Source organism: Pyrus communis, chromosome 3 (assembly GCF_963583255.1).
Source record: "Pyrus communis chromosome 3, drPyrComm1.1, whole genome shotgun sequence".
In the NCBI taxonomy this organism is placed as follows: Eukaryota; Viridiplantae; Streptophyta; class Magnoliopsida; order Rosales; family Rosaceae; genus Pyrus; species Pyrus communis.
In genome coordinates, this window is record NC_084805.1 from 12,590,201 (window position 1) to 12,734,379 (window position 144,179).

Genomic DNA, 144,179 nt, shown 5'->3' on the forward strand with positions numbered 1-144,179 from the left:
TGATTGCTTTCTTTAAAATTTGGCCAAAACTTTTTTCAATGAGCGCAGATGGTATTGTTATGTTCTCAATGTATTTGGCAGTGGAACCATCCTCTTCAGGTGAGTCCATGGTTATTAATGCCTCCTCAATATCATCAGCAACAAGAACTGCAGAAGCCCCAGCTTTCTGGGCATTCCAAACCTTCAAGGCAAAGAAACAATCTGGAAAGCACGAGCAACAGTTTTAACACAAGAAATGCTGACTTAAAAAGGGGGGCTATGTATATGTACATTAAAGAATCACTAACGTAGGATTATAATTTAATATAGGTAACTTTTACAGATACAAACAATAACATAAAGAATTTCTGCTAACAAAAACCAAATTAATCATACTTATGAAATGACTGTCTGCAAGATTAACCAAAAGAAGAGCTAATTGATTCAGCCTTGCCAAAAATGGCATCTCCAAATCCAACAAAAACTTGAAGCTTATATTTTTCAATAGCACACAAACTACTCAAAGTTACCCCAAAACGAACCAAAACGCACCATTCAAACCGGAAGCACTCACAATTAACATTCAAATTACCAAAACTACAACAAGGGTAACTCCTAAATTTAACAAAAACAAGCAAATTGAACCCCAAAACTCATAATACTCATCAAATTGCTCAAAAATACAAAAAGGGCACCTCCTAAATTAACCAAGGCAATCAAATTGAACCTCAAAACTCACAAAAGAAATCAAACTATCGAAAATTACGAAATGGGTACCTCCACGATCGACCAAAACGAAAGTTGGGAGAGCTCCGGGTCTCGATTCAAACTTAATCCCAAATTGAGAGAACTCCTTGCATCCCTTCTGATTCTGCTTCGGGTAGAGTACGGCGCCGGCCATGCTGCCTCCGTACTGAGGAATCCCGAAGTTGCCAATGGCACTGTCGTACGTGCCTTTGATTTTATCCGGGGATGTGACCCTCAAGCTGTTCTTCTCCACCACGAATCTCCCATTCGCCATAGACAGCAGCAGAAACCCTAGAAAGAATCTCAGCGCTGCTGATCTCTGAAGCTCCATCATTCCAGAGAATAGCAGGAAAAAAAATGGGGTTTTGGGAATCGAATTTACTGAAAACAAACAGATATAAAGCTCGTTTCTTTTTCCTTTTTTTTTTTTGTTCAATTTATCATAATTTGTTGGGTTTTAGAAAAAATTAGAAACCGGGTTTTGGTGAATTTGTGGATTTCTGAAATATGTATGAGAAGTTGGAAAATGGAAACGCTAATAAGATCTCCACTGTCTTTTATTGCTCTGCATCAATGTCTTTTACTCAAACTAATATACTTTTTCTTAATTTAATAGTTAATGGAAATTAATCCAAATCTGATTAGTTACAGGTGGAGCTTATGACGTTGTTTGAGATTCCTAAATTGCCCCTGAAACGTATTAATCACGCCAAAGGATTGAATGGTAGTTTGGTCAGTTCAAGTGAAATCCACAGGGTCTGGAGTCTGTCACCTAACATTAATGAAAGCCTCTTCTAGATGCTTAATTCTCTCTTTGTCAGGATTTTCATCGGCATGCACCTCTAGGAGTAGGTTGTCATCTACTTGGAAGCAGTGGTAAGGTCAATTATGCACGTTGAAATACGAAGATTTGAAGCTACTTATTATTACGATCTAATAGTATATTTCTTCACTTGTAAGTGAAAGATCTTCGGTTCAATTTTCGGTAAAAACAAGTGAATCATATTATTACTAACATATTGTGAGACTAAGCTCTCATATCCCCTTATCGTAGATAATATCATCTTTGTTCTAAAAAAAAAAAAAAAAAAAGATTTGAAGGATAATCTATTGTATGTCTTACATGTATGAACAATCACAATCAATAGATTTCAAAGATAATTTTATATTTTCATTTTCATATTGCTGTCAATTTAGCTTGTTATATTCACAATGCATGGACAACATGACTATTGTTACAATCAGTTTATACGTGCGTCAAAATTAATATTGTCACTATGCATTATAAAATTTGATTCCATATCCATTAACAATTTTATAATTTCCAATTTCATGATCACGTGTTATTCCAAACACAATATTATATATTCTTACTACAATCACTTAATAGTTAATTTGGTTGTCCCTCTCCACATAAAATATGTTAACCCACAAGTGGATATTAATATTAAGAGTATAATTGAAGGCATTAATATTCAACTGAGACTTGTTAATTGCACTACCGACTTCCATGTTGATATGCAAGTGTTTCAACATTATCGAAAAAGATAACATACTTTTTTTTTTTTTTTTTAATCAAAAAAATAAAAAAAACATACAGATAATGAATTTGCTGGTTTGGGAATCTGCTATTCAAAGTCCATTATTTCAATTCATGATAAATACAATACGGACCCTCAATTCTACCAAAAAGTATTGTGGTATAATCATTTCATTCGTCTTGTGATAATATGAATTGGTTACTGAAATTGTACCTTCAAGCATAATCCCGATAGTTACCTATATTATAACTCGTGAATTAGTTATATAATGTGATATTATTTCAACATTAATTTAATTTTTCTCATTCTGCGCAATGAACCATAATATTGACACACAAAAGAACATTATGGTCACACGGTATTTCAAGGAAACTAATTCTATTTTTCGTGCGCTAATTCTAAAATTTAAACTAAAAGAAAAGGAATTCTAACTTAAATGTATAAGAGAAACGCTAATACTAGTCAACTCACCTACGTCCACATCTCTACTAATTTTAAGTCAACAGTTTTGTATAGCTCATAGTTGCCGATCTCCAATTATGTAGCTCATAGTTGCCGATCTCCAATCACTGCATTCATGTGATCCAAAACCATGCAAGTCCTCTCCACATGCTTCAAAAGCACCCCCATAAATCTTTTTTTGACCCTCCCATAAACTTGCAACCAGTCACCAACTTTCTTAATCTGGCACATCATCTCGGCCACACATGGCTGTCTGATTCCATGGAACTGCTTTTGCTCATAAGCACTTCATCCAAGTAGCTCTCAGAGCTAGTCAAAAACCATTTTCTGCATTCATTATGCAATGACTTTTCCAGGTCTGCAGTTGCACATAAAGCACTTCCCTTCGCCCAATCTTGTGAGGAAGTTTCCTTCTCTACCGCCAATCCGAAACGAGAATCATTTTTACGCTTGATTTTAACATTACATGTGCCCTTACATTTTTCCACCACGAGTTTTACTTGATTATGAGTAGGGTTTGTAGCCTCCTCTGAACTTTTCGCTTGAATGCATGTACTAGTGCTTCCCTGATGGAGCTGGGGCTGCTTGGATTTGTGTTAGTAGCTTGTAGAATGCGTTTGTTGCATCAGATTATCTCGAATTGGACTAACTTCAGAGGCTAAGTTAGATTGATTTAGTTAAGCGTTTAGTATAGTATCGGACTAAGAAACATGATTTAAATATTATATTATTTAATTTGTACCTATTAATATTTTATTATTAATTTAATTTATATTTATTAATATTATATTATTACTTCGACTTTTTCTTTTGTTCTTTTCTAGAATCATGTTTTCCTATTGTTTTCTCCGCCACTGTCTTCCTCCCCTCTCCCCTTTTTCTCCCTTATTTCGCCCTCTTATTCTCTGTACCAAGTTGCTCCTTGCTTTGGGTTGAATTTTGAGTTGGGGGCGGGATGCATGTGTTATTGGCTCGAAGGTGGGAGATAGGGGTTGAATTTGGTTTGGGTTTCTGGGTTTTTTGGTTTTCTGGGTTTTTTTATTTTATGGGTTCAAATTTTGGGAGTTGGATTTGGTTTTGAAAAGGGAAAAATTGAAAAAGTTTTGCTTTTTTTTTTTCGAGTTTTGCGGGGTCTGGGTTTGAAAAGGGTTGTAGGAGGCAAGGAAAGAGCAGATTGGAGGGGTGAAGTTGGGAGGGTGAAGCGTTGCAGAGTTGGGCTTAGCAGTCCGCCTGATTTTTGGGGTGTCTCACTAAGACCCTCTAGCAAAGCTCGTAGTCCGGTTTAGTCGTTAGTCTCGTGTGTAACAAACACAGGATTACACTACCATTTAGTCTAGTGTAGTCCAGTGAAAGCTAAGGGCAAACAAACGTGCCCTTAATGGATAGATGTTGGTGAAGGACTGAACAATTAATTGCGTTTGAGCCAAGTCATCCTGCAGGTCAAAAAACTTGTTTACTGATGATGCCTGTTGCTCCTCCCCCTTCGATGATTGGAGTTATGAGTATGTGCTAAAAAAAGTAACAACGAAAAGAAATGTCAGGTGAAACATGCACAATAGATACCAAATCAGGTGAAACATGCAAAACAGACACCTTTACTTGATCTGGATGCTAAATTTCGATGTGAGCTTTGTATTTTATGTTCCATATTTCCTCATAAAGTCTTATTCCACATTAGAAGTATAAGATCAGTGTCTGGCAGAAATCTGCATGAGTGTACGTTAGCGCACCACCCGAGGCATTTGAGCATTCTTTCAGCAACAAAAGCCTCTTGCAAAGCCTCAACTGTAGCAAGCACAGCAACATCTCTATGTCTTAATACTTCTTGCATATCATATATGACAGTTCTAAGCTTCTTGCTCGACAGCAGGCTATCAATCAACCGTCAGAACAGTCCTCGTAAAATTAAATTAATCAAACAATACCTTGCCAAGTTTCTCTAATGTTGGGGACCTGGACTTCCACAGTATGTTTCTATCTGAATCTTAACCAGTTGTTATCATCAGCCAAATTAAACATCACTAGTGAATCTAAGGATTGCTCACAGTTCTTCGTTGACATGGAGATCCTACTGGAAGTTTTAATCAGTTTCTTAGCTAGATTATCATCACTAGCTCTTTTTTGGCTACTTAATTTGTCAACTGAAATGTAACACTTAACAGAACGAACTGAAGAAGCATGCCAAAGAGGAAAGTGTTTGAAGGGTTTTATAAGGATAATTGATGATCAATTTCATCATAATTTTGAAGGGCAAACTAGAAAACCAATTAGTCCCTGGAGCCATACGATGACGAAACAAGCAAGCAATGAGCTCAAGCAGTTGGCAGTTGTACAATGATCATACAAAGAGGTATTCTGTGGTGCACGACAAATATAATTACATATGCTTCTGATGTTATACGAAATTTATTCGGTTACCAGAATTTTACTAAATTTTGAGTTAAAAACAGCATTCCTCAATATTACAACAAGTACATTTTTTGGTTTCCTGCCTCAGAAAAAGGTTACATTTGATGGTTTAATAGGGTTTAGCAGTTCATACCAGTGAAATGCATTCGTAGTGAAATAGTATCCCAAATGACAGCGCTCTGGCTCGAAAATGGTTTAGTCAAATTCTCAATTATACTTCAGTCATCTACTTTTAAATTTACTGATTAACAAAAAACAAAATGGCTTGTAGTAAATCTACACAAAATTTCACTAATTGATCATCAGTGAAGAAGAAACAGTGAGACACTCACACAAGCACTATGAAGACAGCAAGCAGTTGGCTTCATCTCATCCTTGACAACTGGGGCGTCTGCAACTTCTACCCCATTCCATTTCCTTCGATTCACTGTCAGTGCAAACGACAAAGAAGACAATGTTCTTGTACAATCAGAATCACTGTCTTTCTCAATAAAACTAGAGCTTAATTCTCTAAACCCCTTTGTCACAACACACATTTCCCTCTCGACAACATCACAACTTTCAGACCTACAGGAGGCCCTTTTCATCTCATTCGGGCAGGAATTGGATGCAATTAAAGATCGATATCTACCCTGAGGCGTATTCTCCACATCCCTTATCTTCTTCATTACTAAATCAGATGCCCCTTTAGAATCCGCCAACTTATCTACAGCAAAAAGATCTTCAGGGTTTCCAACACAGGGAAATAGACCCTGGAAAGGCCAAATTCCTTTAAGCATTGGCACCGGATGCGCTGCCTCCAACTTTTTGACAAATAACAACTGCCCGAGTTGCAACTGGCTGTAGAGAACCATGTCATCTTATTCTTGAGGCAAAGAAGCAAACATGGCATGCATAGAATCTGAAATCTTCAAGTAAAAACCTTGATTAGGCCAAAGATCACCTTTTGCTAACACAAGGATTATGCTTCGGATTTGCAGTAACACCGGTTTTTGATCACTCAAGAACTTTTCGCGACTTCCCATTTCTTCAACCAGCTTTAAAAGAACACATGAACCCAGAGTTGCCATTTTCTTGGGCAGAAAGTAAATAAAAAAAGTTTCAATCTTTTCTCTGTAAAAAGAATATTATTTTCACAAATCAATTTCTTTAAATTTGTTTTTATGAAACCCAAGATTGACTGCGTCGATAGCATTAAAATACATAATAGTTTTTTTTTTTGTCGGATTTTAATATCTTACTGAGGTGCTAAAATTCGGAAACAGAAAGAAATTTCAAATGATGAAATTGTTACAAAAAGTTAAACGAGGAGGACACAAGAAAGAGGTTGGGACTAATTTGGGACTGGGATTAGAGAATGCCGCATTGTTGTGTGTGATGGAAGTGTTTGTGCCATGGGAAAATCTATAAAGTTACCATAGAAGTTGGGAGAGGGAGAGAGGTAGTTAAAACCGTTATGCTTTGCAGAGCTGGAAACAGACTGGATAAAGTGCGGGGTTGGGTTGGACTGCAGCAACAAAAACAATAAAAAATATTGGGCTGGAGAACTTGTCCATTTCATCTTATCCCATGTTTGAAAGATCAAACTCATTTTTCATTTTTCTTTTTCAAATCTTGTTATGTATCTTCTATATATATAATGAGTGAACAACAAAATGGTTAAGTATTTAAAATATCAGAAAATATCCTTTAATATTTTTTTTTCATCGGATACCCTTCAATTTTAGGAATTCATAACATTTTGAATAATTTTTTAGAGTAGTGCTACACTTATCATCTATATGTACTATATGTCTAATAGAGGTTACGCTCACTAACACATGTGAGTCTCATCTCTGTTAGAAAAATGATACAAATAAATGATAAGAATAATATTTTTTTTATTTTTTTTTATTAAACTTAAAAATTTTAAAAACATAATTTAACATAAAAAGTCCAATTGTCACAGACCTACGTGTATGGCAAGAGGCTACTTGAATATAAAGGGAGAGACAGGATTTGGTGAATCATTCAAAATACCAAAAAATGCCCAGGGTTTTCAAAAATAAAATAATTTATTTATAATGATAAAATAGTAAAATGACATCATTTTGATTTTAAAAAAAATTCAAAACTAACAAACCAAGTATATATTTTTTAGATTATTCAATAGTACATAGTATCAAATGATACGAAAAGTAAATAGGTAAGTTGAAAATAGAAAATTTAATAGTTGTGAAAATTGTCACTTAGTACTACAGTTTGGTGGTATTCCTCTTTACTTGTAAGTGGGAGGTTTTAGATTCGATTCTCACCAAAGACAAATTCAATGTCAAATTAGGTTGCCCATTGTGTGACTCAGCCGAACTCCTTCTTCCCCTCCTTAGTGTAAAATATTTCATTGTACTACAAAAATAGTTGTGAAAATCGAATCTAGCGGCTAAAACACTTGTAGCATTAAATGTTATTTTTGTTTATTTCTTTAATTTTTTAAATTAAAAAATGAAAACATGTTTTGAAAAATGGTCCCTATGTCTTACTCTATTGGCCATTGTAGTCTCTGTGATTTCAATTTGACCAAATTGGTCTCCGTGTTACATTCATTAGCTAATTAAGCAATCCATTAAAAGACGTTAAAATTGACACATGTGCTTGGCACATGAGAAGACAAAAACGTAATTTTATTGTACACCCACTAAACTTAGTCACAATCATACAAACAGAGAAATGATTCATTCAAATATGAGATTATTGACTTCTTGTTCCCTTTCAGTAATAAATAAGACTACAGTTGTTCCAATTACATCTGCACATAAACTTGATCACAAGTACATTCCTATCCACACAAACGAAAACAAAAAGCAACTTGAAATTGAACTCCAGCAAGATCACAAAGAAAACAAATTCCATGCTTTTGTAAACGAAGAAAACAAAACCCATGCTTTAATTCCAAACAGTACATAATGAAGTTGAACTCTCCCAAAAAAAAGTACTACATGGTCTTTCTCATCCCATAAATAAAAATTAACAGAATCCCTACTGCCAAACAAAATACTAAAAACAACTCAAATATTCTTTTTCATTGAACTTGTAGTTGTTTTCGTTGTATAAGCAGTTTTGCCAGGTGGTTTCCATGGATGTGAAGTTCCAGATGTACTTGAAGTTAAGGGTGTGGTTTGTATGCTAGGCCTGGATATGCTAGGGTTGTACATACGAGAGTCTAGGACAGCTTGTGGCAATGGAAACCTAGCTGACAAGGAAGTTGGAGTTGCACTTGCCTCTATCACATTTGGTCTAATGAAAGTGTCTCCTCTAGGCATGCACATATTACAGCATATGACTATTAATGGCATTGGAGGCCAGTTTTCTTGCGAAGAAGGTTTGGTTGCAATTGGCCTTGCTTTTATTTGACACGTAATTGGTGGCCTTGACTCAGGTGTAATGAAAGTGCCCTCTCTAGAGCCTCTGGTGATGGTTGAACAAAATCTTGAGGTGGATGGAACTGCAAATGTAAGTATTAAACAACTATATCTGATAATCTATGTGTACGTTGCTAATTGTTACGGAAATGAAGCAAGGAATGTAATAAGAGAACTTACATCAGCAGGATTGAAGTATTTAGGTTGGGAAGTCTTTAGTGTTGTGCCATTTTTTTCTGTAACTTTCTTCACCTATCACAAGTAAAAATTAACAACAAAGAAAATATTAAATATTGCCTCTAAATTTGAAGAATAACAAGTCAGTATGTTATTCCTTTCTTGCAAATCAGATGGTCTTGCATTCTTCTTATTAAGAGCATGTCTTGATGACTTTCCAGTTACATTCCTCTAGGGCATAATGACTTCCCCACTTTGTTGTACATTGGAGCACTGATATGGAGGAGTATGACGAGTTTTTTCATTACCTTCATGGTTGTTCACACACCTACCACGACTGTCATTTTTATGAAATTGATAAGCTGATCGTTTGTCTATATAAACCCCAGTTGAAGCTTCTCGAGGTTGAATTTTGCATCCAACTCTATTATGTCCCTTCTCCCAACATTTTTTTGTACATGTTTTACTACTCCCATTCTTACCCAATTTGGTGGGATCTTTGTTCTTTTCCATTTCAGGATCCCTTATTATTCTCCTTTTTTTGGGTTTCCCTGGCTGCTTTTTTAACTATTGGAGGTAGGACATGTGTTTGGTTAACTTTTGGCCCATACTTCATACTCTTGACATGATATATAACTAGGGAATAATCCCTTAAATAAGCATATGGAGTGTAACATTGATCCACAAACTCATCAGCTTGTTGCTTATTATGGAGGATGGAAGAAATTGCATGCATACATGCTATTCCATTGAGCTCCCTTTTTTCAACCAATTATTGACTTCTTCGTCTAACTGTTTCAAATTTTCCATCTCACAATTAAGATCTACTTCGTTTGATGACATGGCTGCACTCCACAGTTTACCCTTCAGTACTAGACCCTTAAAAAGTTGCTTGAAATTTCTATGGAGATGCCTCACACACTACCTATGAGATTCTTCAAAGACCACTGATGGAAAAGCCTTATCTAACCCCTATATGCATAAGAAGGTATAAAGCTTTTTTTGGATGAATAAATAAATAAATATATATATATGCATGTATGTATGTATGTATGTATGTATGAATATTTATATATTTGTTTCCATGGGTCATGGAATGGGTGGACTTTCAGAAAAAAAACGAAAAATTAAAACATTTCAATTTATTATATAAAGATTAAGGCAAATAATTACCTTTTGTTGTTCTTAAATAAAAGTCCAACCATGTTACTAACTGGATCAATGTCCTCAATTAAAAATTGGAGAAACCAACATCATGACTTTTTAGTCTTCAATTCAGCAACCGCATAAGCAATGGGATACATATTATCATTTGCATCAATCCCCACTTCCACAAGTAATTGCCATGCCAATGTATTGAATTAATATGCACGTATTGTTCTGAAATTGAGGATATGTGTGCAGTGGAATATAAAGTAAATAGACACAGTATTTACAAGATTCAGCAAGTGCACGTCCATGGTGTGGCTGTAATTGTTTCTCTCATTATCATAAATAATAGGAGTACAAAGGTAACTCTCAATATTTCTCTATCTTCACTCTAGCCTTTCTTTTCTCTTCTTTCTTTCTTTTCTCACCTCTTTTTCTTTTCTTCCTTTCGCGTTTGTTTCTAGATGTCAGGGTGACGTCGTTCTAGAGGCATGGTGCAGGCCAAAGCTGATAGGTCGGCGTGGTCGGCATGGCACGACTTGGCTTCAGGCCAACTAGGCATCGATTCATCGTCGACTCGACACGGTGGAACGACTTAGTCGCGAATTCCCAAATTTTCTTTTTGATCTCTAGGGTTTTCAAAAACCCAAAATTGCTTCTATTTTCTTTCCATTCTTTGACTCTCAAATTCCACATAGCAAATTTATATTTGTGTTATGTATGAACATATATATATTGACAAATATATAAAATATACAATATATATAAGAAGGTAAATATAAATATAGAGGGTTCATGCATCATGTTGAATGTTTTCCTGCTTCATGGTCGCTAAAAATATCTAACTGGATTTTAGGGGAACCTGATTGGTAGAAAACAATTGAACCTTTGAATTTGTAGACGATCATTCTCGGAAAGTTAGAATTTCATCTCCAATGCGTTGTATCACATTCAATACAAAAAAATAAATTGAATCAATAGCATATAGATCATTAAAATAATAAGTTAATCATAAACAGAATGATCAAAACATAATATTCCCTGATTTAAGATGAACAAACTCTCTTCCGCTCAGTGTCAAGAGTGTGCTAATAATGTGTAGTAAGCTTATTTGACTACAAAATTATAGAGAAATTGAAAGAGAGGGTGCGGCAACCATAGAGAGAAATGAGTGAATTCTGATTTTTGATTTCTCACCCCATTGTGCCTTTATTTATAGTAGTATGGAAGGTTAATCCCTTACCCTAATAGAATTACAACTTTAATAAGATAATATCTAAAGTATAAGATAAGGTAGTATCCCATAAAGGTTTCCTAGGATTTACACAATCACATTCCTAAACTATTAGGACTACAACAATATGCTTAATATTAAAGTAGTCCATAAAATTAAGGCTTCTATAGTTGATGTTCTTAAGTAACAACATGTGGTTTTCAAAGGGCATCAAGAAGAGATCAATAAGGTCAGCTCAAAACTTGGCTTCATCTCAGCTAAACCATTATCAGAGGTTGCCATCGCTGAGAGGACTCATTTGATGGTACATTTAGATGTCTTACCCAGTCAGGAAAAGACCTATTAGCGCCAAAGGTCTCGTGCCTTATGGCTGTGGTAGGGGGATATGAATACCAAATTTTTTTCACCAGAGAGCTAGAAACAAAAAGTCCAAAAATCATATCAAGGCATTGTCCAATGAGGCTGGATCTTGGCTTACTAATGATAGGGGCATTGAGATAACGGTTTTGAATTATTTTGAGGATATTTTTCAAGTTGGTCCCTTGGGTGGTGGTGATGTTCTCTAGTTAATGAGACTCGAGTCACTCCCGAGATGAATTTACATTTGGAAATGTTGATGTCTATGGAAGTAGTTAGGGTGGCCTTGTTCCAAATGTATCATTCCAAGGCACCGAGGCTAGACGACATGTCCCTAATGTTCTTTCAAAGATTCTGGTCCATCGTTAGTATAGATGTGATTATCGCCATCCAAAGTCTCTTCCATTATGGCAAGGTGTTGAAGCGAATTAACTACACCCATGTTTTTCTCATTCCCAAGGTGAAAGCACCCAAGGATGTTACACAGTTCAGGCCCACAAGTCTCTGCAATGTCATATTCAAGATTGCATCGAAAGTTATGGCAAATTTCTTAAGTTCATCCTTACTCGTATCATCTCATCTGCCCAATGTGTGTTTGTTCTTGGAAGACTTATCTTGGCCAATTCGCTGCTTGTTTATCAGATTTCTAACTTTCTCTCTGAGCAACAACGTGGAAAGAAGAGCTTCTTGTCCTAAAAGTTGGACATTAGCAAGGCTTACGACATAATTAAATGGTGCTCAGAAGCATCCTAACTAGAATGGGTTTCTCATTAAAATGGATTGATCAGGTGATGGAGTTCGTTTCCTACGTTTTATATTCCTTTATTATCAACGGGCACCCAAGAGGATATGTGCTTCCCTCTTGAGGTCTCCGGCAAGGGGACCCCATATCGCCCTACTTATTTATTTTATGTGCAGATGGCATGTCTGCTCTTATTGCTAAATGGGAGAAGGAAGGTAAAATTTAGGGTGTCTCCATCTGCTTTGATGCCTTAAGAGTGAACCATTTCCTATTTGCAGATGACAGTCTTTTTTTCTGTCGGGCTAGCGAGGTTGAATGCTTTCAAATTTCTGAGATCCTTGCTTCTTATAATGTGCTTTGAGCCAGAAAGTTAATCTCCTTAAAAGTGAGGTATGTTTTAGTCGCAACATCAAGCATCCTGTGCAATCTAAGTTCGCTGATCTGCTTAGTGTTCAAAGGGTTGACTGACTCGCCATGTACCTGGGTATGCTAATTATAGTGAACAGAAATAAAAGTCAATGTTTTGTGTACATCAAGGAACATTTTTGGAAGAGGCTTCAAAGTTGGAAGGGGAAAATTCTTAGTGTTGCTGGGAAAGAGCTTCTCATTAAATCCGTTGCACTTGCCATCCCTATATATATGATGAATTGTTTTCTGTTACCCAAATACTGTTGTGACGACTTAAATCACTTAATTGCATCCTTTTGGTGGAATGATTATGATGGAGGAAACAGGATTCATTGGCTTTCTTGGAACAAGCTATGTATACCGAAAGCCAAAGGTGTTTTATCTTTATGCTTTCAATCTCAGTTTATTGGCGAAACAAGGATGGCGAATCCTAATGAAACCTAACTCTTTTGTTGCGATGGTGCTTAAAGCCAAATACTTTTCCAACACTAATTTCCTCTCTGTCTCTGTGGATATGAATGCCTCATATTCTCGGAAAAGTATATGTGCTGCTCGTAATAGTATCTCTCTAAGCTCTAGGTGGCAAGTGGGTGGGGGTGTCTTGATGAGAATTTGGGATGACCATTGGATTACATCATCGGCCCTATTTCAGTTTTTCTTACCCCAAACATGTGGGTTGTTCTCTCCAGACGTTTAATGAGTTAATTGACTATATTTCTTGAAAGTGGAATGCTAAGTTGTTGACTTTTTTTTTTTTTTTTTTTTTGAGAAGGAAGTGAACTCTATTTAGTGTATCTTAGTGAGCATACGACAATCTGATGATTATCTAAATTGGCACTATGAAACAAACGACTGATTTACGGTGGAGAGTGTCTACCATATTGTGGGAGTGGTTCAACCTTGTTGCATTGGTTATCCTTTTTCCTCTGAATCCTAATTGACTTTCTATTTTCTAGACCAAGATTTGACTGGCCACTGTTCCTTCTAAGGTTAGAGTTTGTGTGTGGAGGCTCTATAACAACATTATCCCTACTAAATTAGATCTCACTAAGTGCCACATCATGATTGATATGTCGTGCGTGGTGTGTAACCACCATGAGGAATCAATCCTCCATTTATTAAAGGAATGTCCCTTTGCTAAATGTGTTTGATTGTCTTCCCACTTTGGTGGTTTGTTACGGGGTTCTTCCTCTTCATCATTCCTTTTCTGGGCTATGGTCATTGTGGAGCTAATCAAATCGGTGCTCTTTGAGTTTTTATGGTAATCTGATGGGCTCTTTAGGGAGCTAGAAATGAGATGTTGTGGAATAACAATTGTGATCCTCCTGATGTCATTGTGGCTCGAGCAATCTAGTGGTGGTAATGCTTTGTGTCTATTAATAAAGGGAAAATTTCCTCTCTTCCCTCTTGCCAATCTCCTGCAAAATGATGCATCCCTCATTCTGGACACCTCAAACTTAATATCGACTGCTTTTGGAATCGTGAGAAAATCTTAGAGGGATTTGGTTTAATTGTATGTAATGATACTGAGGGTTTTTTGGCTGCAAAATGTGGGAATTTCTTTGATGTTTCCTCCAATTAAAAGCTATGGCTATTAGAATTGGCTTGACTTGGGCACATGAAAGGGCCTCTACTAATATTTTATGCGAGTCTGATTTACTTCAGATTGTCAATGCACTGCGGGATTCTTTAGTTAATTTATCCTTGGTCGGGCAAATAATTGAAGACATCAAAATGCTCTCTCCAGCAGTTACTGAATCTTCTATTACCCACATTTTTCGTCAAGCCAACATGGAGGCTCATAGATTAGCTCGTCTCAGCCTATTATATGGCTTAATTTAGAGGGTAAACTGTCATTTAACCCCCTAAACTATTACATGAGTGTCAATTTCCCCTTGAACTTTTTTTTTTCAGCCAATTGATCCCCTGGACTATGTTTAAGTGGCCAATTTTCCCCCTACCGTCAAGTTTTTTTAAGTGACCAATTTGCCCCCTATCGGCTTCACCACATCTTTTGGCAATAGGTGTCGAATTCCTACTGGGAGAAGGCATTAAAGAATCACATGACAATCTTAACTCTTGAAGCATACCCATCCGAAAATTGTACAAAAGATAAAAACTGCAAAAACTCTTTCCTCTTAACCGGTTTCCCCGAAAACAATGCAAACTTCTTTCTGGCTATGTCTCTGTCCCTCGTCATCCATAAACTTGGCCTAATGCCCATTTTTTCCACATCGATCCGAGCTTTTATTGTGTCCTTTGTTTTTTCCTCGATGTCTAGTATAGTTCTGACCAGTGTATCAAACACATTTTTCTCAACATGCATTACAACGATGTTGTGTCTCATCTTATGTGTCCAGTTTAGATGTGTTCGGTATTCTCCTATTTATGGATTTGCCCAATGGAGCAAAATCCAAACGATTCACCTGAGCCAAAATTTCATCTCCAGACCATTCTCTAGGTCATGGCCAAAGCTCTGTGCCATTGAAAAAGGTTGTCTCATTTTGACTCCACTCGTGGTCCCATGACAACCATCTACGATGCCTTAGGTAACAAATTTTTCCCGCGTGCTAACCAGACGTAGTGTTCTCTTTACAAACTGGGCATGCGTAATAACCCTTAGTGCTCCACCCAAACATCATAGCGTACGCAGGAAAATCGTTTATAGTTAGCATCACTCCTGCTCTCAAAGTGAACATCTTCCCAATAGGTTTATCGTACGTGGGAACACTGTTTTTCCATAAATCTTTTAGTTTATTGATCAACAGTTGTAAATAAACATCAATAGACTTGCCTGAATCTTCCTTATCAACAATGTCATCATCATATATTCTTTTTTCATGCACTTCCATGGCGGCAAATTATACGAAATTGTGAAGATTGGCCAATTGTTGTGGTTTTGGTTTAGAAGCGAGGTAGTAGGTTGAAAGGCAAAGATTTCTGGCCAAAATGTGGCAAAATAAACTTGTAGCCAGAGTTGGAAGACCTAGAGGGGACCGTTCTGGTTTGGGTCAATTTTCCAATAGTCGCCTTGGCCAGACAACGGAGAAGATTGGCGAGAACGGCTGAGCTAAGCACCAGAGTATGACCACTGGCCAGGGCTTCGACCACTGGCATATTCTCAACAAAACACTTGTTTGACCAGGTGCAACAAATAAATTTGTTGTACCAGTAGAATAGGAAGGCTTCGTGTTCTCCCTTCCGAAGACTTGCCTCTCCTCGGCCAGCGAAGTGGAGGATGAGGGTGCTATAGTTGAAGAAGTTCTTGTGTAGCTTCTAAACCTCTTCTTTCGAAGGCTCTTGACCATCTCGACTTAGTGTTTCGACAGCTCGATCGTCGAAGAACGCCTTAAGGTCGGGATTCGACGAGCATCCAAAGAGAGCGACATCTATCGGGATGCCAGAGGGAGGAGTCCTGAGAATAGTCGAGACATCAAGGATGGTAGGGCTGATAGGGCCAAAGGGAAGAACCATGGTGTTCGTGGCCAAGCACCAGAAACTCAGCGCTGCCATAAGGAGTTCTTTATCCATGGTTATCGAGATGGTTAAGTCTAATGGCAAATGACGTTTTCGCTTCTTCAAGGTCGAGACTCGATCGAGGATTAGCGGTCAATGACCTCAGAAACGAGGGGTGATGTTTGGACCTAAGATTATTAGGTTGGGCTGAGTATGGAATTGTTCTCGACCCAGAAACTTTGCTCAAGGATTTCTACAAACCAGCCGGTTTATAGGCCGCCTAACTAAAGTCGGCCAAGCCCTGTTTGGGAAAAAATATTCCATATGAATAGGAAGTAGGTGGGCCCTAGTGTGAAATGGATGAATGAAGTGGTTAAGTCCTGATGCAGTAAGAATTCTCGGCCAGATAAGTATATCGGAAAGTGGAAGTGAGTGTGGCCTAATAAGAGGGTGAATTCAAAATCCTAACAGAAGTAGGATTGGCCGAGATAGGATGGATTGGGGTAAGGAGTCCTAGTTCGAGTATGGTTAGGATTTGTTCTTGCTGTTATAAATAAAAAACATAGTGTGCAATTCAGGGCCTCCCTGCGCAAACCTCTCAAACAACTTGAGATTTTTTATTTTCTTTTTCTGCCAATACATCTTCAGTTTGGATAAACAGCATTGTGGAGGCAACCGGTGAACATCTTCAGTTTGGATAAACAACACTGTTGCCGTAGAATCAATCGACCAAGGAGCATCTTCAGTTTGGATAAACAGCACTGCATCGAGGCTGACTGGTTATCTATCCAAGTGTCGGTTGAGAAGGGTTTCCAGATTCTTGTTGGCGGAGGTCATCTTATTAGCCTTCTTGGCGAAGTAAGGTGTTACAAGTTACGACATTTGGCACATTAAACGCCGAGTGATTTTATAATTGGATACTCACAAGTGAGTTTCATTGTTTGGCATTTTGGCTGCCGAACTACATTTACCATCAAGACATACATTACCTTTGAGTACTTATGTCCATATAGTCTGGTGTCGATTCAACGTGCTTATACTCTTACGAATATAATCACTGTGACCGAATCCAGCGTCGACGATTCGTGAACTTCGCAGAATTAGTAGCCTTGTCTTCAGGCTCGAGAATCCAAAGGTCGAGACTTGTTCATTCCTCGGCCGCAATCGCAAGATCAAGAAGTCAGCAACGCGCTCAACGCAACATCAACAAATTTTACTCCTCAGTCGAGCTCGGCCGACGAGTTGGCACGCCCCGCATTCAACCAAAAGACGTAGTGAGCTTATTAGTTACTCGGCATGCGCGCCACGTAGGTTTTGTAATTTTTAGAGTCAACAAGGAGATATTATCTTGTAATTATTCTTACTTGTTTACAGTAGGATTGTATATGATTATATATACCGTTGAATGAGAAGAATAAAATACATTATTACCGGTAGCACAGCCAAGACAGCGATGGGTTTTCTGCCCCACGTATTTATATAATTTAACACATATTCTATTTATAGATAATGTGGTACATGGACAACTATATGGACTGACGGTCATTCCGGATAACGCTTGCATCCTCTGTATTACCGCGGCTAATCTTAATCACATAAAAAAAAAGAGGGGATATGGCGAAATTGGTAGACGCTACGGACTTAATTGGATTGAGCCTTCAAAGCAATCTGTTCTGAAGTAAGCATTGTGATAGAGACTTATTATTTAAAAGGTGTAAAGCAAATATGTTGTTTAACGTTCTATAATTTATAGAAAAATAAATAAAATAAACGAAACTTTAATGAAAAGCTTCTGGTATTGTTCATTTTAACGAAAAATCATATTTTTACACTAAAAAGTCAATCTTGGTACTATTCACTTTATCCTTTATTTTGTCATTTTCGTTAAAACTTCAAATTTTCAAATATTTTTTATTAGTTTTTCTTAAAATAAAAAGGTTTGTATTGGTATTTAGGAAGTCCTAAATTGGTAGCCGTTACTGAATGTAGATTCCACGGTTATCCAGGCTTCCGTAATTAATTCAAAAAACAGTGTGTACGTATGAGCGTATACGGTGATTGATGCTAGCTTTAGCTAGCACCTTTTAATAGACATGTTAGGTTCGGTGTGTTGTAATAAATCCATATGGCGATTTGTCAAAGTGGGCACACTTCACTGAAAAGCCGCTTTGACTACTTCTAAATCTCAATCTTCTTGTTGAGACCAATTCAACATATAAAATTCAACTTGTGCTTGACAGCTATCTTATGTGGAATCATACAAATTAAACTAACTTTAGCATTAAGGTCTTGGGTCCATATTTGGGAATTTATCTGCATACTAAAAATAATAATTTAAATGTAAGGATTTCATTACATCCTCTAAAATGAGAAAAACATTATTACGTATGAGCATTCGGATCACATGTTTTGTTTGGTTATACACAAAAAACAATCTTTTTTATTTCAATCATTCCCTCTTAATTGATTGTGACCTAGGCCTAATAAAAATTGAATATGCAAGTTTTTCTAGTGTATACTTCATAACACATTCCTTAAAACAAATGATTAGCAAAAGGGACCCATATGCTCTACAAAACCCAGAAAATAGGTGTGAAAGCTAAGATGCTTCTCTCCATGAAAGTCAAGAACTTTTATATAATAAAGTGTGAGAAAAAGGGTCAGGATCCTCACCTAAACAAATGATGAGGATTCTTTTGACCAGGCTCATCGGACCGTTCAAATTTTATCCAACGGCTACAAATTGGGGACTCCTCTAAACGTTATAATAATTGTAGCTGTTGGATAAAATCTGAACGGGCCGATGGGCCTGATCAGGAGGATCCTTACCATTTGCTTAAGAGAGGATCCTGATCTTGAGAAAAATACAATGTATATCTAACATCACCACATATGCTTACTGCTATTGGTGCAATAAACTGTGGCAAAATCCAACGTGATTAATATTCAAAAGAGAAAACCAACTTCCATTTTACAGTTGATTACATGCATATAGTGTCAATTGTTCCACTTGTTTGACTAAATTTTAGGTGTAACTCTGAACATCATTATATGATATTATTGTTGTTTCATTTAAATTATGTAACATATGATTTTTTAAATATATTGTGTAAATAAGACATATTAGTTCTCTTGTTCATTCATCTTATAACTCAAAATGCTAACATCATCCGACAATGTTCTCTTGTGTTATCTGTAATATTGTTTGGGCCCAAAATAATATTGTTGGGCCGAGCAGCAGGTTATGCTCGGCCCAAGGCTGTCAAATGCTATGGGCCGAGTGATAAATCCCTGGCCAGTTGGCAGGGTCAGTCGATCCTATCCTAAGAAGTAGCCCAGATAAACAGAAAGGGTCGAGGAAGTCCTGGTGCGACCAGGATTCCCGGCCGGCAGAGAATAAAGCCTCGAAAAAGGGGAAAATTTAAAGTCCTAGTGGGAGTAGGTTTGTTCGAGGTAGAGTTGAAATGGGACAAGGACTCCCAATCCAGATAAGGATGCAATTCGGTTTCAAGGAATGAGGTGCTATAAATACAAGAAATCATGCAACAAAAAAAGGGACCTTCGATTCAGCATACAATTGCCCTGCGCAAAATCTCTCAAATACCTTGAGATTTTTTTCCTTTTCTTTTTCTGCCAACACACCTTCAGTTTGGATAAACAGCACTGTGGAGGCACCCGGCGAGCACCTTCAGTTTGGATAAACAGCACTGCTGCCGCAGAATCAGCCGACCGAGAAGCACCTTCAGTTTGGATAAACAGCACTGCGTCGAGGCCGACTGGTTACCTATCTAAGTCTCGGCCGAGAAGGGTTTTCGAACCCTTGTTGGTAGAGGTCACCTTGCTAGCCTTCTCGGCGTAGTCAGGTGTTACGAATTGCGTTACTCGGCGTACTGGACGCCGAGTGATTTTATGATTGGATACTCGCAAGTAAGTTTCAGAGTTCGGCATTTCGACGGCCGAACCACATTTACCATCAAGACATACATCACATTTAAGTACCTGTGTCCACATAGTTTGGTCTCGATTCGACGTGCTTATACTCTTACGAATATAATCACAATGATCGAATCGGGCTCCGACGATTTGTAAACTTCGCAAAATTAGTAGCCTTGTCTTCAGGCTATAGAACCCAGAGACCGAGAGTGTTCCTTCCTCGGTCGCAATCGCAAGATAAAGAAGTCAACAACGCGCTCAAAGCGACATCAACGAATTTTACTTCTCAGCCGAGCTTGGCCGACGAGTTGGGACGCCCCGCATTCAACCGAAGGACGTAGTTAGCTTATTAGTTACTCGGCCTGCGCGCCACGTAGGTTTTGTAATTTTTAGAGTCAACAAATATATATATATATATATATATATATATTAACAAACGATATTATCTAGAGCTTAGACTCATAATAAGTTAGCAGTAATGTGGTTCAAATTCGCTTTTAGCAAGAATCAAATCTAAGATCTCTATCTTACAAGTGAAGAGGAATAAGTAGCCAACGTATTTTGTTTAGCCAAATGCAATTTCAAACCAATCCATTGTGATCCTACGCGTATAGCCGCCTAACCTTACTGATATAATTTAGATTTGTTTTGAGGGGGGGAAGAAAAAGAAAAAAAAAACTCAAAGCCATCGCAATCCCACCAGATCTCCCACGACACGCCATTAGATCATATTGCGAAGTCAAATATGAAAACCCTCCAATTCAAGGGACCGTGCACGGAAACTACCCTCAAGCCCCCACGAAACCCTAATATCTTCCCACAAAGAAATGGCATAAGCGTCATTCCGCATATATTACCTGCCTCGTATGCCCTACCCAGTTGTCTGTGTATATAAAGTCTTTGCTTCCTAACTACTTTGTATACCACACATAAAGCGCAATACATATCTAAGGAACAAAGTGCTTTTTCAATAATCTGCAACAAGACAATAAGCAAAAGCAAGAGATCGTCTAGCAAGTTACGGCAAAAAAATGGAAGGTTTGATTCCATTTCTTCTTCATGCAATCAAGAAGCAAAGGCCTCAGCACAAGTTCAGATCGTTTTCTGTTTCTGAGAGCAACTCCAACCGTAGCTACCATCTTCTGATGAGCGGCCAGGATTCATTGGAGGGCTCGTCTCACCGCCGGACACGGTCGGAATTCCAGCCTCCCACCTTCAATAAGCAAGAAGGCGGTGTTTCCGCTGTTGCTCCTTCGGTGCTCGTTGGATCGAAGATGGGGTCGTATCCTTACCAAGGCTCTAATGTGGGCATGGCTAGAAGGAAGTGATTGATATGTTCATCCCAAATATTTCATTGATTTTTTTCTTGCTTTGGTTTGGGGTTTCTTTTGTGTTTTAAAGTAGGAACAAAGTGTTCAATGGTGCAGCTTCAATCATAGTGTTTTAAAGCAGTTCAGTTCCATTTAAAAGTTCAATGTGTTAATAAAATTAGCATATGATGTTATTTTGATAATGTTGGTGAAACTGAAATTTAGTGTTTATTGTGATTAACTTGTACAGTTTGGAAGAGTCAGGATTTGAAATTTTATCTCGCATAAGATTTAAAACCATGTTCATCAGAATGATTATGTTCCCTTCACTGGGACGTTCGGGTTTTAACTATGATCGTTTTGATTCGGGTTGTACTCGGAGCTACGTCTTGCGATTTTCATCTCTTACCAAAAAGAAAAAGAAAACCCTGCCCGGAAAAAAGCACTGGATAAGAACCATGCCCAAGAAAGAGCACTAGATAGTAACCATGCCCAAGCAAGCAAAGTGGTTTGTCCTTTTAGTATATAAAATTATTGAATTGTGATTTGGGCTATCATCTATGATAGCTTTGTGTCGTAATTAGATTACCTTTGATTTAGGCTAAGGGTTCGTTTGTTGGTCGGACCTGGATTGTCTTCCCTCCATTTTTCATCTTCTTCCATCCCCTCCTACTTTCTCAGCCGTTCATTCCAACTCACTTAGGTTCTTTAATGCCCAATTTTCTGTCTTTACCACAACCACCAAGGCTCAGCCTGAGACAGAGCTCGAGCCCAGACCCGTCAGGGTTGGAAGAGTCCTCAGAAGACATGGCAAAATTCTCCTCCTTGGACAGCGGTAACTTGGTTAACGACGCACTTGCAGAACCTCCACTATCTACTGAAAAATACAAAAGAAAAGCTTCCTCCTTTCCACCTCAAATCCAACCAAAAAGCTCACAGGATCACAACTCAAATGGTGACTTTTATAAAATGTGTAGCTGGAGTGATTGCGTAAAAGGGAAGATGATATGATTTTTACCACTACAAAAGTAGGGATAAAAATAGTTAAAATACTTGCAAGAGAACAAAGTAATTGTAATAAGAATGCTCATGTAATGTCGTTCCCACAAGGATTGAATAATAATTTCTATGTAAACTAATTCTTAGGTAACTATTTAAAACAAGGTTTGGAAAAAATTGATTTTGTGACCTAAAATATTAAAAAGATTAAAGAAACTGGCAAAGTAAGAAAAACTCAAGAAAATAGTTTTGAATATAAATTTAAACACTAGGATGGTCTGCCGTCACCTTAACAATCTTATGTAATTTTACCAATTATTCATGAATTACACATGCAACTTTGAAGGTTAGGTTTTCCTAACGCATAGTAATTCTCCTCGTGATATTCAAGTAAGAACGTATATCTAACATGCAATTCGTCTGTGATATTCAAATCAAATATGAACATGCAAGGCTCATTAAGTTTTGTGAAAACCTTTTGAAAAACCATGCAACCCTTAAGAGCGTGATATTTGCCTTAAGTGAAATTACAATTATTAACCACAAGAAGCAATACTCAATCCTCTGGTGATATTCCGACCGATTCGCATTCGACTACTTATCTAAACATCCTAATGGTAGCTAAACATTAAGACATAGAGATAGCTTAAACATAGTGATTAATAATTCAAAGTATGCACACATAATATTATAAGCAATTGAATAAAGACTACATGACACATCCCGACCAAAATCTTGACGTGATGGCCGTCACGTGAAGGTGACATAGCCATGTGCACGGTGCGAAAGCAATATTAATATAAGAAATGCAAATAAACAAAAACCCAACTAACTAGAGTACTAGATAAGATAAGGTGCAAGACGAAATAAATGTGAATTCACAACCAGAGCATAAGTAGCCTAAGTGCAGTCCAGCAAGACGATTACTAATTATACAATAGTAAAAGTAAACCTACAATGGTGATAATCTGTCAAAGCTGTCATGGATTCCTCGCAAGCCACCAAAAAGCACTCCTAACTAGAACCTGGAGGGCCGCAAAACAGAAAATGTGAGTGGGCAAAAATAAAGTTTTTCAAAACCATTTCATTTATCAAATATTGTAACCTTTCACCGTAAAACCTGTATAATTTCCCAGAAAATAGAATACATATCTATACCACAACCATGCTCAAAATATCAAAATTCACAAATATGCCATGTCAAATATATCAGCAATAAAATATGTAAGCCAAGTGATATAAATCAATGTAAATGATATGTCAGCCGGAGTCACCTAACGTGACCTGTACGGTCGAATCTAAAGCTTATCCATTTAGCTGGAGTCACCGAACGTGACATGTACGGCTCAAATCCACATCTTAACAAATATACATGCACACGAGTCGGAACCACCTAAAGTGGTCTGTACGATAAGACTGGGTGTAAATAAATACACACAAGTGCTACGATCATGTGAAGATTGTGCGGATAATCGCGAGTCACCTACGAGTCGGAACCACCTTTAGTGGTCTGTACGACAAGACTGTGCACCTAACTTGGATCCAAGATGAGCGTATGGTGCGAGAAGTGAACATCACGTGAAGGACTGTGCCCTAACTCTGGGCGGGAGCGCTAACACCAGGGTGCAGGTTTATGAGCTCTTAACACATCTCACATAATCATCAAGTAACATAAACAATCTACAACTCACCTGGTACTTACCTGAGCGTCCACCGCGTCAAATCACAACATGCACACTATATTAATTCAATGATCTACATATAAATCAATATGCATGGCATTTCTAAACATAATTTCATTTAAATCGATTTTCTAGGAAAAATCTCAAGTATATAGGTATATACGGAAAACCAAAAGCCCACTCACTGATATGTGGAAGGGTCGTAGCCCCAAGCCTCGATTGACTGTGCTTGTCCTCAGGATATGTCTCACTTATATGCGAAACAACTATATAAACGTTAATTTAAAGCACATAAGCGAAACTAGCTAATAACTTCTCATACAATGCTCAAAATGGGGTGTTTGAATATACCAACGTGATCTACTCAACACCACAAACATCCCCATTGGACCACCCACGCGCCGCCACGCTCCGGCAAGGGCACGGCCAAACGCACCCCCACGCGCGGCCAACCTAACAGAAACTTAACTGCCGTTAAGAATATTCCTAACGCCGCTAATCGCCGTTAGGAATATTTCGTTAAAGTTGACGGAATATTCTCCTTTCTTCTCCGGTGGATCGCTGGACTCCGCCACCGGCTGCCGTCTGTGTCACTGGAAACTAGAAATTTTTCAAAGCTTGATATCTCCGCCATTTCTCAACCAAATTTCATAAAATTTGTCTCAAATTGAAGCTCTAAACAAGTAGAACACGTTCTTACCTTTCAAAGTCCTAAAACCAATGGAAAAATGATCGAAGAAATCCTTGAAAACTGGCTAATCCTGCAAACCCATAACCAAGCTCATTTCGACGTCCAAACTTAACCAAAACTAACCTAACATGCTAGAGAAGACTAATGATTACCTTTGTAAGTCTTAAAATCTAGTATAACCTCGACAATCACATTGGAATGAAATCGACTCCTCGCCGAAGTTCAAAGTTTTGGGGTTCTCGAGGTTCCTACTTCGAGCAACTGGTATGTACAAGTTCGTGAGACCACGAGGGAAGTGATGGTACCTTCCAAACACTCGATCTGTGAGAGTAACGTAGGTTTGGAGGTTGGTCAATCAATGTATGGACGAAGAGAGTTCAAGAGAAAAAGAGAGAAAGATGCAGGTTGCACGTGTGTGCGAGTGCGTGCATGTGTGTCCGAATTGGGCACCTAAAAACCACCCTAAGCTCTAATTAGGCTGCATGCCAAATCCATACAAAACAATACCAATTTCCAATTGGGTCCAACAAGGTAGGATATGAAATAATTGGTCCCATTCCTTAGCCCAATAACACACACCACACAATGTTCAAGGGCAAAATAGATATTTCACACTATCAATAAAAATAATTCGGGACGGGTTGTCACACTACATATTCATACTAAGGCTCATGGCCTGGCCCTAGCAAAAGAAAGTTAGTTATGAATAATCATAAAACAAAATGAATTTTATTGAAATAGAAAAATGATAGAAAACACCTTGAAATAAACTTGAATCATCAAAAGCTCTCTACGTCAAGTTATCCAAAATAGTGCATTGTGAACCCTAATGGCTAAATAGCATAATTTATCATACTAGAGAATAAAATCCTTCCTAGAAAAGGTCTTCTAAAAACTAGGAAATATAATAGAATAAGATATCTAGGAAATATATTTCTAATCAATGATGAGAAATTTGCCCAGCCACAAAACAGCCACGTTTATGGACCTTTAGGACACCAAAACAAGCCCAAAACGACTTGACTTAAAGCTTGAGATGTCCTCAACATTATCTCCAAAAGACCTCGAACCCCAAAGACACCATCTTCGACACCAAAAAACCCCAATAAGCCCAAAACATCACTTTGATAGCACTGCGCACCGGTCTTTTATTTCATCGCCATAAATTATCCGCCTGGTAGAAAAATCTGAAACTTTGGCATGATCAAGTTGAGAGAATCAGAACACCCTCCACTTAGAATAACTCCAAAATTCATCCATTTGATCATTTTTTTGCTCAAGGGGAAGTCCAATGTCCTAGATTGAGAATAATATAACAAAGTAACAAAATTCTCACAAAATAATCAATAAATTAATACTAAGATTAGAGTAAAATGTATTGTATAATATCGACTCATCAGGAGACAAGGCATCAATAGGAGGGTGGGAAAGGCACCGAAAGAGGCAGGAAAATGGAGCTTAATGAAATGTGAATATTGTTGGTGATGTGACAGAAATTGAAGCTTTAAATTAACTTGGCATAGAATGAACAATTAAGAAAGTAAGAGGGGATGAAAGCAGATTATAAAATGAGGGCTTTTCCTCAAAGTTTTGGGCCCCGTAACCTATTTGATTGAGCTTTTAAAATATATTTTTTACAAAATCCGTTGCCCAAAATTTTGAGTTTGAGCACTAGTTAATACCTTACAATATGGTATTAACGATGTACTAACATGATATTAACAAAGAGAAACTAATAAAAAAATGTTTAAAAAAAAAAGTAATGTTAGAGAGACTATATGTATAGAAAAAAATTACAAACTAAATAATGTCTCACCAGTAGAAATGAACACGTTTATCAACGCTTAAGTAATAATTCAAACATCAACTTTTCATGTCATTTAGTTTACAAAATTTAGCCTCCCTAGCATTACTCAATTTTAAATCTTTATCAAAAGTTTGCAGATGTTTTTATTTGAAGGTTATGACAAAATTAACTCGATATCACACCAACCCAAGCAAAGTAACTTATCGAGTTTCTAATTTTGCACATGACGGCAAGTCTTTGCCCGTTTAATCTCACTCTCTCTCTTTCTCGATTGATATTTTTATAAATAGCCACTATTTCTAAATTGATATATAAAGAAAGTCATTGTTTTTACATAAGCTCAAAGGAGTTTTTAAGTTTTAGTGATTTTTACATTTTCCTTTTGAGTTGTAAATCATTGTTAATATATATTAATTTTGAGTTGTCTGTTACTTTCTTTATTATAGTTGTAAAGGATTTCATGCTCGTCAATTCTTTGTAAGAAGCTTTAATAAAAATGACTTACGCTAAGTTGAAATTTAATTAAAAAAAAACAAAATACAATATAATAAAGACAAAAACCAAAGCTTTATGAGTAGAAAATAAGCCCACATGCAAAGATTTTTTTTTTTTTTTTTTTTTTGCCAATACCCCTGATGGAAGCCTAACAATAAGGTCCTACAAAGTCACTTAGGACTTTATATGCAGCCTCAACTGCGATAGACTTGTTGCAGTAAGAAAGTTGAATTTTCCCAATACGCTCTAACCTAAGTGAAAAGTTTTGTCGGGGCCACACTCCCAAGATACTGTTGTGATGGTTTCAGAGAGCCAAACTATCTGTTGAGCAAAAACTGTACAAGAACTGTAAACAAATAATTCACTTTACATAATTTTATTTTCGTTCATTTTTTTTTAGAGGATTTTATTAATTTGAGTTGGACTCATTTTAGATTATGTGCCTATTAATTATAACTCTTCATTTTAAGAACAAAATACCCTTTGGTTCTAACATGAAATATATGAATTTTGAGGGTTGGTGTTTTTGTTTGACTTTGACTTTGTGGCTGCATTTAAGTAAAAGGCCTAAATTGCCCATGTACCTCTGTTGAGAGATCACGCTGGTCGTAGTTCTTTGGAATGGATTTAGAATTTTTGGTGAATGAACAACCCACTAAAATATGGAAAAGAATTTGGTATTTAGATTTTGCGGTTGCATCCAAAATGTGAAATTAGATTGCCTACGTATTTGTCTCCTGGTTCATGAGAACCTCAATACAAGCTTTGGACCTTTGGTGAAGAATTTTCACAGTAACAGAAAAGGAAACATTATTCCAAATCTAGCTCAAAAGCAGGCACAGTGCACAATTCAATTACTTTCTAACACGGAAAATGTTACAAGAATATTAAACGAGTTCTAACACTAATGACTTAGATAATGGAAACCAATACATATTTAAAACCCTTAGATCTGCTGGGGATATTTTGAATAAACTAGAACCATTTTCATACCAGATAGCCACATCAGTTTACTCCCAGAGACAGAATCTCGCATTGAAATATCTAAGCCTAGCATCTTAAGGTATAAGATCATGGGTCTCTCTGCGAATTGCAGATTAGTTTCGGGCTTGGATGCAAAAGAAGTATCCATAAAGTCGTATGCAATGCTTCTTAATTTAACAGGAGCTCAAAAAAGCTCTAGGCAAACTTGGCATTTAATCCTGAGTTACGAATCCACCACCAAATTGGGAAAAATATGATTTCAGATTTTGTTCTGTTCTTGTTTTTGGGTTAGGAACAAAAACTTGGAAACAAGACACAACACATCGGGGAATCCGTAGTTGATCAACTGTAAAAATAAAAAATAAAAACCAAATAGCTAAAATATTTTCACGAGTAAACAAAATTATCAATTATACACATGAAAAGTCTCCAAAATCTAAAGTCTTCGAACTCAATACTATTATTATTTTTAGAACTGAACACGGACTATTTCTAGTATTGAGCAATAACACTACCATTATTTCCAAAACTTAACACTGGCTATTTTTAAAACTCAAAATTAATTATTTCTAGAATTGAACACTAATTAGTTTTAGAACTAAAGACTGATTATTTCTATAAGTGAATATTGGCTATTTCTTGAACTGAACACTGGTACTATATTATTTCGTAAACTGAACATTGATTTCTAGAACTGAACACGAGTACTATCACTATTTTTGAAACTGAACAATAATACTATCATTATTTCTTAAATTGAACACTGACTATTTTTTAATCTGAACATAGTATTATCACTATTTCTTAAATTGAACACTAGTACTATCACTATTTTTGAATTGATTACGGATTATTTCTTAAACTGAACACGGCACTATCACTATTTCTTAAACTAAACACTAGTACTATTACTATTTTTAAACTGAACATAGATACTATCTCTGTGCCTTGAACTTGTTTATCTCAGAGCTTGTAACATGAAAACCGACCAACGCATCCACGCCACTTTCACCCTGGTAAGATGAAAACACGAGGAATATTAGCCTTATGCAACAACATTCCAATGAGTAAAGTGGATTGTCAGCATAACAGGCACAAAGTTGTCCACAGTAACGGAACAAGCTTAAGTTCCTAAGGGGACTGAAAGCATCCAAGAACTTGAATAAAGCACCTAGCCTCGCTGGAATGGCAAACTGGCAAAGGATCTCATTTTCGAAAGAGGATGATCGACCTCCCACCTGAAGCATATAACCGGAAACTTATAGGATCAAAATCTTGACTGTGAACCATTTTGGGGAAGCAAATAAAGGAAACAAAATATGGACTTGTCATTTCCTAAATCTCATGTTACATGTATGTTTAGAAACATATATCACACCATTTCATGGCACCCAAGTCGATAGATAGAAGAAAGAAAAAACAACGCTTTGTTGGGGTATTAATTAGGTTAAAACAGAAGTTCGAACATGACTGAGTGAACCAACAAGCCTCAACATGTCATTACACATCAAATTTTGTTACTGTTTCTGCATCGATTTGATGCTTTTAAAAACGGAGATATGTAATTGGTGTCTATTCAGAATGAAAAAAATAAAAATAAAAAGGGAAAAGGTAAGGAGATTGATTACCAAAAATTTGCATTTGCTGCATCACTTCAATGCCTGATTAGCTATCCCCGTACTCAGCCAAATACGCATTTTTTGTTCTACTACTGAATAGCTCTAATTAACACCCAGAGCCCCCAAATCTCAATAAAAAAGATCACTAACTTCAAATGAGTAATTGATTAACAACAAAGCAAAACAAGAATGATTGATTTGAAATTAGAGAAGAAAAAGGGAACCGGAAAATTGAATAGGAATATCGAATTGGGAGATTTAACTGCAATCAGTAGATGATCGAGGGAGCTCTTGATCGACTGGAACTGAGCAAGATAGTTCGCCATGTTCGACCTCGATCTTCGCCAGACCTATGCAATTGTTCATGATCCATACAAAGAGAGAGAAAGAGACATATACATACATGTATTGAGAGAAAGCTGAGCGAGATGGTGGTTGTAATTATGTGGGTTTGCTCTCTCACTGTGTAATGGAAGAACTGGAAACTCATTAATTCGGCCTATTTATTTTGGACTAGTTTGATGTTGGATTTCTTTTAATTATTAAATAAAGTTATTAAAATGCTTTTGATTAAGGTTTAAAGTTTGAAACTCTTTTATTTGGTTTTTCTTTCTTTATATGGTGTTGATGCATTTTTGGTTCATCATGCATGGCATAACAAAGTGACTTGTAAAAATGCAATTCAAAATTCGTTGGTGGTATATAGACAATAATTGTACGAGATGGTGCTTCTATATAATTTGAGTGATTTTATTTTAGTTTTAATAAATGAGAATGGTTTGTTTTGTTATAGAATGCTGATTTTTTTTTTTTAAAAAAAAAAAATTGGATTTTATTAATGTACTTGGATTATTGAGCCAGATTATATTTCATAAATGAATAATTGTGATCTTTAGTTATTAAACATGTATGTGTTTGGGCTCAAAATAACAGTTTGGACCGAAAATGGGCTAACCTAAACTCAAAAGCTAGATTTCTCAGCCCAGTAAAAATCCCTCATGCCACAAAGCTTTTAGCCCAAGAAAGGGTTGATTGGATCGAGTCTTTATGAAAATAGGACTGTGTGGCGATTAAGATCAGATATGACTCGGTTAAGTTCTAGGCAAGTTGAAATTGCTAAAGATCAGGATAAAATCCTGATTAAATGCAAATCCTAATTCAGAACCCAGTTAAACCAAAGAAGCTGAGACTAGATGAAGATGAACTTCGGCTAAGGAAGGGAAAAAGAAAGAATATTTAGGACTCTATTCAGCAGACTTGTTTATCCTTAAGGGGCCTCTTCAACTCAACAAACAAACTCTACACGAAAACTTCGCTCTACACGAAACCTTCTCACAACCTAAAGGAAAATACTAATTATCCTAACTCCTCTGTGAACACATATTCATTTAGTTGGAATATCACTAGGATGACAACCAACAACATGTTTAGTTCGTTGGAGCATCACCTGGAACATAGAACTAATTGCTTTGGAAAAGGATGACCAGTCTCGGAAGTTCCCTAATAAGAAACAAAAGTATTCCAGTACTTTTATGAGTAGTTTCATTAATCCTTTTTTCATGATAGGTAAGGCAAAGCGCTTTCTTTTAAGAATGTATCTGGTTCCATCTTTCTTTCGTTAGTTAACCCACCTTTTTCTAAAAGGGATTGTAGTAATTCAGGTTGTACACTTTTTGGAATGGCTCTCTCATATTGAGAGATTCTGTCCAGTGGCACTCGATCACAGAATCCATTGATAGCTGCATAAATGACTAGAATTTGTTTTTCAATTGGAAGTGGTGCATATTGTGGTTGTTTACCTTCACCTTGGTGGAACAACACTACTTCTAGTTTAGTTGGTTATCTATCCAAGTCTCAGCCAGCGAATAATCTTTGATTTCCTCTCGAAAGAGGTCACTTTATTAGCTTCCCAGCAACATGAAGTATTTTATGATTTGTTACTCTCAAGTGCATTTTGCAGTTCGACATTCAGACGGCCAAACCATGTTCACCATTAAACACTTATGTCCCTTGAGTATCTTTGCCCCTAAAACCTGATATCGATTCGACACACTTATATTCTTACTAATATAAATAAGGCAGCCGAACCTGGTGCGGAGATTCTGTACTAAGTGGTGAACTAGGCAACCTTATCTTCAAGTTCTAAAACCCTAGGTTGAGAGGTGTTCCCCTCAGCCGTAATTGCTCAAGTGCAAAAGTCAGCAGTGCATTCGACACACCACCAAATCTATTATACTCGCCCGACCCAACTCTGTTGCGAGTTGGCACGCCCGCATTCACAAAGATGACGTAGTTAACTCATAATTACTCAATCTGTGCAATATCAATGTATAAGTATATTTTTATAAAGTTTGAATCAAACTAGGTTTTTAACTATAATAGTGTTGTGCCACTTAGTACTACCATGTAGGTGGTATTCCTCTTCACTTGTAACTGAAAAAGCCTTAGATTCGATTATTATCAAAGACAAATTTGAACCATATCATTGTTAACTCATTGTAAGGTTAAAACCACCTCCTTCTCTTCCCTTAGTACAAATAATATAGTAGTTGTTCAAAAAAAAAAAAAAAAAAAAAAGACTATATAATATTGTTGTGAAGGGCTTTTTGTGAATGTACCGTCTCTAAATTCGTATTTGAATACAAGCAGGTGCTGCTTTTCAAACGCTCTTCCACGTTGTCCTTCCCCGACGCATGATTTCACAGCAGAGCCATAAGCCACACTCCGACTCCATTGCTGCAACACCCAAACCAACATTCAAAACTATGCAAAGCGCGCAAAATACGACGGCGTTTCGATCAATCTTCGACGCCGGAGAGCTGAATTCGGAATTGGAAAAGTCCGGGGTCAAGCCCAGCTTCATCCCCAACTTATGGAAGCAGGTGATCCAAAACCCTGATGCCCAATTCGACCAAATTCCATCTCTGCCCTCGGCAGCGTATCCTCTCCTGACCTCCAAATTCAAAACCCTAACCTCCTCTGTCCACAAGGTCATGGACTCCTCAGACCAACTCACCACCAAGCTCCTCATAAAACTGCAGGTTTGCCCCATTTCTTATGTTGCACACAAACTGTTCGATAAAATGCCTCTGTGAAAAAACTCTCGCGTTGTTTTATGTTTTTGTTAGAATGGGGCTCTTGTGGAAGCTGTGATTATGCGATACGACAGCCGCTTGGGGAGGTATGATGGGAAGCCCCGCCCTGGTGGTCCTAGGTCCACCTTGTGTGTATCATCTCAGGTATCAAGTTATGAAATTTTTCGTTTTCGTGTTGAAATTGCGGGAATTGAATGTTTATGTTGATGTTTGTAGGTTGGTTGCAAAATGGGTTGTACTTTCTGTGCTACTGGGAGTATGGGGTTTAAGAGCAATCTGACCTCGGGGGAGATTGTGGAGCAGTTGGTTCATGCTTCTCGCATTGCGCCCATACGCAATGTTGTGTTCATGGTAATTGCTTTTCCTTACTGGCTTAGGGGTTGTATTAAGTGACATGGATATGGAGGAATGGAGGAACCATTGAACTTTTGACATTTGATTTTGTGTATTCTTGTCAGGGAATGGGGGAACCTTTGAATAATTATGGTTCCTTGGTGGAAGCGGTTCATGTCATGACTGGATCACCATTTCACTTGTCGCCTAAGAAAATTACTGTATCGACGGTAGGCATTGGAAACTACCATTATGTCTAAGATCTTTTTCTCTGCCAAAATACTATTGCTTTCGGCATTAAGATATGGTGGATCTTAATAACTTTCTCCTACTGTTCTATATGATTCCATAATCAAATTTTTGTAGTCTTATTTTTTAGATTTGGTGGATCTTAGTAAATTGGGTAGCACGTAGTACCCTTTTACTTCTTTTGTTGAATGGGGGTGAATCATAGTTGCATTAGTAATGATGTAGTTTGCAAGTGCTAGAAACATTTGGCTTACTCATGCATTAGTTGTGCATCAAATCTTCTGTAGGTTGGTATTATTCATGCTATCAAAAAGCTTCATAGTGATCTTCCAGGTCTGAATTTAGCAGTTTCACTGCATGCACCAGTCCAAGAAATCCGTTGTCAGATAATGCCTGCAGCTCGGGCTTTTCCTTTAGTAAAGCTTATGGATGCACTGCAAGAATATCAAAAGAACACGTAAAGTTTCATTACATCTCTTGCGTTTGAGTAAATTCTATTAGCTTTCATTTCTGTGCGAATGAAACTTTTACTGTCGTTTTACACTCCCCAAAAATCTCACTATTGTCTTTTAAACTGATTCTTCAGTCAGCAGAAAATCTTCATTGAGTACATAATGCTTGATGGAGTGAATGATGAAGAGCACCATGCACACCTACTCGGAAAATTGCTAGAGACATTTCAAGTGGTGAGTTCTTATCTATGAACTTGCAGCATATTAGGAACTTCAGTCCCTTTTGTGTGTGTATATATACATATATCCAAAGTAACCTTTGCATTTGTTGTTTCCTGTCGTATAGGTAATAAATTTGATACCTTTTAATCCAATCGGTATTCTGAGTAAATTCACAACCAGTAACGAAAACAAAGTAACAAGATTCCAGAAAATTCTACGAGGCACTTATGGCATCCGAACGACAGTACGTAAGGAAATGGGTCAGGATATAAGTGGAGCATGTGGTCAGTTGGTAGTGAACTTACCCAACAAGAGGTCAACTGAGAGCACTCTAACTGATATAGAAGATCTTCAGGTCAGATAGATCGCTTATTGCTTCCGGTGGTGTTAATGCCCGAAAGTCCGTTAATGCCGGTCAAAGTAGCCAACGGTCTCCAGACCATAATTAGTGTTTCTGTAATCTTGATAATTTTGTAACTCATTCAGTTCTTTCTGGGGTTGCAGTAGCAAAATTTCTGTTGTCATTTTTATCGTATCAGCTTGAGATCTTCACTTGATACACCTAAAACTGTTTTTTCTCCCTTTTCTTTTTTGTTTAATTTTTATGTCATAAAATATAAACCCTCTCATTTATCCAAGTGTTTATTGAGAAATTCCCAGCTGGTGCATTTTTTCGTTTTTTATCATCCCGAACTTTTGCCACTTAGTACTACAATCTAGTAATATTTATTTTCACTTGTAAGTGAGAGGTTTTAGATTCAATTCTCGTCAAAAGCGAATTTAAACTACACTATTACTAGCCTATTGTGAGGCTAATTCATTTCCTCTCCTTCAGTATAAATAAATTGTTTGTTCAAAAAAAAAGAAAAACAAAACAGAACCAGAGGGATGCTGAACTTAGAGCAAGCCATAAATAAAGTACAATTAATATTGCTGTCGTGGGATTACATTATAAAAGATTGTAACCCATTCTACTGGTGTATGTTTCTCCATTATTATTTTGACTTATTTGTTTTTATGCTAACAACTCTATGACGATAATCTCACTTTACCCTATGCGCTTTCTTTTCATGTTTCATGTTACTTCATTCCGTCATATGGTTAGAAAAATCATTAACTTAGTTGATGTAGAAAATGAGATTTTCATCAACGCACAAGGGTATATAAACGAAAGTGAAATGATTTCACACCGCATTTCTCTTCTCAAGCACAGCTATGTTTATTTTAACCTTTCCATTAAGTAAAGCAAAAGAGAATCAATATATTAAAAAAATACAAAGGTGTGTAACAGAAAGAAACAACGTGCATAAATCATTTTCCCAACAAAAAAACCTTTATTTTTTATAACATCTGGATGGTTTCATATACACGTGACCACCCTTGCAACTCACAACTGAACCCAAAAGGATCAGCTGGAAGCTGATCATTCTCCCTTAACTAACACGTGAGGAGCATCTTGACTACTTCAGAATCTTACACTATTTTTCAACCTCTGCAGCCTCACATACTCTCACCTGCATCTTCATTTGCCAGACCAGTTCAAAATTTTCAATTTAATTGAAAATCGAAAAAAAAAACCCAGCTTTTATAAAAAACCAAATAGGGCACTGCTCAATTTGCTACGTTGTTTCGGAGTCTCAAAACTTTCAAACAGAACGAAAAATGCAAGCAGCAGCAAATCCTAGAAACCTTCTGTTTGCCCTCTTGCTCGCCATGCTCATTTCTTCTCACTTGGTTCACTCTGGGCACTTCGCCAGCTCTCCACCACTGTCTCCATCACCTTCGCCAGTGAGTACTTCATCCGACACTCTTCTCTAATCAAATGATTCACTCTTACTTTTCTGTTTATCGTTTTAGTTTTCTGAATTTTGCGTTAGGCTGTAGGAAATCCAACGGCGAATGATCATGAACCATCTAAAGGGAAAGGGACTGTTAAAAGGTTAAGGAGAGGGTCATTTCCGGCTACTTGTCGTTCAAAATGTAACGAGTGCGAGCCTTGCATGCCAGTTCTAGTATCTGTCCGAGCAATGGCATTGGAAGAGAATGAGTACTATCCACAGGTTTGGAAATGTGCCTGCGGTGATAGCATATTTTCCCCTTAAGGCTGGCTAGATTAATTTAACACTACTGCTGTACGTAATTAGGCCTAGTTACTAGAAGTTTTCTCTAGATTAATACAAGTTAAGATTCATGCAGTGCACCTTATGTGCAGAAGAATTCTTGCACACAACAGAGGTAATGAAACATTTCTCTCACAGCGGAGAAATGTGTTGTAAGAAATTTTCACTGTATATGCATGCTATCTACCATTGTTCTCCAGTTGTTTTGTGTAATGGTATTGAGACAGATGAAATATCCAAATGGTTATTGACTATATTCGAAGGCTCAAAGTGAGGGAATATGAGCATAAAGTGAAGGTTACAAATCAGGAAATCTTGATTTGGAGGCTAAACGTCGATGGCTGTCCACATCTTTTCTTGTCTTAAACTTACAATCGAGAGTAGTTTCGGCTGTAGGTGTTGATTGAACACATTGTTCGGTGCTCGACACATGAACTTTCTACCACTACACAAATAACTTGACCAAATTTTGAAGGGCATTTTGGTTAAAGAAGTAAACACCTTAAGGTCATTTCTTCATTTTTCCAACAGTACGTTTTCAGAGCTACTCAAAATCACCTCCAATCGGGAACTAAATCATCGCAAACCAAGGGGAAAAGATAGGAAGTTGTGGAAGACAATGAAAGACGGATGGTAGAGAACCAAATCGATGCGAAGAAGAAGATCAAACAGCTTAACTAAGTAGATAATGAAATCTACTGCTACTCTCGGAATCTTAGTAACACGAAGATTTCTTGGACAAATATATTCAATAATCTAAAAATTGCTCAATCTGTAATACAAATAGCTCACTTGATTCTATAGTATTCTGTTTTAACATGTATCACAAACAAGAAATTCACATATAACTTATTCGACGTAATTGATACAGAATCAACATCTAATGTAGGCTCCTCATGTTACATGCAACAACAATAACAATTTAAGGATGATAAGATTATAAGAGTTAATATCATATGATCAAGGAAAAAAAAAATTTGAAATCCAATGCAATGCAATCACCTGCATTATTCCTTGACATTCTCTAAGTGCCAGCTATAAGTATCAACAAGCCCGTCTTTCAGCGAGATCTTCGGTGTCCACCCCAACCCTGCAAGCTTTGAGCTATCCATGAGCTTCCTCGGAGTTCCATCGGGCTTGGTAGAGTCCCAAACAAGCCGGCCCTCGAACCCAACAACCTCCTTGACAAGCTCAGCCAACTCCTTAATTGTCACTTCCTTGCCACTCCCCACATTGACATGCTCCAACCCACTATAACTGTCCATCATGAACACCACTCCATCTGCCAAATCGTCGACGTGCAAAAACTCCCTCAGGGGGCTTCCAGTCCCCCACACCACCACCTCCTCCGCCCCTTTCACCTTTGCCTCGTGAAACCGCCTCATCAATGCCGGCAACACATGCGAATTTTCAGGGTGAAAGTTGTCATGCGGCCCATACAAATTGGTGGGCATCCCAGAAATTGCATCCCAACTGTACTGAATCCGATACGCCTGGCACATCTTGATCCCGGCGATCTTGGCAATGGCGTACCACTCGTTGGTAGGCTCCAGTGGTCCCGTCAGCAATGCGTTCTCCGGGATGGGCTGAGGAGCGAATTTGGGGTAAATGCAGGAGGAGCCAAGGAACAAGAGCTTCTTGACTCCAAATCGGTAGGCGGCGTCTATGACATTGGTCTGGATCTGGAGATTGACGGCGATGAAATCCGCCGGGTACGTGTTGTTGGCGTGAATGCCGCCGACTTTAGCGGCGGCAAGGATCACGAATTGGGGTCTCTCGGCGGCGAAAAAGGACTCGACGTCGGCCTGGCGAGTGAGGTCGAGCTCGGCGTGGGTGCGGAGGACGAGGTTGGTGAAGCCTAGGGCTTGGAGCTTGCGGACGATGGCGGAGCCGACGAGGCCGCGGTGGCCGGCTACGAAAACCTTCGCCGATTTGTCGGAGAGGAAGGAAGGCGAAGCGGCATCTGGAAAGAGAGAGAGAGTACAATTAGTGTGAGGATCTGAGAAATTAACTGTGTCATGTTTGTTTGGTTGCCGAGAAAGTGTAGGTTAGATTAGTTTTTTTTCTCAGAAACCAAACAGATTGCAGTGAGAGAGAGAGAGAGAGAGAGTACTCTTATTGGCGCCACTCATGTTGTACTTGCTTGAGTAGTGCAGGAATATCTGGGAAGAGACTAGCAAGCGCTGGGATTGATTCTATACTAATAGTTTCAGTTAATTTTCCAATCGTACCCCTCCTGCTCAAATAATAATTATAAAATACTAATACTGTGCCCGCACGTTTTACGTCTAATTAAATTTGTCTATTATTTGTTATAAAAATGAAATTGGCTGTGGAACTTGGAAGATGGGGGGAGACGTGGGGTTATTAAAACTCTTCTCGAATTTTTATTTAATTTGTAATTTTTAAACAGGGCGTGTTATGTTTAATTGGCTGTGAGATTTGTGTAAAAGACAACAAAATTTATGTTGCATGTAATTACTAAATTGTTCATATATTTTTATTTTTGTTTAGTTTTGATAAGAGGGTTAGAATAATAATTTTATAGGTAGTTTAGATATTATTTTTCCTCACAAATGATTCTTAAAATTGACCCACGTTATTAAGATGTTACATGAAATTGAATATTGATCAATATTGTTCCTGAAAATTGATGTCACAAATCAATATAGTCTTTTTGTCACAATTTTATCAAAAAATCTGTTAGGTGCTGATTTGGCACATTACTAAGTCCCACAAATCTAATTAAATATTGTCATGTAGATTACAAACATTTAAATAATAAAAATTCAATTTATATTTTTGGGTATGGGATTTTGATTTTGTTTGTTCCGTGTGGATTTTTCCTATGGTTTTGTTCTTGGTTTCATTGGAAACTGACCTTCAGTTGTGTGGTGCTTTTGTGTGCAGGTTTGGAAGCTGCGTGTGTTAAAGGTGAGTGTTTCTGCGTTCTCCCTTTGGGGGTTTTCCAGAGGTAGATTTTTTTATTTTTGTGTGTTGTAAGTCTTCATTCAGCACTGTAAGATATGATCGATAATAATTTTTTTATGAAATCCCAATTGAATCTAAAGTGAGCAGCTTTACACACACGCCCTAAATTTATATATGGAGAATTAAGTTTTATATTGGGAATCCATGATTTTTTTTTCCTCAGTCTGTTGTTTTTCTTGATAGGAAGAGCTTGGTGAAAAATGGTTTCCTGTTTGTTTTTAGAATTGAGACGTGTGTATTCGTGTTTTTGTTTACGTTTTCTGCATTTTAATTTTTTTTGGTACAAAAATGATTTCTCCTAAGGATTTTAAGCCATAGTAAGACTTTAGTTGCTTTATAAGATGAAAAATACTGATTGAGAGATGGTTTTACAGTTTTATGGTCAAATTTTTGTTGGGAATTGCTGTTTGAGAATAATGTCGTCTCAACAATTGTTTTTTTTATGATTTCTAGGCTTTTAGATTAAAAATGTTAGTTTTGATACTTCGAGTTTTCAGGTGTTTTCCGTGTAGATGAGACATCTAGCATAATGAAGATACAAGTAAATTGAACATAAGGGTATTTAATGTTTTATATTTTTTTATCTTAGCATATACTATTCAAATAAAAAAGCGACACGAAAAAGGTATAGCAATATTACATCAGCTGTCATTGTTAATCAATATTACATTGTGCTATTATTTTCTTCGTATAAAAAAACGGATTTACCTCTTTGTTATCTATTGTGTTTAGCATTTTTTAAAATAGGCAAATTTAAATATTCATCTTAGATAAAATTTTGTGAGAAAGTACTAATTTTTGACAAAATTTTTCTGCTGTTTGGTGATGAATGCATTTTGAACTAGCTCAAACATATCTTCTTTCTTGCTCTGACTTTTATAGGGATTTCATGTATTTTCTTATGGGATCCAAGTTTTTATGATGCACTTTGTAAAAAACTGATTTTGAACGAGGTGCTTAGATGTTTTTAAAGGTCGTGCAGGTTTTATATGTGTCAAATGTTTCAGATGCAGTGTTGTTTCTTTGAATTCTTAGAAGTGTTCTTTATTTAAGTATCTTTTTTGTTGAGCACGATGGTCATTTTAGGTGATAGGTTTGATACAGTGAGGTTTAATTCATATTTGTTTGTGTAATTTGATCTTAAAAATTTATACAACTCAGCTGGGTGGTTATTTTAAGAATAAACTTACAGGTTTTCTTTTGTTTTAAGTTCTGTCAAAGTCTGAACTTTATTTTTTGGCTGCTTTTATGTGCAGGCTTGGAATGCATGTGTGCTGAAGGTAAGTCCTTTTGTCTTTTCTGTTTACGCCTTTTACAGAGGGAAATTTTTTGCTTTTCTGTGTTCTGAAAGTCATGTGTAGTGTTGTGTTTAGTTTTTATTCGGTTTTTAACATAGCTAGAAACATAATTGTGTCAAAAGAAAAGAAAAGTATATATGCGCCTATTTACAAGTAACATGGGTCAACCGTTTTGATTGTGTAATTATGTCATTCTATCAGTTTTTCTCTCCATTTAATGATGGTCAAATTTTTGTTTCGTTTTTCAAGTGCTTTCCACTTTAAACATCAACTGAGGATTTGGCTTTACTAATGTTTGCAAAATGTAGGTTTCAAACTAAATTAGTTCCGAAGGTTGGTCTTATCATTGTCTGAGTTATTTACTTTTCAATTTATGCTAATTTTTATTTTATGTAACTCCGAATTGTACCTACAATTGTTTCTTTGAATTTGTTCATGTCCCTATTGTAACAAAATGCGTTTAAGTGGTAAATCATGTGGTTGATAAGGCAAGTTCATTTTTTTATTTTTTATTTGATAGTATAGTTATTGATTAAGTATTACAAGTTTTTCAGTTTTTTCACAGCATATATTGTTCGTTTGTTCGAAATTTGTAACTTTATTATGGTGCATGGTGTAAACAAATAAATGGCAACTCTTCAATTTATAAAGTCACATTGCTGGATGAAAACCAAAAAACACTTTATGTTTATATCGCTTACAAAAACATGGTAACCTTTTCTTTCTTTGTCAACTTATTAAAATTGACTTACTAAGTTTTTTTCTTTTTGGTTTATGCATTTGCAGTGTGGGAAAGTAGTTTGTTATCTACTTCACCCTGCTTTTTTCTTCTTGGATAAGTGCTTGACATTTTTCTCGTAGTTTTTGTAAGTAATGTTTTAGTATTTGTAATATTTGGTTTCTTTTTTAGTTTGCCTTTTCCAGCCGTTGTGTTACTGCTTTCATAAACTGTTGACTGTTTGATAATACTTATTGTATGTTATCTGTTAATATGTGTCTGTTTGTGTTAATTTCTTAATCTCAAGTGTATTTCTTTCTCAAATTTGGTTCTCTAATTGCTTTTGGTTGACTTATTTCTTTTTGGACTTCTTTGTATTTTTGAAGTTATGAGTTTATACAGTTGTTATTGATTTTGTAACAAATGTGTTGGAAATTATTTTGATGGGTTGCTAAATTAGGAATGAAAAATGAAACAAATTAGTCATTTCTTTTATATTTGTTTTCAAACTTGTCTTATGCTAATTTTTAAGTTTAAAAAATTTATATTCTTTTTGAGTAGGTAAAATGGAAATCGTGAAGGTCACTCCTATTGCTGAATTGCGTGCCTACACTAAAGCAGACGAAATAAAGATTCATGTGTGTAGGGTATAGAAATCAAGCATTGCTGGAGAAATATGTGACACTACACTGTATCTTAGTTGATGAAACAATGAGTGATCATTATCTTATAATTTTAATTAGGAATTCAAACAATAATAGTTATATCATTGGTTTTCTTTTCATTTATTAGTTTGTTGATTTGTATTTATTTTTTTATATTTTTTTTCCTGTTTCATTTTTATGCATTTACAAAGTGTTTTATAAATCTTCCTTCTGATAGTTTACAGATTTTCAATGAATCTATTTACCTGTTGTGCCAATTTAATCTCTCTGTATCAAAATATAATGTTTGTTCTTTTCTTCTTTTTTTTTTTTTTTTTTTTTTTTTTTGTTTTTTGTTTTTTTTCGGATGTGATCAATTGCGAAGAACAATGCGGTTGAACCTCTTCTGCATCAAACATTGATTTTGATGTCGTTGCCTTAAAGATTTAGGCTGGTGATTGTTACGAAGTCATGAATTTTCGTATAATCAAGATCAGATGACAGTATAAAATCGTGTCACATGATACCCAACTTATATTCACTGCTAAAACAGTGTTTAAAAAACTATCAGCCAGATTTCCGCCCATTCCTCGCCATGGAGTTTTCCTGCTATATTTTAACATGCTTTATCCCCATTTGAATGGAGATGCTATTCTTACAGGTAATATTAAGACATATATATTTGTCTTTGTGTGCGTGTGTGTGTCTAGGTGTGCATCAATTGAAAACATTTATGTTCTATTTTTTTTTTTTTTTTAATGAAATGTGTTTTGACATAGTTTTTGGGGTAAATTACACTTTACCACCTTAGGTTTGAGGTCTAGTGCAACCTCATACAACATCTTCAAAACATTTCACTTTCATACCTCAAGTACTATTTTATTTCAATATAATACATTCGTTACATTTTCCATCCATTAATCCGTTAAGAGCTGACGTGGCTGCCACATTTGTGCCACGTGGCAAAAAAAATAATTTTTTATGCATTAAAATATTATAATATTGATCCTATTAAAAAAAACGAAAAAAAACCAACCTAGAAACCTCTCCCTATCCACCCTCTCTGCTCCCATCGTAATCAAGCCAAACAACAATACAAAACCTAATTTTGTTGACAGACCAATAAGCTTATAGCATGTGCGCCTGCTTTGTGGCTAAAATTCACTCTGCTTTTTACTAAAGGATCCTTCATGCTTTGTGAAATTTCCAATCAAATTCCATATGCTCTCTGAAAAAACCACAAACCCCAACACAATCTTTCTCAAAACCTGTTAACCACAACACAATCCGCTCCTGACTCCACCCCTCCCCCGCCGCTCCCACCGCCATCTCCTCCACTAGACTTGGACCTCCCAACTTCCCTACGCAAGCCTAGATAACTGGGTTAATTGGTATGAACCGTGAGCGAGCGGTGGGCGCGATTCGTTGGGCAAGGTGGGGGATCGAATGAATCTCGAGGCAGAGGTTTGAATATTGGGTCCGAACCAACTTGAATAGATTGGCTACACGCGTAGCACCAGGAAGACGATGCGGCCATGGAAGCCATATGAAGGTATCAGAAACCCTAGAAATTGTAGAGAACGTGGAAGATTGACTAGGAAGATGGGTGGGGATATCAGATGTGAAAGATGGTTTGGACGAAGAAGGGAGAAAAGGTGATAGGTGTGTAGGAGGGGGAAGGGGAGGAGTGCCATAGGAGGGAGGTGGAGATTGGGGAAGAGAGGGCGAGAGTTGCAGAAAGGTGAGGCACAAGGAATGGGATTTGGGTGTGGGTTCGGTTTTTTTATTTTTTTATTTTTTCAAATAGGATAAATTATTATAATATTTTAAATGCATAAAAAATTATTTTTTTGCCACGTGTCACAAATTTGGCAGTCGCGTCAGCTCTTAACCAACCAATGGATGGAAAATGTAACAGATGTATTATATTGAAATAAAATAGTACTTGAGGTATTAAAGTGAAATGTTTTGAAGATATTCTATGAGGTTGCAATAAACCTCAAACCTGAGGTGATAAAGTTTAATTTACTCTAATTTTTGTATTAACTTTTTAAATTGTAAGATGAGATTGGCCATGTAACTGCGGTCCAGCGCCTGAAACCAAAACAAATAAATCAAAGAATAACGCATAAGTGTGATATACACAATGAGAATATCAGGTTATTCGTTTGTCTCAGCACTGCGGTTCTAAATTATTAACAACATTTCATTTGTTAGGGTGGGAAAAAAAATTTAATTTTTGTTTCTCATTTGTTTTTTGTTCATAAAAGAAGAGTTGTGTGTTACGTTGTGGGGAGATGTTGCAGAAGCATTTTCTTCTTTATCAGTCCACACATTGTCTTTGCCCATTATCGTTGTGTTTACAAGTTTAAAAGTCATGCTTTACCAAGGTAACTCATTTAACTGAAACTCTTTTTTTCTACTTTTATTTTATTATGTTCTTACATTACTTACTATATGCTATTCCACTATTTTATCATTATGTGATTTTAGTGTATTAGATTTATGTCCCTTATGACAAAGCATTTGTTTTGTTTCTCATATGTTAATTAGCAACTATTTAAATGTGTTCATTGCGATTTGTGTTTCATTTTTAGCCATGCATGTTCAAATTATTTTGCCACGCTTTTAAACTTATGCATTATAATTTCTGTCTCACTTTTAAACATGTATCATCAAATTGAAAATATCTACTCATCTCTCTTATTTACTAATGTTTGATTTATAATTTATTATTTTTTGGAATCTAAAGACAAGGTCGCCTTGAATAGTATTGGTTCCTCACTTTTTTTTCATTGACTCGGACATCCCAGAGGATAACTCATAAAAATCAATATGAGTGGATATCTAAAATTGTGCTTCCTGTTTATACCTACAAACAAACTCATTTTTCAAAATTGCTTACTTTGTTTTTAAACTTACAGGTTCTCAGCCTGTAAAGGTCCAGTACAAGTACTGTCTCATTCTTCAAGACAAGTGAATGAGGCTAAAGTTCTGCGCACTACAAGGAGAGTAACAATAGATGAGCTGGTCTTTTTAGATCCTGATCTATATAAGGTACAAAAACGATTTATGTGCTGATATATATATATATATATTTTTTTTAAGAGCAAGCATTTACATTGTTACATATTTAACAAAAACTAAGTTTGTTCTTACTTTTTTTTGCTGGACATGTGTGACAAACCATTTTACAGAACGATACATTCTTGTGTTAGGCATTAGTAAAATGTTTTGACACACATTATAATTGGTGGTATAATGCTTACCCCAATTGTTTCAAGCAAATGCATAAAGATCTAGCAACCGGACAACTTATTTGTCAAAAACATCCCAACTAGATACCAACACCTTGGTAATATTTAATATGCAAGTTTATTGTTTTCTCTCCTTTTTTTAATTTATTTTTTATTTTTTTATTTTTGGATTTTCGATACTGTGTTGTTTCTTTACAAGTCAAAAATCACTTCAAATATTTAACCTCTATTGTTTCAAGTTCTTTATTCTATTTATGACCAATGAGTTATAAAGTATGAAAAATTGATGCAATTCAATTTTTAAATGAAGGTATAAAGTTAATTTAATTCTTGAAGACATCACTAATGAAATTAGTGCTTTGATAATGGGCAAGTCTGGAGAAAAACTGTTTGGTATGCCTTGCAAAGATTTAGTCTTGAACCAGAGATTGGTTGACCAACAGTAGTTGCCAAATGAGTTTTTGAGACTGATTGGCCAAAAGAAGATATTTCTCTTGCGGTTTAGAAATAGAAGAAATACTTTCAACTTAAGTGATGTGCTAATTTACTATGTCTCTGACGATGTAGCTATGGAACCAATAACCCCATAGATGTTACCAAGAGAAACGACAATATCTTCCACTACTATATCATCTTCGACCTTTCCACTTGAAACAAGCGGTCAATCACATAAACTAAAGAGGGAATTTGTGACGATAGCCCTTTTTATTGGCAATGAACAGAGGTTTAGATTTGACTTCCATGCTATCATCAAATCTGATGCTTTCGTTTTACTTTTGTGTGTTAAAAAAATGACATCTTTTATCGATCTTGCTTTGTTTGAAATATAACAGTGAAACACCTTCTTTTTTTCAAGAAAATTTTTCTAAGTAAATAATACAATGAATTACACTTAGGCAACATTTTCTGTCTTCCGTGCAATCAAATGTGCTCATTTGGTATACACATTTAAAATAGTGAGGCGGAAGAAATTTCAGAAGTTGACCTAAAAGAATTTGATGAAATCCCTATCAAATCACTGGAAAAAAAAAAATCGCCTCCGGCTGTTACAAAAACAGTTACCGTCGTTTCAAAAAAGGACTAAGTAAGTATGCTTTTATTTTGCTTCATATCTGCTTCAATGTGACTCCAATCACTGTCTAAACGATTACCATTCTTTTTCTGTATGTACAGCTTGGTTTGGTAATGTTAACACTCATGAAATTGCTGCAACAACACTTCTCCTGCTATGTTCAACGATATTTTCCATCTTTTGTTATTATATGTTGAACAACATCTAATATGTTTAGCAGGTTGTAAATATCTCTCTCTGCTAAGAACTAGACAATATTTTCTGCACCTCAATATGCCAGCATTTGTTAATTTTTTTATGTACAAAAGATAGTTTAGTTTTTAGGACACATGGAACTGTTAAAGCAGCATATATAGCTGTAATATTTTTTGTATCTCCATATGAAAGTATATGCTTATTTTTTGTGTGTAAATATGATGATGCTGGTTCAAACACAGTTCTAACCACTGTAATCCCATTGAAAACTTTCATGTTTTCCTAATTTGACAAAATTGAATCTTTTCTCTACAAAGCTTTTGCAATTTATCTGTTATGAGTATTGTTGCTGTTTTGCAAAACCATTTTTCAAGTTTTTGATACACGATTTCATCGTATTTTAAAACCCTCAGTAATGTGCGGGTACTTATAGCTAGTTTATAACTAGGCATCATCCGAATTGGATTGCTTTTACCGTCAAATTAACACAACGTGACAGTTTGATTCAGTTTGTTAAAACTATTGAGGAACTTGAACCAAACCAATTCAATAAGGAATGGTTTGATTCGAGCCTAAACTCAAACCTTATTTTCTTTTGCACATTATTCAACTTTGTTACCTTAATTACAATGAAAATAACATGCAAGAACTAGACAATAAAAGCCCTCCCCTTCCAAACAAAAGAAAAAAAAAATCCCATTTCTTACACATCACTCCTTTCTTTGGTTGGGGTTGGCAGGCAACCCCCTTACTTTTCCTCATTTTTTTCTTCTCCTCTCTAGTCAATATGCATGCGTCTTGCCCTTCCGTTGCTTATGGTTGTCGGATTGTGAGGTCACGACTTCAATCCTCGGCGTCCTTCGTCGTTTCTCTGCATTTTTCACCGGTTTTGGCCTTGGCTTTCCTGTTTTGCTACCCCACTTTTTCTCCTCCTACTTTTTGCCCTTTTTCACAATCTAATTCCAATTTTACAGCCCTTTTCCCTCACATCCATCCCCTATTTTTTCCTTTCATCTCCTTACACCTTCATCTTCAACCTCTCCATCTCCTCCTTTTTATCCCTACCAAAAATCAAATCTTCGAGTTTTGGACTCGATTGGGATGTATATCTACCTTACTACTCCTTATTTACCAACATGTTAGAAAATTTGGACAAAGTTTTCTGCAGCCTCCTTCTTGGAAAGCCGGAATTTCATCTTCAATGTGTTATATCACGTTCAACTCAAAAAAATTAAATTGAATCAGTAACATATAGATCTATTTAATAAAATAATAAGTTAATCATAAAAAAATGATTAAAATGTAATACTCCCGTGGAAGATGAACAACCACCTCTTTAACACAGCGTTAACATCGTGCAGATAACGTTTTGTGTTCTTGCCTTCTCTAATTCTTTGAATGAAATAATATATAAATATCATTAAAAGTTTTTGCCCGTCTTTAAAAAATATGACTTCAAGGCTACATAACACTCAATGCTATGAGTGCTTTAGCCGTATATTGAAAATAGAAGATCTATCAATACTCTAGCCTTGAATTCAATGTTTTGTTGTCACGTTTTCATAAATTTGATTTTCACAATTGATAGATTTTCTATTTCAATTTCTCCATTCATTTTCCGTATCACCCAATGCAACATACCATTGAAGAAAAATTGCAAAAATCATCCAAAGATATATCAAAAAACATTTAAAAGATAACTCATCTATTCAACATTGCAATTTCATACATCAACTTAAGAATTTGTTGCAATGTTATACCTCCGTCAACATTTTCGTCAATTTTTTTTTGTTAAATGCTGACGTGGCAAGCGCATAACCCACAAACACCGAACTGTAACTCCATGTTGGCTTTATTAAACCCACGGATCCTCCCATTAATTGATACGTGGAATGAAGAACAAATTTTAAAAAATAAAAATAAAAAAAAATTGAAAAACTGCTCGACGGAGATTGGGCTTGGGCTTGGTCGTGGTCATGGCTGCTGCCATGGTTTCTGTTCACAGTCGCAAAAACCACCCACCAATCATAAACTATCAGCTCAAACATGCATAATGAAGCAACAAAACCAAAAATCCTTACTTTCCTTGTCTTAATCCATCAAACAAAGCAAAAGGAACCCAAATTTCACAGCTTTACCAAAAAAATTAGAAACCCCAACAAACTAAAATCCCTAATTTTTAAAAATTCTACATTATTTGTCGTGAACCCAACCACAACATCCACATGTGGATTTGCTCCGACTACGACGCTGAGGGTGACGATGAGTGTGTGTAGTCGTCATGGTCATCATGGTCCATGGACGATTTCTTGTATCATATGACGACTGCAGGTTATTGATCTTGCCAAAAAACATTGAGACAACGTTTCAGGCGCGACTGAGGGTGGTAGATAATCAAAGAAGACAACGCTTCAAAATGGCATTGTTGTCGATGCTAGCGGTGAAGACTCTGCATACAGTGAGAACAGCGCTGTCAAAACACGAGTGGGCCTCCGAGCCCCAGTCGACTCAGGGTAGTGGGAGTGGTCACGAGATGTGTCCTTGGATTCGCCAGTTTGGAGTTTTCAAATGGTGGCAACAATGGCAGCCATTGATGAGATCAAGTGGTGGTTTTTTTTTTTTTTTTTGTTAATTTTTTGAAAAAAAAAATAATAATTTATTAATAATAATTAATTTTCAATCAACCTAGGCGAGACAATGGGTCTCACGCCTGCCACATCAACATTTAACAGAAAATTTGACGAAGATTTGACATTAAAATGAATTCGTAAGTTGATACATGAAATTGCAATGTTTAAAAGATGAAGTATGAGATTTTATTGTGACCTAAAGTTGAAGTTGTAAAATGTAATTTAATGGCACAAGAGGTGAGTTTTTTTCTCCCTATTCGGTCCCGACAGAAAATAATCAATTTTGCTAGATCATTTTCTCCGATTACAAAGAGATATTATTAGATATAATTAACTGTTTCGTCCAGTATTTAAGGAGACAAATGAAAATATGTTTTTTCTCCCCCACCAAGATTCAGAAACCCGTTTCCCATCTCCTCTAGCTTTGAATTCAATGTTCTGTTTTGATGGTTTGATCTCCCTCTGCTTTTTCCAGCTTAATAATCTCGGTTTTTTTTAATTTTTTATTATTATATATATTTTGATATTCCAAACAAAAACAAGAAATTAAGAAAAATAAAATAAATAAAGTTAAGTATTACCTGTAAGACGTAAGAGGGATTTAAAATAATTGATGCTAGTACCTCCTCTATCTTGAGTCCACTACATCCATAAACCAAATACAAATCTATGAAGACTTTTCGACATGAAAAATCCACAATACAAAATTTGAGAATTAAAGGAGGAAACAAAAATGATGCAATTAACAAGTTATCCAAAAACCTTTTTCTCAAACAGCTCTTCAAAGTAGGGAAAATTGACACATTATCTCAGGACTTATACTAATAATTTGACATTTATTTTCTAGTGAATTTGCTGGGTTTGAATACTTCGGTCGATAACTTATAAATTGGGTTGGTTCATGCTTTTTGCCTTTCACTTATCTGCAACATTGTTTTCATGGTTTATGCAAAAACAAGAATAATGTTTTCATGCTAATTGCTTTTCCTTAAAAAATTTACTTTCAAAAGTAAACTGTTATTAATACAAGCGATATTTTTACTTTAAACTACACTTTTCAATAGTAAACTTTTTTTTATATTATAGGCGATATTTTTACTTTGAATCCAGGACGTAGGGGGGTTGAAGATGAGGTACCGAGCAGAGAAGCACAAAAATGCAGAAAGAGAATAAGAGAGAGAGAGAGAGAGAGAGAGAGAGAAAGAGAGAGAGAGAGAGAGTGAGGGAAAGTAATTGATTACATTGAGATTGAATTAATCTTTACAACTAAGAGAATACAATTTATATAGCCATCATGACTAACTTGCAGGCTAAGCTATTTAACTAACTAATTTTGGTAACAACTCTAACAACCTTTTGGATATTGTCAACACAATCCACCACTAGAAAAATAAAATATTAGGGCCCGTCCCTGATTTTACAATATTTTGTTTCTAAAAGAGTGAATTGACCAAAATACCCCTAGAAATGAGTTTGTTGACTTTCGTTGACCGTCATTTCATGACATGTATGAACTACTATTTTACTGTATTCGTATAGTACTCGTTACTACGAACGCATGGGCGTAAGCGGAATCAAAAACGGAGTTACGATTAAAATTTTACGGAACTATAAACGTGAGGGTACTTTAGTAATTTTGCATTTTAGAGTTTGGTGATTCATTATTTTAATAATTTATGGTTGGATATTTTATTATTTTAATTATTTTACAGGCCCGTGGGGCCCACACCTCAACCAAGCTCTCATCTCCTCTCTGGCCACGTGTCATTTTTCCCCAACACTCTTGGATTCTTTGGAGCTCTCTTCCCCTCAACTCCCTCTCATCTCTTGGCTCTCTCTCACCTGTAGGGGTGCAACTTAGGTTGGGGCAATCCGAACCCACCCATGTCCAACCCGACTTTAAACCCAACCCAATTTCAATCCATTCATTGATTGGGTGAGTTGGGTTGATCATATGCCTGTTCATCCCCAACTCAACCTAACTTGATTAACCAAACCCAATCTAACTAGATTGTAACCCATATCAATTAATGCTCATACTACACCCAAGTGTGCCAAGTCCAAAAACCAACGCCATTTCTAATAATTATTTAATAAATTACCCTTTATAATTACTTAAGCTTTTAGGGGGCGTTTGTTACGCCGGACTATCTCGGACTGGATTAGCTTCAAGGACTAAGCTGGACTGGCTTAGACTAGATTAAACTGGACTAACTTAGTGAAGCGTTTGGTGCAGTATTGGACTAAGAAGCTGGATAATAACAAATTCTAATATTATATTATTTAATATATAAATTATTAATATTTTATTATGATCTTATCTTTTTCTCCATCTTTTCCTACCATTTCCGTCCCACTCTCTTCCTCTTCTCTCAGTTCTTCGTCCCACCCTCTCCCTCTTTTTTTCCTCTTAGACCTCTCAATTCATGTCTCTTTCTCATTTCTGGTCAAACTCCTTATCGATTATAGTCTCTATTTCTCTGTCCTCCCTCCTTCTTTAGCTATGCGTTGTTCGAACGGAACCTCACGGCTCCAATTTTCCCGACGAGTTGCAAGTTTCCCGATGTGTTTTCCAGCCAACCCTTGTTAAATTGGATGAAGTTAACACCGCCAAAAAATTCATCACCATCCCTAGACCGAGATCTTAGCTATGCATGCTCGAATCTGTCATGGATTTGAAGAAGCCCAAACAGGCCGAGACTTCTAGGCCATTTTCCGGCCACATTCGACCACATTTTGGCCTCGATTCAGGTAGAATCGTAATCTTGTCACTCCCAGCTTCAATTTTGTATATTTTATATGAAACTTGGTTGTGAAGTGGATCTGAAAGAGAGTCGGAAAGTTAATGATTGATCTACATGACCGGAGATGACGAGGAGTCTGTCGGGAGTGGTCGTTGAGCATGACGAGGACGAGAAAGAAAGGATAGTCTTAGATGACGAGAAAGAAAGGATAGTCTTAGCTAGTCCCATAGTTATTGGGGGGTCTCGCTAAGACCTCTTAGTGAAGGGTTTTGTCCATGCTAGTCCCCTTTAGTCTCATTAATGTTAGTCCCAGCATGGAACAAACACGGTATTGGACTAATAACTAGTCCAGTCCAGTCCAGTCCGACTTAGTGAGGGCAAACAAACGCCCCCTTAAGGAATAAGAGGCTTTGATTAGTCAACCCATATTCATAGTCTCTAAATCCTAAAGCTTTATAGTAGATTGATTATGACACTAGAGTTAGCTAGCTTTGATGCTACTTGGCTTAATTTTTTTTAGAAATTCTTGGAAACTAAGTTGTTACAAGATTAAACTTGAAAAAGCTAGGCAACCCAAACCTAATTAAACCTGAGCCCAAATGAACCCGAATGAAACCCAACCCGAACCCAAGCCTGAATTGTAAAAGTTGGGTTAGGATTGGGTTGACCATCCAACCCGCCCGAGTTGCACCCCTACTCACCTCTAACTCTCTCCCTCTCTGCTTCACCACATCATGAGCACCACTATCCCTTTCTGCCATTTTTCACGGCGAACAACCCACCACGAGTTATGAAAACCCAGATAAAGCCCAAGCTCGAACCCAGTCCAAGGTTTCTTTCCCTTTCTTTGCCACTGTTCACGATTTTTCCCCAATTGTTTTTCGACGATTTCTCGTCATTTCCGACGAAGGTGATTTCGAAAACCACCCAAATCTCCATGGATGGTATTTTATTATACGTTTCTAGCATCTTTTAAGAACTTTGGTGACGTTTGACATAGAGAATCAACTCGGGAAGTTATTTCCCAGTTTCTAGCTAGGGACTTGAGATTTTGCAGGATTTCTCCAGCCAATTTTGGCCATGACGGGTGACCACAATGGTATATTCTTGTTCCTTATGTTCTTAGCTTCATTTTGATTTTTGAATCATTGAAAATGGTTGAGTTTTGAACCTAAATCGAAGCTTAGGAAGTTTTCAGGCCAAATCCCTAGATTCGGCGATTGCAGCGGAAATCGGCCTCAAACCAATCGACCCAACCCATGAACCAAAACCTGAATCCGATCCAAATCCGAACCCAAACCCTAACCCGGATTCGACCCGTTGACTTGGACTAAACTCGGATCCAACCCGATTCAATTTCAAAATATGGAGGGATAACTTCCAATTAACTTTAACAAAATCTTCCATCTGAGGATAGAATATTCCGTTAAAATTAACTGTTGACCGTTAGTTGACTTGTTGACTTTTTCGAAAAAAAATTTGGAAACTCTCCTAAGCTAATTTTGATGTCCCATGTCCCTTTTTGGCATCCATTTAGTAAAATTTATAAGTTTTAACTTAGTTGACCGTCTCGACGGCTAGGTTGACCTTTGACTTTTTGATGACTTTTTACAGAATTTGCCCGGGACCCTCCATAGGGTATTTTGATGCTCTGATTCCAAATCCATCATTTCTTTTCCCAAATTTAATTATTTTTGTTGAGTTTTACTAATGGATCCCAATATTATGCTTAGGTGCAATTATTATCGGAAACTTCGGCTTTCCTAGTTCGAACGGCTGCGACCTCGCAAGTAACTATGAGTGAGTCTTTTCTTTTATATATATATATATATATATATATATATATATATATATATATATAGTGTGTGTGTGTGTGTGTGTGTGTGTGTGTGTGTGTGTGTGTGTATTTTAATTTAGTTTCCATATATACTTAACAATGAAATTTCTACGTGATGCCATAATTAAGTTAACATTATAAGAAATGTCATATTGATGAGAATTGTGAAATAATCCTACGGGATGCACAGGTATGCATACTATGATGGGATTTCCTTAATTATATTTACGGCCAAGAATAGTATTATGTTGACTAGAAGTATCAATTTACCGTTGCACGATCATATTTACGTTATCTGCTCATCGTATGCTACACTGGTGTTAGTACCCACCCAATCTTCACGTGTATGTTCACATAACACCGTATGCTTACTTTGGATCCACTGTAAGTGCTAGTCCTGTCCTTAATTGCTATAGGCAATTAGGACTCATATGTGATGCACATAGCGCCAATCTTCACATAATTGTAGTAGTAGAGCGTAAATCATTATTACACCAAATCATGTTCATGTCAAAATATCTCTGCATGAACTCGTGTGTCAGCATATGTCGATGAGCACTCGATGTGATATGTTTGTTTATACGAGATATTGTGATTACCGGATGTTATGTGTTTATTTGCGAGATATTGTGAAGTATTGTATTCTTGAGACATTACTGTTTACAATAAGTATTTTCATACCATTATGTTAGGGGTTATGATGTTTTTGAAAAAGGTTTTTACAACACTTTATTTTTAGGCCCATTCACCCTTGTTTTTCGCCCTTCCAAGTTTTAATGGCATAGCTTTTGTATCGACAAGGATTCTTGGCAAATGTTGATATAGGAGATTACCTTCGATGGTATAATTCTTATTCAACTTTTACTATACTTTACTCATGCTCTGACATCACGTGTGAAATAGGTTCAATCCCGCTCATGCGCAATCTTGCATTTAGTCACTTTCAGGTTTAAATTTATTTATATTTTCCACATCACTACACTATATGGCTTTGTCACCTTCCTGGTATTGGCCAACACAGCTCGATTCGAAATCCAAGTGGACATACCGAGTCGGGGTGTGTCATAAATAATATAATTAAAAAAATTGAAATGGTAAAATCAGATTTCCTATTGAGATTATGAATCCCACATCAGGGAAAGAAGGGACGTTGCATGTGCTTATAAGTTTGCTAATCCCCATAATTTGAATTGATTTTATAGTAGAACCTTAACTTCTTCATTTCGTTAGTCACACTTCTTTCGTACCAAGTTGGATTGAAAGTTGTTCAACCAGAACTGGTGACCCATGTTATAAAAGTAGACACAAGGGGTTTATGTGCTAGGTGAGAGCGTAATCTCATTAAAGAAAAAGAATATTGTTTGGCTTTTCACATGACGATGTGATATTATTTTACCGTATAAATGTCATAATTCAAATCAAACACGAAATTTTCTGCAACGAATGAAACAAGAACACTTGTACAAAATAAAATATTTATATTAATGAGAAAATTAGGCTACAATCTCTGAGTACAAGGCTTGATGTTCTAAGTCAATCTCCAAAGTAGAATTTGATTCAAAATGAGTAGTGTCACATGATACGACCCTTAATCTTGAACAAAAGACAATGAGTAGTGTCACATGATAGGTGATTTTAGACTTTGATGGTGGATGAATTGGCATGTGTTTGTTGCGCCTGTTGATTCTCCATGAGCTTGATGAAGAATACAAAGTATACATTTGTGCTTTTGGTGATTGCTTTGGCCAGAGAGATTCTGGTCTTTTAAAAAACTTGGCTTGCTTTGTTTCCCTCGACTGTCTCTTTCATGAAAATGAGCCTAGTGTTTCCCTCGACTGTCTCTTTCATGTAATTTGTGGGATTGATTTTTTTATTTGATTTCATTTGAGCTAATTATTTAATTTAGCTCTTTATTAAATTAGAATCTTTAATTTAGGAAATTAAACCCTAATTGATATAATTTGATCAAGTTAGAGTTAATTTGTCTCCTTTTGTATTGATTTGATTTAATTTAGACTAATTAATTTAATTTAGTCATGTACTTTCCTTTTAACTATAGTATTAACTTGAAAATATTTTTTGCCAATAATGTGAGCCTTCATAAGTACTACCCTAAGGAGGTGTGGGAGTAGGCTAAACCTCATAATGGGCTAGTAATAATGTGGTTCAAATCTACTTTTGGTGAGAATCGAACCTAAAACCTCTCACTTAGGAGCGAAGAGGAATACCATTAGATCGTAATATTAATTGTTGGTACTCGCATTTTAATTAGGGTTAAGATCCCTTTTTATCGTTGGTGCTACGGTCAATACCTTCCGTGTTTGGGATGTTATACTTCTTTTTTGTATGGCGTTAAGTTTTTGCATGAGCTCTCTAATTTTTAATTCCATATTACCAAACACCTCCCTATTCCAACGTCTAATATTGAATTTAAATCATTCAGCAAAAGCTCGAAACATATCATTTGAGTTTCCAATGAAGTTACATTGCCAATTGTCCTTAACAAATTTATTGAAACTTGGGTGATGAAGCCACTTAGCCTCAAACTTAAAGGAATATTTCCTCCAAGAGGAGCCATTGTTACACTGAAGGAAAATAGGACTATGTCCGAGCTAAATATTGGCATGTTATGTAAGGTAACATTTTCATACAAATTAAACCATTCAGAATTGGGCAAGGCATGATCAAGTCTTTCAAATGTTACCTTGGCCAATTCTGTGGTGTTTGAACGGACATAAAGGAATGCATTCAAGAAACGATATGAGAACATACAAAATGTCAAACTCGATTGGGTTACGAAAACAGAAAGCTTAACTTATGAGAGAAAGCAATGAAACACAACTTAAAATTGAAGATCCCTTAAACACTGTTCAAAATGTAAAGGGTGACCAAAATCCTGCCACCCATTGGATGGCCGTCCATCGTTCACTTCCATTCTCAATCGTAGCAGCAGCTATTCATTTCCTACAGAAAGAACCATCGTGGAATCAGACAAGTACATGAGAAGTAAACTTTCAAGGCAGTAGTTTGGCAAACACAATTGAAAAATACAGATGATATGCTTTTGATAACATGAGTAAAACCTGTGACATTAGCCGATGTTTTCTCATTAGTTGTGTTCTTGCCTTGTCTAATAGCGCATTCCTCTGCACACAATGCATATACGGAAGTTAGTCTGAATGTCCCGGTTTGGTTAAGGATTACGCTACTTTAGGAAACTATATGTACATCTTAAAAAGTTTTTGCGTACTAGAGAAAACAGTCCAAATATAACAACAGAAATAAAACCATACCCAAACCCTCTCTTTTTTTTGATCTTCCTTTGTCAGTTTATCTGGATCTCTTTCTTCAGGTACAAAGAAACAGACAGTAATCTGTAAATTTAAGTCGAAATATTAGCTCAATAATTCTTCAACTAACTACAAGACATTCAAAAGATGAGAATTTTTTTATTTTTGGTACAGAAAAAATGAACTAAGATAAACAGAGAGACGACCAACCTTATCAGTGGTAGATGCATACAATTCTGGGCCTAAATTTTTGTTTCTGCGTGGATTAAACTCGAACAAATTCTGTAGTTTCTCATTTTCCTGGTGCATAAACCAAATTGTTAATCCACCATAAATTAAGAATGCTGAGAAAATCAGAAAGAGGGAAAATACCAACCTTCATGTGGTTCTCAAATCCGCCAGCTAAAAAACTCTTCAAAAACTGTAACTGTTTATAAGATATTTAAAAGAAAATGACAATGATTAGAAAACACTACAAATCATATCAACAAGCCGAGTGATTAAACAAACATTAATGAGAAATATGAAACATTCAATTACCTGAATAATTTGATACCATGATGATAACTTTAGTTCTTTTCCATTGACTGTTAAAAAAAATTCCGAGGGACGAGAACTCTGAAAGTATATAATTCAAATTACTACACTTTCATATCAACAAAAATACAATTTAAATGGTTCTGTCTCAATGTATTGCCAGAGAAATAAATTACAAAACTGACAGTTACCTCAAAATATTTCACAACCTTGCGGACTTTGTTTGCAACATTCTCATTTCTTATGTCCGAATAAAGACAGTTTAACTTCTTTAAGACATTCTCTTTCAGTAATTGTTGCATGTGTGAATATTTTGTAAGGCTAGGATCCTTTGCTTCACTCCAAAACTTCTCCAGACTACCAGTTTCAAATATCAAAGCCAGCGCTTCACTGGCTGCTACGCGGACTAATTTATTATCGTGCTCTAATAGGTTTGAAAAGTAAGAAATGGCCCTGCATCAATTTGTACATATACGATGAGTGCTAAAGCAACATAATTCACTCTATAACATGATAGAGATGGGCAATGATTGATATGTATGACATATGGAGTAAAAAATTCTGAAAAGGAAGAGAGAAAGAAATAGCAATTTTCATCTATGTTATTTGTCCTCAAAACTGTTGAATTGTAAGTCTATAGCTGATTAGGAATAAGTCTTAGTTTAATATGTGTATGCACTTGAGTTAAAATACCAAGTGAGAAGCTGTGTGGTAGTAAGGCAAGAAATGCCAAGCGTTGTAATCTTAGCAACTAGCTAGATGAAGGGTCAAGAATAGTTTGTAATCAGAAAGCATCCAACTTGGATTCTAACGGTATTATTCCATCTGCATGTTTTATGTGTGGTGTGATAGACAGAGAAAAAGTTAATGAGATTTTGATTTGCTCCTCTATGACTCGCAGAGAAAAGCAACATTCCTTTGAAAGCTCTCCATTGTTAATTTCTCCTTCTTCATTTCAATTCTTCTTCAAACTACCAGAATAAAACACAGAATCACAACATGGTATCAAAGTCAGGTTCGATCATCTGAGCCTGGGCATAGATATATTAATCCACTGAGCTGAATCGAAGCTTGCTTGAAGCTCAATGAAGGTCGCCGGAGACTAGATATCATTTGAGAAGAGAAATCAACCCATTCGGACCAAAGATGTCTGGATCTGGAGGCTCAGAAGTACTCCAATTTTCTCCGGTGAGAACTACGAGTTCTGGAGAATCAAGATGGTGATGATTTTCAAATCACATGGGTTGTGGAATCTGGTGGAGAATGGAGTTAAAAACTTCCGATTCGAAGAAGAAGAAGGTTGAAGGATCATCAGAGGATGATGGAGATGAAGAAATGGCTGCTGTGTTGATGAAAGACGCAAAGGCTTTGGGAATCATGCAAAATACAGTTTCAAATCAAATCTTCCCACGAATCACCAATGCAGAATCAGCAAAGATGGCATGGGTTTTGTTGTATGGAGAGTGCTATGGTGGTGATCAGGTAAGGTCTGTGAAATTGCAAAATCTGAGACGTGAATTTGAATATGCTAGAATGCGTGATGATGAAACTCTGTCCAGGCATCTTACTAGGCTAAATGATTTGATTAATCATATGAAAACGTTTGGTAAAATTATGTTTAATGAAAGAATCGTACAAAAAGTTCTGATTAGCCTTGGTAAACCATATGATCCCATATGTCTAGTCATTGAGAATACAAAGTGTTTGGAGATTGTAGAATTGCAAGAGGTTGTGGCAATTTTGAAAAGCCAAGAGCAACGTTTTGATTTGCACAGTGTTGATACCACTGAGAGAGCTTTTGTTTCACTCTCTGTGAATCCAAAGGAACAAAACAAGGGTGGTGCTCATTCTGGTTCATCCAGATTTTAGAGAAACTGGAATTCTAAAGGCTAGAAATGGGAATCAAAACCCAAGTTTCAGCAGAAATCCCCCGTGAATGCTTATCAGAATATGAATGCATCTCAGTCAATGAGTCAAGAAGTTGCAAAGCCTCAGTGCAAGGTGTGTTCTAAGTACCATTTTGGTGAGTGTAGATACAAAGGGAAACCAAAATGCTTCAATTGTGATAAATTTGGGCATTGGGCTAGAGAATGTATTGCAGCTAAAACAATACAAAAGGCAAATAATGCTAATCAAGTGGAGATGACAGGAAATCTGTTTTATGCAAATAGCACAGTCACATAACCAAAGGTGAATGGAGAGTGGTACATTGATAGTGGTTGTAGCAACCACATGACAGGAAATGTGGAATTGCTTGTTGATGTGAGAACCAACATAGCTGGCAAAGTTCAAATGCCAACTGAAGACCATGTGAATGTTGCAGGAATGGGTTCATTGGTGATTGATACAAACAAAGGTAGAAAGTATGTTAGATAAGTAATGTACTTACCTGGCTTAAAAGAAAACTTGCTAAGTGTTGGTCAAATGGATGAGCATGGATATTTCTTGGTGTTTGGTGGTGGAATGTGCAGTGTGTTTGATGGTCCATCACTGGAATGCTTGGTTATGAAAGTGAAGAAGAAAGTGAATAGGTGCTATCCATTGACTTTATTATCTGAGAATCAGGTGGCTTTGAAAGCTAATGTCACTCACTCTACTGAGACTTGGCACAGGAGACTTGGGCACTTACATTTTGGTGGTCTCAAACAATTGAGAGACAAGGAAATGGTGCATGGTTTGCCTCAGTTTGAAGGCTACAATGGAGCCTGCGAAGGTTGCCAATTTGGAAAACAACACAAAGAAGAGTTACCAAGAAATCAAGTGCAAAGAGCAACTGCTCCACTTGAACTAATTCATGTTGATATGTGTGGACCTAAGAAGAATGATTCAATTGCTAGAAATAAGTATTTCATGCTGTTAATAGATGATCTCACCAGAATGACTTGGGTCTATTTTCTAAGATACAAGTCTGAAGCATTCAATTGTTTTAAAAAATTCAAAGCTATGGTAGAGTTACAAAGTGGATTCAAAGTTAAGTGCCTGAGAAGTGATAGAGGAAGGGAGTTCAAGTCATCTGAATTCGACCTATTCTGGAAAAAAGAAGGAATACAAAGACAACTCACTCTTGCATATACTCCACAGCAAAATGGAGTAGTGGAGAGGAAGAACAGAACTGTAATTAAGATGGCCAAACCCATGTTGCATGAGAAGAGCATGCCATACTTTCTCTGGGCAGAAGCAGTTCATACATCAGTGTATATTCTAAACAGATGTCCCACAAGGACTTTGAACAACATCACACCTTTTGAAGCTTATTCTAGGAAGAAACTAGGAATAGCACACTTGAGAGTATTTGGTTCACTATGCTATGTTCATGTTCCAAGTGAACACAAACATAAGCTTGAGCCTAAAAGCTCAAAGGAGTATTTGTGGGATATGCAACTTGTGAAAAGGGGTATAGGGTATTTGATCCACTATCCAAGAAACTAGCCTTGTCAAGAGACATTGTATTTGATGAAGAAGCTGCCTAAAATTGGGAAGAGAACTTAGAGTCAATTTCTCTCAATACTGGAAGTTTTATTTATGGTGACATAAGCACAGGAAGAAGTGACAGAATGGTGTTGTCTCCGACATCATTTGTAATATCTTCATCTAGGAGAGTTCTTAGTATTGAAGACTCTGAAGTTCAATCCAAGACACCCATCTCAGGTGAATCTGCAAGCATGTCAAACTTGAGTGAAGGGCACAATCAAGCATTTGATCATACACCATTGAAGTGGAGGAATATGAATGAAGTGTTGGCTCAATGTAATATGTGCATCATGGACCCAGAGAAGTATGAGGATGCTAAACAAGATGAGTCTTGGTTAAAAGCAATGGAGGATGAGCTATTCATGATTGAAAAGACTGGTACATGTACGCTTGTTGACAGACCAACTAAGAAACCTGTTATAGGAGTTAAATGGATCTACAAAACCAAATTAAATCTTGATGGGTTAGTGTTGAAAAACAAAGCAAGGCTGGTTGCAAAGGGCTATGCACAAAAGCCTGGTTTGGACTACAATGAGACCCATGCACCAGTTGCTAGGTTGGACACTATTAGAACCTTAATAGCCTTGGCTGCACAAAAGAGCTGGAAATTGTATTAGTTAGATGTAAAATCGGCTTTCTTGAATGGAGTATTACAAGAAGAGGTCTATGTTGAGCAACCTGAAGGTTTTCTAGTCAAAGGGAAGGAGGAAAAGGTGTACAAACTTCATAAGGCTCTTTATGGTCTAAAACAAGCTCCAAGAGCCTGGTATGGAGAGATTGACAACTTTTTCTCACAGTGTGGTTTCGAGAAGAGCTTGATTGAACCAACTTTGTATATAAAGGCAAGGGGAGAAGATGTCTTGATTGTTTCTATCTATGTGGACGATATAGTCTACACTGGCAGTTGCAAATCAATGCTAGAAGAGTTCAAGGAAGATATGAAAATGAAGTATGAGATGATAGACTTGGGACTTCTTCATCATTTCCTTGGGATGGGAGTGATTCAAACTGACTCTAGCATCTTAATTCATCAGAAGAAGTATGCAAGTTCTTTACTGAGTAAGTTTGGATTAAAAGAAGCAAAGACTATCACAACTCCTCTTGTAGCTACTGAGAAGTTGTCTAAAGATGATGGAAGTGGATCTACTAGTGAGGAAATGTATAGGAGTATTGTGGGAAGCCTTCTATATCTCACTGCTACAAGGCCGGATATAATGTATGCAGCAAGTCTATTGGTAAGATTTATGCACTGTCCTACTAATAGACACTATGGAACTGCAAAGAGGGTACTCAGATACATCAAAGGGACCCTGGATTATGGCCTGGAGTATGTGAAAGGAAGAAAAGCTTGTTTAATTGGCTTTTGTGATAGTGATTAGGGTGGTTCATTGGAGGATATCAAGAGCACATCAGGATATGCATCATTTGGCAGTGGTGTGTTCTCTTGGGCTTCAGTCAAGCAAAACTGTGTTGCACTCTCAACTGCAAAGGCTGAATACATAAGTTCATCAGAAGTCACAGCTCAAGCAATATGGCTGAGGTTTGTTTTGGAAGATTTCGGAGAATTACAAACTGAAGCTACTCCCCTTCACTGTGATAACACTTCTGCCATTGCAATTACTAAGAATTCTGTGTTTCATCAGAAGACCAAGCACATTGACAGGAGGTATCATTTTATCAAAGATGCATTGCAGGAAGGCATCATTGATCTGATCTATTGTCCCACAGAAGAGCAATTGGCAGATGTCTTCACAAAGCCTCTCGCAAAGGATCGATTTAATCTTCTCAAAAGCAAACTTGGAGTAAAATCAGTTTTAGACTTAAAGGGGAGTGTTGATGTAAGTCTATAGCTGATTAGGAATAAGTCTTAGTTTAGTATGTGTATGCACTTGAGTTAAAATACCAATGAGAAGTTGTATGGTAGTAAGGCAAGAAATGCCAAGTGTTGTAATCCTAGCAACTAGCTAGATGAAGGGTCAAGATTAGTTTGTAATCAGAAAGCATCCAACTTGGATTCTAACGGTATTATTCCATCTGCACGTTTTGTGTGTGGTGTGATAGACTAAGAAAAAGTTAATGAGATTTTGATTTGCTCCTCTGTGACTCACAGAGAAAAGCAACATTCCTTTGAAAGCTCTCCATTGTTAATTTCTCCTTCATTTCATCTTCCATTCTTCTTCAAACCACCAGAACAAAACACAGAATCACAACAAAAACCAAGACGAACTTACTAACTTAGAATTTGATTCACTGCTACTATTTCACAATTAGATGATTTTTTTTTCAGAAAATATATTTTAACTGTTAAAAGGTAGTTCAAGACATTTCTAAATTGAGTGAACTTCTCATTATGTTGAGTTAAAAATTTACCCATTCCAATAGTTGTGGCTGAGTCTCCATCCCTCCATGCTTGTAAGAAGAAACAACCAAGCATATACTGCAGCAACTAGGACCTCTGCCGAATGCTTTTGGGTGTCAACCTAAAAGATAAAACGACGACACCCTTGATTACGACTAAATACTAATAAGCTACAGAAGATAATAACTATAGGGTCCTCGTAGTAGTAGGCATTAGAAATACTAGAGAAAATATATGGGAACTTGTAAATTAAGTTAGAAAATTGGTAAAACAAAGATCCATAATTCTTCAATATAAAAAGTTTTTCTAAAACAAATGCGAAAGAAGATATTGATTGGTTAAGACATAAAGGTAAGCTAAAGGAATACATACATCTGAGGCAGACTCAGGATTAATGAACTTCCAAATAATTTGCATTGCACTTTCAGTCTCCTCCGAGTTAGTTGCACCAAAGAAAGCCACAATAGCCAAACAATCCAATATCTGTATCAAAACATCTCACGGTTAACCCAACTTCTTGAGAAATCCTATAAACAAAACTTAACTGTTAGTTTTTATGTAATATCATGAAAATTAAGCTACCTTTAAGGTTGCGGGTCCAGATTTCAGAACTTTGGAAAATACAGGAAGCAACTCTCTGTATATTTCAGACAACTTATCCTCGCAACAAATGACTATGGCCAGCAAGCCTGACATTATGATAAAAGGAGACCCGTTAGAGTTACAAGAGAAATGCAAAACCAAAAAAATACACATGCTACTTGACAGAGCTAGACAAACCAATGACATGAAGTGATAGCTGCTTCTCCCTGTTAGAACCCTTTTTTAGGCAATTCAAGCTTCTGAATAGAAAAGTAGCAAAACTGCAAGAAAACAAAAAGTAATCACAAAAGGAGCTCTCAGAAATCGTTTACACAATCTAGATCTTCTACTAAACAGCGATGACTCAACATACACGATCACACAACCCACATACAAATGAAAAACCCGCATGTTTACCAATTACCTATTACCTATTATCCACACATCAATCTTCTACAATGACATGATTCTTTGGGTGAAGACACAACTATTCTGATAGTACTGGAAAGCGAAGAAAACATAACGCAGTGATTTCATACTTCCTAGCAATAAAGCAAGACAATTTTTTTACACAAAAGAAAATTTAGATATGCTTACTTGTTTTCCAGAAACTCATGGTCTAGTTTACGCTTTAATCCCTCAATTATTGATGCCAATGCCTCCTCTCGGTCGGATCCCCTTCATTGAAAAAAACAAAGAAAACCCATCAAAATTTGGTAGCAACCAAAATCAATGGTACCCAATTTTCAGAATTACAGAAAGAAAGAAAAACAAAGTGACACAAAGGAACCTCTTCTCAAACAACCCTTCTAACAAAAAGGAAAGTGTCTTCAGTTTTGGAGGCCGAATCACCGGTTCATTGTCCGTAGACTCGTCAGCTGCAACTGCACCAGGTCTACCAGTTTCTAAAACCATGAAAAATCAAGGAGTAAGAATTTATACACACATTGTAACTTTTCAATCTAACCAACATAGAAAAGAATTCTCCATCGACACAAAATCTGAAGATACTAGCTGAACTGAAACGTAATTACAAAAACCAGAAAGCCAAAAGAAATTTACAAAAAAAAAGAGAAAGGAAAAAAATGAATTACTTCTTTCGCCGCCGCGCTTTCTGGCGGCTGACGGCGGAGGAGCTTTGCCTCTTCTCATCATGTTCGAACGCATGTGAGAACTCATCGCTCGAAGTCAATCACAACGCAAAGTCCGGATTTTTTATTTCCGGAAACGGACGAATTTCTCCAATTCAATTCCAATCAGGATGAACCCTAATTCCCAATTGGACCAAATCGTAACCCCTTCTGCTAAACTCTGAATTCAGAACTCCGGCGACCCGTCCCAACCCTTTATTCCCGCGACGAACACGAAGCTCTAGTTCAAGCATTGTGGGGAGGTCTGATTGATTTATAAAAAGGTTTTCTTTCTGGTTTTGAATTCCGAATCGGAAAAGGACTTTGCTCTGTTTTTGAATTCCTAATCGGAAAGGGATTTTGCTATTTGCAAATTGGTAAGTAGATGTAGATTGGACTTTATGAAATTGGAGTTGGCAAGAAAAGGCAACCTCAATTGCGCAACTGGAAAAAAATGGCCGCCAATTTTAAAGTATTTAGGGCGGCCTGACCTCCTCCACTGCGGCGGTAAAAGCTCCACCCTGCGCGCGTAGCTTCAGTTATCTGGTATTAGGGGACCGTTAATATGGGAATAGATACCGTTAAAAAAGTGCAAGTTGTTCACGAAAATTTTGAAAATAACCTGTCCCTTTAATATTAGGTTACTCTATTGGATCATCTCCTTTGGGTTAAAATTTAAAATATTTAACTTAGAAAATTTAGATTTTAACCTAAAAATAGTATTTCTCCTCCAACCCTTTTGGGTTAAACTTTTAGCCCGAGATTATTAAAAAACGAATTTAGGATAATTTTTTTTTCTTAAAGTAACTTTAAAAAAAAAAAATTATGTAGACTATCCTAATTTAAATTTATGAACATTTTAACCTAAAAATATTTAGATTCCGATAAATATTGAAAAATCATTAAACCGATACCATGAAATTCATGGAACACTATGAAAGAATACGAAACACATAAAATATTTTTTTTAATTACATTAGTCGTTTGATTTAAATTTGGACTATTAGATCTTGTTTTTTACCGTTAAATTTAATCATATTAGATCTTAACTGTTGGATTCAATAAATTTATAAATATAGAACTACTAAAAATACGCATACATAGTGGGCCAATCCCCACTAACCTGGGCAATCATGTGCTAAATTTGCTCCAGAAATGAGTTTTGGGTTAAAAATCATATTTGCCCCAAGGGTTGGAGCAAGTTGGGGAAGTAGGTCTTATGTTGTCAAATTATTATATTAAACAATGACATTATTTATCCTTATAGACATTGCTTATAATACTCACAACATTTTTAAAAATACAGTTTATCAAACTCTTAACTGTTTTATTTTGCAGCTGATTATTCTTAAAGCATAACAAAAGTAATTTATTAAAAAAACACAACAATCCAAAAGTGGCCCTTAGTCCAGTTTTCTTACTTTTTTAATGTGAATAAATAATTTGGGAATTTAGAGTATGAGGTGTGAAAACAAACTCTGCTTCAATATTTGTTCATGTTTGCCATTTAAGGTCGGTGACATAATTAATAAATTCAAAGATAATATGCATATTATATACGTACGTGTTTTTAAACGTACTTTTGTTTTTCATACATGTTTTAATGATTCATTGTATTCCACATTTTTTATAATTTTAAGGTACTATACACGTACGTCCGTATTTATTACGTTTAACACATGTTATTTTGACACATTTTGACATATAAAATTTACGTTTTCGATATGTATTTTTTTTACATATTATCGAAGAAATGAAATAAATTTCTTCGACAAGTGATGGTGGAAATGTGTTGAGCTTTTGCATGACGGCATGTGTTCAAACTACGTTGGTGACTACTAATCTAAATCTATCATTTGACAAATAAAATAAAATAAAATAAAATAAATGGATATTTCACATGAAGTAAATATTAAAAATTTAAAAAAAATCATAGAATTTCTCAAAATATTTTCTTAGCAAAGTTGTCGAATAATACACAGACGTATTTTTCACATACTATACCTGTTTCGTATTTTACTAACTCTGGCCGGTAACTTAACAAATGTCTATTTTTTAAAAAGGAAAACTAATGAAAAATGTTTGAAAACTTTAAATTGTAATGACAAGAACAAAATAAAGGGTAAAGTGAATAGTACCAAGATTGACTTTTTAATGTAAAAATATAATTTTTCGTTAAAGTAAACAGTATCGTGGGCTTTTCGTTAAAACTCCAATTTTAAAATCCTAAGTAGTTACTTAAAATGCTTTAAAAGTCTAAAGCATTTTAGATAATTAGGGTGGATCGGTTTTAGTAAAAATGGGGTTCCTTGTGTGAACCCCATTCGGTCCCAAATTCCAGTGACTAATTGCCCTCACAACTTTCAATCATAGCCGCAGATTCATAACCCTAGGTGTGTATTTTAGTCAAACACATTGTGGGCGGCCGAAAGACATGAGAGTCGTTTCCTAGGCCCAAATGTAGCAGCGCGATACAGCTATATAGGCTGAAGCACAATCCCCACACACACAATAGCAGAAACGTAATTAATTCAAAATCGAGACCCCATTTCACAACAGACATGAATAGTGCAATTTGAACCTCTAATTTATACTATAGTAATAATGTCATAATTTAATTAGTTACCCCTAAAATATTAATGAAACCTCTCTTTTCTTCTTAAGATTCTTAAGAGAGAAAAAATCAAATCTTAGAAGTTATCCTTATGACCAAAATGTTCACTCAATTACATGAATTACATGACTCATTCATATGATGTGAGGGCATAATTTTGCTTTGAATAACACAAGATCCGTTATAATTTTTTATTTAGGTGGTGCTATCTACACCCTTCTTGATTTCTTGTTGTTGGATGAATGAATTAGAGAATATCAAAGGACAATAATTAACAAAAAATGTGTGTATAATACCATTGTCACATCCCTGCCCGGGTCCCCATCACAACCTGAGCTCGACTCCATCGTAGCACGATATTGTCTGCTTTGGGCCCTGACCACGCCCTCACGGTTTTGTTTCTGGTAACTCACACGAGAACTTCTCAGTGGGTCACCCATTTTGGGAATGCTCTTGCCCAAACTCGCTTAGCTTTGAAGTTCAGATGAACTCCGAAGCCAATGAGCTCCCAAAAGGCCTCGTGCTATATGGAGGTAGACATATACATATAAGGCTTAGATGATCCACTCCCCTGGGTAATGTAGGATGTTACAACCACTCTTGATTTTTCACAAAAGTTCTATGTGAATGCAATGGCGAGTCATGGGTGTATTGGAATGACACATAAGCTGAATGAGTTATTTCCCATCTGTCAATTATGTGATGCATTGTTGAACTTTTCAACCTTTGAAATATATGTATAGTGTGTCACACTCAGTAGAGACCAAAGTATTAATTGTAAATTGAAATCTTACCCAGTTGCAGTCTAAATATACATCTAAAAAGTTTACACAAACTTACATAGCTCGAGAATACAATTAAATAGTAGTGTTTTGTGTTAATAATACATCAACATATATCAATATCTCAAATGGTTGAATGTTTTGGGTGGGGCTATTGGTTATATGGCCACCGATTCGAGTTTTACTTTGACGGTGTATATTTGGTGACCCGTACAACTGATATGGTTTATATTGAGCATATAGTCACGAATCTCTGGTTGAACGCTTAAGGTTTTTTTGTTATACAACAATCTTTTTGTCACTGATGATGGCTCCACCGTTTTGGATTAGTACTGGAGAGTATTCTCTGATGAGTTTGCTGCTTTGGGATCGAATGCTGTGAATTTCTTTGTCAATTCGATAACCACTTCATTTTTAGTTTTCATTTGTTCCTAGAGATAAAGAGAAAGTATATGGAGAAGTGAGGAATGGAAAAGGATGATGCGAGGTTCATGGGAAGGATGAAAACAAAAACTTTGAAAATTGAAATAAAAAAAGAGGAGTCCGATTCTGATTATAAATCATTCTTATATTTACTAAGAAATGAATAGTTAGTCAAAATTGCCGGGGCCACATAAAAATGGAATTCAACTCCTCCTTTTGGAGGAATTGGATTCCTTGGTGGAAGGTGGGAATTGAGTTCCAAGAGTTGGGGGCAATCAGGAATTCATGATTTTTACTTGTCATACCCGCACATATTTTATAAAATGCCATTGATTCTGATTTTAGTCAATGTCCACAGCCTTGGAATCTTTCACATTGACAAAAGTTTACTCTAACAATTACAACGGACTTGTAGTTCGTCAATTACGCTATTCGAGATTATGTAGTCATAAGCAGATTAGAACGGTAATCTCAGCAATCAGAATTGCCATGGATTCTACAAGCACTAATAAGTAAAGCATCGCGTAAAGTGGAGCTATTAATCTCATCAATTGGGGTATGGTTTGTCTTTTTATACACTGTTAAACACCTTTTTTTTTTTTTTTTTTTTTTTTATATCTCTCAAGGAAGCTTTCTTCAAATCTTCAACCGTCTGTCTAGTAATTAGATCGTGTTTCTGATGAATTTTCACTGGAAAGTGGAAACTTCCTTGGTTTTCTTCAAAGGCAGCGTTCTCCTGCTTTTCCACCGTTCTATTACGTTTCGGTAGGGTTATAGGACTACTTTTGTCTTTAAGGTGCTTTGCTTTTGGGAGACGACTTGACTTGAGTATTTCACTTGGAGAAGTGTGATTTATATACGCTAATCTATATATATAAAGTGAGAGCCCTAGTTTGGTGAAGCATTCTAAACCCCTAAAATACCCTTACTTAATGATAGAGCGCAAATCAAGGATTCAATACCAAAAGAGGGATAAAAAGGTAAAAACATTAACTATAGAATTTGAAACGCGGGAGAAAAGTGAAAAAGAATAGACAGTTCTTAGTTTATCAGTTCTGCTTCAACTTCCCATGATCGAACCAGAGATTTTGATGATTCCCACGATCAAAACTAGAGAGCAGTTTATGATTCCCACGATCTGAGTTCAGTTGAAGGTTACACAATAACTACCCACATACAACCACTATATACAAATGAATAATCGAAAAGAGCCCAATTTTCAGAACCAGACTCCGGGACGCGGCGTGGAACCCATCCTTCTTCACACCTTCGATCCCGGATGCCCACTTTCAGGAGCCCAGCCTCCTGGCCGTTGCTCCTCTCTCTCCCGATCGCAATATTTAAGTAAGTTTTCCATTTTGTGCAAATCCCTAACCCCAACTTTCCTTACTATTTAGCTTTTGATTTCAACTTTTCATTCAACAAAATGCATGCTTTTAGGGTTTCTCAACCTTGATTTAATTATTCTTCATCCAATTTTCACCAATTCATATCACTAATTTGGTCCATCTCTAATTCATTTGTTGGGAAAGGACATTGGAATACCTCGAGTGTTTAGTTGGGGTTTTGATTTGATTACAATTGGTTTTAATTTTGTCTCTGCTGCATTCACCATTGCTAAACCTGGGTTTTGTGCTTTGCATGCAAGGGGCTTTTCAAAATCAGGTACACCACCTTTTGAATTATGTATTAATTTTGTTTGTTGCATTGATTTCAAATGGAAATTTGATTTAGACAAATTAGACCAGACAAGGAATTTCCATAGTTGAACCTAAGCTCGTACCTGAATATTGAGCTGTACAGTTCCCGGTTCCTTAAGGTTTCGGATATCCACACAATCTATTGGGAGCAATCTAGAAATCCCCACGGCCGTGTGAGTTACGATCGTTCTTCTTAAAGTTTTTTATATACAACTTTGAAGCTTTTCTTCAAATTTATTCACTATATAGTGTAATTCTTCAGTGATTAGAGATTCTGAAAATTTAGAACACGGGGATTTTTAAATCCTCTCAATCAGAAAAGGATTGAAAAGGAATTTTGATTCAGAAAAATTATAGCATGTTTATCATCTTAATATAACACAAATTATAGCATGTTTATCATCTTAGTATTACAATAAGAGGCTCAATAGGTTACCACATGATTCTCTATGGCTTTTCCTCAACTGGGTTCTCTGCTTTCTTTCTTTCGTTTAAAGGTTCGGTTGAATTGGTTAAAAAAACAATGTGGGTACTCAAGGTTCTGTTCGGAATCACTGTTGAGTTTCTGAACTTTCATCTATGGTTTCTGATTAATTTCTCAATTTAGAATGTGCTGTCCTCCCACCAGGCAATATCGTAGCTGCTATTCCAGATGATGTTGTTGCTAATACTATGTGCCCCAACCTTCTCAAGCTTGCTAACAATGCGCGATATAAGTAAGTTTTTCCAGTTCCACCGGGACCATCTACAAAAAAAGTTGCATTATCCGATCGTTGAACTGCACCCATTATTATGTTAAACGCACTTTTTTGGTTATCATTTAAGCGTTCAATTGCATCAAGATCTTGTTGTGGAATACATATGGATATTTCATCTTCAATACATCCTGTCATTCCTGAACTTGATTCATTTCCTCTTGTCATTTGGGGCAAATCAAACTCGTTTATACTCTTATTAAATTGAACCAAAAGTATGTTCAACTCACGCAAGAGTATGTTGGTAGCAAGTGTGGGAGTTATGTTAGTCATGGAAACATAATCTTCCATCATGAATGGATAGAACTCATCCCATAACCCTCGAACACCAATTGGTGCACAATATACCAATATGGTGACGAATAATCTTCTTAAAGCCGACGGCATCTGAATTGTGGAGGCCTCTAACAAACATTGTCAAATACTGTCATCTCTTTCTAACAAACCTCGTTGTTTTGCTGCCTGCTTAAATGTTGGATACAAAACCCCATTAACTGTTCTCAAGTTTGTGAAGGATGTTGGTCCTCTAACATGATTAAGAAGAATCCGAAGGTAAAATTTTTTGCCTTCAGCAGGTGAAACTGCATATATTCGTCCAATAACCTTGTTACGATTCATTCTTTTAGACCACTTTCTTTGAGCTTGAATCCATCTGTAATGTGATGGTATCTCCATGTATAAATAATGTCGCGCTTCTGCATCCACATGATTAAGTGTAAAAAATTCAGTCAACATTGTCTTTCTTGTACTATCATCATGTAGAATATTTGTTATACTCTCATCGGCACGAAACTGAACTTGGTGCATATTAGGAAGATGTATTTGCATTCGCTCAACAGATGGGTAAATTCGATTAATAATGAACCTGAATATCTTCCATAATGCCTCTGGTGCGCAAACTCATCTTGCATCCTGAAATTGCTTTATTTTCATCGTATTGAGGGTCTGATTGCACTTCAACTGTCACTCTGTCTGGGTCTTTGTAAACATACTTATATAAGTACTTGATGTTGAAAAGTCAGGTGGGTAATGAATGCCCACATAGAAACTGGATAGATTTTCAATGCCCATAAAATCATTCTTGACTTGGGGGATGAAGAAATATTATATTGTCAAAGATGTGTGCTTGGAGTTGCTCTATAAATAGAGCACTCCGTATGTTTTCAAGAAAAAGCACAGAGAAAAAAAGACGAGGGAAGAAAAAGAGAGGAAGAGGAGAGGAGAGAATAAATAGAGTTATCTTTGTACTCTTATTATTCCAATTATAATGAAAGCACCACTATTGCTCGAGGACGTACTCCAGTCATACTGACTGTAGAGGAACCTCGTAAATTTTGCGTCTTGTTTTATTTATTCCACTGCATACACACCATCGATTTTACAACACGTTATCAGCACGAGAAGCTCTCATGTCAGTGGAAAGCACAACGCCATAAATCCGGTGAAGCACTATCCACCTCTCACCTCAGTCATCTAAAATCTCACAGAATAAAAGGTATGTCCATTTTTCGTCTCTCCCACTGCGCCAGAAGCGCCCCACCGAATTCCGGTGAAAATTGAAATTTACGATCTGAAGTCGTCACGAGATGAGAAAACTCGTACTTGACAACTGGTTTCCAGAGATCTAGAAGAATCTCATCAGACTTGGAAACCCAGATCACGTTGTTTTCGACGGATCTCGAGAACTCCCATGAATACTTGGTTGTTTGAGATGGTGATGGCAAGAATGAATCCACACAGGCGTCCCTCTCTTGTGCCTCCATCAACCCCACTGTCATCTATGTCTCTGTAAGGAAGTTCTTGCTTAACGATGACATGTTCCCTGGGTCATGCAAGAACAACGCCAGTCTCTAGTAGCCTTTTGGATTGAATTGAATTTGAGCAACCTCTATAACTACCCAGCTGGCCTTGTGTTTCGAGACTGGCAGAGACAGAGAAGGAAGAAAAATAATAGAAAAGGGGGATTGATGGAATGGCAAGGCACATGTGAAGAAGAAAAAAGGGATGTTGACTGCAACATAAGAAAAAAAAAAAATATATATATATATATATATATATAAAAAGGATTTGAATGGTGCATGACACCATTTAGTCAAAATAATATAAATAGGTTTCTGTTGGTGCATGGCACCATGCTGCAGAAATAAGAAAATAATAATAAGGTTTGAATAAGTGCTGACAAAAGAAAGAAAAATAATAAATAAAAGGAGGTATGATACTTCTTGTTATTTATGTGAATTGGTGTTGGTTTAAAACCCTTTTCACAAGTTCTATTTCCTTTAAAGCAATTTATTTATCATGGACGGTTTTACCGCCTACTGCTTTAAGTTTTGATTTATGTGAATGGTGCTGAATTAAAGCCCTTGTCACAAGCTTTATTTACTTAAATGCAATTTATTCATTATGGCTGGAATTACCGCCTATTGCTTTAATTTATTTATTGTACTTCTTTTTATTACGATGAGTACATACTGGACCCGAAGTTCCTTAATCAGATCAGAACCTGCAGTTTCTTGATCCTCATTAAATAAAAATGATTGGACCTGAAGTTCCATCAAACAAAAGATCGGGCATGAAGTCCCTTGATCCTCAAGATCAGGACATGAAGTTCCTTGATAAGTATCTTAAGTTTGAAGAGCCAAAGTGCCTCAACTTAATTACAATAAAAGCCATAAGAATCTTAGTCTACAGACTATTAAATAAGGACCAGAAGTTCCTTATGTCCATACTAAAAAATGGTTTAGCAGAAACATTTATTAAGCGGATGAAATTGATTACCAGCGTTCTGCTGATGAAAATGAAATTGCCAAATTTTCTACATGGGACATGTCATTTTACATGATGCATTATTGATTTGGTTGAGACCTGTTGACAACCATCAATACTTCTCAGTACAACTCATGTTTGGGAACCAGCCAAACATTATACATTTACGAGTTTTTGGTTGTGTTATCTATGTGCCTATTGCACTGCCACAACATACTGAAATGAAGCATCATTGCGGATTAGGCATTGATGTTGAACATCATCTATCATTCAACATTTGAAACCCTTGATTGAGGATATATTTACCGTGTGGTTTGCGGACTGTCATTTTGATAAGACAATTTTCCCGCCGTTAGGGGGAGAAAATAACTTCGTTTCAGAAGAACGATGAACAAATATCATTCCAGAAGAATGATGAGAAAAAAACGTTCCAGAAGAACGAAGAGAATTTGTTTTATTTTGATTCATGAAGCAATCAATATACAAACGAAGTGAGAATAATTGAATGATGCAACGATATGCAAATCAAATGCCAGATGCATTTAATGATTCAACGAAAGTGATGAAATCACATATGCTTGCTGCAAATGTGCCTACAAGAATTAATGTCCCTGTTGGACAAAATAATATGGCAGCAAATGATTTATCTGTTGCACGCTTGAAGCGTGGCAGACCCTCAAACTCAAAAGGTTTAGTCCTTCAAAAGAAGAAGAATATGGCACTACTAAAACTATTGCATTCTCGAAGCATAACTATCACATGCCAGATGCATGACAGTTGCCGCAAGGATACTTGTCCTGGAAAGGTCAATCCGCGGACATGAGAATATTGATGTATCGTGCATGAAGCATGATAGACGTATAGGTTCCAATGACTCAACTCCGGAAATGGAGATTAAAATCCAAGCTCTATAACGCTCAAGAGGAGGTTATGATCCGCATTCTCTAAATTACGACTATCCTGGAAGAGATAGTGTAATGCCCTTGAAGAGGCAATGGATATCCCAAAAGAAATGAAAAGTTTTTATGCATGCGCATGTACATGAGAATATGAGATCACAGATTGATGATAATCAATGATAATTTTGGTTTTTACAAGTAGCTACTAAATTCATCAATGAGCCGTGGTGATATTGAGTCTCGTTCTTTTTCCATCAACAAAATTATGGGCCAAAAATGGAGAAAGGCAAATTCCATTATAATTTTGTAAGAACGTGGAAAAATAGACCTATATACTTGAATACAATACAAATAGCCAAAAGATGTTGAACCTAGAAGGTTACATATGGGCATTTGTAATACCATGAAATACATACACATGATATGACACAAGGTTAGAAACGAGTTCGTATGAATGGAGAATTATATACGAAGGGTTATGAGTCGCCCACATCATATCTCCATAAGTAAATCCCTCAAATATACATGGAAGCAAATTGCTCTGTATAAATTCTATAGGAAAATGTGTCATGAAATGTAGAAAATCCCTGAAGGATTCAAATTGCTTGAAGAAAGTCCCGGAAGGGTAAAGCATGAAATATGTACTCAATACCAATGGATGGTATAAATTGTCTTAGTGAGTACTTCCATTATGGTATTGTTGCAACATACTAAATCTCTTGCAAGAGTTGATGATATTAAATTGGGACTCCTGAAGAGTCAAGAAAGATTATAAAGTGTTGAGAGAAATATTGTCTCGAATTGAAGAATCGAACAATATGCCAACACGAATCTTATCCATGATGTTTATGACATTAAAGAATCATATGGATTAAAGATTATGAGTTGAATACTCAAATGATTTAGACACTAAGAATAATCATTTATCTTCGCGAGGGTAAAGATAAATTGATATTTGGTCTAGAAGTACCACATCTTAGTGAAATATATGCTTTATTGTATTTAACACAATACACTGAATGAGATAAAGCTTATATATTAATATCTCCGAGAAATTACAGACACATGAGTTAAAACAAACAAAAGGGAACCTTCACAAAGGTTGCTCATGTGAAGCCTCAATACTTGGAAGTACCCCAGAAGGGGAAGACACCAGAAGTTGATTATTTGGAGTCTCAATACTTGGTGGAACTCTAGACAACTAAGACAATGGATGTCTTTGGAATAAAGACTCGAAGCCCCAATTGTCATTTTGAGTCCGACCTTCGGATTCTAGTAGCTGATCGAGCTTTCTTTTCATGCTCGTAGAGTAATTATTTGCAAGCATGTGTAACACTTTATTCTCATGCTTGAGCCCTCTAATCTCTTGTTTAAGACTTGCAACCTCAGCCATTAATGATTCAACTTGGTGAGTTCGAGCAAGTAAGCGCTGACCCATATTGGATACAGAGCCCGCACATTGAACACTGAGAGCCAATGAGTCTTGAACGGCCGCCTCATCAGACCGGTTTGAAAGGATTCTGTTATCCTTTGGAGTGAGAAGATTCCTGGCTACCACTGTAGCGGTTATATTATTCTTCATCACAAAGTCCCCAACCGTAAGATGACCATTAGAAGATGAGAAGGACGGGCGCCATATGTTATCCTGACGTTGCTCGTCTGTATCAATCCTGAGACTCAAATCTAAACAAATGTTAGATGGGCAAGCCATTTTCAGAAATGATGAAGGAAGTCAGATAAAATCTCAGAAGTGCAAGAAAGGAAAATTTCTGCAGGCAACAATTTTCTGAGTGTTTCTGAAAAAAAAATTGATATCTCTATAAAAGGAGGGGCAACCGGATCACTTATTCAAAAATCGAAGAGACACCGATTTTCGAATTTCAAAAGCTGGATTTCCCTGCATGACGTCTGTCAACATTTCTCAGATGCAATCTAAGCTCTTGGATATCACGTGCAACTTTGTCAAAGATCTCTGATAAAGTTGAAAACGCGTGAATCTTACTGTTCTAATTACACCACAGTTGCTGACAAGAGTAAAGGCACAGCACTACTACCTGCTATTGGGAAATCCATATATATGTCAACCTCTGTCCTCCATGGCAAGGCAGAACTGAAAAATATCTAACTCTTCCTCATCTCCGAGAATGCATCTTTCACAAAGTATCTCGAAATACTCAGTTTTCTTCCTCTCTGAGAATACCTCTACAAACAAGTCACACCAGAGTAAGAGTATCTCATATCATCAGGGACGAGAGCAAGAGTATCTCATATCATGTAATCTCCCTGTCATTTCCTTTGTCCTTGTTCTTACCTGCCAAGACAAGGACAGAGAAAGTAATATGTTGGAACCTCCACTCAAACTTTCGCTGCCACCAAGAAGTGATGGTCCATTCAAATGCAAGGTTTGCATTCCACTCCTGTATCAGAGGATAAATACTACAAGAGAAGATGCTAAACCTGCATAAGGAAAATACCACTTCTGCAAAGGGAGCAAGTAAGGCAAGTGAAAATGATACACTGAAGCATGTGGAGACAACCACAACAAACACATGTCAGTTCATCCCCGACAAAGCCTAAGATCACTTGTCACATGAAGCTCCTTATGATCCAATTTCATTCAAGATCAAGTCTAGACGGCCTTTGAAGAAATCACAAGTCCGATTCAAGATCAAGTGTCCACCACCCTTAAATCAAATTCAGCTCCAGATAAAATAGGTAAATTCAGACCTTTGGAGGAAGTCTAGCAGAAAGGCCCTCCAACCCATTTCAAGAACAAGTCTGTGGAAAGTTAACAACAAGTGAAACACCTCATTCGGCAACTATCGCTGCTAAAAGACTAAAGCAGCAGGATCAATGATCAGCTTAAATAATTTGAAATCAGGGGAAGATACTCATCAAGGGGGAGCATCCAAAAATAGATCAAGATCTTAATGAGGCAACTCATGTTGATATGTGGGCATCCAAGGGGGAATGTTGAAAAGTCAGGTGGGTAATGAATGCCCACATAGAAACTGGATAGATTTTCAATGCCTATAAAATCATTCTTGACTTGGGGGATGAAGAAATATTATATTGTCAAATATGTGTGCTTGGAGTTGCTCTATAAATAGAGCACTCCGTATGTTTTCAAGAAAAAGCACAGAGAAAAAGAGACGAGGGAAGAGAAAGAGAGGAAGAGGATAGGAGAGAATAAATAGAGTTATCTTTGTACTCTTATTATTCCAATTATAATGAAAGCACCACTACTGCCCGAGGACGTACTCCAGTCATACTGACTGTAGAGGAACCTCGTAAATTTTGCGTCTTGTTTTATTTATTCCACTGCACACACACCATCAATTTTACAACACTTGACACTTTTTATGCTTGCACAAATTTCAACATTGATGTGACAATCATACCTTAACAGCAACCATGGATTATATGGAATGACCCAACTATTATCAACCATTATGTTTCCTTGTCGATTAAGTGAGACGGGCAATCGATTTCCTCGCCTTTGATAAATTGGATACGAATCATTCCCTTGAACGGTGACTGGTGCAAATGGTTTGGGAAACTTTCTCTTACAACTCCCATTTTTCATACATGGAGATTGAAGATTATGAATCCCACACGGGCCATGAATCATATGCTTTAACACCACATTATAAAGTTGAGGCTCTACATCTTCATTTGGTATTTCAGCTCTAACAATTCGGTCATACTCATCTGGATTATTGATCTTATCATTTTCATCTAACACCACCAGCATATGCACATGTGGAAGACCACGTTTCTGAAACTCAATAACGTATGCGTAAGCAACAACACTGCCCAATACCCCCTTTTCGATGATGTCTTCTTTTAGTTGCTCAAGTTTTGCACGAAATACTCTAGTGAGTAAGTCAGGGCGATCTTGTGGAGTTTGTCCAGCGAGTAATTCGCTTTTGATTTCTTCCCAACTTGGGTTACATGTCATGGTAATAAAAAGATTTGGCTTTCCGAATCTTTGAACCAAAGTCATTGCGTCTTGATATCGTTGGTACATGTCACGTAGGCTTCCAACAAATGATGATGGTAAAATAATTCTACGCCCGATGCTACCTAATAATTTTTTATTTTCAATTAGCTATATATATTGTACACAGTTTAAACAAAGTTATATTTCTAAATAACGATGACTGAAACGATATATATACCTGCATTGTGTTGACTTGCATTTAGAGAGTCTTCAAGTCCTTTGTAGAGATCCGCTCTAACTGTGGCTTGATTAGAACGCAACCATCTAAGTTTTTGTGATTCAATTTTAATGTAGTTATCTACAGCATATTGTTGCAAGAGACGTCCACCTCGAAGCAAAAGTGATGATCCATTATGGCGTATCTGCAAAAGCAAATTTCATATATTGCTTTTAATATAGGAATCATCATTCATCTATATATACCGGGAAATAAATTATGTTATTAGTACAAACCTGTAACATATAAGAATAATAGTCGCAACATGTTATTGCTCTTCCACCATCATCATGACTGTTAACATCCCATCCATATGTACCGTAAGGCAGCAATAGTGGATATTGTAAGGGATCATAAAATCCAACATAGTCTCGGACGTGAGAAAGTCTTCCACTAATTATCTCCACCACGATATCCCTTCCATTTGCAATTGTGGCATTATCTCCATCTATTATAATTGCCGCAACTTGTGATGCTGATGGTAGACTATACTGACGCCGATCTATAGGTTGCTCTTTTAGGATCAACTTGCAATTCGGCAAATCTTGGCGTTGTCCGAGGCTTCGCAATGTATGAACAAAAGGATTATGGTTGTTCAACATATGTTGTATCTTTTCAACCACACGTCTATCTAAAACTTCACTTTCACACATTCGGTTTTCAACTTCATGTTCATTGTCATATATATAAGCTTGTAAAAATCGCGGTCTATTCCCTTCATTTGGTAAAAGTCCACCAATCTTATGATATAATGCACCTTGAGCACGAAATGTGTAAATCCCACGACCACCAATATTAATTCTTTCATCCACGTGTACTCCTATTGAAGTGAATGCAAATGCATGATTGTAAGCTCGAATATTTTGCCTGAAGTGTCTACCCTCATTTGTTTGGTCAGAGAAAAGAGCAACCATTTCTGGTGGGGACTGTATTGGGGGTAAAACAATTCTTCCTTTCAAGCAACACATATTCAAAGTTTCTCGAGCAAACAATCGTGCATAGCAGTACGGACATTTGGTTGGAGGAGATAATTGGCAACCTAGGATACCCCGATTCTCATTATAATTTCTAGCACAATTGTGGTTTCTTCTTCCTCTGGTTTGGCGCGCATGACAATTGGTTCTATTTGCATGTTCTTCTTCTGATATTTTTACATGAATATCCAACATTCAGTATAAGAATTTTCTTTGTAACTAATCATATATCTATATAAAGATAGAATTATATACTAAGCTCACCATTGTGGGGAGGAATTGAGAGCATCCCATAAGATATTTGTGATCTATTTGAATGTGCCAACTGTCCCATATGAGAACGCATTCTAGTAGAAGTTTGGTCATCATGATTTGTGATATCTGACAAAACCCTTGAATTCGCGCTTTCATGCTCAATTTTTTCTAATAAATAGACCACATTATAATACGATTAGTTAAAAATTTTGTCTTTAATATTTAATATATTTAGTTGTGAGTCTAATATTTCGTAAGACTACCACTAAAAATAACTACAACATTGAGACCAATATGAAAGTATCGAAGAAAAGAATACAATGAGATTTCAATTCACAAAATTTTGTTCTTAAAAAATAACCTAATTTTTTAAGTGTGAAACAAATACAAATAAAGAAATTGAAATAAATACCAGGAATTTGTTGTTCTATATTACTGGGGTCAACCTCAACATCATAGTTAGCCAACTGAACCCATTCTTGTATATTATTGGGACCTACTTGTTGCATAGTTAAAAGAAAAATTAGAAATTAGATTTTTTTTTAATTTTTTTGCATTAGTATGAGTTAAAGAAAAAGGAATATAAATAAATACCAGGAATTTCTTGTTGTATGTTACTGTGGGATGTCATAGTATGATCATCATATAGAGTTGGAATTTGTTGTCTTTTTTCTTGTGCTATTAGACGTCGTCGAGCTAGATATCTTTGATGTTCTTCAGGACTCAATGATTGACGCCATTGTCTTGCATGACTTTGACCACGCTCCATGGAAAAATTTATCTAAAAAATAAAAAAATAAATGAACCTAAATTGAATACAAATTCTGTGACATTCCATAAATACGAAAAAGTCTACGTAGATGCCTATGAACAGAAGAAGGAAAAACATTTATCTACACATCACTATAATACAAAAGAACAAAATAAAATGATCACAAAATACTTTTGAAGTGTAATAAGTATCAGTGCAAGGAAATGACGGGCCTATATACACTTCTCGGTTGGTGTTAGGACTTGGATATGATTTAGCTTTAATGTTTTTTTCTTTTATAAATTAGCATTGTTTATAGAGTTTTAATTTTTATGTCAACTGGATGAGTAGAATTTTAAACTTTTTTAATACCCCTAAACCCTATCATAAATGACGGATGTGGGCTGGACATAATATAAAAAGTTTTTAGAAATGTGTAACCCATAATAAGAGGCTAAAAAACTACCACATGACAAAGAAGAATTTGTATTCAATGTAGGTTCATTATATTTATTAGTTTGCTCTAATAACTCAACAATGCACATATAAGCTCTAAAATGTTATGATATCCTTAAAATTTTAGTAAATTTGGTTTCTTAGGTATTATGTTTATTAGTAATTTTGGTTCATTAGTTTAAGGATATGATCTTCAAGAATTTGTGATCAACACATCTTAAGAAATTTTGGGGTGCTTTGTTGGTCGTTGGGGTGCAAATGGGGATGGGATGATTTGGTTCAAATGGATTAAAAAAAAAAAATGCATGTACGCAAGGTTCCTTAACAAAATCATAATTATGAATAACTGTTATGATATTCAAAATCCTTCTCGAACCCCGCTGGTGTTTAGGGATGATTTTGGACTACATGGATATTTGAGATTACGAACAAGATTATGAATAACTAAACATGGGTCAAAATTTTTTTTGTTAGAGGACAACAATTGTTCATAATTGGTTTGATCTTGGACATAATAACAATTACGAATATTTGTTTTCTTCACATTATCTTCTCGAATTGGGGTTTAACATTAGAGGTTCTTTTCTCAAGTCTCAACATTAAGCAAAATGAAGAAAACAAAAGGCCAAAAGCAAAAAGCCACCTCTTCCGCTGTTATCACCTTCCCTTTTCTTCAATGCTCATTCCCAACAGAAAATCTATGGCAAGAATACACTTTCCCCCCTTCCTTTTTCTTCGAGCCTCAACAAATGGGTCTGCAACATAATGGTTGATAATAGTTGGGTCATTCCATATAATCCACGGTTGCTGTTAAGGTATGATTGTCACATCAATGTTGAAATTTGTGCAAGCATAAAAAGTGTCAAGTACTTATATAAGTATGTTTACAAAGGCCCAGATAGAGTGACAGTTGAAGTGCAATCAGACCCTCAATACGATGAAATAAAGCAGTTTCAGGATGCAAGATGGGTTTGCGCACCAGAGGCATTATGGAAGATATTTAAGTTCATTATTAATCGAATTTACCCATCTGTTGAGCGAATGCAAATACATCTTCCTAATATGCACCAAGTTCAGTTTCGTGCCGATGAGAGTATAACAAATATTCTACATGATGATAGTACAAGAAAGACAATGTTGACTGAATTTTTTACACTTAATCATGTGGATGCAGAAGCGCGACATTATTTATACATGGAGATACCATCACATTACAGATGGATTCAAGCTCAAAGAAAGTGGTCTAAAAGAATGAATCGTAACAAGGTTATTGGACGAATATATGCAGTTTCACCTGCTGAAGGCGAAAAATTTTACCTTCGGATTCTTCTTAATCATGTTAGAGGACCAACATCCTTCACAAACTTGAGAACAGTTAATGGGGTTTTGCATCCAACATTTAAGCAGGCAGCAGAATAACGAGGTTTGTTAGAAAGAGATGACAGTATTCGACAATGTTTGTTAGAGGCCTCCGCAATTCAGATGCCGTCGGCTTTAAGAAGATTATTCGTCACCATATTGGTATATTGTGCACCAATTGGTGTTTAAGGGTTATGGGATGAGTTCTATCCATTCATGATGGAAGATTATGTTTCCATGACTAACATAATTCCCAAACTTGCTACCAACATACTCTTGCGTGAGTTGAACATACTTTTGGTTCAATTTAATAAGAGTATAAACGAGTTTGATTTGCCCCAAATGACAAGAGGAAATGAATCAAGTTCAGGAATGACAGGATGTATTGAAGATGAAATATCCATATGTATTCCACAACAACATCTTGATGCAATTGAACGCTTAAATGATGACCAAAAAAGTGCGTTTAACATAATAATGGGTGCAGTTCAACGATCGGATAATGCAACTTTTTTTGTGGATGGTCCCGGTGGAACTGGAAAAACTTACTTATATCGCGCATTGTTAGCAAGCTTGAGAAGGTTGGGGCACATAGTATTAGCAACATCATCATCTGGAATAGCAGCTACGATATTGCCTGGTGGGAGGACAGCACATTCTAAATTCAAGATACCACTTAGTCTCGATGCATCATCGATGTGTTCGATCGGTAAACAATCTGATTTAGCAAAGCTAATACAAAAGGCAAAGGCAATTATTTGGGATGAAGCAACAATGACGCATCGTCATGCATTTGAAGCACTCGATCCAACGTTCAGAGACTTAACAGATATTGACTTACCATTTGGGGGGAAAAATCTTTTCATATTTCTTATTTCTAAACTACACATTTAACCAAAAACACAAAACATATACCAATTAATCAATAAACAAAAATTCCATCTAAATTCCAATGATAAAATGAGTATACAAACATAAAACATATTAACAATCACATCATTAATAAACTAAAAATCTCCATCAATATCTAATATAATTTAATTGAGATAAGATTAGAATTCCAAAAAACTTACTTGAATTTTGAACCAAATAGTGGTGGAGTGGAGAATTAAAACAAGTGGATGTATGATATGGGACTTACGTAATTATAATATGAGATTGGGTCACGGGTGGGATTAGAAATTTAGGGTTTTGAAATGGGGGCAAAGAGGGAACCAAATAATATGGAATTGGGGGAAAAGCAACAGGGAAAGAGAGAACTTTGGGGAAAGATGTGGGGCTCAGGGGCTGGGCTTTAAAATTAAAACAATATTGAGTCATCAAGCATAGCAAACGACAACGTTTGTCTCCCTATTTTTTTTTTTAACTGAAAACAACTGACCAAAACACTGCCGTTTTGGACCAATTGTTAAAAAGCCCTATTTTCTTTCTTCTCCCTGCGGTGTCTTCTTCTCCGCTGCTACCTGCAACATGCACAGCAGCTCAAACCTCATGTTCGAGGGGTCCCCCGGAAAATTTTTAGCAGGGATTTAGGGTCACCGAAGGGTCCTGGGACCTCTCAGGTCCCTCTGTAGATCCGCCACTGTGTGCCCCTTCAATTATTTTATGACATGTGAAGTAACGGCCCAAATACCATGCACTTTGAAAAATTTCTCAGTTATTCTGACAATTTTTTAAAATATTATTTTCTACTATCAAAACTCTCATGTGTGTCACAAATTAACTTCTATTATACTATCACAATGTAATATTGTTCTAATCAGCTATAAAAAAAATTAATAAGATTAAGGCCGCATCAAAATTGACAATCATAAACATATCATTTATACTTTTGATCTATACTAAAAGGTTTCTTCTTGGTTAAAGCTTAATTTGTTATAAATGCGACTTGTTAGTCTAAATTAGTGAATACCAATGTTTGATTTCAATCTAATTTCAAAACTTATAAGATCGTTTCAGGATTAAATCCGTCAAAACTTCATTGTCAAAAAACAATTAAAACGTCATTTTGGACGACATCACAAACCGTTAGTTAATTGAACATTTTTGCGCCCGATAACAGGGGATAGATGAACAGTTTTTCTAGAGTTTAATTATGTCAAGGGTGATTACTAATTATGCAAAATTGCAACTTGCATTCCAACACCATGTCCAACCTTTGAGTTAAAATATAAAATTTTTAACTCGAAAAATTTAGGTTTTAACCCAGCAATAATTTTTCTGCTCCAATCTTCCTAGGTTAAACTTTTAGTTATTAAAGAATGAATTAAATTTTTTTTTAAATAACTTTAAAAAAAAATTATGTAGACTATCGTAATTTAATTTTATGAACATTTTAAATTAAAAATATTTAGATTCTGATAAATATTGAAAAATCACTAAACCGATACCATGAAACTCGTGAAACTCTATGAAAGAATATGAAACATATGAAATATTTTTTTATAAATTATTTTAGCTGTTGGATTTGATTTTAGATCGTTTGAATTTCTTTCTTTTTTACCCTTGGTTTTGATCTTTTTTTATTTTTTTATTTTTTTTAATACATTGATATTTTGATCTTATTTGTAACATCCCACATCGATCAACGGAGAGGGGGCGATGTGGCTTATATCTACATGCCCACCTCCATATAGTACAAGGTTTTTTGAGAATTCACTGGCTTCGGGTTCCATCGGAACTTTAAAGTTAAGCAAGTTCGGGCAAGAGCAATCCTAGGATGAGTGACCCACTAGGAAGTTCTCGTGTGAGTTCACAGAAACAAAACCGTGAGGGCGTGGTTGGGGCCCAAAGCAGACAATATCGTGCTACGGCAGAGCTGAGACTGGGATGGATGTGACAACCAGCATAGCTCGATTTGAAGTCCTAGTGGACATTCCAGGTTTGGGGTGTGTCAGAATGGTATCAGAGCCACTCTGTCGTATGGTGCGAGTGTGCTGACAAGGACGTCGGGTCTCTAAGGGGGTGGATTGTAACATCTCGCATCGACCAACGGAGAGGGGGTGATGAGCCTTATATTTACATGCCCACCTCCATATAGTACGAGGCCTTTTGGGAACTCACTGACTTCGGGTTCCATCGGAATTTTCCAGGATGGGTGAACACTAGGAAGTTCAGACGAGTTCAGACGAGAGCATTCCCAGGATGGGTGACCACTAGGAAGTTCTCGCGTGAGTTCCGAGAAACAAAACCGTGAGGGCGTGGTTGGGGCCCAAAGTGGACAATATCTTGTTACGGTGAAGCCGGTTTGGGATGTGACAACATTAGTTATTTGATTCAATGAATTTATAAATATAATACTAAACAAAATACACACATATGGTGGACGGCGACCCACTAATCCAGCGAGAATTCTGGCCTAAATTTGCCCCAATAATAAGTTTTGGGTTAAAACGGTTGAATGATTGAAACAAGTTGAGGGATAAGTTTAGATTTAAAATTTGAGTTTTACTCGAAAAAATTAGAATAGGTTTAAGAAAAAATCCAACACAATAAACTACAATAAGTGTAGAGAAATAATTAAACAAACAAGGAACTCCCGAATTAAAGCAACATCAACGTGCAAATTTAATCAAAAGATCAACAGAATCATTACGTCGAAATTAATCGCGGCGGTAACGCACGTTTTTTCTGCGTCTTGAACGAAGTCGGTTTCACGGCATCGTGAGAAAAAAAACCAACGGTCACATTTTTATTAAAACCGATCCACCCCTGTTACCCACCGACAGCCCTCAACACTCTCACCGCCACAAACTCAACCCTCCATTTTCCCACGGCCTCCCTCCAAATATCCCCCACCAAAATTACACTCTAATTCGTATCAACATTCAGATTCACTACATATATCTTTCCGGGCTTTTAGAAAAAAAACCCAATTTATATTTTCGTCAAATTCAAATTCAAAAAAAAAAAAAATTTGGGGATTTGATGATTTTGCGAGACATGCAAGCCAAGTCACTGCAATGGGAGGCGTCTCCGGGGCTCCGGGTCGGGCTCAAAACGCCGCCGTCGTCCTCGTTCTGGTCGCAGCTGGCGGTCGTGAACTTGCGCGGTGGCGCTTCTGTAAATAGCTTGAAAGCCAGAGGTTGGTTTGTAGTAAAGGCCATGGAGGTGGAGGGTTCCAAAACGGCGAGTCTGAATGGGCACGCCGGGAGCTCAGGTACTGGGTTATTTCCTGAGTTGCGCATAAGCCCATTTGCAATTTACCATGTAGATTTGAAATTTTTAAGCTTTTATTTGAATTTGTTTTTTATTTCTTGTTGAATAGATAAAAATGGGAGCTTGTTGTCTTCGGTTGGAAATTCAACCAATATTAAGTGGCATGAGTGCTCATTGAACAAAACTGACAGGCAGAAGTTGCTTAAACAAAAGGGCTGTGTCATTTGGATCACCGGTCTCAGCGGGTCAGGTTGGTATTTTCTTAATTCAAAGTTGTATATACATATATACATGCCTACATACATATAAATGCATATATAATGCGGGCGTATTCATGGCACCTATTTTTTCCATAATTTTTTAAATACGTTTTTTGTGGAGTCCACTCCGAATTGTATTTTAATGATCTGAACCTTATATCTTTTAGAACATTATTTGTAGATCATCCTTGCAAAAAATAAATTAGACAAATCCAAAACCCTTATGACACGCATTTGTAGTGAAGAAAATGGACGAATACGGTTTTACAAAGAGATCCTAAACCCTTGATGCAATGGTCATATGATTTCAGATGTGGGTGATTTTTGGTGGATATGATCTATGAAGGATGACCGAAAAGATAGATGGATTGGTAGTCTAACAACACCTATACCCATCTGGCAATGTGCCGATAGAAAGTTGCTCATTACTTGTGTATTATTAATTTTGTTTGTCAGGGAAGAGCACGGTGGCATGTGCTTTGGGTGGGAGTTTGTACCGCAGGGGGAAGTTGTCGTACATTCTTGATGGGGACAATGTCAGGCATGGCTTGAATCGTGACCTTAGTTTTAAAGCAGAAGATCGTGCAGAGAACATTCGGAGGATTGGTATGTCTATGCCTCCTTTTAGCTTAACTAGGCCCTTTTTTAGATCAACTATGGCTGTCGACTTCATTATATAATCATGAAGCATTGGCTTTGGTTTTGTATTCAGGTGAGGTGGCGAAATTGTTTGCTGATGCTGGTGTTATTTGTATTGCTAGCTTGATTTCTCCTTATAGAAAGGATCGTGATTCCTGCCGTGCAATGCTACCTGCTGGAGATTTTATTGAGGTTGGTATTTTCACTGGTTCTTAAACAGATGACTGTTTTTCAAGTTTCAACTCTGAGCTTTGTGCATATGTTTGAAATAATTCTGGAAGAAGTTCTCAGTAAAGCGAACTTGTTTTGTGAAAGGTGTTCATGGACGTTCCACTTCAAGTTTGTGAAGCTAGAGACCCGAAAGGCCTATATAAGCTTGCACGTGCAGGGAAGATCAAAGGTATAAGCAAACTACTATCTCGGTTTTTGGTTACCGAATTGAGTCTTCTTTATTTTAACAGCCTGCTTAAGGTACTACTGCTACTATAATATTTATGTTGATAATTCTTTTTCCCGTGCAATACAATAAACATTGTGAATCTTATTATTGTTTCTGAAACTTCTGTTTAAACAATCACTTGGAAAATTCTTATCTGGGATGCAAACCTGTGGATGTGGGTGTGAATCCATGAATCTTCTTCCCTTGTTCATTGACATGTTTACTTTTGATGTTAGTAAATTTCAACATCTCATATATGGCCCCCCAAGTGTGACTCTATTGCTAATTAAACTCTGGACAATTTGTATGTTTGAGTTTTATTTAAATGTGTAGGTGTGCCAATCCCACTATCCATATTCAGAAGCACCGCATATTTTCATTTCACATTGCACAAGGATTTATGGTTGAATGGCCATATTATCTATCACTTCGATAGTTTCCTAGTCCAAAATGCTGATCATTACTTATACCGTGTCAATCTGGCATTGCAGGTTTTACCGGGATTGATGATCCATATGAGCCACCACTAAATTGTGAGGTATGTACACTATCTAGAGAAAAGCAGAATACACCTTTGAAGTTAAAGTTGAACAGGTGCGGGTACATACAGACTGCACATATCATATATACATAAATGTTTCTCATGCTTAAGAGCAATACACATAACGTCATGTTAGCTGGGGAATATCAACTTAAAGATAAAATAGTTAAACGCAATCCAGAACAAAAGATTTTCTACATCAAGAACTTGAATTTGAGATAAATTAGTCGCTTTAAATTGCATGTGACCATTTCAATTCTTATTTTTTAACTAGCCTGTAGGGATTTGATGCAGACTAAAATGAATGATGATCTGGTGCAAACTTGGGGGTGACATGTATGATGTAACTACGGCTGCACATAAACTTAATTCACCTGTTGTTACATTTTCCTTTTTGGCCTACACTGTGCTTGATGTTATTGTTTTATTCCAAATACGAAAGCAGAATTTCTCATTTGTTGTTTTTTCATCCTTTATCTGGCTTCAGATAGTATTAACACATAAAGGAGGAGCGTGTCCTTCCCCATGTGAGATGGCCGAAGAAGTGGTTTCTTATTTGGAAGATCAGGGGTTCCTCCAAGCATAAGAAGTTGGTGGAACCCTTCCTTGAACTGTCAAAAGTTTGAGCTCTACTGCAGATGCGGTGAAGATAGTTTCTAGCGCGCCGGGTGGATGCTATGCATCTTGCATTACGGATAAGATGCAGAAATCACCTGCTCTGATGCAATATTCCTGTAAACGCATTAGTTAATTGCTTGATTAATTTGTGCCAAGTCGTCTTTATGTTTGATGTTAGTTTGAATTGTGGTCTCCTCATTGTAAATGATAGAGTGGAGAGTTTCTTGTTTTGAGTTTGATGTGTTTGTATCATCTCGTGGCGTTTTTACGTGCATGCGTTTGAATATTATTGTAGTTACAAACTGCTGCTAAACTCTTTGTACTAGATCTAATATGTAACCAAATACTTGGGGGAAAAGAAGGCCAGAAGAGCTCTCTATAGACGATGTAAGATGAAGAAGAATTTACTTAGAATTGGATGCCTTATTGGTTTGTGTTCTTTACAAAGTATCCATGAAACTCTCCAGTTTAAAGACCGAAAAGAAAACAGCGAGAAACAAAACAGAGGTTTTTGTTACTGGCCTTTGCCTTTGGCATATGCTATTATTAGTGATTTAGATAATTTAGTAAAAAGAAACAAAAGCAGAGGTATCTTAGAATACCTTCTCTTTCTTGTTTGTAACACTTCTCGTAATTTATCATCAATGCGGTGCCAATCGGATCCAAGACTAGTTGGACTTTAGATGTAACGCAAAGCCAACAAGTTACTAGACGACTGTGGGTAAAGCCTCTTAAGTTATTATAATTAAGCCTTTAAATACACGATCTGGATCTTGCTCTGAATTGTGAATCCCAAAAGAGGGGAAAATACTCATAAAGAACTAGAGGAAAAATGAAAAACCCTCTAAGAACCAACCCACCTCATCACCTAACATCCCCCAACCATAAGGCCGAAGGCCACACTAAGATTAGACTTGATAATTTTTTACACGATTCGTGAATACGACATGTAAATAACACGAAAATAACAGGTTACGGGTCGACACGATAACGACTCAAGTCGTTATCAGGTCATACGATAAGAACCCGTTAATATTGGTTCCTTAATAGGTTTACACGAGAGTGACACGCAGTTAATCCGTTTCGACACATTAAGAAAAATGTTATTTTGATGATTTTAATTTTTGAAACTAATAAAAACAATTTACTATAAAATACAATAATCATAGTGTATACGTATATATTGTATATCAAATATGGATTATGTATCATTATTCTATATAAATTTAAAAATTTGAAGTTTTATTTATTTATTTATTATAAATTTTATAGTATACTATAGGCAATGAGGGAAATTAAAAAAAAAAATTATAAAACACATTAAAAATAAAAATATTGAGTAATTTAAAAATATCAAACACATTAAAAAATTATAATAATTAATTTATAAGTGAGAAAAATGTGAAAAAAAAAGGCAAACACTCGTGTCCACATCCTCTACACTTTGAGAATGGGTACATCAAAGTATGGATACATCGCCGTTTGAAATTTTAGAACCATACAAGCCCTCATGAATAGTATATTTAAGGGAGATCAAAATAAAATAAAATAAAAATATTCATAATCATTAATGTACAAGTCTGAAAAATGTGAAAGCATATACAAGCGCTTGTGATTGCATCCTTAACCTTGAAACGCAACTCCCTTCATTTTAGATATCCTTGAACATTTGGTATTTTGTAGTAATGTACTAATTTTTTTTTATTAAGCTCTTATTTTGGGGTATGTAATACTTGAAAGACAAATGTTTTTTATTTATTTATTTTTTATGTTTTGAAGTAATATATATATGTGACAATGTAATATGCATATACTAATTTAGTATTATGTTTTCCTTTTTTTTTGGTCAAATTATTTTTTTTTTCATTTTCATTTTCATTTTCATTTTTTATTGATTTAAAATATATTTACTTTAACAGATAACGGGTCGGATCATATTACCTGATAATATTAATAGGTCGATTTCGGGTCAGGTCATATTATCCATTTACTTTAATGGATGTTACACGACATGACCTATTAAGATATCAGATATGTCATGAAAATGACACGAAAATTCATTTAAACTACAGGAAGGGAGATTTGAACTTTGGGTGTGGAAGGAAGAATACACTGTTCTAACCATTTTGACTAAGCTAAGGTCTACAAGGCTATAAGGTACTTTCGACTACCTCATTTGAATTTAAACTATTTCCTTATGTTATTTTACCCAAAATCACTATCTTTCGATCCAAACCGGATATTATACTATTTGTGGTATGGTAAGAAATCAGGTCCATTATTGATTAGTGGGGATTTGCCAAATCATAGGATAACATAAGAGTCCTAATTGATATTGATTTCTTGTCTAAACAAATAAGGCATCATGATTAGTTGCATGGAATAAGGACTCCAAATCTTAATCAAACGAGATTCCATAATTTCCTCAACAACAATTAACTTGTTGACCAAGTTAACTGATTGCTAAGAAATTAGTAAATCATATTCATTGATATTCACAATCTTGCATGGTTACCATCTTAGCTGAAGGCTGTATTTATATGGTGATTAGGGGATGAAAAATTAATGATTTTGACAAAAAGAGACTAACTTGCTTTAGGAACAAACGTTGGCTCAATGAATGGTGTTTCAAAACTTGAATGTTGTTTTGATATCCCAAAAACTGTCTTTCGTCGGGTGATTACCAAACATCAATGCATGAAAACTAATGAATAATTCCACAAAAAAGGAGTAATTGCAAAAGTAGTAGTAATAAAAAACAGAGGTATCTTGGGACACCTCATTTTGCTTTGAATTAGGGTCTCTATATATAGTCAATGGAGGTGTCAACTGTCAAGGATTGGATGGCATTGGATCGGATTGCTGCCCGTCTCGAACCCAGAACGACCTGGATTGTCAATGTAGCACAAAACCGACATGACACAAGAGACCGGCTTTAAGGTGGCTCAAGTAATTCATATTAATATAATACGCAAGGCAAAAGGACTCCATGGTTCCGGTACAATGAACCGAATCACCTAGACCGGCTTTAAGATGTGTGTTCTAGGATGATTCGGTTCATTGTACAAGTTAGAGTGGTTCAGTTGATCATACGAGTTAAGAGCTTACACGTTAAGATCACATCAATAACTTCTAAGATCTCTCTCACACACGCACAAATAATTGTACATTTGAGGCCATTGAATTCATGGATCCATCTTAACACTAAATTATCGCTTTTCCTTCTCCACTTGGGCTAATTCCAAGAGATTGGAGCACACATATAATGATATTACCAAGTTGTAGAGAAAAATAATTATCATTCATCTATGCTAGAAAATGAAATGTTCTATCACCTTTTCCACATATTTTGACATTACTAAATACTTTTATTTGTCATTTAAATAATGTTAGTAAAACAGTAACAAAATAGAGTTATATTAGAATACCTCAGTTTTTTTAACATTTTTGGTACTTAATCATCATCAGTTGAACTCTAAGACTTGCTACACTTTCGATGTAGCACAAAGCCAACAAGTTGGTAAACCATCGGACGGTACTATCCATGTGTTAATGCTCAAACCCATAACGTTAGCAAACTTAAATAAATGATTTTAGGTGGGCTAATTAAATGGACTCAAAGATGTATGTGGTTCAACTCTCAGAATTGACTTCCATTATGTTGTTCTCAATATATTGATTTCAAAACTATATAGTGCTCGGCTAATATATTTACTTTATTCTCTTTGATTCATCCGACCCCATAATAGAGGATTTTACCCCTTTATATGGGTCTCACCCCCTTAGGGCCTCTCAAACCAACATTTAATGTGCCAACTACTTGTACTAGACTACTCACAGCTTTTCAACTACTCAGCTTGGCCTTTGTCAACGAAGTGACATTCTTGCAGTCGCCTGGCACCGTCTTTTAAGGGCCAAGTTGCCCGAGCGTCTTGCTCGGACCTCAATTACTTTGCCTTACCTTGCCGAGCATTGCCGTTGTCTTTATGTCTCATTCTAGGCCTTTGTTATTGCATGCATGTTGTTGAGTAGTCCAAGTAGCATTCGAGTACTTTTGTTCTCAAAGACTTATGCCATAAAACTGCCAACACACCCACGTTCTCTTCTCGGTCGATTGGTCTATCATGTGTCTCAGTCGACTTGAGCAATCAAGTTGACTTGCTCTAAACCCCTTGGGCTTCTTGGCTTTTCTTTGGGCTTATGTCTTTGAATGAGTCTAAATGGGCCCAACGTTAACAAGTCCCCTAACTCTTTGGTCAAGGGCCTTATCTTGATCATGGAGTTGCAATGGTCGATCAATGCTTCATGTTGCACTTGACCATCCATTTCTTGTTTCTTTGTGATGTTTTTGAATTAAACTGGGTGTATTTTACCCTATTTTATGTTAATGTGCAACTAATTGTATTTAAAATCCATTTAAGGGAAAAAGGGCAAGTTGGTGCTTGCAGTGGAGAATTAAAGATTAATGGTGATAATGGAGAATTGAAGATTAATGTTGAATTAAAGGTCCAAATAGTGTTTAGAGTTAATTCAAGACAAATATGGACCTTTAGACGATCAATAGTCGAATGTTAAAGAGTACTTTGGATATCTAGCCTGATTTGGAGGTGCAAATAAAGGGAAAAAAATGTTCAAAAACTTGGCTTAATGGTTAGGATCTCCTTGCAATCTGATGCAGCTTATTTTGCATATAAATACTAGGGTTTCACATCATTTTGATCAAGCCCCCTCTTGAGGACGACCACAATTCTCCATCTCCTATCTCTTTGACTTTTGAATCAGAAACAAAACCCTATATCCCTTTATCATCCACTGCCACCAAAGAAACCATGCAGTTGTGTTGTGCTCGAAGGAATTCCACATCATAATTGCTTCAAGGGGTTTCTTCTATTAATTTCACTCTTGATGTACTTCATATTAAGTTTAACATATATTGCGATTATGTTGTGTAATTAGGTTCATAGCTAAGGTTTTTGGATGTAACCTTGCAAAACTATTCTTTGTCATATTAAGTTTAAGCATTCAAGTTTCCAATCAGTTTTCTTGTTTCATTCACTGTTATGAGACCATGATTTTTTAGGGCCAGAGTAAGGCTGATCCGAATACTGCTACCTCAGAAGTTTGGTCATGGGTTCACCAGCTTTGGGCGGAGCTGTATCAGATGAAGCAGGATGCCACCATCATTCTACTTCGGGGTGCTAGGCGGAGCCCAAGCGACTTCGCCAAATGACCATGCTTGTTCCACAAGACATGATATTTGATCTGGATATGGACTCAATCAAATCCTTTAAGTCTTAGAGTCTCTACAATCTAGGAATCCATACTCCTAAGAGGATGCAATATCTACTTACTAAATATCCTCTCGGATTCTCCCAATTTAAAACAAGGATTCTATCCTAAAAAGGTCTATCTCTCATGGTAACACCATCTAGGGTTCATCTATTGTAACACAATTTATAAACTTGAATTCTCTTACCCACTGCTTGAGTCTCAAATCATTCACTAATATGACTGTCGAAGAGCCTTTGGTTGGCACACACACCCCCCTGGGCCAAGGGTTTGCTTACGGCAATTTACTGTTTTGCATGTTGTTCTAGCCTACACGAATTTGTGCTCAACCACTGGTTTCGGAGGTGCGCATATTTGGTTCCAATGACTCTGCTTAATTGATATGTTTTTCTTGATGTTTGATAACCATTAAGATTACTTATTTGGTATTTAATCATCGTTATAGTACACAATGTTGGACATGTGAATGAAGAAGAAACTGCTATATAAAAATCCCGTCATGTGATTTCTTTACTTCTTTGAAGTTTTCTTATTCTTTATGGATTCTTAATTGGTAATCTAAGTTGAACATCACAATTAGGTTGCAGATTAAGACAACTAGATCAAAACCACACATCAAATGGATGATCATAAATAAGTAAAATGGACCTTAGTTGCAGATTGAAGAGTTGAATATGTTTTGACTTAATATACATGGATTTGGCTCGTAAGGGTGAAATTGAGATCCTTAGTCTCATTCTCATCGTTTTTTAATCAATCTATCTTTCATATTTACATGTTCCTGCATTTTAAATTACTTTTTATGTCAAATAAAATACCAAATTCAATTTGTTAGTTCCATTGTTCAGTTAGGGTTCACATAAAACCAATAATCTGTAGAGTTCTAATTAGTCCCTATGGTTCAACACCCTTACTTGTGTCATTATACTATCCTTATTTTTGCATTTGAAAGGAATACAACATGGCACATAAATGGTTCCTGAAATTGACCCACACCATCAAGATGGTGCCTAAAATTGAAAATTGATCAATGTGGTCCTTCCATCACAATTTTGTCAAAAATTTTGCTATGGGTTAATGTGACCCTCTTATTCCCATCCCCTTCCTTCCCATCCTCTCACACACTCATTTTTGTCTTATTGTCTCTATATAAAAATCAATATAAGATGTTGACGTGGCTTAATCGTAACCGTTCAAGTAGGAGAGGAGGGAAGGGGAGAAAGATTAAGAGGGGAGAGAATCCTCCTCCTTGATGTGATACATAAATGGGTCTCTCAAGTCTAATTAAATAAAAAATAAATTAGAAATAGTTTAATAATTAATTAAAATTTTTCAATCCAGAAACCCAGTCCAGGAATCACCTATGATCCCAACCCACACTCCTCTACCTCCATCTATAGTAGCCATTGCTGTCTCTTCTCTGAAAAATAAATAAATATATATTCTCAAGACACCTATCTCTACACTCTTCACAAAATTGGATCAGGATCGAGACCACCTTTGGTGATGCCTTGGATTGGCGAGTACTTATGTGACATCACTGTTAACATATGATTGATCGACACCCTCACAACCTTAATGTGGGAAAGCTTGTTGGGCACTCCCCTGATGATCTTGGTTATGCGGGGAACGGCGAGCTCTGCTTTGAGATTTTCACTATGCAAAAAGGTATTTTGACAACTCTTTTAATTAATTGTTAAATTATTAAACCCACATCAATACAGAACAATTATCTTTTTTTTTTCTTTTTTTTAACAGAATTGTGACAAAAGACCACATTTATTTGCGATATCTATTTTCAGGGACTACGTTAGTTGATTTTTAAATTCAGGAATTATCTTAATGATGTGGGTCAATTTCAAAAATCATTTGTGATAAAAACCTTAAAATGTTGTGAGACCCATTTAAGTCTACACAGGGCTTGTGCGTGCACGACAAAACCAACATTCTTCACGCGACCGGCGTTAGATGATCCCTTGGCTCTGGTGAATTCGTTGAGCGTTGAACAATTCAAACCCTAGTTTTACCGTAAAAAAAATCTCAGCTGATTGTAAATTCAGTCAAATTTTTTTGTTGTTGGAGCAAATTCAGTCAGTTAAAAAAATACAAAGAAAGTTGCGGCCGAAAACTTAAAAAATAAAATTAAAACAGAGGTATTTTAGAATACCTCATTTTTGTTTCTGAGCTCTCAATCTCTCTTCTTCTCTCTCTCTGCCAGTCTCGAACCCAGGACCAGGTGGGCTGTTGTGGAGCTTGCACAAATCCAATCCAATCCAATTCAACCCAACGGGCTACCGAGACTGGCGTTGTTGTTTCCGTAATTAATTTTATTTGTAATCTCCTTAGTTATTAATCTGTTTGTTTAGATTTTAGCTGGTTAAAAACGCATTAATAAGTGATTGTTCATAAAATCTTTGCACTTGCTGTTTTTATTTTCTACTAATATATGTTCGCTTTTATGTGCAGCTTGGATCGTAGGAGACCAAGTTCGAGTTTACTAATCTGTCAATTGTTTCAAATGTTCTTTATTGCGAGATGTGATGAATTCTATGATAATGAGGCTTCAATTCGTGAAGGCAGTCAGAGTTTAGAGTTACGAGTTATTCTAATATTCTATCTTTGGTGGATGCCTATGGACATGTTGAAGTACATAGACAAAGAAGTTATAACACTTGGAGCGTTATTCCTTAAAACAGAATGTTGTACACTCTTACTTTTAAGGTTAGAGTTTTCTTTTCATGGTAATTAAACCAATTTCGTCAAAAAATCAGGGGATTGGCTCCTTTGTTGATATTTTTCTCATATCAATATAAAATTCAAAGGAGAGATCATTGTTATTTACACTCACAGAAAATCATTATGCATTTTTTCATGTAAAAAATGAAAAGCTTTAAAAATGTCATATGAACTTAAACACATTTTTTTTTTATTTGTCATATGAACTAAAATTTTAAACGATCTGTCATGCCAACTTTTTTGAAATCAATAATTTTAAACGACAATTAATGATTCTGAAAAGTTGGTATGACAAATCGCTTAAAATTTTAGTTTATACGACAAATTGAAAAAAGTGTACAAGTTCATATGACATTTTAAAAACTTTCCAATAATGCTTTAATTATTTAAATAAAACCTAAGAAATAATAAAAATAAAATAGAAAAACAAATATTTAAATAAAAGAAATCAAAATAATGACACAAATAAATCTCTCTGTGAAAATATTTTGCTTCAATTCTCTGATCTCTGGAAAATCAAACTCCAGTTACACGCTCCGATCTCGGGATACCTCTAGGATGGACATGTGACATAAGAAAGTACCTATCTAACTGTCATGCCTCGTTTTCGAGACATGTCTAAAAATAGATGAATGGTCCAATAGTGTAGTAACTCCACTTTTATCACATGACTGCATCTAACCTTTGTGTTAGACTGCCTACTTACTCTAAGACAAGATCAAGCCATTCGTAGTTTTCCTTTCTATTAAGCTCTGAAATTTCTCAATGCATACACTGGTAAGAACATAGAGAATTAGTATCACTCAATGGACCTCAACAAGCATGGCTCACTAGATTCCATATTACGTAAGGCAACTATTTAACAACCATGATTGTCATTCATCTTTCACATACATTGCACTGTTTTCCAACAACAATTCCACAATCACAACAATAATCGAATCAATGAGTCAAAGATGCACAATATTAACATTTAACTAAGTTAATCAACTATTAAGATCATATATCACTTCACTAAGTTTAGTAAAGCTAACCTCAAGGTTTGGGTTGTTCCGAGAACCTAGCGTAAGTATTTTTGGAACTACAAAAGGATGTTAATGGTGCAAAAAAAAATAATAAAATATTGAATCACAATTTATAAAAAGAGGACTGTAGACCAAAAAATTATTTTCGAATTTCTGGACTGTAGATCACTAAATTTATTCAACAGACTGGGCCTGATCAGGGTCAGCAGTAGAAGCAAGAAAATACAGTAGTTCAGCCCATATTTTGGTTGGATGGTTGCGGGCCAATCATAAGAAAAGCCCAGATTCTGGGTGTTGGCTGAAGTGAAAGGTAAGCCCATTTTTTGGGCTTGGACCACGAGGCGCAACAGGCCCAACGGATTTGGCTGCAGGAGTAGGACGCAAATGTCGTCGTTAAGGGACAGTTGCAAGACGCGGCTTGGCGATGGATTAGGGTTTTTTTTTTTTTTTTTTAAGAAAAACTAATAAAAAAATGTTTAAAAATTTTGAATTTTAACGATAAGAAATAAAAAGTAAAGTGAATAGTACACGATTGACTTTTTAGTGTAAAAATGTGGTTTTTCGTTCAAATGAACAGTATCAGGAGTTTTTCGTTAAAGTTCTTTTTTTTACCTAAAAAAATCGAATTTTGTTTTTTTTCTCTCTTTGTATTCACACAATTCATTATGCCAATATGAAATAACTTGATAACATAAAATATTGCAAATCAAAATCAATACAATAAAATATTGCGTAAACATGAACAATATTTATAATTGAGCAATATATGGAACATAGCAAATATATAAAGTAAAAATAAATTCATTGCTCATGCATGGTGATACTTTAATTCAAAGAAAATAAATGAACAAAATCCTAAAGGGACATGATTTGAGACATTAAGACCGATAATAAACATCAGAATTCTTTCCCAAATTAAGACAGCGTAGAAGAGGAAAGAAAACTTTATACTTACCAAAACGATATGGAATAATTATTTTGTTATTTTTTATGGTAATAATTATTTTTGTTATTATAATACAGTATACGATACGTAATATAAGATGTGGCCATGTACCTAGCAGCATTCATCTTCTCTATAAATACAATCACAACGCATTGTTTGCTTCACCTCAGGCCACTGCTTCTCACTCTATAACGTTCTCTCTCGATCTCTCTTCTAGCCTTTCTGATCTGCTCGTCAGTTTTTGAACTAGCAATCGACCTACAATGAACATTCGGGGCAACAACATTCTGCTTGTGCTGTTATACGCTTTTGCTTTTGCAGGTTTGCTTTGTATTCGTATCATAGTTTTATGAAAAATAATGAGTTTGAGTCATTATAAAGCTTCAGAATGAAGAGTAAACACTTACTGGCCCGGTCTTTCACTACGGTTAGTTTTGGTGTTAATGTTGAATTGGTTTGGTGGGGCATATTGGCTGAGCCCTCTAGGGAGAATAGCTTCTCTATCACCAATTTTATACAATCGGTTACACTTAAGAGACAGTCGAGGCCAAAGACAATTATAAGTCACCCTAAGTAAGGGAACAATACTGTCATTGATGCTGTTGAGCCGTAACTTGTGCCTCAAGGCAATACAGAGCGACCAAAAGAGTACTGCTATTGTTTGTGTTTAAACAATATCCAAATTACCTAGCTATGTATTTAAACAATATCAAATTTATTTATTGACAATATTACCTATGTACTTTAATTTTAATTCATCGCAACGTAATACGATTAACAATTAAACAATTGCTTTGTGCTTTACAGGGTTTGACGTAAATGGCTTATCCTATGATTACACGGCCAGTATTGAGGCAAGTTTCCCAACAACTGTTTTGTTAGGTTTACGTAGAGATATCAATTAAATCTAACAAATTTGTTCCCTTTTTTGTTCCCCTTGTTTACAGTGTTTGGCAAAGCCTCACAAACCACAATATCGCGGAGGAATCATTGTAAACCCGGAACTAAATCTTGGCGTGAAAGGATGGTCTACTTTCGGCAATGCAAAAATACAACACCGAGAATCAGAAGGCAACAAATTCATTGTGGCTCATAGTAGAAACCAGCCACATGACAGTATTTCGCAGAAGACGTACTTGCAAAGAAGCAAGCTCTACACGTTCTCTGGTACTTAACCAATTATTCTTTTTTACTGATTCATGGTATAATTATCAACTAATTACTTAATCGATAATTGTAACAATGTTTCCTGTTTGTGTTGGTGCAGCTTGGATACAAGTGAGTACCAGCAGTGCTCCGGTATCAGCAATTTTCAAGACAAGTAGCGGATTTGTACATGTTGGTGCAATTGTAGCTGAATCCGGTTGCTGGTCCATGCTCAAGGGTGGCTTAACCGTCAATGCCTCAGGTCCCGCTGAGCTCTACTTCGAGGTATTTGTTTCTGCTATTTGTATGATATTTACTGATATTTTTTTCTGTTACAAGTAATTAGTATGTTCAATCTTTTATAACTAACAACCATCAAACCTCTTAAATCAGAGCAAAAAACACATCTGTTGAGATCTTTGTTGATAGCATCTCCTTACAACCATTCACTGAGAAGCAGTGGAATTCTCATCAACAACAAAGCATTGAGAAGGTGAGTTTGATCAGGCCATATAATTACTAGTGAAACTAGGCTAATTAAACGCAAATTAACTAACTATACACTCTTCACAGGTTCGTAAGACGAATGTTAGAATTCAAGCGGTCACCGAGCAAGGAAATCCACTAGAAAATGCAACAATCATCATCCAACAAAAGGCTCCAGGCTTCCCTTTCGGCGTTGCAATCAACAAGAACATCCTCACCAACACAGCCTACCAAAACTGGTTCACTTCAAAGCCTTTCAAGGTCACAACGTTTGAAGACGAAATGAAATGGTACACCACGGAGCCTTCTCCGGGCCAAGAGGACTACTCCGCTGCTGATGCCTTGGTTCAGTTTGCAAAGCAACACCAGATTGCAGTCCGCGGCCACAATGTGTTCTGGGAGGATCCTCATTACCAGGCCGGTTGGCTTAACTCGCTCTCTGGCCAACAATTCTCCGATGCCGCTAACAAGAGGCTCAATTCTATTATGGGGAGATACAAGGGACAAGTCATTGCTTGGGATGTTAGTAACGAAAATTTGCATTTTAACTTCTTTGAGAGTAAGATGGGTGCAACTGCGTCTGCTGAATTTTACAATTGGGCTAGTAAAGCTGATGATACAGCCACACTATTCTTGAATGATTACAATACCATTGAGGAGAGTGGAGATAAAGATTCGATTCCGGCTAAGTACCTTCAGAAGCTGAGAGACATACAAGGGTTTCCAGGCAACAGTAATGCAAAGATGGCGATTGGTCTCGAGTCACATTTCCAGACTCCTAACATTCCTTACATAAGATCATCTATTGATACTCTTGCTGGTGCAAATGTGCCAATTTGGATTACAGAATTGGACGTCGTTAGTGGTCCCAATCAGGTAAAATACTGCGCCTCTCCACCTATTGCCAATAATTTGATTTTGCGTTCGATATCAGAGCGAGAAATTTATTTACGTCACGTGTGAAGGAACCTAGGTATTGACTTTATAAACATAAAAATCACAATTCTGCGGTGTAGTTAACTTTTCCTTTTTTGGTTATATGTGCAGGCATCATACTTGGAGCAGATTCTAAGGGAGCTGCATTCTCACCCTAAGATTCAAGGCATTGTGATTTGGGCTGCATGGAAACCTTCAGGATGCTACAGAATGTGTTTGACGGATAACAATTTCAAGAACTTGCCCACCGGCGAAGTTGTTGACAAGCTCACAAGTGAGTTCGGTTTGACTTCGGGCTTAGCTTCTGGCACGACGAACGCTAATGGTTTCTTCGAGGCCTCGCTTTTCCACGGCGATTACGAAGTGAAAATTACTCACCCCTTGGTCGACTCCCCCTTCGTTCGGGGTTTGAATGTGGCACCAACTACTGAGTCCCAACAACAATTGCACGTCCAACTTAATGCCTGAAGAATTGTTACGTTTTCTCTTGTTTTTTAAAGCACTTTTGGGTCTGAAAGGTGCAAAAGAAAAACAAAAACAGAGGTATTTTAGAATACCTCATTTTGTTGCAATTATTTTCTTATTTTCTTCTTCTGGTGCCAGTCGAACTGTTGACCCGGTGGACCTTATGTGAACACAAAGCCACTAGGCTACAGAGAGACTGGCTGTGTTTGTGTTTCATTTTTATCTTTGTGTTTTCCAAATTGCTTTAATGGGACGAAAATTGACCATATATTTATGGGTATGACTTTAACGTCTTAGTTGTTGGATTTGATTTTCATAACTATTAGATCTTTTATTTTATCTCAGTCATTCATTTTTCTTACCACTTAGTGCTACATAATTGATATTTAAAAACAAGAGAACATGGATGATAAAAATTCATAATATTTTAAAGATTATTATGGAGTGTATATATATATATATAAGTAGCACAATATCGTCATTAGTACTATGATTTAGTGACCTCCCAAGATTTCTTTAGAACGCCAATTGAAGAGTTCTATAGACAAGTTTTACCTTTTATCTAATGGACGGACGTTGAATCCGGTTTTTCTAGAACAGGCTTTGCAAATAATACGTATTTTTTTTTCTCTAATTTTTGGAAATTTCTTCAAACATGAGATTGAAATAATTGACTAAGATTGAAATAAAAAATCTAAATAGTTATGAAAATTAAATTTAACTACTAAATATAGCATTGGAGCCAGACCCCTAATACAAACACGAGAGGGTTACAAACTTACAATAAGTCACTTATATTTTGTATAAAAAAAAAACTATATTTAATCATGAATAGAGAAGACAAAATCAATTGCTTTTCCCTTAACAAGATAAATATATATATATATATATATATATATATATATATATATATATATATATATATATATATCATGAATAGGGAGCACAAAATCAAACGTTTTCCCACAACAAGATATAAAAGACGAAGTAAATTATATTTAAAGAGGAATATAGAGCACAAGATCAAATGTTTTTCCCTGAATAAGATACAAAAAAAAAAAAAAAAGTAAATTATATTAATCCTGAACAGAGAGCACAACATCAAATGTTTTTCCCTTAACAAGATACCAAAAAATGGAAAATTAGATTTTAATTCTTAAATTTATATTAATGCCTTCTTTTTTTTAAAGGATACATTAATGCCTTGAACAAGATTCAAGTTTAGTCCCTTAGTTCTACTTAAATGTCAGCATTTTTATTTTTATTTTTGGTAATTTCATAATTTTTTCTTTTTCTAAGTCTACACTAATTTATTATAATATATTTTGGTACAAATATTTAGGTAGACTAACTCATCATATATATATATATATATATATATATATATATGGGGATAGGATCAAGAGACAAATATTTTGACAAATACTTTTACACTCTTTTTAAGCCGTTAGATTATATGACATCCAAGGATCCTTATTTATTCATTAAATGACATGGATGCTTATGTGGATTTTAATTAATATTAAAAATAAAATAAAAAACTGAATAAACATAAAATTTATAAGGAAATTTATAAATATAAAATTTAAAGTGAAGAAACCCTATAATCGTGAACTCCATTAATTTGTAGCCTCCATCTTCCTCTTTGTCGATGAGGTATGCAACTCCATGCTTTGGATTGATACGGAATTCTAATGCCCTCTACAATGAATCAAGCTATTACTTATTAGTCTCTTAAATCTTCATTAGGTAAGCAAAATAAAACCCTATATTACTGTTCATATATGCAGGATGATTAAATTTAGTTCTTCAAAATCTTGTTAGTTTTTCCTTGGGCGAGCAACAAGTGTTCCAGAAACATCCCCCCACCAGTCAGGATTCTTCATGTACTAGTTCAATGTCTTCTTCAATCCATCCTCCTGGCGTCTGCTAGGACCATCCCAAGGCATTTAGCTTTACGTAATCTATGAAGTATCTCTTATCATGCACAAACTTAATATGGGCTGGGTTCAAAGAGAAGTGTTGGTAAATTTTCCTAGCCACATCAATCAATCTCCTCTCTTTGTTCGTCCCGATGTTGTAGACACAGCCTACCTTACCCCTATGGAGAATGATCAACTTTTTATTAGAATTTTGTATCAATCAATTGAACGACACTAAGTTTGACAGCGTGAATGATAGGAATTCGAGGTGTTGGGGTTGGACGCAATTCGAATGGTCGTGCATCTGCATTTTCATCCAAGACGGCCATTTTCGCTTCTTTCTATGTTTACAGGATTATTCCCTCAATTTTTATTCTTTTCTTAGTTTTAACTTTTATTAATTTCTTAATTATAAATTTATACCTCATTTAATGTTTAAAATCCTCTACATAACTCTTAATCAAGACCGTTGAATGTTACAAGATCTAAAGGTTGTAAAGAAGTGTAAAAATATTTGTCAAAATCTTTGTCCTTTGATTCTATCCTATATATATATCGTTTCCATTTAGGAATTTGGAATCCGGCTCAAAGCAACTATAGTACTATTAAAAAAGAGATTTTATCAATTGTATTATGCATTAGCAAATTCCAAGAAGATTTATTAAATCAAAAAATTTTAGTCCGTGTTGATTGCAAATCTGCAAAACATGTTTTACAAAAAGATGTTCAAAACATTGCATCAAAACAAATTTTTGCACGCTGGCAAGCCATATTAAGTATTTTTTATTTTGAAATTGAATACATTAAAGGCAGCCAGAATTGCATACCAGATTTTCTAACCAGAGAATTTTTGCAGGGGAAGAATGGGTACTAATCCTACTCAGCAGCGAAGGCTCCCAGCCACCCTTACCCAAACCCCAGCACCAGTAAAACAAGAGTCTATTCCCGACTCTTCATCGGCCCTCGCCATTACAAACAGATTTACTCCCTTAGGATCAACAGTAGGAAATATCCGACCAAATTACCAAACGGCCTTAGCCACCCCTTATGATCCCTACTCTTCAGTTCGTTCTCCAGCACCTTCGCAACCTAGAACACCTAGCTATGCTAAAACATCTTCATATGTCCAAAATCCTAATTCAGAAAAGCTTTTTAGCATCCCTCTTCACATTGACAAAAACCAACCCCCAGAGCGCATTGCCAAATTACTCCTTCCACCAAAATTTCATTTCTTACCAACTGAATCCTATAAAAGCCTAAAATATTACCAGGCTATCCTTTCAGAAACAGAAAGCATTGCTATTAAGCCAATTTACAGTACCACTCACCAAAACAAAATATTGTATCATTCACTCCATATTGGAAAATTCCTTACCGAACTCGAATGGGGAATTCCCCTTTATCACACAAAACCCCTTCATACTCAGCATGTTCTCATCCCAAACAATCATTACAATTACTATGATTATATCCAAGCATGGACCAACATTTTTCTCCACCAGACAGAAGACTTTAGTCATTCATGGTTCATAACCTTTGATAAGAATTTCAGATTGCGGTTTCTAGCATGGTTTCCAGATTGGTGGGCTACCCATGGCCCAAGCTCTTCTATCATTCCAGATGACCTTCGTCATGTACTCACAAACAACTTCCAGCCCAGTTTTGACAGAAGTCGTTTCGACAACAGAGTTACTATTTATTCACTGCTCATGGCCAAGTACAAGATCCCATGGATTCTCAAATGGAACTTTGAAGTGGACACTGGTGGTATTTACAGAACCCGATGGGTAAAATGGTGGGATAAATTCAACCACCAAAAAATTATTGATCTTGTAAAAGTGGAATTTCCCCAGGCTTCTTCTCAGGCACTGCCAATCAAAGTTTCAACTTCGTCCTCACAAGCTTTGCCAGTTCATCAGCAATTTCCTGAGTTGCTAAAAACCCAGGAGCCGATTCAATCCCTATCAAACATTAGTCCGTCATCTTCCCTCAAAGGAAAACGTTCTAAGTCCTCTAGCTCAAAGAAAAAGGAGAATTCTGATAAGTCCTCCCAGCTTCTGGACTTGGCTCAACAGTTCATGGCTGAAGCAGCAAGGCTACAGAAAAAGAAAGGTTCCGACTCGGACTCTGACGCTTCTGATGCAGAGTCTCAGCCTCCCGCCAATTGGGCTGATCAAGTGGACCAAACAATAAGTCACAGGAGAGGCATGAGCGGAGCGCATGAGCGGGGGAAGAGTCTAGACATACGAGGAAGGTGAATCTTTTAAGTCTTGCATATAATATACTTGTTTTGTGCATTTCATGAGTAGATTATTTAGATCTAGTTCAATGGCCAGCACTAGCTCTAGATCCAACTTAGGAACTATACCTGACATTGTCAATGAAGAACAAAAACTAGATTTTCAAACAGACGAAAGTATTGATTTTTCCGACTGGAACATTCCAAAAGTTTCAACCCAAAATATTTACAAGAAAAAATGGTCTTTGACCTCTTTTAAATCCGAACATCACGTCAAAACAGTTGAGAAGGCTTATGCTCTTAGCAAAGAACATGAGACTTGTCAATTATTTTCTCCAGAACAAATCAAAGCGCATCGCAAAAACGGTCATAACTATCTTCACATTGGTTTAGTTCAAATCGCTGTTAAACCTTTAACACGAAAAGGTCTTAATACATCTATTCTTTTATGTCTTCGTGACGCCCGATTTACTGATTTTAACGATAGTATTCTTGGAATGATTGAATCAAGTCTTTATAACGGACCTATCCATTTTGATTGTTTTCCAGATCTCACAATAAGTCTTTCAGACCCACATGTTTTAAAAGCTCTTACTCTTAATATCAAAACCTCCGGGTACCAAGTCCTGGAAGGAACACAACCTTTGGCACTTATTTTTAGAATTTATTACAAAGTCACTGGCACAAACATGAATTTTCAAGCTTTGAACAAAAGTCCTCGCGACCACACTCTTTTAATCTAAACAACCCAAGAAAGCGCAAACATAAGAGTACCAAGAACCATTAGGTGGTCAGACATCAGTCTCCCCTCAGATTGGTGTTTAATTAATGAAAGTAAGCCGGTTTCCGTTCAAAACAGCCTCGTTAATCTTGACAACATTGAACAATATTTTGACAGCACAGTTAAAATCAATTTTGATCGTCCAGCAAGAAAATCTTGTGAATCAGTTTTGTCACACAAATCTTTTACTCCTAGCAGACAGTCTTTTTCTGGATCCACGTCAACCGATAGACTGGGTCGAGATCAAGATTTGATCAAATCTTTAGTAAACAAAAAGTTAAAAGAGCAGGAAGCTGCACAACAAGATTTAGTCAATGATTTACTCAAATTAAAGTCTGTCGACACTTCTTCACAAGTTGCACATCCTGTTTATCATCCTCCAAACCAAGAAGAACCCACTTCTCCAACTCCTTCTGATTTTGAAACAACATCGGTGAATCACCAATTACTTGTTTTAAACAAACCACATAAAATAAGATGGAGGAAGCTTAAAGCTGACATCGCTTCTGAGGAAAACATCCCCAGAAGAAATATTTTTAGAAAAAAGTATTGTGATGAAGAAAAGCTAGCCATATATGCCGAATGGAAAGCTTTTGTGGAACAATACCAATTTGAAATATCTTTCTTTGATTTTATTGAAAAACATTATGAAACAAAAAACAAAGTTACGGTTGTTACCAAAGAAAATTGGGTTAAGGAAGACAAAACTTTGGTTTCCTCTAGTCATCCTCCCAAAGAAACTATTTTAATTTCCACTGGTAATACCAACATTCCTGCAACCCCTTTCAAAATTCCAAAAGAAGATTCTGGTTTTAAACCTGCCATTGAACAGAATAATTTTACAAACCAAAGTCTTCATACTATTGGAAAACAGTTAGACAAAATTGAAACCAAAATCGACAAATTGTCTCAACCAATTTCTTCTCCAAAAGAAAAACCTTTAGTAAATTTTACTGATACTTCTTCAAGTTCCATTGCTTTAAAATCCATGACTACTTTACAAAAAATTGATCATATGCTCACTGAGCTCAAAAAGGAGAAAGTTGTTAGTGTTTTGCAAAACAATGATGTTTCTGTCGAAGAAGAAAACACATATGATCCAGATTCTTCTCAGGACACGGAAACTAGTTCTGCTATTCAAAATATTGAAAATGCTTTTCACAACATTGATCTTCAACCAACTCTTGATTTAAAACGTATTCGTACTCATCCGGTCAACCCTACTTTTCTCACAAAAAACTGGTATCCCAGGCCAACTCCTCCTGACCTTCAATTTGAAGAACGAAATATTCAAAATCAATTTTCAGTTTCAGCCGACAAACTTTATGAGTGGAACATAGATGGCTTATCCGAACAAGAACTTTTGAACAAACTTCAACACATGTCCATGGTTGCTAATAGCTACATTTCAAATCACAATTTTACACAAACACAAATCGTTGATCTTCTCGTCACTGGTTTCACTGGAATGCTTCATTCTTGGTGGGAGAAGCACTTAACTTCTCAGTCCAGAGATGAAATACGCTTTGCGGTCAAAAAAGATGAGGAAGGATTTCCCATTTTTGACGAAACGATAGGACAGGGAATACCCGACGGAGTAAATACTTTACTTTATACGATTATAGAACACTTTATAGGAACACCCAGCAACGTTACTACGCGTATTCACGACCAACTAAGTAATTTAAGGTGTCTAACCTTAAGTGATTTCAGATGGTATAAAGATGTTTTCATATCCAGAGTTATGCTTCGGGAAGATAGTAATCAACCTTTTTGGAAAGAAAAATTTATCAATGGTTTACCAAATTTTTTTGCTCACAAAATTCGAAATGTTTTAGTAAATGAAGAAGGTGTCATACCTTATCATACCCTTACTTATGGTAACATAGTTAATGTTATTCAAAAGGAAGGATTGAAAATGTGTATCGACATGAAGATTTCAAAACAAGTTCATAAAGATAAATCTATTGCTAAATACGAACTTGGAACATTTTGTGAACAATATGGTTTACCTCCAATCGCTCATTCGAGTAAAAAGAAAAAAGCACAACAAACCAGCAAGTTTTCTAAACATCAATCCAGATTTTATAAAAACAAAAGATCTTCCAACAAACCTTTTCAGACAAATAAATTTTATGAAAAACCATCTTCAAACAAAAAACCTTTTCGAAAGTCTAAAAAGGATTTTCAAAATAAAAAGGGAAAGTGTTACAAGTGTGGTAAATTTGGTCATTATGCAAATGAATGCAAGGTTAAAAAGGTTATTAACCAACTAAAAATCTCTGAAGAAGAGAAGGTTCAACTTATCCAGGCTTTAGAAATTAGAAATACCGACTCTAGTCAATCTGATAAAAATCCCGATTTTTCCGTCTCCGACTCTAGCAGTTCTAGCAACGTCTCCTCACCAAACATTAAGTTTGGGTGCACGGACACTTGTTGTAACAAAATTTCAGTGCTTAATAAGCAAGAAGAACAAGAAGAGTTTTTAATGGAATTAATTAGTAAAGTCGATGATCCTGATTTAAAATCTTTTTATTTGAAAAAACTCAAAAATTTGATTTCTTCTCATGAACCTGGCACTAGTCAAATTTCTTCTCAAAAGATTTCTCTCAGTACCACTTTGGAACGTTTTAATAAACACAAAAAGGAGATCACCCTCAAAGATCTGCAAAAAGAAGTTAATCAAATCAAATCGGAAATTAAGTTTTTAAAATCCGAAAATACCGAAATTCGTTCACAACTCAGTAGAGTACGTACGTAAGAGCTCGTCCAAGAACAAAATGGTTCTTCCTCAAATTCCGATTCCGACGCTCACTCAGCTAAATCTTCTTCTTCAAAAGAACTTGTTTTAAGTCTTTTAGATAAAATAAGAATTCGAAAATGGTATTCTAAAGTTACGATAGTAATCGAAGATTTTCATTTAGAAACCATCGCTTTAATTGATTCAGGTGCAGATTTAAATTGCATTCAAGAAGGATTAATACCTACTAAATATTTTCACAAGTCTACGGAAACACTTAGCGCTGCAAATCAATCCCCGATGAAATTAAAATATGAAATTCCCAAAGCCCATGTTTGTCAACAAAATATTTGTTTTAAAACTCCATTTGTTTTAATCAAAAATATTTCTGATCCAGTTATTTTGGGACTCCCTTTCATTGCATTAATTTATCCTTTCAAAGTTCATCATAACTGCATTTCTACCAAGGTTTTTGGCCAAAAAATTACTTTTGAATTTTGCATGGAAACAGATCTTAAAAAGTTAAAACAACTTCAACAAAATAATGTTTCAAAAACCCTCAACCAGATTACTGCAAAATCCCAACAAATTGCATTTCTACAAGAAGAAATTATTCACAAAAGAATTGAAGAACAGTTGACGAACAAATCTTTGTTAAATGCTATTCGTCAGTTTTCCGATAAGCTTACTAAAGAAATTTGTTCCGATCTTCCAAATGCTTTTTGGCACAAAAAACAGCATATTGTTAAACTACCTTATATTAAAGATTTTATTGAATAAAAAATCCCCACGAAAGCACGACCGATTCAAATGAACCAAGAAGTTTTAGAGTTTTGTAAAACAGAAATTAATCAACTTTTGGAAAAAGGAATTATCCGTAAAAGCAAGTCTCCATGGTCTTGCCCTGCTTTTTATGTCCAGAAAAATGCAGAATTAGAATGCGGCGTTCCACGATTAGTTATTAACTACAAACCCTTGAATGATGTTTTAGAATGGATCCGATATCCAATTCCTAACAAAAGAGATTTGATAAAAAGACTTTCTCAAGCAACTGTTTTTTCCAAATTTGATATGAAATCAGGCTTTTGGCAAATCCAAATTCATGAATCTGATAAGTATAAAATTGCTTTTGTAACTCCTTTCGGACACTATGAGTGGAATGTAATGCCATTCGGCTTGAAAAACGCACCAAGTGAATTTCAAAATATCATGAATGAGATTTTTAATCAATACAGCCATTTTTCGATTGTTTATATTGATGATGTATTAATTTTCTCAAAATCAATAGATGAGCATTGGAAGCATTTGCATGCATTTGTTAGGATCATTAGGTCTAATGGGTTAGTCGTCTCGGCATCTAAGATTAAGTTATTTCAAACTAAAGTTAGATTTTTAGGTTACCATATTTACAGGTCTACCATCCAACCAATTGATCGAGTCATCCAGTTTGCTGATAAATTTCCAGATCAAATTATTGATAAAACCCAGCTTCAAAGATTCCTTGGATCTCTCAATTATGTTTCAGAATTTTATCCTCATCTTCGTCAACAATGTAAACCTTTGTTTGATCGTCTCAAGGAGAATCCTCCATCATGGTCTCAAAACCATACTTCCATTGTTAAACAGATAAAAAATCATGTCAAGACTTTACCTTGCCTTGGCATTCCAACTCCCGACTCTCTCAAAATAGTTGAAACCGACACATCCGATATCGGTTATGGAGGTATCCTCAAACAGAAAACTTTTTCCGAATTTCCTGAACAAATTGTTCGTTTCCATTCAGGAATTTGGAATCCGGCTCAAAGTAACTATAGTACTATTAAAAAAGAGATTTTATCAATTGTATTATGCATTAGCAAATTCCAAGATGATTTATTAAATCAAAAATTTTTAGTACGTGTTGATTGCAAATTTGCCAAACATGTTTTACAAAAAGATGTTCAAAATATTGCATCAAAACAGATTTTTGCACGCTGGCAAGCCATATTAAGTATTTTTGATTTTGAAATTGAATACATTAAAGGCAGCCAGAATTGCATACCAGATTTTCTGACCAGAGAATTTTTGCAGGGGAAGAATGGGTACTAATCCTACTCAGCAACGAAGGCTCCCAGCCACCCTTACCCAAACCCCAGCACCACTAAAACAAGAGTCTATTCCCGACTCTTCATCGGCCCTCGCCATTACAAACAGATTTACTCCCTTAGGATCAACAGTAGGAAATATCCGACCAAATTACCAAACGGCCTTAGCCACCCCTTATGATCTTTACTCATCAGTTCGTTCTCCAGCTCCCTCACAACCAAAAACACCTAGCTATGCTAAAACATCACCATATGTCCAGAACCCTCATTCTGAAAAGCTTTTTAGCATTCCTCTTCATATTGACAAAAACCAACCCCCATAGCGCATTGCCAAATTACTCCTTCCACCAAATTTTCATTTCTTACCAACTGAATCATATAAAAGCCTAAAATATTACCAGGCTATCCTTTCAGAAACAGAAAGCATTGCTATTAAGCCAATTTACAGTACCACTCATCAAAACAAAATATTGTACCATTCTCTCCATATTGGAAAATTCCTTTCTGAACTCGAATGGGGAATTCCCCTTTATCACACAAAACCCCTCCATACTCAGCATGTTCTCATCCCGAATAACCACTACAATTATTATGATTACATCCAAGCATGGACCAACATTTTTCTTCATCAGACAGAAGATTTCAGCCATTCATGGTTCATAACTTTTGATAAGAATTTCAAACTTCGGTTTCTCGCCTGGTTTCCAGATTGGTGGGCTTCTCATGGCCCAAGTTCTTCCATCATTCCAGAAGACCTCCGTCATGTTCTCATCAACAATTTCCAGCCCAGATTTGATAGAAGTCGATTCGACAACAGAGTTACTATTTTCTCACTCCTCATGGCCAAGTACAAAATCCCTTGGATTCTCAAATGGAACTTTGAAGTTGATACTGGTGGAATTTACAGAACCCGATGGGTAAAATGGTGGGACAAATTCAACCACCAAAAAATTATTGATTTTGTAAAAATGGAATTTCCTCAAGTTTCTCCTCAGGCACAGCCAATCAAGATTTCAGCTTCTTCATCACAGGCTTTGCCAGAAAATCAGCAATTTCCTGAATTACCAAAAGCTCAGGAACCAGTTCAGTCCTTATCAGACATCAGTCCATCTTCCTCTCTCAAAGGAATTTCCAAGTCAGCCAAGTCCTCCAGCTTAAAGAAAGAAAAAACTACCCAACTGCTGGATATGGCTCAGCTGCTAATGGCGGAAGCAGCATTGCTGCAAAAGAAAAAAGGTTCAGACTCAGATTCAGATAATTCTGTTGCCTCGTCTCAGCTTCCCGCCAAATGGGCTGATCAAGCAGATTTTCAAGATTTCCAGGACCCATTTGATATCTGAGACACAATATTTGCCCATGTGATTGTGTCAGCCCAACAACATCATCAGCAGTAGCTGCTTTCATCTCTTCCGCAAAAGACAAAGCATTATTCTTCAATAGTGAAAAACAAAAAGGTCACTATTCACAATAGTGAAAACAAAAAGGTCACTATTCACAATAGTGAAAAACAAAAAATGTCACTATTCATTTAACTTTTGTAAAAGAATCAAAGCATCTTCACTATTCATTCACCCAGCTTTAGCAGACAGCGGGATTCCCGGATCAATTGGCCAAGTCTCATTCAGTCTCCTCGCTCTATATAACGAGGATTCATCTTCAGAAGAAGAACATAAGTTTTTAACTTCAAAAGTTCAGTTCAATATAATTTCTCTGAGATTATTCAAACACTTGTAATACATATATATTATTCAGGATGCCTGCGAGCTCCATCTCTTTGTTTACTTGTTTCATCTGCCATTAGGCAATACCTGTTTGTTATCTGCATTGCAGTAAGTTTTCAATAAAACTTATTTTCCAAATATATTTGCATCATTACATTTAATTCATTATTTTGATATGCTACTCTATTTTTATATGTTTTATTTCTGCACTTTAAATTCTATGGACGGCTATGCCGCCTGCTGCTATTTTATGTTTTACTTCCGCACTCTATATTCTATGGCCGGCTTTGCCGCCTGTTGTTAGTTCCGCCCCATTTGGTGTGTGTATATATATATATATATATATATATATATATTTCGATACTAACATGTAGGTACACAAATTCATTATAATATAGTTCGGTACAAACATTTTGGAACAATATTTAAGTGCAGTAATTCATTATAATATATTCTGGTACAAACACTTAGGTGCAGATATTTCGGTACAAATAAGTCAATTTAACATATTTCGGTATAATCATTTCTATACATTATGTATTTACATTTTTTCCTTATGTGTCACTAATTTCTTTTAATGTTTTTCATTTAGGATTATTTATAATTGGAAGAACTAAAAGAGCATACTAATAAAATCAAAATTTTAATGAGTTTTTATACTTAATAGCCAAAACTTAACCCATCATTTCAAAAATGTCAATTTTTATAAAGAATTTCATATATAGCAAAAATGCCACTTGAATAGTCTCAAATGCCCTTTAAACATAAGTTTAATTACATAATCTTGTGGGTTGATGATCAAACTTGGTGATCCGTAAACTGGTGGATAGAGATTTATAAATGAATTTATCAAATATAGCAAAAAATTAACCCTTAAATTCAAATATGTTAATTTTTACTCTCAAATATATTTGAAATCTCACTTAAATAGATACAAATACCCCTCAATTTATATGAATAGCTAGTTGTTAACTAAAAGACTTCCTGTGCTATAATCAAGTGTTGTTGACCCATGAAATTGAGGACTATGGTGGTGATTGATTCTGCTGGCAAATACGTCATTGAAAAATTGGTCAGATCATGCTTAGCTTGCACTAACAATATTCATAAACATGGACTTGTTAACAACAAATTGTCATCATCACTATATGTGTTAAACTTCAAACTAAATTCTATGTCCTTGTAACAAGTTTATGAGAAGAAGATAGACCCACAATGTCTAGATATTAAGTTGTCACCATCTACACTCACTGTCGTTTAGGGCTGCACAATTCTTCACTGTTTCATACTAGCAGGCGATGCTTTCACTCTCTTATGCACATGTCTCCACCATTTCTTACGTCTAGGGTTGTGCCATCATATTCTCTAATTTCTCATCTAATAGGGCTTTTGTTTTTTAGTTTTTTTGGTTTTTAACTTTCAGGGGTATTCGTGTCTATTTAAATGATATTTTGGATATATTTGAAAGTTTTTATAAAAATTGACATATTAAGGACTAATTTTTTGCTATTTATGATAAATTCGATTTATAAACTGGTGAACCACCGTGAATAGTTTGTAATAACATAAATCTAATTGTTTTGGGGAGAATGAAATTGGAATAGTAGGATCTATCATCCTAAAAAGTATGATGAAAACAGGGAATGAAAAACCAGACGAATGAAACCAGAACTTCATCAAATTTACCAATCAATAGAAACTTGATCTCTTTCGATTTAACTACCCAGTTTTTGTTGGTCTGCAAAGTTATGCAGTTAATTAAATTCCTCCAACAATATCAATGGTAATGGTGAGACTCGTAAACAATTCCATATACCTTGACTAGAAAAATAATCCAAGGTTAATGAAAATTAAGACAAGATGCCTTATAAAAGAATAAAACAAATCTTTCTTCTTGGAACAAATAGATTGTCATGATTGTTTAGTTATGCCTTCACCACAAAATGTCGCAAGTTCTCAATTGCAACAAATAGGTTTTCCTGTTTGTTGGCTTCTGTTCTTGGTCTAAGGTTGACGAAAATGAAGAAAACATCCCATCTAAAAGGTAAATTGACATTAAGGTTTTGATTTTTAAAATTGAGGGTACTTCCCTCTATTCGTGTACGCTTTCTGCAAATATATATGAAATGATGGGATAAATTTTAGCTATTAATGATAAAAACTCTCCATTGAGTGTCAAAACTTCCATTATTAAGGTTCAATCCATTTAGTATTAAGGTCTAGTAGTATTCCTATCAGTGGCGAAGCTAGGAATTGCCGAGGAGAGGGGCAAACTTAAAATGTTCAAAGTTAAAAAAAAAAAGGGGCAACAACCAAATTACAATTGTTGTTGGCAAGGTTTCATGTTATGAAAACGTGCATAATAGATTATTGTCAATAAAAGCAAATACATGTATCTCAATGTAAACAATCATGCTATCATTTAACCATTGATCCCAACCGTAATAAAACATCGATTGTTGCTAGCTTTTCTTGGAAATGATGTGGTCTTTAGGTTGACAATAATCATTTGAAGAGTGTCTACGAATTGCTTCGCGATAATTAGGTGGATAAGCAAGCATTTGACGTCTATGTTTAAGGTTTGCAGGAAGATTAGCCAATAATTCATCCAACTCAATAGCCTCACTTTGTTGTGAACTACTCGGAATATTTGAAGGAGGATTTTAAGCACTTTTTTTCTTTTCTTTTATAGTATTGTTGCATTACTTAACTGTATCATGGAAAAAAAAAAAAACTCTTAGACTCTTAGACTATAGTGATATGACTAATAACTAATCAATCCAACAATTCAATTAATCAATACTAATAATCATACAAATTATTTAATAAACAAAAATTCAATTCAATTAATCAGTATGAATAATCGCATACATTATTCAATAATTCAATTAATCAATCAATAAAAAGAATTCATTTTTTACCCTAAACATAATTTCATTGCCATCAATAATCATAGAATTCATATCAATAATCAATATCCATATTAATATATTATCATATTATTCTATACTAATTACAGAAAAAATTGTATTGAATAATTAATTAGGGTTTGAAATAATATATAAATTTAGAATATAAAAAATTTACATAAAATTGGGAAAGATGGCGTAACGGTGATTGAAATGGTAGCTAGGAATTGGGGGATTTGTTGCGTTTGGTAAAGTGTGAGTGAGAGATGGGAAATTGAACGGGGTGATGGCTAATGGGGACCAGTGGTCCACACAATATTTTATTATTGTGTTTTAATGAAGCTGTAAAACTGTGTTATTTTAGTTAATAATTTTTTTATTTTTTTTATTTTTTATAAAAGCAAATCCTGCAGCGCGCAGAGTCGTTGCACATCAACAAATGCCAAAAAGCTGATAAAGTATAAAACTTGATGTATAAGATTGTTAGTTAAGACAGTTAGCCTTGTGGTTATAGGAGTGTCGATATCTCAACCTTGTATTACTTAGATATTTAAGAAATATAAACAAGATTCTTCTTCTGTCTCTAAGTTTTCTCTAAGTCTGCTGCATTGTTCTTCCTTGCTGTGTAAGATTCATCTTGATTAACATGGTATCAATCGCCATTGTTGCTTGCGCATAAGCTTCAATCTTGCTTCTTTGCTTCTGTTCAATTTGAAGGCATCTTCGCATTCATAAATTTGTCTTTGGTATCTCCATTTCTCTTCGTCTTCTTGCAATTCTGATTTCTAGGGTTTCTTGGTTGGTCGTGTTCCTTCTTCGATCATCCTTTATGCTCCCTCGATTCTTGCATATCAGCTGTTTGCTATAATTCCTCACTGAGAATTTTTCTAAGTAATCTCCATGGTGACTGCAACGCAACTTCAACTTGTGCAATCTCCAATCACTGCCTTAATCTCCACCATTTCGACCTCGGTGAATGTAAAATCGGATGACTCCAATTACTTTAATTGGCACTTTCAGCTACAACTTTTGTTGGAAAGCAATGGAATTATGGGGTTTGCTGATGGCTCGCACCCCTGTCCTGCTCAACATTTAGTTCCATCTGGTGAATTTGGTATACATTCTTTTTTTTTTTTGGGGAAACCTCGACGGTACAAGGGAAAATCTGGTATACACTCTGACCATAATACTTCTATTAAATCTGATGCATTTGTGGTTTGGAAAATGCATGATAGAGCTATAATGCAATTGGTCACTGCCACTTTGTCTCCTGTTGCTGTATCCTGTGCTATTGGTAGTAAGAGTTCTCATGATAGTTGGACTTGTTTGAAAGAACAGTTCTCGACTGTGTGTAAGGCTAGTATTTTTCAAATGAAGTATAATCTTCAGACCACTAAGAAAGGTTCTGACTTTATGTCTCAGTATCTTCATAGAATCAAAGAGGCTGAAGATTACTTAGCAACTATGGGGTTTTCTAGATGAAGATATTGTTATACTTGCTCTCAATGGTTTACTCCCTGAATACAACACCTTTTGATCTCAGTTGCTTGCTGAAGAGATCATAGTTGAAAACTCTACAACTGCACCATTTATTACTGCCATGGTTGCAAATAATGTCTTTCATCCTGGAAAGGGTCAATCTTCTAATCATGCACCTGGTCAGTCTCAATTCTTTTCTAATGGTTATAAGCAATTTAATGGGAACAAAAATAAAGGCAAGGGCAGGTTTAATCAAAGGGTTCGGTTCTATCCACTCAAACAGTCTACTCAAACACACGTGCTTCCTACACCAAATCTAGGAATACTTGGTCAATCACCAGTCCAGTATTTTGGTACTCCAAGTGCACCATAGCTGCCTTCTTGCCAAATTTGCAATGCTGAATGACACACAACACCGTTGTGTCAATCTAAACCTCCTGATAGAGTTCCTTGTCAAATTTATGGCAAACATAATCACAATACATGGTACTATTTTTCCAATGATAAGGGTCCAAATTTTGTTGGCTCGACAGTTCTATCCTTCTCAATTGCATTCCTCCAACTTTGGTGCTCCAAGTTATAACGCTACATTTCAGTCATCACCAATGTAGTCTCAACATTTTCCTTCTCAGCAACAATCTTTACAGGCTATGCATACTGTGATGACTTAGTCCTCTTCAGCACCATCTACTTCTCATTCTAATCCTCAAGTGTGGCTCACTAACTTTGGGGCTACCAATCACATAACTGCTGATCTTAGCAATCTATCTTTGTCCTCTCCATATCCTACATTTAAAACCATTCAAATTGCCAATGGTGAAGGTTTGTTTGTGTTTCATATTGGTAGTACAGTTCTCAATATTCCCAAAATGAATTATGTGTATCCAATTAAGCTCAACTCTGTGCTATATGTTCCTAAGTTGACACAAAACTTGTTGTCTGTGCATCGAATTTGTTTAGATAATAATTGCTGGCTAATTTTTTATGCCTTCTGCTTCTGGATACAGGACAAGGCCATAGGGAGGATCATTTACAAAGGAATGTGTGGTAATGGACTATATCTGATTCCTTGCCTTTCTGCAATCTTTCATGCATCAAAATCAGTACCATTTCAAACTAAAGCATTTTTTGGTCACCATATTCATTCTACCACTTAGCACAATAGACTAGTTCATCCATCCAATAACATTGTTTCTTTGATGGTAAGTCAAGCCAATATTCCCTTTCCAAAGTTTCATTACTTGTCATGTGCTTTAGTTGTTTGGAGGGTAAATTTTGTAAACTTCCATTTCCACTAGGTACCAATAAGTCTGTAAAACCATTTACTGTTGTGCATATTGATCTTTGGGGTCCAACACCTGTTTCAATTGATGGTTACAAATATTATATGAACTTTATTGATGAATGTACAAGACATTGTTGGCTTTTTCCATTAATGAATAAATCTGATGTCTTTGCTACTTTTGTTGCCTTTCATTCATTTGTTGTTACTTAGTTTGTAACTACTATTCAAACTTTACAAAGATATGGAGGGGGGGAGTATGTTAGTAAACCATTTCAATCTTTTCTTTTAGCGAAAAGAATTACCCATCATGTTTCATATCCCTATACACCTGAGCAAAATGGCTTAGCTGAGAGAAAGCATACGCATATTATTGAAACTACTGTGACACTTCTACAAATAGCTAGGTTGCTTGTATATTTTTGGTCCTATGCTTGTCAAACAACCATATACCTCATTAATAGAATGCCAACTCCAGTGCTAGAAAATAAATCTCCTTTTGAACTCTTGTTTAGGCATAGTCCTGTTATTTCACATCTCAGAACATTTGGATGTGCTTGTTATCCATTATTAAAGCCTTTTAATGCAACCAAATTACAAGCCAAAACTACTAAGTGCATTTTTCTGGGATATGCTACCAAATATAAAGGGAATTTTTGTTATGAGGTTTCAAAGCAACGAATTTATGTCTCTAGGCATGTAGTATTTGATGACATTCAATTCCCTTACACAGATTTGTTTGTACATAATAAATCAACATTTATACCTTCTGCAACTCACAGTTCACAACTTCCATTGCTTGTGATTTCCACTAATAATGTTGTTTTGCCTATGCCTACCTCTCCTTCCACTTCATCTCAAGATTTTTTATTTGTCCCGGCTACTTCTCACATATCACTCTCTCCAATTACATCATCACCACTGTCATCTCAGTCCATTACTGGTTCTTCCACTTCTAATCCTCAAGTCCATGTGGCATTTGTCAATAGTCCTGATTCTACTCTAGAAGATCAATTTTGTCCTGAAACATTACCAATGGTGTTAGAGGTTCCACTACTCAATTTGCATCCTATGCAAACTCAGAGCAAAAGTGGGATTATAAAAAAGAAAGCTTTGTTGGCTACTATTCAGGAGTCTGAGTATACTGATTTGTCTAACAGTGAACCAACTTCATATAAAACTGCAATGAAGGATCCCACTTGGTTTAAAGCTATGCAAGAAGAGGTCAGTGCTTTAAATAAACAAGGTACCTGGAGTCTGGTGATGTTGCCTTCTACAAAGAACCTAGTGGGATGTAAGTGGATATTCAAGATTAAGAGGCATTTTGATAGCACTATTGCTTGTCATAAAGCTCGCCTAGTAGCTAAAGGGTTTAGTCAATAACCTGGAATTGACTACGGGGAAACCTTTAGTCCTATGGTTAAACCCACAACTGTTAGGCTTGTATTAGCTTTTACAGCTCAGTTCAGTTGGTCCCTTAGGCAACTCGATGTAAAAAAAAAATCCCATTTTACATGGCATTTTGGAAGAAGAAGTGTATATGGCTCAGCTTCTGGGGTTTGCAGATGTTAATTACCTTCACTTAGTTTGTAAGCTACACAAGTCTCTATATGGACTTAAGCAACCTCCTCGAGCTTGGAATGATAGATTTACAAAGTTCTTGCCTCACTTGGGTTTTCGAAATACCTATTCCAATTCCTCCTTGTTTGTCAAGAAGGTTGACTCTGGTATTGTCATTATATTGCTTTATGTGGATGACATTATCATCACAGGAAGTGCAGTTGTAGCTATACAACAAGTTATTGATGCATTAATAGTTGAGTTTGACATCAAGGATTTAGGGGACTTGCATTTCTTTCTAGGCATTCAAATCTCAAAAACTGCAACTGGTTTACGTTTGTCTCAATCCAAATATATTTTAGATCTTCTCACGAAGACTGAGATGGTTGATTCCAAACCTTGTGACACTCTTTGTTTGCCCTACATCAGGCTTCTCAAAGATGATGGTGATCCCTATAACAATCCTACCTTGTATAGGAGTGTGGTTGGTGCTTTGCAGTATCTAACTTTTACAAGGCCTGGTATAGCCTTTTTTGTCCATCAAGTGTGTCAGTTCATGCAAACTCCTATAGCTTCCCATTTCACTCTTGTCAAACGTATCCTGAGTTATTTAAAGGGTACCCTTCATCATGGCATCTATTATTCCAAGGGATCACTGCAATTAAAAGCCTTCAGTGATGCGGATTGGGCAGGAAACCCTAATGATTGAAGGTCTACTACTGCCTCGGCTGTGTTTTTAGGGAACAATCCTATTTCTTGGTCTTCCAAGAAGCAGTTAACAGTTTCCCGATCCTCCACAGAGGCTAAATATCGAGCCCTGTCATCCACTTCTACTGAAATAGACTGGATTAAGCAACTATTAGCATTTATGTAGGTTCATTTACCCTTACCACCTGTTTTATTTTGTGATAATTTGTCAGCAATTGCTTTAGCTTTTAATCTTGTTTAACATCAACACACTAAGCACATTGAGGTTGACGTTCATTTTGTGTGTGAAAGAGTTGCTTAGAAACAACTATCTGTCTAGTTCGTGTCCTCTAAAAAGCAGTTTGCTGATATTTTGACCAAAGGCTTAAGTTCTCCTTTGTTTCATACTCATTGTAACAATCTCATGCTCCGTGCATCGAAGCATGAGTTTGCAGGGGGATGATAAAGTATAAAACTTGATGTACAAGATGTTGCCACTTGTAATTAGATTAGAAGATCTGTTAGTTGAGACAGTTAGCCTTGTGGTTATAGGAGTGTAAATATCTCAAGCTTGTATTATTTAGATATTTAAGAAATATAAACAAGATTCTTCTTCTCTCTCTCTCTAAGTTTGCTGCATTCTTCTTCCTGGCTGTGTAAGATTAATCTTGATTAACAAAAGCCACTATACTTTCCAATTTCTGACTGAACCAAAGAGGCATTCTTAGGCTTGTTTTCCGGTAAGTGGAGGGCGACGGCCACCCCTCTCCTCTATGTAGCTTTGTCACTGATTCTTCTTCACTTGTAAGTGAGAGGTCTAAAGGCGAATTTAGACCATATTATTACAACCCTATTGTGAGACTTAACCCACTCCCCCCGCTCCCTTAGTGCATATAATATCATTTGCTCAGAAAAGAAGATTGCAAGGTTCAAATGTTGAGTGTCAAAATTTGGAAGCAATATATATCAATTGGACACTGTACAACAATACATAATAGGCTAAGCTTACACATCCCACACTTGCAAGCTGGCAGAAAATACAAAAGCCTAAGTACAATAACATTTGTTGGAGCACTTGATTATGTTTAATTATTTTTCTTACTCCATATTATTCTTTTCGTGTTAGTCAAACTTAAAACCCGATGGACATTGTGCATGCCACAAAGCCACTATGCTACAAAAGACTGACAACTTTGTTTCTATGGTCTAAAGAAAAGCTTTAAAAAAATAAAACTTTGAAAAATAAAAAACCAAAAACACATTCAAGGGAGAAAATTGAATAGGTTAGAAGTAGCTCCACTCTTCAACCCAAGTGGACAGTGGAAACTTTAAGTTTACACAACGTTGGATTTTGATGGAAAACTCAAAACATGCATGGATGAAACTTCACACATGTAAACTTTTTCTGGAGTGTCCTTTATTTTTAGAAAGATTGAATGAATTTTAGCAGTAAAAAAATTGAAGCTAAAAGTGCTAAAAGTTTAAAAAGTACTGTAAACACAAAAATTCTGTAACGAATGAAACGAGAACATGTGTACAAAGTAGATTTATATTGATGAATTTGTAGGGTTACAATCTCTGTTTATAATTTTCCTCTGATTTAGTCTTCAAATTTGATGTAGATGTGTAGGTTGTTGATCCAAGGGTTGCGATGACTTAATCTTGGACGAATGATTGAATGATTGCTTCAAGTTTTGAGTTTGAAACAATGCGCAGATAGTCGTCACCTCAGGTTTAGGGCTGCAACAAAGGTGATGTGATGTAGGACTTTGTTGATTCAAGGATCTTGGTGACTAAATCTTGAATCAAACGTCGTTACAAGTTTTGAGCTTGTGACAAAGTCTTGAAGGAATCGGCACAAGTGATTGTTGATTCTTCAAAGGAATGCTTTGGCTTTGGTCGAAATCTATAGGGCTTTCTTGCCTATTTTGTGAGCAATCTTCAATCCTTGCTTGTTTTGTGAAGATGCTTTAGCTTTCTTTCCAGTTTTGGGAGCAATTTGGGTTCTTTGCCGATTTTAAGGAAATTTCTTCCCCTTTGCCACATTTTAGGAATGCTTTTTAGCTTCCTTTGCTTGATTTGTGCCACATGTCATTGATGACTTGTCCATTTGTATTGAGTCATATACTACATGGAGCTTTGTGATGCATCATTTGCATGCAACGAAATTTACATGTCTACAAATGCCTCCACTTGAAGGCGCATTGTAGGCATGTACTTGTCACATGTAGGAAACGTGTTTTGAAGTCATGCAATGTGAATGCTCTAACTCAAGGGTCGTTGAGACTTGATCTTGAATTAGTTTGCTTCTTCAAGGGCCGTAGAGGCATATTTCTTGAACGAAACATTTCTTCAAGAGCCATTGAGGCGTATTTCTTGAATTGAAATGATGAATTTCGTCAAGGGCCTTTGAGGCGTATTTCTTGGATGAAATATTTCTTCAAGGGCCGTTGAGGTTTGGTCTTGAATGAAATGAAAATTTTCTTCAAGGCCTGTAGAGGCTTAATCTTGAATTGTAATGAATTTTTTTTTTCTTCAAGGGCCGTAGAGGCTTGATCTTGAAAGAAATGAGATTTTTCTTCAAGGGTTGTAGAAGCTTGATCTTGAAATAAATGAAATTTTTTTTCTTCAAAGGCCGTAGAGGCTTGGTCTTGAAAGAAATGAGATTGTTTTTTCTTCAAAAGCCGTAGAAGCTTGATCTTGAAAGAAATTTTGGAAATGGATAAATCGGCATATACTTATTGTGCATATTGATTTTCCATAATTTTGACAAAATACATTTGGTGTATTTTGAGACTGGATTTTTTCCTTGTGGTTATGGGAAAAAATGTTTTTCCTTTCTTACGTAGGAACGTCCTTTAATTTTGGTAATGACGGTGATTTCCTTCAAAGTTTTGGAAAGATTTAATACTTGTCCTTGGGTAAGTAGGATGTGCATTTTTTTTTTCCTTTCCCCTTCCATTTTCTCGACCAAGGGGGTGTTTTCCCCTTTGGTTTGGGAAACTTGAAGGCTTGTCCTTGCTTTGGAGGATTCCCTTTTGTATTTTGGCAAGGAAAAGTACTTTCCTTTAATATTTTGGAAATTTTAAATCCCTTTCCTTAATTTTTTTTTTTCCATTTCTTTTCTTTGCTGATTTTGTTGTAAAAACAGAATGCTTTTTCCCTTAGTGCCGTGTATAGCATTGCTTTTTTTTGCTTTGGAATTTGCTTCCTTCTTGCGGCTAGAATGTGCTTCCTTGTTTTGATTTTCCTTTTGCTATTTGGTATGTACTTCCCTATAGCATTAGGAAGCATTTGACCCTTATTTATAGGGCAATTGGGTGTGTGTTTTTTTCCACAAACTTTTCTTGTCGTACATATTGACTTTGCTTGCAGCCATGCCCTCCCCCCCCCCCCCAAAAACAATTTTTTTGCTGTTGCCGCCATGAGTTTTGTTGTTTGGAGTTTGTTGCAATGAGTCGTTTTTTACCGCATGTAGTGCCTTTTGGTCATAGTTTTCCCTCGGTGGTGACGTTGCCGTGCAGTGCAAGAAACTACTTGTGTAATTGCTATGGGGTTGCGTAGCATTTTAATTTTCTTTGCTATTGTAGTGTGCTTTGAAAGACCATCTTGTAGTTGCCTTTTTTGCCATGCTGCTCAAGCTTTGTGGCTGATTTCTTTTCGCTGTTGTGACTTTGTCATTGCCATCTTTCAACATTAACGAGGTTTGTCTGGCATGTCTTTTGCTTTAGTGAAGCAATCTTCTTCTTCTTTTTTTCTTGCCATCCTACCTTATGCTTATGTTGTCTTTTTTTCTTTTTTCTTTTCATTGTAGCCAAGGTATTTTTCAAGTGCTTTAAGAGCAATACCATCACTATTCTTACTAAGGAAGGTGACTCACAAGATAAGGGAACGATGTTGAAACTTTGTGGGCCATTGACTGGCCCTAAGACACTTGTTCTTCCTGCAAATGACAACTTGATGCATATCAAGTAATGGTCTTCTAAAGTATCTTGGAAGGTGACAGATTTTAGTCGACCAAATACAAAGAAGAAGGCGTGTATGTTGAGGATTCTTATCTTGAATCCTTTGCACCATGTTCGTGACAATTCACCGACTTCATTTGAGCTTCTTGGTGATCACATCCATAACAGAGCTATGACTTGGAATGGCATCTTGTCTACTACTGCAAAGGCTATCTTTGCTGAGTTTTATTGAGAGTGGCTTGAAGATGTCTTGAGCCCATCTAAAGATGTACTTACCAATATGGGCCTTTATCACGCCGTGTATGCATCTTTGTTTAGTTATGATCGCTATCCTTTTGTCCTTTATGTGTTCTTTAAGCATTGGTGTTCAGCGACCAACAAACTTCACACATCACAAGGGGAGATGTCGATTTCATTCTGGGATCTCCACAAGATAGAAGGTTTGCTGATCCAGGGTAAGTTTTACAATGAGATTGTTCTTAGCGTGGAGGAATTTTTTCATCGCAATAGCCGATGATTACTTGCAAGTTGCCGCTACTTGTTTTGGGCATATCACAAGCTTTCCTAGGAGGCTTAGGGCAAGTCAAGCATGAAGATTTCTTCATGGATTCAATTTTGGTATTGGGATGCCATGAAGTTTTAGAAGCCTTCGAAGAAAAGTGGTTGCAACATGACCACTGAGCCAAAATGAGACTAAGACTCGTCAGGTGCCATTGGTTCAGCTAGGCGTTGTGTCCCTGCCAAGTTGAAAGCATTTGAGGATCTTGGTGTAGCGTCAGAGCATGTGGAAGAATCTTACCTAGCCGCTTTCTTAGCTTGTTGGCTTTGTAAGTTTGTTTTCCCCAAAAATGATGTCAACTTTATCCACCTCGGAGTCTTCAATGTGGCTAGCAAGACGGCTACAGGTGAATTTTTCAGCCTTGCTATTCTGGTCTTAGCCAATATTTATGATGGCTTAAGTGTTGTTTCGAACTCGGTGAGCATCGAAGATCATGCTGCAATACTTCTCTACCACTATGTGTATGGTTGGTTGGGTGAGTACTTTGGCACTCATTTTTCTTCCTCGACTTTAGACAAGTTGGGGCATTCTTCATCAACTTCGGCCAAGTTGGGGCCTTTGATGACAAAGTACTCTGGCGTGCTTTTTGCAAAGAGCCTTGATGATTTATACGCGCAGGCATTGTTTAGAAGCTGTGATGGTTTGAGAATAGACCATTTAGCAAGGGTTGGCTTGATGCGACGAGGTCTCATAAATGATTTGCACCTCTGTTTCTTAGACTTATTTTACAAGTCTTCGCTCGGGGTATGTTTGTGGCAAAGAGATCGATGTATTATTCATCCTTATAACCCTCATTGTTTCAGTAGGCAATTTGGTTTTATCCAACATCTGCCAGGGAAGCTGAAGGAAAACACATAGCCAGAATCCTTGCAAGCCGGGTATATGCATTAGGAGTCTTGTACCCATTTATGCATAAATGTTTCTATCACCCTGCTGGCCAAGAACGAGTTCAAGAGCAATCCGATGATCTGTGCCTACGTAGGTTGGTGGTCAAAGTACACCATGAAGACTTGGGGATGGTAAGTGGCATCAATTCTTCTTGTTCACACAATGATGCGTTGAGAAAGGGTTGTTCTGTGGTTCATACACAGCTGGCACCTTTTGATTGTGCGAGTGCAGCTCATTTGTTAGATGGAGCTGCAGCTCTAGCTCCTCAACATCCATGCTTTTCTTTGCAACATTCGGATGCTTCTAAAGAGGCGGGTGACGAAGTTGACTCGCACGAAGATGAACTTGTTTTATCGTAGTGTCAACAAGTTTTTAACAAGCAACCGCTTGAAGGTGTTCAGGATGACAACGATGTCAATTTTCGTCATAAGAGGAAGAAAATGTTTAGGCCTCATCAATTTGATGGTCGTGTGTCACTTGAGAAAGATGTATGTATTTCCTATTTTTCTTGTGATTTCTTCTTTTATGAGCTTAGCTTTTGTTTCTAACATCTTTCTTTGTCTTCTTTAGGCTGTGCCTTCTTGTTCCATTGATTTGGTGAACACGGGTGTTCATTCTTTTACGGAGATATTATTTGGAGGTAACTTACCCACGGATGAGGAGATTAGGGATCCACATGATGCAGAGCTTGTTATGAATCCGTCAAGTTGCCCAAGTTTACCGTGTGAAGGTGTAAGTATGCAAGAACCTGTCATGCGTCCCGCACCTTTACCAGCTAGCTCCGAGATTTCTCTTAGAGTGCCAAACCTTAGTGGTAATGTGCAGCTCATCCATCATGTTAACCTTCGCGCGATTGTAAATATTAAGAGACATATTAAAAGAGGATTGCGAAGTGCCTATTGGAGGACCTTGCGTTGCTCAAGGATGACTTGTCGAAGTTTGTTTCTGCGATCGATGACCTTAACGTTGATTCCTCACTCTTGAGAGTCAAGATTGCCGAGCTTATCGCTACCTCAACTGTGTATTCTTATTTGCATGCCATTTCCTTAAAGAAGTTGAATCCAGAGGTTAGAGCTCAGCAAGTTGCGGCAATAGACTTATCAATTGCCTAAGTTCAGTCTTCTTAGCAAGCTGTTTTGGAAGGTTATTAAGCCATAGGGACTTCTTTAGCTTCTGTCCAGGAGCGTTTAGAAGCGTTGGCGTGAGAACGAAAACAATTGGAAATTGAAGCATAATGACTTCAAGGTGTTTTCTCAGAGACTTCAAGGTGTTTTCTCAGAGCAAGAAGCTACAGTTTCTCAGCATCTTGAGGAGATTTCACGCCTTCAGTAAGAGAAAAGCATGGTCGTGGAGTTACCCACCTTGTCTTCTACTGACGTGGAGACTTTGGAAGGCTTACTTGAAGATTGTCGTAGTTTTAGGGACATAGCTTTCAAGTAGTGTCTTCCGTTCTTTGTACTTTAAGCCTTCTTTATTTTATTTTTTTTTGCTCATTTTGTAATACGGCTTTGTAGCCGAATTCTTCTTTTAAAGACATAAAGTATTCACATTCTTGAATTTGCTCTTTATTCTTCAAAGTATTTGTGTTTTTGTTGATGATGTGACTGTATTTTAAGTTTTGAAGTTTTAAGTTGCCTACGTACCCTCGGTTAAGGAAGGATCAAGTTATGACGTAGTTCAAAGGAATGATGGATTGCTTTTGATGGTTTTGGTGGTTTTGGTGGTGAGTTTAATGATGATTTTGGTTTTGTTTTGCCATACATATTTTATGCTCTTGCAGGCTAGGGGTGTTGGGTGTCGCCTTTTAAGCTCATGCGAACAAGGAGCATTGGGTGTTGCCTTTTAAGCTCGTGCCAACAAGAAGCATTGTGCCGTGTAGTTTAGGCTCATGCAAGCGAGGAGATTTGTGCCGTGTCCAGTTTAGGCTCATGTAGGCGATGAGCATTTTGTGCCATGTTGCAGTTTCAGCTCGTGCAAACAAGGAGCATTTGGTGGCGTGTTGCAATTTCAGCTCGTGTAAGCAATGAGCGTTTGTTGTCATCTTTTAGGCTCATGCAGACAATGAGCTTTGGTTTAAGGGTAATAACGCCTTAAGAACCTGTTGTTGATGGGGCCGATCTTTATGCCGTCTTCCGCCATGATTAAGTAGGCGTCGTTGGTGTATACCTCTTGTATTACGTAAGGTCCATCCCTCTTTGATGTGAACTTGCTTTTTATTTTGTGAGTTGTAATGATGGGCCTTTGTAATGCTAAGACAAGAACTCCAGTTTAGAAAGACCTTGGGCGGACCTTCTTGTTGAATGCCTTTGATAGTCGTACTTGATAGGATTCCAAGTGTTGTTGAGCTTCAAGCCTCCTTTTGTCGAGTGCTTCCAACTCTTGAAGTCGTAGCTTTGCATTTTCCTCTTCAGTCAAGCTTTCTTGTATAGCCATCCTTAGTAAGGGGATTTGACTGTCGAGCGGCAGAACAACTTTAATGCCATATACGAGAGGATAAGGGGTAACTTGGGTAGGAGTTCTATGTGTCATCCTATATACCTAAAGTGCTTTGCTTATTCTTTTGTGCCACTCTCTTTGTTCGGCCGATCACCTTCTTCAGGAAGTTGCACATCATTTTGTTGAATGCTTCCATAAGACCATTGGCCAAAGCATGATACATGGAAGACTTGTACTACTTGAATTTGTATTTCTCACAGAGCTCGTCCATGAGTCAGTTGGAGAACTATTTTCCATTGTCGGTGATGTTGTAGCAAGGCACACCATTCCGATGGATGATATGCTCTTTGATGAAACAGATGACAGTTTCCTTCTTGACTTCCTTTAAGGGTACGACTTCAGCCCACTTGGAGAAATAGTCCATTGTGGCTAGGATGTAGACTTCTCTGGTAGATGATTTTGGTGTGATTGGTCTCACGACGTCCAATCCCCATGCATCAAATGGCCATGAAACAACCATAGGGTGTAATGGCTCAGGCGGTTGATGTATGAAGCTGGTGTGGAATTGGCAGGCTTGGCACCTTTTGGCATATTCCAGGCAAGCATTCACCATGCTTGTCTAGTAGTAGCCCATTCTTTTGAGCTAGAAATGTAGCTTTGTTTCCAGACTGATGCGTTCTGCATACGCTTGAGTGTGCTTCTTCAATAGAGCATCAGTAGAGTGTTCCTTTGTAGTAGAGGTGCTCATCAATGATAAGATTAAAAGCACACCACAAAGTAGCACACAGTTTTCCTATTGATTTTCCTTATTAACACTAAGATTTGTCAAGTGTAGCATATGAAAATAAGGGTCTTTCCCGCAGAAGATTGTTTTATCTAACTACTTAAAATGTCACAAAAACTGGGCTGTCGTCCCTACTGACCAGCCACCGAAACAGTAATTATTAGACTGACTTACACTTATCTAAAGTCTACGAAATTTTATATGCAGATACTAGACACACAGAGCTACACTCACACAAATTTTTGGGATTTTTGGAGCTGATTTGCTATTTAAATTAAATCGAACAAAAACAGGACAAAAACAGATTTTAAGTATTTCGCAAATTAAGAAAAACGAGTTAGGGGAATTGCTATCCACCACCAAATAATCATGCAAACATGTTATGTTTCATTCAAATTCCTTCTATTTCCGGATGAAGATGCTCAAGTTGGCTCAATGTTAGAACTCAACCTATTACTCTTTCTTATGTAGTATGTTAAAAGAATGGCGTTTTCAACTTAACTTATTCTCTAACATGCAATCTAGAATGGCGTGTTCATAGATTTAACAAGTAGAAATCATTAAGAATGAAAAGACTTTGAGTCATCACAAGGCATCGTAAGTACTGGCGTTGTCTTACTTATCCTAAAAATTGGTTCACATGTTAATCGCAATTAACAAGTACTACTCTCGAACATATGTAGGTCCTCATTTGACAAGGGCAGACACACACATATTCATACCATTAGAATCATAGATATGCTTACTAAGTATGCATCCGTAGAAAACACATAAAGAATTCATCAATGAGACAAGTAGTGAACCAATTTTCATCCAATCATAAAAGTAATTCAAACGAAATGTCATAACAAACTTGCAATCATATTCAGGGCTTCAAACAGCCCCTAACTACTAAAACTTTAGTTACACAATCCTTAAGTTAAAACAAAAGATAGACATGAGTTTGAGAAAATAGAACCGAAAGAAATCGACTGAGGCCTCCTCTTTCCTTCCTTCCCCAACACTACTTTTAAAACAATTCTTGCTGCATCATTTTCTTCTCCTTAACTCACCCACTAATAGCCATTTAGTCATGACAATAAGTGAGAGGAAATGGTAAAACAATTGTAACTCCTTGGGTAGCCTTTATGCCAATTACTCCCCCTTAATCCTCATCTTTAATTCTATTTCCTCTGATATTTGAATAGGTGTCAGCTGGTTTGTTCTTGATTGCATCAGTTTTGGCTACTAGATTTATTGGATTTATTGCTTTCAATGCTTTCTTGTCAGTTACAAACTGCTCAGCCTCTTGGGAACCTTTCAGTGTTAAAACGGCCATAACTTCTTCTAGAAAAATGATATTAACAATCCGTGAAATGCTCCAGAAAATAGACATCCGTAGCTTTCTAAGAATATAAGGCTCATTCTCTAATTCATTCTGAGCTGTCCGCAACTTTCTTCCAAAGTCAGCTGACCTGCACAGGCAGTTTTGACGAATTTGTTACTTAAAATTTCACTTGTGTTATTTTTCTTTTCTTTGCTTGACAAATCCTACAAAACACAAAAAAAAAAAAGTAAATAACTCAAAAATATAAGGAACTAACTAAGAAAAGACAAGTGAATTTGATATAAAAAAAATATATATATATATATATGAGCTTATCAGTCAACGTATGTCAGAGCGGTGTCTAAGATCATCTGGAAGTCTTCCATGCTCCAAGTAGTCGATACTCTTCAGTGTTGACTAGAAGTATTGAGATAATGTTTGTGTCATCTAGTAGCATTTCATTGACGAGTGAGATCACCCATCTTTGGCAAACTGGCACATCTGTAGCTTCATCTTCTCCTAGCGCCATACTTAAGGCTAAGTTAGCGAGAGCGTCCGCCATTTGATTTTCTTTTCTTGGCACATATTCTAGTGTCACGGCCTTGAACTTTTGTATCAGTTGAGTTGCTAGCCAAAAGTATGGGACGATATCATCTTTCCTCACTTCATATTCAGTCAAGAGTTGATTGAGTATGAGCTTGGAGTTGCCATACACTTATAGCATTGTGATTTCCATGTCAATCGTCATTTGGAGTTTAATGATCAGTGCTTGGTATTTAGTGAGATGAATAGGGTAGTACTTGTCTTTATGGTGAGATGAATACTACTCATTCCCCTTCTCCGTCTGCTCGTGCGGATCGTTGAAGAACATTGTCCACGTCAGGAAGATGTCAATGTAGAACACCTCATCGGCTGGGATTTTCTGTATCAAGAAGTCATCCGAGATTTTACAATCGGTTGAGATTGGATAATTGGTATGAAAGTCTGCTAGGGCTTGTCCTTTAACGGCTTTAACTGAGATGTAGATGATCTCGTGTTGATTGAGAAGCAATGCCTATTTAGCTAGTTGCCTTGTTAGAACCGGCTTGGACATAATGTACTTGACCGAGTCAGCCTTAGTAACTGAGTGGATGGTCTAAGCATGGATGTAGTGTCTAAGCTTTTGGACGGCAAGGCACATCTTCTCAATTGGTGAGTAGTTGAGCTCAGCACTAGTGAGGGTTTTATTTAGGTAGTAGAGTGCTCTTTCATTTTCTTGTGCCAAGAATGCTCCAATGGAACTTTCTTGTGCATCAATGTATAGGATGAGCAGTTTTCTAGTCACGGGTATTCCTAAGACATGTGGGTTTGCCAGGTACTATTATATGCTCTTGAAAGCATTACGGTAGGCGTCATCCCATATGAATGGAGCATCCTTCTTCATGAATCGACTAAAAGGTTGACATTGTCCAGCAAGGTTAGAGATGAAGCGTCTGATGAAGGCAAGCCGTCCTTGTAGACTTTTTAACTTATGACGGTTCCTTGGCTCAAACATGCTTTGAATGGCCTTGATCTTTGATTGATCCACTTCAATGCCACGGTGCTTTACAATAAAGCCGAGGAATTTCCCAGAAGTGACGCCAAATGCACACTTCAACGAGTTCATTCTAAGGTTATAGTGTCGTAATTTATCAAACACCATTAATAAATCCTTCAAGTGATCGGATCTCTTTTTTGTCTTGACAACTATATCATCTACGTAACATTCTATATTTTTTTGTAGCAGGTCATTGAAGATTTTTTGCATTGCGTGTTGACATGTAGCTTTAGCGTTCTTCAGACCAAAGTGTATTACCTTGTAGCAGTAAATACCTTTTGGAGTGCGAAGGTTGTCAGTTCCTCATCTTCGGGAGACATGCAGATTTGATTGTATCCAGAGGAGTTGTCCATGAATGACAATGCTTCGTGGCCAGTGGTCGCGTCCACCATGATTTTGATGATTGGCAAGGGAAAGTCATCATTTAGGCAAACATCGTTGAGGTCTCGGAAGTCTACGCAAACACATATTTGTCTAGATTTCTTAAGGACAATGACGATGTTGGAGATCCATTTAGGGTATTGGACTTCTCGAATGAAGCTTACTTTGATTAGCTTGTCAATCTCGGCCTCAATTTATGGGATGAGCTCGGATCGATAGTGTCTTTGAGTTTGCTTTATCAGTTGCGTTCCAAGCTTGACTGCAAGACGATGCACGAAGATGGTAGGATCAAGGCTGGGCATTTCTTTGTAGGTCTAAGAAAAGACATCTTTATACTCTATTAGCAATTGGTAGTACTCATCGATCTCGTCCGCACTTAGTAGTGCACTTACGAAGATATGCTTCAGTTCCTCGTTTGTGCCTAAGTTGAGCTCCTTGAGATTATCAACCGTGGCTTGCCCTCCATCCTTGAGCTGTGGTGGCGAAGTAGTGACATCTTCTACTGAGATTTCGTCTTCTTTGTCTTCTTGGATTATGATGTAGAACACTTCTTGGACCTTATCTTCATTACCGTCCTCTTGGGTTTGTTGGCATGAAAATTGGCCAGTGTGGATAATGGTGCGCCTTTTTACCTTCAGTTGTCATTTTTTGTCAACCTCCAAGGTTGTTTGGCGTTTCATCCTTGAATGAATCGAGCTTCGAACATCGTCTTTTTCTGCTAGACCATCGAGCTTTTCTTCCTTTGGCATTGTCTTCTTCTTTCTAGAAGGTTTCTTGGTTTATTTAAGTCTTACCAAGGCTAACCGTCGCGGATGAGAGCTAGCCCTATTGCTTTGCTTCTTTCGAAAACAGAGCTTTGGGGTGTTAACGTGTTAAGTCGTTTAAAGATAAAAGTTTGGTCTTGTCCACAATACGACCAAGTGCCAAAATTCTAGGTTTTGAACAATTCAGTTGATCGAAGACTGAGGTTCGAGTGGCAGGTTTAGGCTCCTCTTGATCTTATTTAACGCTCACGCTGATGTGTTGAGTGCTAGCATAATGTGTTTTGCTTGAAATCTTCACAAATGTATTCGGTGTAAAGCCAAGTCCAGCTTTGTTGTTGTCAACTCCGTAACCATGCTCTTTCAACTTCTTTTGAGTCTTGGTGAGGTCACGTTCTCTGTCATTGGCGGTGTTTGAAGCCTTATTTCCAATATTTAAAGGGGAGGTGAAATTCTACCCAGCCTTTGACATGAGTTTGTAGGCATTCGGGTCGAAACCTTCTTCGGCCCTCTTGGTTGGTAGAGAGTTTGGTTCCGCCTCTTTTGGCAAGGGTTTTATGCAACCTTGTGGTGGTTTTGAAACCTTAGCGTCGCTTAGCTGTGTTAGAGGTAAAAATGCATTTGTCTTGAGCAGCTTTACATCGTCTTTGTGCAACTGTGTGTCAGCTTTGCTTGTTCCAGTTTCGAATAGGGATTGCCTATTCTTTCTTCTTAGCATCGGGATATATTGGAAGACAGGTTTGTTTGGTCTTTTTGAGGGTGTCACATTCCCTTTGATTGTTGTGGCTTTAGCAGACTCATCGTCGTCTTTGCTTGAAGATGGCACGGCTTCCCCTTCTTGCTTCTTAAGCATGGCTTGCCACTTCTGCTTTTTAGGTATGGCTTTGCTTGTGGATTTGATCTCATTTAAAAGAGCTTCGGGCACCATTTCTTCATCCATATAGAACTTGGCGTCCGTGAAGTATGATTCAACTTCGGTGAATGGCTTGGTGTTGCCTTGTATCACCTTCACTCATTCTTGGTAGAACTTTAGGTATTGGTGAAGGGTGGATAGCACCACTCTATTCTCGTAGATCCAAGGCCTTCTTAAGAGCAAGCTATAGGAAGTTCTTGTATCAATCACATGGAATAGCATGCTTGATTTGAGTTCGGCAATGATCATCTCTACTCGAATCATGCCCATCACTCTTTGTCCTCCTTGGTTAAAACCTTGGATTAGGAGGCAGCTTCGGCATAATTTATTCACATTGATGTCGATTGTGGCCATTATTGACTTTGGCATGATATTTATGGTCGACCCACCATCCATAAGCATGCGATTGATTTGGTTCTTTCTCACTTACCCAGAGACGAAGAGATAAAGGTTGTGAAGCTTTGACCCTAGCAAGAAGTCTTCGTCAGTGAAGTTGATTGCATCATGGGTGACATAGCATATGGCATATTCATGTGGCTGAAGCTTTAAGCCTTCATCTTTGCTTACTTGCACCTCGTGGTTGGTGGGACTTGCCAAGACTGATACTAGTGCTTTTTGCATCTCCTTGGGCAATCGTAGTGCTTCCTCGATGCTAAAGTGTGCCGACAGGTTTTCTTTGGGCGTGAGGGTCTTCTTTTCCTCAATCGCAATAACTTTGCTTTTTGAGGGCTCTTCTATCTCCACTTCAACCATGTGACAGTAGCGGTAGTGCACTGTTAGAAGAAGTTATTTGGGAAGTATTCGTGTAAGGAGACTGGAATGCGCAACTCTTGCTCCATAGGTTCCCCTATGTTTGTTGGATTAGCAGCTCCTATGCTCATTTTGGGCTTTCTATTGTTGCGGTGGCAGTGTTTCCTCATTTGTTCAACCTTTGGTCATGTGGCTTGTGGTTTTGGCTTCCTTGTCTTTTTGTAGGTCATCAGTGTTTACCCTTCTTCATCGTCAGTAAGTGCATTTTGGTCGCTTGCCCCCAACGATGATTGTGCAGAAAGTGCTATGTAGCTTGAGCATGGACAGGAGTGGTTAGGCGTCACTTGGAAAGGCACGAGATCAAAGGATCCAAATGCAATTGTAGTAGTATGTGTTATGGCTGTTTCTTCAAGGTCAAGCTCAATCTTCCCTTATTGTGCTAGCTTCATGATGAGCTCCTTGAGGACGAAGCACTTGCCAACAGAATGACTCACAATACGATGATACTTACAATACCTACGATCGTTAATGGGATTCATCTCTTCGGGGCGCTTGCATTCAGATAACTCAATTACCTTCTTTTCCAACAAGTCGTCTAGCATTGCAGCCACGTCAGAGTTAGGAAAAAGATACGTCTTCTGCTTTAGTTCCCTCAAGGTTTTTTGTACCTATCTTGGGTACGAGAAGGCTCACCCTTCATTTCCCTTGTTTTGCTTTTAGAGGATATCTTGATGGGTGTGGATGAGGTCTTGATGGAGGTAGTATGGATGGCAAAATCTTCATTGGTCGACTTTTTCCCAGTCTTGTCTACCTTTGGGGCGAACACCTTATCCTTTTTAAAGTCGATGATTGGCTTATTCTTCTCATGAATGGCAATACTCAACTACATATCTTGGGATTGAGTTGCCAATTCTTCAAATGTTCTTGGTTTTATGCCTTGAAGGATATAATGTAACCCCAAGTGCATGCCTTGAACACAAATCTCAATGGCGGAGGTTTCAGAAAGCTGATCTTTGCAATCCAGATTTAATGAATGCCATCTATTGATGTAGTCGACGATAGGTTCATCCTTCCACTGTTTCGTACTCGTCAGCTCCAACATGCTTACGGTGCAGCAAATGCTGTAGAAGTAGTTAAGGAATTCCCTTTCAAGCTAGTCCCAGCTATTGATAGACTTAGGCTAGAGGTCAGTGTACCAGTAAAAGGCATTACCTTTTAGTGAGCGCACGAACTGCTTGACGAGGTAGTTTCCCTCCGTCCCAGCATTGTTGCAGGTTTCAATGAAATGGGCAATATATTGTTTAGGATTGCCTTTTCCATCGAATTGCATAAATTTGGGTGGCTAATAACCCCTTGGCATCCTTAATGAGTCAATCATTTTAGAGTATGGCTTTGAGTATAGCATGGAATCATGCAAGTTTCTTTCATATTGTGCCTTGATCATGTTTATGATCATCTCTTGCAATTGTTAAATAGAGAGAGATTCCATGAGCGTCTTAGATCGGTCCACCTCTAGCTTATCCTCAGCTTTGTCCATCAGAGGCTCCTCATTTTTGTCAGTTTCCTCATTTGGTGGATCAACCTTCAGGTCAGCTTTCTCATTGTGTTGCGCCTGTAAGCGGTTGACGAGTGTAGCAATTTGCAAGCCTTGCGATTGCTTCACTCATTTTTGCCAGCTGCTCCTTGATTGAAATCACATAAGTAATCATGACTTGCATGGCTACAAGATATGAGCTGCTGCTTGAGTCGACATCAGAAGTCAACGACTCAGAGTACTTTCTCGGGCTTTCTTCCCTTCGCGCTTTTAAAGAGGCCAGGGAGATCACGGGCTCATACCTTAGGTTTTTCCTCATTCGACAGAGTTGATGTAGGGATGGAAGGCACTACAGAAAGAGCTCTTGCCTTGCTTTGGGTTGTGACGCCCAAAGTGCCACCACTTGCAGCAAAAATGTTCTTATTCTTCATGTTGGTTGCGAGAACAGCTTGATCCATTCTATCATATCTCGACCCAAACTCCACCACATCCCAGGCTCAACTCTGTTGTAGCACGATATTGTCCACTTTAGGCCTCGACCATGCCCTCACGGTTTTGTTTCTAGGAACTCACACAAAAACTTCCCAGTAGGTCACCCATCCTGGGATTGCTTTTGTGCGAATTCGCTTAACGTATAAGTTCCTATGGAATCTGAAGTCAGTGAGCTCCTAAAAGGCCTCATGCTAAAGGAGGTGGGCAGGTACATGTAAGGCATAGAGGATCCTCTCCCCTGGGCGATGTGGGATCTAACACTTTCTTGATGTTATGTGTGTTTCTTATGGATTTGAAGACAGAGATGAGCGGCAGAGAGATCCCACCGTGCGTGCCAAATTTGTAAACGCAAAAATCTTGTAACGAAATAAACAAGAACACATGTACAAAGTATATCTGTATTGATGAATTTGTAGGGCTACAATCTTTGTTTACAATTTTCCTCTGATTCAGTCTTCAAATTTGATGTAGATACGTAGGTTGCTGATCCAAGGGTTGTAATAACTTGATCTCGGACGTACGATTAAACGATTACTTCAAGTTTTGAGCTTGAAACAATGCGTGGATAGTCTTCACCTCAGGTTTAGGGCTGCAGTAAGAGGTGATGTTGATGTAAGACTTTGTTGATTCAAGGGTCTTGGCGACTTGATCTTAAATCGAACATCGTTACAAGTTTTGAGCTTGTAACAAAGTCTTAAAGGAATCGGAACAAGTGCTTGTTGATTCTTCAAGGGAATGTTTTGGCTTTGGTTGAAAGAAAGCTTTGACTTTAGTTGTACGTTCTTCGAAGAGAGCTTTGACAGCATATTAGTCTTCAAAGATTTGGCAGAGTTCTCATTTTGTGAGAATTTCAGCCCTTCAATGTAGAAATTGTCCACACCTATGCTTGTCTGGGGACCTTGTATTTATAGACTTACAAAGTCATGCCTTTGGATGGATTTGGCCTTGATTTGTGTCTTGATTCGTCTATGGGAGAATTTAGGCATGTTTTGTGTCTTAATTTCAGCCATTTTCCCTTACTTGGCCAAAATTTATAGAGCTTTCTTGCCTATTTTGTGAGCAATCTTCCATTCTTGCTTGTTTTGTGATGATGCTTTAGCTTTCTTTCCGATTTTGGGAGCAATTTGGGCCCCTTGCCGATTTTAAAGAGATTTCTTCCCCTTTACCGCATTTAGGAATGCTTTTGAGCTTCTTTTGCCTGATTTGTGCCACATGTCATTGATTACTTGTCCATTTGTGATAAGTCATATGCCACGTGGAGCTTTGTGATGCATCATTTGCATGCAACGAAATTTACATGTCTACAAGTACAACAACGTTATTTCAAAAGGAAAAAGATCCTCGCCAGATCCTTTTCATAGGGATCCTAAGGATCCCATGATCGTGACCTTTCATCGTACATCGTGTGGTCAAAAATCAATTTAAAATTTAAAATTTAAAATGAAATATAAATAGTACCTAACGAAAGTTGACCACACAATGTACGATGAATGGTCCACGATCGCAGGATCCCTAGGAGATCCTTTTCCATTTCAGAATACCTCATACTACTCTAGGGTGTTATACCACACCTTAAGCTATAAGCTGCTTAATATTGCTAATTAAAACAATTAAAGGGCTCTTTATGATCATTTCAGTTTAAGTTTTCTGTTTTTATTTCAATTATGTTTTATAAAGGTTTAATTGAACATAAAGTCGAATTATAAAACTACGTTTTGAAGAGAGACTAATTTTTCATTTATTTCAGAGAAATAAAATTTATCCATATGATAGGTAATGTCATACTTACTTTTTAATTGCTTTCACATTATACTTTCACTCATGCATACTGTTCCTTTTGCTCACTCCTCCTTTCTTTTTCTTCTTCTTCGTCATTTCTTCTCTCTCTCTCTCTCTCCTCTCCCCACCTTTCTTCTTCGTCATTTTTTTTTCTCTCACATCCTTTCGTTGTCTTCTTCCTTTTCTTCTCTCTTTCCTACTTCTTTCTTTGTACTTCTCTCCCCTCTTTTTTTTTTTTTTCTTGTTTGAGAAGGGTTGAGATTTTAAATTTCTTGTTGTGTAAGTATTTTTTGAAAGTATTTTATTTTGAGGTTTTGATTGATTTTGATGCATTTTGAAACTGATCCTGCAAATGTACAGGAATTTTGAAATTAATCTTACAGAAATGCAGAAAAATTTGAAACTGATCTCGCAGAAGTGCATGAATTTTTAAGACTGATCTTGCAGAAATGGATGGATTTTGAAATTGAACTTGCAAAAGTGCAGAAAATTTGAAATTGGTTTTGCATGAGTGCATGAATTTTGAAATTGATCTTGTAAAAGTGCAGAAAATTTTGATAACTGATGTTGCAGAAGCTTAAAAAAAAATTGAAACTGATCTTGCAGGATCACATGGAATGTGAAACTGATCTTGCAGGATCACATGGAATGTGAAATTGATCTTGTAGAAGTGTAAAAATTCCGAAACTGATATTGCAGAAGTACATGAAATGTGAAACTGATCCTTCAGAAGTGTAAAAATAAAAAAATTTAAAAAATTAGTGTTTGCGAACCTAGAATCAGTTTGAAGTTTTTATAAATTGTGTAAATTTGTAGTTTTGGCTATCGAGGCAAGGCTAGAATTTTAAAATTTTGGGTTTTTTTGTTTATGGGTTGAATTTGTTGGGCTTTGGGTTTTTTGTCTCTCCTTGAAAGGATTTAAAACTAGTGGAGTTCTAAGAAATATGTTGTATATTTTTGTCTTTACAGGTAAGGCTATAAAAACTTGTTTGGTAATAGTTTTTAGTTTTAAATAAAATTTGAAAACTAGTAGAAAGCTACTTATTTTTTCTTCTCATTTTTCAAATTTTGGGTTGATCTTAGTTTTTAGTTTTCTTTTTAAAAGAAATTAATCAAACGAGCGTAAGTTGATTTGTCAACTAAGTATTGCATATTACTCATCCTGCTACATTACATAAAACTCCTTACCCAAAATCATCTTCATCATTACATCCTAAGATAAGATATTCAACTTAGATATAGTATAGTGGGTTTTGCAATTATAGGGAATGTCTCATGGTTTTGTACAATGGTAAAGATTAAAGACTTTGAATTAGTTACAGTAATTATATTTCTTATGTAGTCTAGAAGTCATATTCTCACACTTTTGAATTGAAGAAATCAAAAGAGAATTAATAAAAAATAAAAAAAAGTAAACAACGAACTATTATCAGTTGCTAATAAACACTTGGATATGGAAGGTTAAGAAAAGCAATTGAAAATATCTAAACATGGCAAGCTATAAACCAATACACAAAACAAGTGACTTAACAAGATGAATTTTGACCAAATCTTTGACAGAAAACATGGATGAAACTTCATTGCAGTTTTTAAAATTATTTTGGAGTAACCTTTATTTTTAATTTAAAAAAAAAACAAAAATTGAGTCAATTTCAGTAGTAAAAAGTTTGAAGCTACAAACATAAACAAATATATTAAGAAGCAAAACAAAGGTATTTTAGAATACCTCATATTTGATTTAACACAAAATTGCTACTCTCTCTCTCTCTCTCTCTCTCTCTGTGCCAGTTTCGACCCCAAGACCTGTTGAATTTGAAAGTCAGACAAACCCAACGACGTACAAGGGAACAGGCGCCAAACAATTCCAAAAGTAATTATATTACAACAAGCTCTCCAGCTCCGGTTGTTTAGAATGCGGACTGAATTTCTAAGGGTTGATGGGCATCGTCGTGGGCAAGACCAATTCCCTTTTGTTTACTATTTTGAACAAAATGACTGAAAGATACTCATAGCTTAAGTAATCAGAGGTGTTTACTTATGTATTCGACATTCTAGTTTCAGTTTTCCCTTTTTGAATTATCACTTGTATAAAAGTGAAAAAAAAACACATTAGCTAATTGTTGGAGCGAAATTTTCTACACGGAAAAATGCCTCCACGGATTCGTTGACCTCGCCGAATCCCTCATAAGAGGTGTCCTCGAACGGTCTTTCTCCGAAGCTTTGTTTAGGTGGGGGTTATCTGCAAGAGATACTTCGACACTCAAGTCAATGTTTTGATTGCTTATCTTGCTCTTTGACTCCTCTCCCTATTTATAGGACTATAACGCTTGGAGAACAAGTACCACGACATGTCCCTCACTCCCTCTTCCTTAGTGGTTCTCCATAGTGGAGGTAGTTATCTATCTCCTTCTTCCTTTTTCCAAGCTCTTCATGCAACGTCTGACACGTTTCCCTTCCCATGCACAAGTGAGGAGCGAGTAAGGAGTTAACATGTTTCTTGTGGGCTTTCCTCTTTGCATAAAGGGCCTGTATATATGTATATATAGGCACGCACACGCACGCGCGCGCGCGCACACACACATATAGGGGACGGATCAATGTCACCATATTTTTTACATAAAATTTTGACACAAGTTTTAAGCCATTAGATTATCCCACTGTCATTGGTTGAGATTTAACCTAATATGACAACTGATTTTATTTATTTTTAAATAAAAACATACATTGGCAATAAAAATATGAAACCTTTTTTAATTATGACTCTGATTCTCTCTCCTAATCTCATTAACTTTCCATTTCTTTCCTTTTCTTTTGATTTCCTATGAGAATCCAACATTTTTGATCATTTGAGATTGGGTAATGGGAGACTCAATTTGTAGACTAAATTTAAAAAGCTAAATGACATGGAAGTTGATGATTGATTCATTGCTTAAGTGTTGATAAGCGTGCTCATTTCTCTTAGTGACAGATCATTTAGTTTACAAATTTAGTCTTCAAATTTAGTCTCCCTAGCATTACCTTTTGAGATTTGATTGCCTGACCAATTAGTCATTTTAGGTTGCCCCTTTGAAAATCTGTTCTTGTTTGTGTTTGTGTAGCTTCCTGTTTTGTTTGTTAATTTGCATCAGTATTGGTGCATTGATGCTTAATCATGTAATTAAAATGGCATCACTCAAATCTCATGTTTTGTTGTTTGTGGTTCCGGACTCATCTAGCAACCTTACTGGAACCCAAACATGCCACAACCATTTGAACCTAGTAACCTTACTGGAAAAGATCTTCCAGACTCATCTACTGCAAAAGAAATCCCATAGTTGTTCCGTTTCTTGGTGAGTAGAAAAGAATCGGGTCTGAATACAGAATGAACATCTGTATGTGTTCAAAACAGTCCAAGGGATATAAAGAATCAGGTATGAATAAAGAAAACAAAAGTTTGGTTGGTGCAGAAAGATTCGATCATCAAGATGGAAGAAATTTGAAAACAAAACAAAAACTTAGAAACCAAATAGCATGGCCATGGGAGATATCTATACATAGGATGAACAATGAAGTGGGAGAAGAAGCAGTCAAAGGAGAAAGTAAAAATTAATGAAAAATAGTTAATGAGATAGGAAAGAGAATATAAAAATCTTTTTATTCTCAATTTATAATTATTTGAAAAAAGAAAATTAATTGAACTATTTAGATTACGTCTCAACCATTAAAAATGTATACATCTGATGGTCAAAGAGTCATGCCAAAACTTGGTTTTTTTTTTTTGTCGTGCCACGGATCCTCTCCCATGTATATATGTATGTATAGATATAGGGGTGGATCCGTGACACCATATTTTTAACACAAGATTTGATACAAATTTTAAACCATTAGGTTAGCCCAGTTGTAATTATTAAGACGTCATGAAAATTAAACAAATATACATTAGAAATTAAAATTTGAATTTTTTTTAATTATGACTAATTCTCTCTCTTTAATTGTTAATTGTGTTTTTGACTCTAACATACTCTCCTTACTGTCCTTTTTTTTTTCCCCTCTTCTCTGTCGATCCTCATATGCTCTTTTCTATTTAGAAAATTCTCTCCAAATTGATGTTCATATATTCCACTAAATTACAGCAATCAAATGCTTGAAAAAAAACCATTAATTAGGACCAAAAACAGAAGGAATAGATAGTTGAGACAGCTCAGGAGCCTTCTAATTCCTTGAAATTA

The 144,179-nt window shown here is 36.5% G+C and overlaps 9 protein-coding genes and 1 long non-coding RNA gene across 10 annotated transcripts in view; 5 read left to right on the plus strand and 5 right to left on the minus strand.

Moving 5' to 3' along the window:
* LOC137728048 (vacuolar-sorting receptor 3-like) overlaps window positions 1–1,288 on the minus strand; it is a 6,204-nt gene extending 4,916 nt beyond the window's left edge. Inside the window, exons 1-2 of the mRNA XM_068466926.1 lie at window positions 757–1,288; window positions 1–201 (exon numbers count right to left, since the gene is read on the minus strand). The exon at window positions 1–201 is cut by the window's left edge and continues 492 nt beyond it. Of these exons, the coding sequence (XP_068323027.1) occupies window positions 1–201; window positions 757–1,060 (505 nt within the window). The 5' untranslated portion in view covers window positions 1,061–1,288. The remainder of the gene's footprint in view (window positions 202–756) is intronic.
* A 19,605-nt stretch (window positions 1,289–20,893) lies between these two features.
* On the plus strand, window positions 20,894–21,537 carry LOC137729910 (uncharacterized). The gene has a single exon (XM_068468963.1). It carries the CDS (start codon window positions 21,024–21,026, stop codon window positions 21,318–21,320), a length of 297 nt encoding a protein of 98 aa, XP_068325064.1. The 5' UTR covers window positions 20,894–21,023; the 3' UTR covers window positions 21,321–21,537.
* A 7,079-nt stretch (window positions 21,538–28,616) lies between these two features.
* On the minus strand, window positions 28,617–30,074 carry LOC137727350 (uncharacterized). The gene is made up of 3 exons (XR_011067786.1): window positions 29,589–30,074; window positions 29,132–29,198; window positions 28,617–28,973 (listed from the first exon to the last, which is right to left on the minus strand). It is a non-coding gene; the product is annotated as an uncharacterized lncRNA (long non-coding RNA).
* A 2,141-nt stretch (window positions 30,075–32,215) lies between these two features.
* LOC137727930 (uncharacterized) lies at window positions 32,216–34,583 on the plus strand. The gene is made up of 7 exons (XM_068466796.1): window positions 32,216–32,620; window positions 32,708–32,818; window positions 32,891–33,025; window positions 33,133–33,237; window positions 33,544–33,713; window positions 33,843–33,942; window positions 34,055–34,583. The coding sequence occupies exons 1-7, from the start codon at window positions 32,273–32,275 to the stop codon at window positions 34,292–34,294; spliced, it is 1,209 nt and encodes a 402-aa protein (XP_068322897.1). The 5' UTR covers window positions 32,216–32,272; the 3' UTR covers window positions 34,295–34,583.
* A 671-nt stretch (window positions 34,584–35,254) lies between these two features.
* On the plus strand, window positions 35,255–36,302 carry LOC137727603 (EPIDERMAL PATTERNING FACTOR-like protein 4). Its single transcript, XM_068466433.1, has 2 exons — window positions 35,255–35,718; window positions 35,808–36,302. The coding sequence occupies exons 1-2, from the start codon at window positions 35,593–35,595 to the stop codon at window positions 36,030–36,032; spliced, it is 351 nt and encodes a 116-aa protein (XP_068322534.1). The 5' UTR covers window positions 35,255–35,592; the 3' UTR covers window positions 36,033–36,302.
* Window positions 36,303–36,828: 526 nt separating this feature from the next.
* On the minus strand, window positions 36,829–38,296 carry LOC137727931 (GDP-L-fucose synthase 1-like). The gene is made up of 2 exons (XM_068466797.1): window positions 38,164–38,296; window positions 36,829–38,013 (listed from the first exon to the last, which is right to left on the minus strand). Exons 1-2 carry the CDS (start codon window positions 38,180–38,182, stop codon window positions 37,058–37,060), a joined length of 975 nt encoding a protein of 324 aa, XP_068322898.1. The 5' UTR covers window positions 38,183–38,296; the 3' UTR covers window positions 36,829–37,057.
* Window positions 38,297–56,171: 17,875 nt separating this feature from the next.
* Window positions 56,172–65,360, minus strand: LOC137730330 (uncharacterized). The gene is made up of 14 exons (XM_068469397.1): window positions 64,770–65,360; window positions 64,466–64,580; window positions 64,273–64,353; window positions 63,874–63,956; window positions 63,676–63,782; window positions 63,466–63,576; window positions 63,105–63,214; window positions 57,455–57,716; window positions 57,267–57,344; window positions 57,103–57,153; window positions 56,937–57,026; window positions 56,730–56,810; window positions 56,520–56,582; window positions 56,172–56,400 (listed from the first exon to the last, which is right to left on the minus strand). Exons 1-14 carry the CDS (start codon window positions 64,852–64,854, stop codon window positions 56,374–56,376), a joined length of 1,344 nt encoding a protein of 447 aa, XP_068325498.1. The 5' UTR covers window positions 64,855–65,360; the 3' UTR covers window positions 56,172–56,373.
* Window positions 65,361–75,945: 10,585 nt separating this feature from the next.
* Window positions 75,946–79,878, minus strand: LOC137728187 (uncharacterized). Its single transcript, XM_068467050.1, has 4 exons — window positions 79,201–79,878; window positions 78,926–79,109; window positions 78,146–78,830; window positions 75,946–76,414 (listed from the first exon to the last, which is right to left on the minus strand). The coding sequence occupies exons 1-4, from the start codon at window positions 79,876–79,878 to the stop codon at window positions 75,946–75,948; spliced, it is 2,016 nt and encodes a 671-aa protein (XP_068323151.1).
* A 6,545-nt stretch (window positions 79,879–86,423) lies between these two features.
* On the plus strand, window positions 86,424–89,840 carry LOC137729651 (adenylyl-sulfate kinase 3-like). Its single transcript, XM_068468647.1, has 7 exons — window positions 86,424–86,918; window positions 87,027–87,167; window positions 87,634–87,783; window positions 87,890–88,008; window positions 88,132–88,216; window positions 88,747–88,793; window positions 89,284–89,840. Exons 1-7 carry the CDS (start codon window positions 86,687–86,689, stop codon window positions 89,380–89,382), a joined length of 873 nt encoding a protein of 290 aa, XP_068324748.1. The 5' UTR covers window positions 86,424–86,686; the 3' UTR covers window positions 89,383–89,840.
* A 10,389-nt stretch (window positions 89,841–100,229) lies between these two features.
* On the plus strand, window positions 100,230–106,623 carry LOC137728188 (endo-1,4-beta-xylanase 5-like). The gene is made up of 8 exons (XM_068467051.1): window positions 100,230–100,268; window positions 100,358–100,577; window positions 100,678–100,860; window positions 100,952–101,049; window positions 101,130–101,918; window positions 102,090–102,384; window positions 102,497–102,521; window positions 106,143–106,623. Exons 1-8 carry the CDS (start codon window positions 100,230–100,232, stop codon window positions 106,621–106,623), a joined length of 2,130 nt encoding a protein of 709 aa, XP_068323152.1.
* Window positions 106,624–144,179: the final 37,556 nt, after the last annotated feature.

Bases quoted from the DNA above. Each gene is read 5' to 3' on its own strand.
- LOC137729910 (XM_068468963.1), top strand. From the start codon at position 21,024: ATGGAAGGTTTGATTCCATTTCTTCTTCATGCAATCAAGAAGCAAAGG.
- LOC137727930 (XM_068466796.1), top strand. From the start codon at position 32,273: ATGATTTCACAGCAGAGCCATAAGCCACACTCCGACTCCATTGCTGCA. The intron at 32,819-32,890 runs GTATCAAGTTAT...TGATGTTTGTAG, and splicing joins CCTTGTGTGTATCATCTCAG to GTTGGTTGCAAAATGGGTTG. The intron at 33,943-34,054 runs GTGAGTTCTTAT...CCTGTCGTATAG, and splicing joins TGCTAGAGACATTTCAAGTG to GTAATAAATTTGATACCTTT.
- LOC137727603 (XM_068466433.1), top strand. From the start codon at position 35,593: ATGCAAGCAGCAGCAAATCCTAGAAACCTTCTGTTTGCCCTCTTGCTC. The intron at 35,719-35,807 runs GTGAGTACTTCA...ATTTTGCGTTAG, and splicing joins TGTCTCCATCACCTTCGCCA to GCTGTAGGAAATCCAACGGC.
- LOC137730330 (XM_068469397.1), bottom strand. From the start codon at position 64,854: ATGAGTTCTCACATGCGTTCGAACATGATGAGAAGAGGCAAAGCTCCT. The intron at 56,583-56,729 runs GTATGGTTTTAT...CATTGTGTGCAG, and splicing joins AAAAAAAAGAGAGGGTTTGG to AGGAATGCGCTATTAGACAA. The intron at 56,401-56,519 runs GTTTTACTCATG...TTCTTTCTGTAG, and splicing joins AACATCGGCTAATGTCACAG to GAAATGAATAGCTGCTGCTA.
- LOC137728187 (XM_068467050.1), bottom strand. From the start codon at position 79,878: ATGGTTGCTCTTTTCTCTGACCAAACAAATGAGGGTAGACACTTCAGG. The intron at 79,110-79,200 runs GTTTGTACTAAT...TTGCTTTTGCAG, and splicing joins ATTATTCTTATATGTTACAG to ATACGCCATAATGGATCATC. The intron at 78,831-78,925 runs GTATATATATCG...AAAAATTATTAG, and splicing joins TGCAAGTCAACACAATGCAG to GTAGCATCGGGCGTAGAATT.
- LOC137729651 (XM_068468647.1), top strand. From the start codon at position 86,687: ATGATTTTGCGAGACATGCAAGCCAAGTCACTGCAATGGGAGGCGTCT. The intron at 87,784-87,889 runs GTATGTCTATGC...TTTTGTATTCAG, and splicing joins AGAGAACATTCGGAGGATTG to GTGAGGTGGCGAAATTGTTT. The intron at 88,009-88,131 runs GTTGGTATTTTC...GTTTTGTGAAAG, and splicing joins CTGCTGGAGATTTTATTGAG to GTGTTCATGGACGTTCCACT.
- LOC137728188 (XM_068467051.1), top strand. From the start codon at position 100,230: ATGGCTTATCCTATGATTACACGGCCAGTATTGAGGCAA. The intron at 100,269-100,357 runs GTTTCCCAACAA...CCTTGTTTACAG, and splicing joins CACGGCCAGTATTGAGGCAA to TGTTTGGCAAAGCCTCACAA. The intron at 101,919-102,089 runs GTAAAATACTGC...TTATATGTGCAG, and splicing joins TCGTTAGTGGTCCCAATCAG to GCATCATACTTGGAGCAGAT.